The following is a 144,179-nucleotide window of genomic DNA, read 5'->3' on the forward strand; positions in this document are numbered from 1 at the left end:
CCACATCTTCTTGATCCAGTCATCTATTTTGGGACATTAGGGTTATTTCCATAACTTAGCTATTATAAATAGTGCTGCTATAAACTTAGGGGTGCAGGTGCCCTTTTGAATTAATGTTTCTGTGTCCTTTGAGTAAATGCCTAGGAGTGGAATTGCTGGATCATATGGAAGATCCATCTTTAGCAGGTTGAGGAATCTTCACACAGCTTTCTGGATAGATCCTCTTGCAAATCTTGGAAAGAAAGTTGGCACTCATTTCACAATCTCTGGTTTACATTATAGTGCTCCAGGGAATACAGACACACTAGCTAAGACAATATCTGGTGAATTTGATAATGACATGTACAGGTTAATGCCTCAGCTCTTTGCTACATACATTGAAAGATTCACACAGAATGAACAAGAACAATTTTTATTTTTTCACTTACATTTCAAAAGCTAACATAGAATGACCTTGTCCTTATTTTTATCCCAACTGAGTCCAAAAGTTAATTCTTCTTTCTTTATAACTAGTAGCTTGACTACATAGTGCTTAAACTACCCATATATCTTATTTCAGTTTACTCCTATGACATCATCACGGTGAGTTTTAAATATCTTTTTGGTTTTCTCCTGTTAAGATGAAACCATAATTCCCCATTCCTGAAACTTACTTTATTCCATTAGTAAAGATAACTGGATAATTCAGAAATTGCTATTTAACGTAGTAAAGTACTTTTGCTTCATTAAAAATACCCTTTTGTGGAATTTATAATATTTTTCACATTTTATAATTACATAGACTGCCCTATTCAGCATTACATCACAAACTTATTAGGAAAATGTGCTATAAGTTCATCCCAAACATTCAAAAATACAGTATCTGTTAAATGTAACCATAGTTTACTTAATAGAGGAGATGATATAAATTGATCTCTATGTTTAATGATGTAATTTATGAATAATATATTGTACTATATAACATCTTAACAAAGTAAGAATGAAAACAGTTATATTAAGTGCTATCATCTGAGTATTTGTTTCCCTCAAATTCACATGGAATTGGAACACCCGATATGATAGTTTTAGGAGGTGTTTTTTTTTTTTTTTTTTTTTTTGTGGGACCCTCGCCGGTGGCCGGGGATCCAACTGGTGCTGCAGAGACTGCGGGCAGCCTCGCAACCCAGCGCTCAACCACTGAGCCACCAGGGGAGGCCCTAGGAGGTGAGGTTTTTTAAAATATGGGTGGGGCTTTTATGATTTGGACTAGTACCCTTATACTAGAGAGCTCTGGATCTCCATCCACCATGTGAGGATACAGAGAGAAGTCTTTGACTGGGAGGAGTTCCCCTACCCAGCTATATGGCACCCCGATATCAGGCTTTCAGTGTCCAGCACCATAAGAAATAAATGTTTGATATTTACAAGTCATGGGCAATCAGAGCCCAAGGAATTAAGTTAACCTTTTTAATTATAAATTTGTTCAAAATGTTTTACCTGGCACTGTACAGATTATTTCCTTCTTATCTCCTAGCAAGTATGAGATATGTACTGATACTTTTTTATTATAAAACAGGGAAGCTGAGGCTCATAGGGGTTAGTTGTCTTCACCAAGGTCAAGGTATTGCAGTTGAATTTTAAACTTCAGAGGTGTGGTATTAAGAATCACTTCTTGCCTGTTAACACAAAATATTGTTACACACTAAGTAACAATGTATGTGAAAATACTGGCCAATATCATTGTGGGATATCTTTTGTTTTTAGACATTCTTCAGATATCTCCTAGAAGACATACGTAACGTGAAAATTCCAAAGGACAATCTACATCTAAAATGTATGACTCTTGCTATCAGCAGTTTACTAGCATTGTATCAGTAAATCATCTGGGAAACATGGTGTATCAATGGTCATTTAATGTGTGTCACTCTCATGATTCATTTTAATGCTGAAAGATGTGAGTTTTAATTTATAATGATGGTTACATGATCTACCACAGGGTAATGGTCAAAAGAAAAAAAATAAACCCTAGAAATAAAGGTAAAAGTATGATCTATACTAACATGAGTTGTGTATAAGATCTGTATCTTTCACAAAAGAAAACTCTTGTTTTTCAGACTATAATGTTTTTCTCCTGCAACTCATTTGACATTCTTTATGGCCCTGTATGTTTTAAAAGACTTACAACAATGCTAACTAATGTGACATAAAATCATTCACTTTGACTTTGAATGGAAATTTTGAAATATTGATTTTTCAAGCTCTGGTAACTGATGCTTTTATCAACACCAAATAGCTTAGCTTCTTGTAATTTTCTTGAATGACAGCACTGATTTTTGGAGACTTTGGGAAATTTCAATTCCATTTTTGCTTTCTTGCTCTTAGAAATGAAAAAAATTAATACATAAAAATGTGATGAAGTCACAAAATCCCACCTAAAATCAAAATAAGTAAAATAAAATAATAAAAAATGTTAAACTGCTTTTAGTTTTGACAAGTGCCTTTATCAATTGCTGCCTTTATTTGCCAATGATTTGAGGATAGGAAATTAAAAAAATCATTAAAAATGTACATGGAATACATCTGTTATGCTTGAAACCAAATAATTAACGAGTGACTTGTTATTCAAACCTCTACTTAATGCCATTTTTGTAGCACATAAGTGAATTTATGTAGTTGGATACATATGTAACAACAATGATAATGCTACTAACAAAAATTCAATAAATTACCTTTTTAAGAAAGTGTGTAATAGTTGAGGACTATTAGAAGATTATTCCCCTTCAAATTTTATAATCTATTGCTGAGATTCAAGGAAGGAGAAAATAAATCACCAGAACACTTACTATGTAACTTGGAATTTAGTGGAATGAACACTTTGTTGAATTAACTGGGGAAATGGTCAAAGTCAAGAATAATTTTTTCATATCTGTACATATAAAATGCAAATCATAATCAAATTCAACATAATTTGTCTCTCCATCTGTATTAATGCACATATGAGTGCATGTGTATACTAAATATGTCTAATTTGAGCTTTAACCACAAAAATCTAAAACTTCAGAACTAGAGAAATGTGTGTGACATTTAATTACCCTCCTAATTAAAGCCTCTAATATGCACTTTCTTTCTCCTTATTTCACAGATGATTAACTGAGATTCACAAAATCTATTTGGCCAATCATTTATATTTATTAAGTCACAGAAATCTTTTCTCTAGTGTTCTAGCTTTCTTTCCCCAAATATAAAACAACATTAGATACAAATGCTGAAGAAATTTGATAAGATAAGAATAATACAATGTATAGAGTTAAGTTAGTTGCATTATGGTAGGAAGTAGAAACAACCTAAGTGCCAACTGATAGAGGTTTAGATGAAGAAGATGTGGTATATCCAGACAATTGAATACTATTTAATCATAATGAGATTAAATGTTGCCATTTACAGCAAAACGGAAGCCATCTAGGGAATTTTGTGTAATAAAGTAAGTCAGAATGACAAAGACAAGTATTGGACATTTACAGTTCATATCAGAGAGAGATGATCAACAAAGCAAAATACTTATAAAAACTAGAGGACACAAATAAAGTATGATTTTTGAGGTTAAGATGGTGGGAAGAGGGAGAAAGTATCAAAGGGATATATAAAAATGGTGATACGAAAAGTTTTCATTATAGTAATACACGCTATAGTGGCTTTTAATATCATCTAAGTTATGCCTACTTAGGTTTTGATTTGGTGGTCAAATAGTCTGAATTTCTTCTTTTAGTTTATTTTCTTTAAGTCCCCAAGATATTTATTCTGTGAGCTTAACCTTGTATTTTGTGAGTTCCCAAGTGACTGCCATCCGGTGGTGCAGATATTGGAATTCCTTCTTCTTGGGTTCCTTAGTGAAAGTCGTCTGTTTCCAGCACCAAATATAGCTATCCTGAAATATTTCTAGGTCCTAGACATTTCAATGAACCTTAAAAAAATCCAGAAACATTCCAGGACCCAGAACCTTTCTGGGAATTTTTAACAGCTTGGTTTGGAAGGGATCACTAAATGTAGATATTTTAATACAAGCCCGAAAATAAGGATAAAGTAAGTGATTCCTGTGTGATAACTCCAGGTTAAATAAACAGGAAGCATGTATTGAGGAATCTTGTCTGCAGGGTTAAAGATTAATATGGAGGCCAGTGTCACTAGATAAAGCCCAGGAGAAGACAACTGAAAGGTCAGGTGAGAGATTTGTTGAAAGCAGGCATGTATACAGCAATGTGGGGGCACTGTGAATAATTTGGATTTTACTCTGCATTAAATAGAAAATCTCTGGAAAGTTTTAGGCAGAAAAGTGACAGGACATGATTTATATTTTAAAAGGATCAAACTGGTTGATGTTTTAATATAGGACCTTTGTGGGATGAAGCAAAGAACAAAGGCAATGAACCATTTGGGTGGCCAATGGGTGTGAAGGATGCAACAGAAAGCAATTGTGAAAAAAAGGGTAACAAAGGCAATAGTAAAATGTGACCGTATTTGGAGTATAGTTTGAATGTAAAAACAGTGGGTTTACTGTGAGAAAAAGCAAGTACTTGTGAACAACTTCAAAGTTTTGACCTGAGCAACTGAAGGGATGATGATATAATTTATTGAGTTTGAGAAGATTAGGAAGGGGAAGTTGAAACGAAAGAATGGATGCATTTTACTTTTCAATTATAGCTAAATAATTCATAGATGATATATAGTATTCAAAAATATTTGATATTTGTAATATATTTTAAAATTAATGTGTATCACACGTATTTTTCTTTCTAAATATTGCCTTTTATATTTCTCTATTTTTATAATCTATATACATTACATTTTGTCACTTCTGAACATATTTTATATGCAAATATAGACTTTTGGGCTTCCATCATGTTAGAATGACAAAAATTCAGTTATCACAGTATTGTCATCTTTCTCTATATAGCAGTGATTATGATTTGTAAAATTAGTTAGATATTTTATTGAATTTTCATTTCTTTTTTATAAATTACTGGCAATGGAAAAACAAAAGTACTGATACTTGTCATGAAATAATGTCCTAATAAGCATAATGCAATTGTGACAAGGATGGAATTCATTAGGAAAGCTGTATGAATCAACCCCTTTGTCTCAGTGCTCTGATCGTTAATCTGATTGTCTTCATATGAAATGTCAAGGGGAAAAGAACAAAATTAAAGAACATGTGTGGGTTACTGGACTACATTGTCACACTTTAAGACTATACTTGAAGAACTCTATAACAGAGCACAATGATTGCAATGTCAATATATTGTTCAACTTTAAAATATTTCATGTTTTCATTTAATAGCTTATAGTTATGAAACCACTTTATTTCATAATTATGAACATTTAATATATGTGCAGAACTACGTGTGATGATGTCTGATTCAAATGGCATGCCTTATAATCTGTAGAATTTTATTAATTAATTTAAACATTATACTATCTATTATGTACAAATCTCAGGTGATTGCTACCAGCATGTATATAGTTGTGTCTGTACCCAAAAATAAGCTAGTTTAACCAGCAAGTCAAATAACAGATATGAACAGAAAATATATTAACCAATTATTCAGAGAATTTATGGGCAGACTTAAGATGATCAAGTTGCTTACACATATATTAAGTGTATACTTGCAAAATTATAAAACTATTCTTTCATTAATACAAAAGAGATATTAAAATTATCATCTATCATTAATTAATAATTAATTGACAGAAGACCAAGTTATTAATGTCATGGCAGAAAAACTACTTTATCTTCAGTAGTCCTCACTGAATTCTTGGTTGTTCTACAATTAAAACATTTCTATGTTTAAGTGCTTTTAATTTCACTTTTTTTTTTTTACAAGTGAGTTTATTTTTATTACTTTTTTAAAGATCTATTTACTTATGTATACAAGAACTGGGGTACAGGCCAGAGGTGCAGGGGGTGAGCGATTCACCAGAGACAGAGTAGGGAACAGAACAGGCAGACTGACTGAAATACACAGCAGGAGGGGAGCAGTGGGCAAGACAGGAGAGGTCTGCTGTGCCATGTGGGTAGCTCCCTGGCCTGCCAGGGATCAGACTGGTGCTGTAGAAGCTGTGGGTAGCTTCACAGTGCTGTGCTAACCCCTTGCGCCACCAGGGAGGCCCTTATTTCACTATTAATGTTTAAAAATTCCTAAATCAGGTATTCAAACTTTATTTCATAAATAACTTGAAATTTAGAAGAATTTGACTTTCACTTGCATACATTTTCTTATTTCACAACATGATTGCAAACAAATTCTCTAGTTCTTTGATCTTTGAATATAGAAACAAAAACAATTAAATTCCCAGTAGTGGATAAAAGGGAAAACCAGAATACCCAATGAAGAAGCATGAGTCTGTGTTGACGAGAAAACTGACACATAGACACTGACTATAAAGGAAGAAAAATTAATTATTCCAACCATTTAAAAGTTCTACAAAACAAATAAAGGATCTATACACTAAATGTGCAAGGATTATTTGTTTTTTGGCTTTTGAGTTGTGTGAGTTCTGTCAAAGGAAATCATTCCTTTTTACTCAAATTATTTTTAGAACAACATTCATATATATATATATAGACAGATGTTTTCCAAATTTTAGCTATGGCTGTTAAAGCACAGTTCACAATATTACAAAAAAGAGAATAATTTGTCTAAAAATACTGAATGTTTTAAACTACTGTAAGCCTCATTCACATTTTTCCAGGGACTCCACCCCTACAAGGCAGACAAATTAACTAGCCATCTTTAAAGGCCCCATCTTTTATGCAAGATTCTGTTGCCTGAGGTGTAAGTCAGTCTTTTCAGATAAAAAAGATTTTACAATGGAATCCAGTCTTTGCATCTCTGCAAGGCATTCTTTAGAAAGGTTAAGATTAAACATGCTGCATTGCTTTGTTCTAACATCTGTATATCTTTAGATCTGGAAAATTTAGAACCAGAAACCTCTCCTATCAATAATAATTATATTCTTAATATCAAGGACTCACTGTTACCTAGTTGTATAAACTAAATTCGAACTTACATTTGGTGAAACAGTTCTCATAGAGTAAAATAAAATCTTTTGGGCTGCCTCTCAGGTTTGAATCCAGCTTTGATTAGCCAGTAAACTCTTTCTCTAACTATTCTTGAGATTTTATTTTCCATTCACCACTACAATAAAATAATTGTTATAGCCTTTTTTTTTTAATAGAGGCATGTTTGTTTATTTATTTGTTTGTTTGTTTTGTTTATACATGCACTGGGTACAGTCAGAGGCGCAGGAGGGTGAGAGAATTCACCAGAGCCAGATCGGGGAGCAGAGCAGGCAGAAGGACCGAAGTACACTGCTGAGGGGAGCAGCGGGCGGCAGGAGAGGTCTGCGTGCCACATGGACCCTCCTCTGGTGGCCGGGGAGTAGCCGGGGATCGAACCGGCGCCGCAGAGATTGCGGGCAGCTTCGCAACCCAGCGCTCAACCGCTGCGCCACCGGGGAGGCCCTGTTATAGCCTTTTAATAGATTACTGTGTCTATTAGAAATAGACATCCTTGTTGATATAAAAACGGTTTGATATAATGTTAAATAAAAGGGACCAGGAAAATGAATCACTGTAAGAAAGTGAAAATCAAAATCATCAAAAAACTATGAACCAGAGACACTCTATGGGGGGTAGGGGGAGGAGGGGAGGGACTGGGGTCAAAATAAGGGGGTTGCAATTGTACGGAGAATATAAAAATAAAATTTATTTTAAAAAAATTCATGCCGTACTAAAGGTAAAATGTCATGTTATTGTATAAAATTATAGATATGCAGATGTTTACAATAATTAAAGATATATAATTATATTAATTAGCTAAATAAGACATCTATAGAATTATAGATACCTTTAGATTGAAAGTCTAGAGTCCTGCCATTTGCCAGATTTCTATCAAACTTAATAAATAAATACAATCTTGTCTTTTATGCAATCATTTTTTCATATTTTTCTGATTATTTAAATATACATCCCTAGACACCATAGTTTAGTTTTACCTATTTTCTTAAAAACTGGGATGGTTAAGTCTCCTAATTTACAGAAGCAAATTCATTTCCTTTTCCTTACAACATATCAATTTGATAAACCCAAGTCATTTATATTGCAGATTTCCTCTTGCCTGGAATTGCTGCTTATATGTGCATTTACAATTTATAGGTTCCATTGCCCTCTGTATTTTCTGCAACTTGCAAAAAAAATGACTTCAGTTATTTTTTTTTTAGTGGGGGTCAAGATTACACATGATATCGGTTTTCTAGCTTGTCTTTCTTTTAAGGCTTACTGTCTAGATACATTAATTCATTGAGAGTTGAAGCCTGTCATTTCTCTTTCAGTTATTAATAGGGGGTATGACCAGAAAATGCTGGGGTCGAGCTGCCGGTTGCTGCCAGTAAGCAACTGAACAGGGATAGGAATTGAATCTATAACACATACTTTATTGTCAAAAAACTAGTGGTCTGAGAGAAAGGAAGTGCTTTACCTCAAAAACCCATTCTGACATCTCATTTCAAGCTGGACTTCTTCTAGTGAACTAAACAAAGACATTCAACCATAAGCAAATCTCCGGCCACACCAGCCTGTTCCCTGATCTTCCTCATGTACCCAGAGTTTGTTGTTACCTCCTTGGTCATCTTGAACCAGGTAGAGCCTGTTTTTGTGGGCCTGGGAAAAACATCCAGTTTTCCTGATGGTGTCAATGTCAGGCATCACTGGTGTAGGACTCTCAGTTCAAAATAAGAGTTTTAGTTTGAAGAAAACAGATTATTTATTAATCACATAGTGTTTGCATGAAGCCTATGCTTTGTGTGTGTATGTGCTGATTCTTTTTTAATTTATTTTATTTATACAAAAACTGGGGTACAGGCCAGAGGCATGGGAGGGTAAGAGGATTCACCAAAGACAGAGCGGGGAACATAACAGGCTGCTGAGGTGAGCAGCTGGCGCGACAGGAGAGGTCTTCCACACCATGTGGGTCTCTCCCTGGCCAGCTGGGAATCGAACCTGTGCTGCAGAGGCTGTGGGCAGCTTCACAGTGCGGCGCTCCACCCACTGTGCCACCAGGGATGCCCTATGTGCTGATACTTATACTAGGTATGGTGCCCATCCCTTCCTTCCTACCACCTTAGAGGGTTACTTTTATAAAATTCTACTTCCCCTTATCTACTAACAGTCTTTGCTGTTTGTTATAGTAATCAAGTATTAATATTTATTTATGTATGGCTTAGTAATAACATTAATAAAAAATAACATTTATATGGGTAAAACAATATAAATGGGGATTTTTCACCTTTATTTTAGAGATTCCCAGATGATAAATTTGTTCTCTCTCATATCTGAAAGTAACTAATTATATCACCAAGTACCATTAGGAAATCATGTATTTGAACGTATTTGATAGGTATCAAATCCTTTCGTATAAATTCAATCCATTTTGAAGCTCAAATTATCCTATCTTTAGTTAAAGCACATTTTTACATTGAATCCTGTCTCCTTTTGATGTGATCCTAATGGTTTTGCAGTGACAAGATAGTCCGAGCTCATTTCCATTCTCAGAGCTAGAATCAGTCCTTTCTCCAAGAAGCCTCATTATTTGCAGAGGGAAAGTATTTTAAGTACATTCTGTATCCTAGGAATTCTTACTTTTACTCTTTTTTAATGCAAATTGTGAACAGAACTTAGGGAAAATAAACATTGATAGAACAATTAATTGATCAATAAATGGATAAAATGCTTAATGAGTTCATCCTGATTTCCAATTCAAATTCAGAATTGTAGGACTGGTGCTATTCTATTTTACCTCTTTCCTTTCACCTTCAGAATTGTTTTTAGGTACACAGCAAAGGGTAATAAAATTACGGTATCTACTGTTTACTCATTTCCCTATTCCTCTTCATTCACCATAGTTTCCCTTATTCCTCTTCATTCACCTAGTCAGAGAACAATACAAATACTTTCAAATTGAAAATGAGTTTGCTGAAGACAAATGATTTACAAATATATGCTATTTTGTCCTCAGTTATTTCTAATTTTACTAAATCTACAATATTTTGACCTAGCATATAGTAGTTATACTCTATATATCCAAGGCTGATTTTCATCCTGAAATTTTAAAGGGAAATTTGTTTCAGATTAGCTTTTATGATGTCACATAACTTTCTCATCAGTTTTTTAATTTTTTTTTAAAGTATGAGATTCTTTTGAGTTAGTTCCACTCAGTATTTTATCCAGACTTCTTTTTCTTGATTTCTTATTGTACTTGTTCTGACAAATTGGAAATTAGAAACTCTGTGCTTTAGTGGTTTCAGATAAATAACAATTTTCTCATTTAGTTTCTTTAAAAATATCACTGCAATTTAATGGGGATTGTGTTATATTTGTTTATCATTTTAGGTAAAATATTCATTTTAATTTATATTGATTCTCCCCATTCATGAGCAGATGGACAGAATTCCATGTCCCTATGTAGCTATCTAAGTCCTTTAATAATAGCTTATAGTTATTTCTTATATTTTTAAATCAATTTGTGCAAGGTGGGCATTAATTTTTCTCAAAGAGCTTCTACTGAAGTTAGTGTTCGATGTACTTCTTTTTTTTAAGATTTTTTTTTTTATGCATACAAGAACCAGGGTACAGGCCAGAGGTGTGGGGGATGAGAGGATTCTCCAGAGGCAGAGTGGGGAGCAGAACAGTCACATCAGTGAAATACACTGCTGAGCAAGGCAGCAGAGGCAAGGCAGCCATGTGGGTAGCTTCTGGCTGGCCAGGGATTGAACTCATGCTGCAGTGGCTGTGGACAGCCTTATAGGTTGTGTCTTAACCCCTTGCACTTCTTGTGTGACCCATTGGACATTATAATCTCTGGTTCTAATACTTCACATTGTCACTTTCCTCTTCCTCCTCCTCCAGTTAAGTAATTTAGACATCTGTTGCCTCCACATTCATTATTCCACTGCTTTACAATAACCCCTTTAGGATTTCTTTTATAAACTGCTTGGTATTGATAAATTCCTTTAGTTTTTCTTTTCAGTGGCTTATTCTTCCTCCTATGTTGATTTTTAATCTTGTTAGGTAAAGCATTCTGGGTGGAAGTCTTTTCATTACATTTAAATACCTGAATATCTCTTTCTTTTTTTTTAATTAATAAATTTTATTTTTATATTCCCCATACAATTGCAATCCCCCCATTCTGACCCCAATCCCTCCCCTCCTGCCCCCCACCCCCCAAAAAGTGTCTCTGGTTCATAGTTTTTGTTGATTTTGATTTTCACTTTCTTATAGTTATTCATTTTCCTGGTCCCTTATTTAAGTATTCTAGATTCCTGCTATGAGTGAGACCATCCGGTATTTTTCTTTTTCTTTTTGGCTTATTTCACTGAGCATGATCCCTTCCAGCGCCATCCATGTTGCTGCAAATTGCATGTGTTTATCTTTTTTGAATGCTGAGTAATATTCCATGGTATATATGTACCACATCTTCTTGATCCAGTCATCTATTTTTGGGCATTTGGGCTGTTTCCAAAGCTTAGCTATTGTAAATAGAGCTGCTATAAACATGGGGGTGCAGGTGTTCTTTGGAATTGATGTTTCTGTGTTCTTTGGGTAAATACCTAGGAGTGGAATTGCTGGATCCTGTGGAAGCTCTATGTTTAGTAGGTCCAGAAATCTCCACACAGCTCTCCATAGTGGTTGGACCAGTTTGCACTCCCACCAACAGTGCAGAAGAGTTCCTTTTTCTCCACACCCTCGCCAACATTTGTTGTTGCTAGTTTTTTTAATATGTGCCATTCTCACTGGTGTAAGATGGTATCTCATGGTAGTTTTGATTTGCATTTCCCTGATTGCAAGTGATGTTGAACATTTTTTCATATGCCTGTTGGCCATTCGCATTTCCTCTTCAGAGATATCAAAGACATCTTTACAGACACATCACCCAAAGCAGTGATAGTGAAGGCAAAGATCAACAGCTGGGACTACATCAAATTAAAGAGCTTCTGCACAGCAAAAGAGACAATAACAAAAACAAAGAGAAACCCCACCAACTGGGAGAAAATTTTTGCACACAACACTAATGATAAAGGACTGATCACAAAAATCTGCAAAGAGCTGATGAGACTCAACAACAACAAAGAAAATAATCCAGTCAAAAAATGGACAGAGAAGCTGAATATCTCTTTCTAATCCCTTCTTGCTTGTGATGTTTCACTTGAAAAATCTGCTGAGTGTCTGATAGTTGGTTTCTTACAGGTTACCCTGCTTTCTCTTGATATTTTTAACATCTTATCCTTATTATTGTTTCTTTACTGCTTTATTATTATGTTTCTTGGTGTATGTCTATCTGATATTATTTTGTTTGAAACTCTTTGGGGCTCTTTGATCATGACTTCTGGTTCATTTCTCAGAGTGAGATTGTTTTCAGTGATTATTTCTTTGTGTGCCATTCTCTTTTCCTTATTTTTCTGGGATTCCCATGATATGGATGTAATTTCTCTTTTAATTGTCCCAGAGAGCTCTTACACTGTTTTCGTTTTTTTTCATTTCACCTTGTTCTATTCTTGTGTTCTCCAGCATTGTGTTTTCAAGTTCATTAGTCCTCTAAATTGCCTCAATTGTATGCTTTATGGCCCTCAATTGTATCTTTTAAATCAGCTATAGAGCTTCTTAACTCCATTATTTCTGAATGTAGCTGTGTCATTTTTATTATCTTTTTTTTTTCTGTTGTTGCTTTATATCTTCTGTTGTTTTTTTAAAGTTCCATCAGTGTTGTCAGGATTGTAGCCTGAGTGCCCCTTCTGTCATACTCAGCAAATACACTGAGTAGGGCTTCTTCCAAGAATTTTATATTCTGGCATTTGTAATGTGTACTTCTGTCTTCTTATTTTCAATTTTGATGTGTTTTAGTAAGGATAAATTCCAGTGGTTGCTTTTGTAGTTATTAGAATAATTGGGGGGACTTGTCCCAATATAAATAGTGGGTTTAAAAGAATTCCAGGACAATAGACATCAAAGGATCACCTACAGTGAATACAGGTATTTGAAATTCCTGCTGTCAAACTGTGTTTTTTAAATTAATTAATTAATTTTTGTGAACAGTGCAAGAGTTTTAGTTATCTCAGCAGAGGATAGGGATGACAGTTATTTTTGATATCTCAGCCTGGTGTGGTGGGTAGCAGACTTTTCAGATATCTCTGCCTCCATCTGGGTAGCATCCCTTCTGTAAGGAGTGCTCTGTTCAGATTAGCAGTTCTGTGTTATGAGCCTAAGGGTCAAGTTAGTCATCCTTGCTCTGTGTTATCACCTCTGTAGCTCTCCCAAAACACACACTCCATCCTGGGTGCCTGCACATGTATCCCCACATCCAGGGCAGTGCTGGGTCTTGGGAGGCTGGATATTGGCATGAACAATAACTCTAGGGTACTCCACACAGTCTCCTTTCCCTCTTATAAGTAGTTCTACCCCATTATTACTTTAAACATTGCTCACTTAGAGATTTTCCTCCCTCTTTTAGTGAGACTGATGATCCTATTGTGTGTGCTGATAATCAGTTTTTCCCTCTGGGACTTTGGTTTCCTTTTGCATCAGTTTTGTTGTCCGTCTAGATTGGCGTCTTTACTCTGCCTCCATCTTGCTGGGCTTCCCTACACGTCATAGTTTTGATTTACTTTTTAACTACTGTATCTGATTTTTCAGGGTGTCTGAGGAGATTAAGTATTATGTTGCTATCATTATTTTCAAAAGATTCCTAGATCTACACCGAAAATCATTTTTCATGATGGGAGCATGTGTCTTTAAAAAGGAATGACTTTCTTCTTTTAATACAACCTATTTCAAGGTGTTAGAAGTACTGTAACTATATTTTGAGTAAAAATAGAACATATTTTAGCAGCTCTTATGCCAACCAACCAAATCAAATAAATGCGTAAGCCAGAGTTAAACACAATGTATCAGAAATTGTGTTAACAACAGGAAGTATCTCTTGGCTCTTTCCACAAAAATCTGCACTGTAGACAAATTGCAGTAAACAAGACAGTTATTTTGCATTGGTCTGTTTAACTTTATTTGAAAAGCCAAGACCTATGATTTCTCTTCAGCAACAAAATTAGTTGGAATAATCAAATCTTTTTCGTTTAATTCAATTTTTTTTTATAAATTACTAAATGTTAGCTGAGAAAACAGTCTGCAATTATTTCTGCCACCCACCCTTTTGGCTTAACTGCTTTTATCAGAGAGCTTTGCCTTTGGGAATATAAGCATATGGTGTGTTTTGTACAAATTTATTGCAATACTTATAAAATCATATTAGACTGTATGATTACATTTATTTAGCACTGGGCTTTTGAATAAGAATACTAAATCATATATAACTGTATGGTCTACATTTTTATGATAATAATTAGTTGGAGCATGTATTTCAGAAGTTGCTTGATTTATAACATAGAAGAGGGAAAAGTATTCTACTTTCAATTCTTTAGTTTGAAAGCTTCAACTTCTGCAACAATTTAAAAACTCAAAAAATGGAGATAGAAGGAATACATGTCAACATAATAAAGGCCACCTATGACTAACACACAGGTAAAAATCATATTCAATGATAAAAAACTGAACTCCTCTAAGATAAAATATACAGGCAAGGATGACCACTTTCACCATCAGTATACAACATAGCATTGGTGGTCATAGCTGGAGCAATTAGAGAAGAGAAATGTATCAAGGGAATCCACATGGGAAAGGACTAAAACGATCACTAATTGCAGAAGACATGCTATTACAAATAAAAAATGCTAAAGACTTCTATAAAATTATTAGAAATACTAAATTGATACTGCAAAATGGCCGATTATGAAATCAGAATGCAAAAATTGATTGTGTTTCTATATGTAAACTACAAAACTAGGAGAGAAGGAAAACAAGAAAACAATCCTATTTATAAGAGCATCAAAAAGAATTAAGTACATGTGTATAAGCTTAGCAAAAAGGTGAAAGATCTGTACAATGTAAACTATAAGACCTTAGTAAGAGAACTAGAAGACATAAAGAAATGGAAAGATATTCTTTGTTTTCTGTTTTTTGGTTTTTTTTTTAAAGATTTATTTATTTATTTATACAAGCACTGGGTACAGTCAGAACCACGGGAGGGTGAGAGAATTCACCAGAGCCAGAGCAGGGAGCGGAACAGGCAGAGTGATGAAGTACACTGCTGAGGGGAGAAGCAGGTGAGACAGGAGAGGTCTGCGCGCCATGTGGGACCCTCCTCTGGTGGCCGGGGAACAGTTGGGGATCGAACCGGCGCTGCAGAGGCCGCAGGCAGCCTCGCACCCATCGCTCAACCGCTGCGCCACCAGAGAGACCGGGAAAGATATTCTTTGATTATGGATTGAAAGAATTAACTTTGTTACAATGGCCATCTCACTCATAGCAACAGATACATACATGCAATCCCTAGCAAACTTTTAATGTCATTTTTCAAAGAAATAGTACAAATACTACTGAAATTAATATGAAATGACAAGATTGTGAATAGCCAAAACAATTCTAACAAAAACAACAAAAAAACAGGGGTCTCTCTGGTGGTGCAAGGGGTTAAGATGCAACCTATGACACTCTCTGCAGCCACTGCAGCACGAGTTTGATCCCGGGCCAGGGGAGTGACCTGTGTGGCGCAGCAGACCTCTCCTGGCTCGCCCGCTGCTCTGCTCAGCGGTGTATTTCGGTTGGTCTTGCCTGTTCTGCTCCCAACTCTGTCTCTGGTGAATCCTCTCACCCACCACACTGCTGGCCTGTACCCAAGTTCTTGTATGCATAAATAAATAAATCTTAAAAAACAAAACAGGGCACAGCAGTTGAGCGCTGGGTTGCAAAGCTGCCCGCAGCCTCTGCAGCGCCGGTTCCATCCCTGGCTGCCGGCGAGGGTCCCACAGGGCACGCAGACCTCTCCTGCCGCCTGCTGCTCCCCTCAGCAGTGTATTTCGTCAGTCTGACTGCTTTGCTCCCCGCTCTGGCTCTGGTGAATTCTCTCACCCTCCCGCTCTTCTGACTGTACCCAGTGCTTGTATAAATAAATAAATAAATCTTTAAAAAAAGAAAACAAAATGTAACTACCAAAAAAAACCAAAAAAAAAAAAAAACCAAAATGACTCAGACTCCCAGACTTCAACCTATACTACATTCAACCTATATAGTAATTACTACTATAATTATCAAAAGCGTATGCTGTTGGATTAGTATCCTCACTTATAAAATTAGGATTGTAGACTAACATGTACAAAATATATAGAAAGACTACCTATACAAAAAAGTGTAATATGACTAGAAGAAAGGACATAAAGAAGTTAATTTATCAAGAATAAGATACTAAAGTCATAGAAGTATAAAATTTAGGCACAAATGAAAATTTTGTTTTATTTAACCAGTGTCAGTAGAAAACAACCTGAAGATGTCCTAATTTATAGCATTCATAAAACAATATATCCAAAATAAATTGCATAACACCCATCTTGTTTGGGAGACACATCAGTAAGATGTTTAAGTTCCTTTGATCCAAATTTTACATACATCTAATTTATTTTAATATTGCCAGTAAATGCTTTCTCATGCCATGTATCACAAAGATTTTATTCCTCTTTAGATGTACATATTTGATCATAACATTTATAAATCATTTTCCTAAATACAACCCAAAAACTCCCTGGTGAGGAAAACCATTTTCAAGCTCTTTCAGCTTGACAAATAAGTTTTGGTCTATTTACTGCTCTTCAAGAACAACATTTAATTTAAACAATTTATTCAACAGTAAATGCCAAATCTAAGATTTTCTGCTAGAAAATCTCATCCCATGTCCCTCCTGTAGTTTAACTCAATAACCTCTAAAAATAAAATTTCAAGTAATAATAGTTATACATTGAGTCACTCCTAAATAATACTTCGGAACTCAACAGGCTTTATAGTAAATCTGAATGTAGGAATAAATCCCCACAGATACCAGAGACACACCATAGCCATTTTATTATTACTTACACCAGGAAGCCTTGTCAAAGTGTATGACTGTTGAACCAGGAAATATTCTAAAATGTCACAAACCAAATTTGTAGAATCTACAGAGGCCTGCAAAGATATTTTAAGTTGAACTGACATTTCTGCTTCCTGAAAAACTTCAGCTTTTAAGAACTAATAGTCTCTGGGGATTTGCTTTCTTTCTTCTTATATTATATGAATAGGATCTATTTGTGATACTCTTAAATTGCCTCTGTAAATTAATTCAAAGAATTTGTTTTAGGAAAACAGGGCCCCAAACTATGTAGGCGTGGAATATATAAGAAAACATTACTATTTGGTTGAAACATTCACAGATCCTAAACTTAAGACAAAATTAAATTATTTATATCATAAAATTGGTGTTTATATAGATAATGAAAAATTTATTAAAGTGCAAAACTATAGGATTATTACTAGCAATGTAAACAAACTAAATTTATAGATTCATCAGCATTGTTATTCAGAAAAAATATAAAATTAAATCTAATTAAAAAGAAAATTAGGTCTATGCTTTAAACATCAAAAATTAGAATTTAATCCATCACCAGTCCTTTGTGCTCGTCCTTCCTGTGTTTTGACCCTTTTCCCTCCCCCTCCTTTGCTGGATGCCTCAGATCTATGGTCAGCTTGCAAGTTTTGTCTTTTTCCTGATCCTTTGTTCTGTTTCTCTAATATCACATCAAATACTGCACAAAAATTAACAATGACATAAGGAAATAAATAAATTCAATTTTAAAAAATGAATTTGCAAATGTAGGCAGCAATCTAGATAACTGATATGAAACCCAAAGTCTTCCATGCTTATTTCCAAATTTTTAAGCATTTTGAATGATGAACATTTTTGCCTCATTACTGGAAACAATTGCATAAATTTGCCAAAAATCATGGATAGACATAACCTTAAAATCAGTAAGAAATTGGGAAAAAAACAAATATTATCCATGAAATAGTAATCTTTAAAATTATAGATTTAAAGCTTCCTTTTGTTTCCAAATTTTCCACATTATTCTAATATGAAACTAATTTTTATGTAAACAGATTTTTCATCTAGACCAAATACATTTAGAAAAACATCTATTTAATTAGATTCCAAAAATGTTTGGCATGTTATAGATCCTTGCTATTTATTATGAATATTAAATACTAGTCAAAATGGAGAGAACATGCTAATGAACAATTAGTAGCATTGTGCCTTTGCTCCCACCAAAAGGATCTTATCAGAGTGGCTATGGCTCCCATGAAATTGTTTTATAATGTAGTATAAATTGAAAGACAATAAAATAGCAAGAATCTTATGGGTTCTATCAGTGAGATTTTTTATCTTTTTTTTAGTAACCTTTTTTTGTATTTAGTTTTTACATCATTATTCATTTTTAAACAATGTTTGCCTCACCCCCAACCCAGGTGTAGTCTTTCCTTCACCAATGCACCTGTGCACCATCACCACAGTCCCCTGTGTTCCTCCCTCTCTCCCTCTGATCCCTCTCCCTCCTCCTCTCCATAGGATATCTCTGGTTTATAATTGTCTGTTTGTTTTTGTTTAGTTTTGTTGTGTTTTGTATTGTTATTTTTTCCCTCTAATATCTTATTTGAAGTCACCTCAGTCTGTCTCTTGACTTGACACAGGAAGTGCCACTTTCTGCAACATCTACTACCAGGGTCTGCTTCTCTACTTGTTCTCCTTGCCGTACTGCTCACAGTTTATTCCAGTAAACCATCAGTCTTCAAAATTCCTCATAAAATAAATAGCACCAAACTCTATGTGCATATATGTGTATGAACTACTGAGCACAAATGTCAATTTCTCTAGAATGTTCTTGCCAAACTGCCTTTCAGTGGTAATTCTCAGATGGACCTAAGAATTTCTGCAATTTTTGAAACACACAACCTGAATTGACTAATGTCTACTGTCCCTTTGGTAAACATTCCCAATGATTTTGAGACTGAGCTCCCTTCACTTATCCTAGTGAGCAACAGCCAGGTGCTCCAAACTCCTTTTCTTCCTCCAGAGGTCGCTGCATTCTGCTGTGTGACTGGACTGGTGGAGTGAATGTTGAAAGTGAGTTTGGTTACATACAGTCCTTCTTAACTAGAGGGCATGGGGAGAGCTCTGGAAGTCTCATCATTGTTTTATAATGTGGATAGATTTGTTGTCTGTCATCTTCAAATTTTCCAAAAGAAAAGAAAAAGATCTATATAGTGTGATGTTATAGTGTAATATATCTCAGTTAATCTATTTATCTGACTAGAACTTTTCTATAATACATGTTGTTAGGAGATGGGGCTTGCAAAGAGCCACCACTACAAAAATTGCAAAAGAAAAATTGTTTCTCTAATGTGTAGAAAAAATTCAATTCTGTGGGTGTAAATAACCACGAAGTGGCATGTTAATGTAAATACATAATTGGGGGTCAATGTTCCGTGACTGTGTGGATAAAGACTAAGTTTTGATGGTCTTTATATTAGTTCTGAATATATAAAGTTACTGCTCATTGTCTTTTATGAATATCTCGCTTCATTATTCTATGGTACATATGGGAATGCCTATTGTTATATATTTCATTGAACAAGACACAATTTATCTTCCGTTTTCCCTGCCCTATGCCCTTCACCAAGTACATACCTGATATGCATTCAATGGACAGTAAAAGTAAAACGTTATTAATGTGATAGAGTGATTTACTAATAATTAAACTTGGAGAATAACCTATTGAGCAACCACGGTCTAGTTTTTCTCCTACCTTACCACAATAAAATAGAGGAAATGGTCTCTTCCTTTAATTTGTAGCAAGTAGCTCTGATCCTTGCTTGAATTCTGGCCTTACTTATTTCCTGGGTAGAGAATTTTGCAGAGGGCAATGGAGAAGTGATGTAAATGGAAAAAAATGGTCTGGATGTAAAAGCAAAATCCCCTATGTCTCCCTCACCCTCTCCAATAATTTGAATATACTTAATCCACTTGAATGATAGGGATTTGAATCACATTTGTGCACTGGCACTCAATGTTCTGTGATTTTCCAAAGGACTCTTTGAAACTCTCATGTCCCTCTGATGGCTCTGGTAGGTTATGACAATTCCAAACTTCTTAGACATTTGCACGACTTCACTGTTGCTGACACAGTCCCAAAATATCAGGATGTGCTCTGAATACTAATTCTGTTAGATGCCAAAAGAATATATATGCAAATTTTATTTTTATCACCTGTCTCTTTTTTTATTGTTTTAATTAAATTATGAAAATGATTCTGCATTGTCCAGCATGGTAGTCACAAGTGTGATGTGGATATGGAGCATTTAAAATGTGCTTAGTGCAACTGAGGATCAAAATTGTAATTTTAATTTTAACTAACTTGAAATTGAATTTAGATTGTTAATGTAGCTTGTGAATATCCTACTGGACAGTGGGGTTCTATAGAAAAAAGTATTTTCTATTCTATTAATTGTTATTTGAAGAAACATCTCAGCAGCAAAGGCAGTCAGAGACATGGTGGGGGGAATAGCATAAGAGGCATTTAAAGATATGTGTAAAAATCTGCTTTGTTTATAAGGTCATATGAACAAATTAAATATGGGAAATGACAATAGCTCAAACTAAAAATATATAAAGTTCACCATTAAAACTCCAGACTTAATGTAGTACTTCAGTATGTTGATTAATAATGATGCACATCTGAAACTTCCATAATGTTATAATGCAAAGATACTTCAATAAAATAAATAAATAAAAATATGTATTGATTACTTAGAAAATTGGAAACAGTAGGCCACATAATTTCCACATAATTTCTTAGAATCTGAAAATTCATATGGTCTAAGTACACAAAAGGTGAGATTTTCAATTACTCACAAAATACAAGGCAGTATGTTCTCTCTTTGAGTTGTTTATGAAAATACTGCTTGTTATACAAGTCAGGTAGAAAGTGTAAGTCATGGAAAGGGGAATACTGTTTTCAATTAGCACTTAAATTTGAAGCCAATATTCATAGTTCAGTACATTTATTGAGATTAGTTTTTTCAAAGCATTATAAATATTACAAAGGACTTAGGGTAGTAAGAAAAATCACAATATAACCATTAAATTATTGTTTTCTTAAAGGCTTCCTGAAAAATTAAGTTGAAATGAATAAATATAACATTCCTTAATTATGCTAAAATATGTGTAGAACACTGTTTAAAGTTCTTGTCCATCTAGTGAGAAGTTAAACTTCTTTAATATAAACATTTATAAAATTATTTTTGTTTCATTTCACATTTAAATAATTACCAGTTTGTTTTAGGATTTATAAAATGTCTGTTTTGTGTTTAAAATTATATACATTAATATCTGAGATGAATCTACCTAATAGTGAAATCTAAGGACTTTTTTTCATCTTCTAGAAATTATCCTCGAATGTCGCACTTATATTAAATATAAGTCAATAAAGTCTCTAGTCCTGAGCTTTGAGAGTTCGCTAAAAGCCATTGAAGATGAGAGCTAAATGTTTTATCATACTTAAATGTTTATGTAAGTAATCCATTTGGGAAAGGAATTTCCTATAGATCAATATTGTGTATTTTAGTACATACTGTATTTGTTTCCAGAACTAGTTAAAAAGAATTATGTAGTAAGCCCATTCAGTACTTTTCCTTATGCACCAATATTACCTTTTGTTCTGTGTTAAGACAGTCCTGTTGTGTGTGTGTGTGTGTGTATGTGTCAGTGTACCTACTGACAAAATAATCCATTTTAATGCTTGTGAAGTGAATATTAGTGGCCTTTTCTGTTGTCAATTTAATGAAAATTTCATAACTATGTCCTTAAGCAGGAAGTAAGTAATATAAGCAAGTTATAAGCAAGTCTTATTTTGCATTGTGTATGATAAGAATAAAAAGCAAATCCTGGCTCAAATCACATATTTTCAAAAAGTAACTGAAACAAACAAATATCACATATTACTCTTAGGTTTGCTCATTGTGAAATAATTATTCCAATGAAGTCAGAAATAAGTTTGACTAAACCAACTTTTGAAAAGAACATTACTTATATGGCTTCTAAAGACAGACAATTTTGAATACAAACTTCTGGGTCATTCCAATAAGTACCCATGCATTTTGTGGTATTTTTAAATTAAGAAAATTTTGTAGAAACATTTAAAATCATTTTATTTATTATTATTTGCAATATATATGGATAATATATCATATATTGACAACATATGAATTTATTACCCAAATTAAGAAACCAAACATTGCACATATTAACTTTGTGCTCCCATTCTCTCTTCTGCCCTCCCTTAAATAACTACGATCCTGAATTATAAGATTATTCTTTGCTTTTTAAAATTATAATTTTAATACATGTGTCAAAAAAAGCAAAATGTTTATTAAAGTGATAAATATCATATAGCATAGTAAAATCAGACAGAATAGGATTCATATCCTGGCCTTGCCACATATCATATCTTTGCATCTTTAGACATATTTAGTCTGAAATTTTTTTTAAAAAATCTAAGTAAAAGAATACGGGAGATATTGCTAGGATCTTCTTTATGGAGCTTTTGTGAAGATGAAATAAGATAATGTATTTAAAACAGTCAGGCAACATTCTTGGTGCATATTGGAAGTTGTTTATTACTATTGTTACTACAACCAAATCATAATTTTATGCTGATATATATGGAAATTCTTATTTATAATTTCATAACAGCTTATTCAGTCAACATGGCTTAGTCCTAAGTCTTGCTTTAGTTCCTAGATAATAATAAATAATATTTTTACTTTCAAACATGTCACTCTTTTAGTTAAACTGTTTCTTCAATGGTTAGTGAGAGGAAAATTTTGAAGCTCATTATTCTATATTCACATGAATAGCCAGTACCCTCATGCTCCTGTAAATAGTTAAAATAAACAGAATCCCATGAACAGTTGTGTCAGGACACACTCAAGTATCAATTTAAAGGGCAACATGCTGTTCTAACCCTTTCATGATTTTAAATACTTTTTATAATTTGTAGACTACTCCAGCCTCCCTATTACTTCTTTCCTTCTGTGAGGAAATTGGAATAAAGCCTCCTATTATTCTTAAAGTACTCCCAAAGATAATATTTATAGTTTATAAATTATAAATATTTTGAGATTTACCTGTACACATTTCATACACACATGGAAGTAGTTTTCGATTATATAATGGAATATAGCATCGTTTAACAAGTATGCTATAGTGCTAAAAAGACTTGTAGATTTTCTTTGGCATTATATATATATATATATACACACACACACACACACACACAGAGAGAGAGAGAGAGAAAAGAAAAATGATATAATTTTGACAATTTTCTATTCTTAGGTTGTGGCTTAGCAGTGCAGTTGCAGCATTTTTCTATTCTTTCTGTCACCTGCCTAATTTTAAAAGATACAGTGGTGGAAATGACTGAAGAAATCACTACCTTAAGAATTATACTATATTATTAATGTGTTACTCAAAACTCTTTTTCATACATTTTTGTGAAAATTGGTGAAACTCTTTCCTCTATCATTTTCCTTGATCCCTTAGTATTTGGTTGATAAGAAAATCAGAGTAGGTAAACTACTTTATAAATCAAGATAGTTTTCAAATTAAGACAGAAACAAAAATACATAAACTAAAATGATGTCTTGATAATACCATATGAGGCATTAATATTAACTGTGTGATGTATTTTAAAATTATTGTAAGATAAAATATTTAGGGCAGATTAATTTTTTAAATTTTAAAGCAGTGAAAGAACTCTCAAAGAACTTCAGTAGGTTTTCACCATAAAAATATCATCTTATATATGTAAGAGTACCATAATTAAAAGGAAAATCTATGAATTGAAATACTAAAAGTAAATTGTGTTTATATTTTTGAAGCTTAAATACCTCAGATAAATGGATACATAAAATTAACCTGTGAATAGATGAGTACACTGTAAATTGACAATTCACAGAAAAGAAAACCATTAGGATACTTTTATCAAAATCCATCTGAACTTGAGCAATTGATAATTTTTTTAAGATTTATTTATTTATACAAGAACGGGGGTACAGGCCAGAGGCCCGGGATGGTGAGAGGATTCACCAGAGACAGAGCAGGGAACAGAACAGGCAGATGACTGAAACACTGCTGAGGGGAGCAGCGGGTGAGACAGGAGAGGTCTGCGGCAACATTGTGGGTATCTCCCTGCATGGCTGGGAATCTAACCAGCGCCGCAGAAGCTGCGGACAGCTTCGCAGCGCTGCTCTCCACCCTTTGCGCCACCGGGGAGGCCCTGCAATTGATAAAATTTTAATGCATACTTGTCATTTCTAATTTACTAATACAACCCTATGGAAGATATGAACTCGGGGGCTAAAAATACCTGTGTATATTTTTGTGGTTCGTCTCAGTAGTTCTTTAATGATTTAGACTATGCCATAACAAAATCTCTTCTCTCTACTATGTGTGCCTAATGCCCTTTATAATCCTTTTATACTTTGCTTTTCAGTGGTATCCTTAAGAAGATCTTTTTCTCGGATTTCACTGTGACCTTACCATCTTTGCTATTAATTAACCTTTCTTCCTCTGAACTGGTTACACATTTGATGTACATGCTTGTCTTTTTCTGTTCTGTTTGAGCTGTTATGAAATATAACAAAGGAACCAAGGTTCTCTCAGCAAAAAGAGCACCTGCACTTTTGCAGCCTACTCCTTGGCTCAGGGATATCAGTGGTACTTTTGAGGCCATAATTGTGCCCATGCGTCCCTAAAGACTATTCTAATGGGCCTGCCCTCAGTTCTTTATTCCTTTATAGAATCCTAAATATCGTTTCCAGTCCCATTATAATATGAGCTTTCAACTAAACAACTTGAAGACACAATTCTCAGAGGAGAGCTGAGGTTGGGGTGCTAGGGGAGAGGCTGGGAGATGTGTACTTGAAAACTAGCTTGTAAGTGTATAGATTCAGATAACAAGCAACCAAACTGCAGAGTTCCCTGTCACAACATAACATATTGCAGAAATAAGGGAAAGGTGGGAAACATAACTGTCAAAGCCCAACAAGTCTCGTTTGTATAGATATTAGAGGATTTGGGTCCTATATTTCAATGAGAGCAACTACAGTGTGGTGTTTGATTATTCATTGCATACTGAGGAAAACGGCATTCTTCAGAAAAGCATTGCTGTTACCCTTTGTCTAAAAACTGATACTTTGTTCTGGTTACTTCAGTCATGATATTTTTTTGAACAGATAACGATTCCATTAAGGAATCCTGGATGGGATGGGAGGGGGTTATACTAAGCAAAATAGAAGAAAAGGCAAATACCAGATGATTTCCATCACATGTGGAATTAAAAGAAAGCAAGTGAACAGACAAAACTAAACTGTAACCAAAATCTGACTGTAGAACTGAAGCTACTAGAAAAGATGGTAGAAGATAGAGAACAGAGGAGAGGAGAGGGCCCAGTAGACTATGGTGGAAAATTATTGGTGTTTCTGTAGTGGGTGTGGTGTGGTGCTAAACAACTGAAGAAGTGTGAACCTATACACATAAATTATATAGATATAGAGTATTGTGAACCAGTGTTCCTGCAGCAAAAATAATATAATTAAAATAAATAGATATAAACTTCTTAAAAATTGATTCTATCAGTGAAATGATATAGGTTGTTTTCTTCCAAAAATAATTTGCATAACAGTAGGAAACCCACTGTGTAATTATTTCACATGACTTTGGTTCATGCAAACTATATACCAATTACTGAGAGGAATGATCAACTTGACTTGACCAGGCAAACCTGATTTTAAGAACAGATGAGACAACTTTGTTAGATGTATCTTAAGCATCAGTGAAACTCTGGGAGTCATGGAAATTATGTGTATGCTGCAAAGGAAAGCAGAACAATGAATGAGAAATAGGGTCTAAAGGCTCATCACAGATGAAGACTCTTCATGACGTTTGGTGAAATGCAATGCAGCAGCTATCAGCAGGTATAATATTAACTTTCTTCATGGAATTCTGATGCTCATAGATATTGTCTGATATGACATCTTAAAGGCAGTATCCAAGTTCCTTGGAGGCAAAGTAGCATGGCCTCATACCCCAGAGGGTTTGCAGAAACTCTTTGACCACTGTTTAGTCTTCCACTGAAAACTGAGATACTAAACAAGAATTAGGGAAATTTCAGCTCTTATAGGGCAGACCATGCTTGAGTTAATGTTCTTGGCCTGAGTGAATTTGAGAGGTCATTTAATCAGAGACTGAGAGGCCATAATTTTCAAAACAACATTGTCAATAATAAAAGAAATAAGCAATCCAGCTTGACCTTTATTCTCAAAGAAAACTCATAATCATTAGAAATGCAGTGTAGACACTTTTTTCATTTGTATATAAATATATTATTAATTTCACTGTATCTTTTTTTTTGAGTCATGATTATTTCCTACATAAACATGGTGGATTTTTTCATATCACTGATTGCTATTTTTCACTCACTTCTAAAATATGGCTCAAATTCTTTAACACTTAGACACTTTCTTCGATTTTGTACACCTCTTTTCATTTATCTATTTGCATTTTAATTATGCATTTAATTTGTCTTTTCTGTTATACTGTAGGGTAAATAAAGTTATAGGGCTTTTTACTCCCTCCCACCATCAGCATTTATTACCTGCACCAATGGTCTGTAATTATGGACATCTGGTCCAGAGAGCACAGGGCATGCGCGTATGTAAATGAGGACACCTGTGGTGAGGGGTTATAAGGGCAGCTCATGCTGGGCAGGAGAACAAAAGAGAGGAGAGAGCCAAGGAATACTGAAAGAGAAAGCTGGTCTGTCCTCTGGTTCAGCATTAAAGGCCTGTAAAAATCTACCCAAGGCTCCAAAATTATTTTATGGTCTGTGAGAACTTAAGATGAACCACCCGGCTTGAGATGGCTGCAGAAAATATTGTAACTTTATCAGGTATTACTCATCTAGTCTTGCTATCACAACAATCCCATAAATGGAGGCACTCAAAAGATGGTATTAATAGCCCTTTTGTACTTGCATTATTCATCAACATCAACCTACCCCTGTCTGAGAACAGAGCACATAGTTGAATTAAGAATGAACAAATTACATCTACAAAAATTGAGACTTTTTAGAAATTATGCTTACTTTTTTTTATTTCTACTCAAAGAATTGAAGGGAAACACTTTAATTTTTTTCTTATTCCAAATAAGATCTGAAGTTTATGACTTGAGGTCATACTGCTTCACAGTTTCTCCCCTGAAAAATTAATAGGATTGTCGAAACATTTCCTTAAACTATTGATAAAGTTGACTGGTTAAATTCACAGATATTTAGCTTTTGCAGTGAAAAGTCTTTTTTTTTCCCTTCATTTTTTAGGTGAACCATGCTTCCTTCTCTTAATACAAGAGCTATAGGACACATGAAGAAGGTACGAGCAGTGGATAAAAGCTGTATTCTATCTAACTGTATTTGGTACAGAAAAAGGAAAGAGTGTCTATCAGTGCCCTGAAATTGTGTTTAAATTTTGATCCAAGTGAAGAAACTACTATTTAACTCAGAGAGGGGAAGGAGTTCCAGTTTTACTAACATGATCTCATAGGTAGTTGTTCACGAAAATGTTTGAAATAAAGAACATGCGTGGGAAAAACAAATATAAAAGTATACCTTTTAACCATATTTAACCCTTTCAATTTTCAATCTGAAAGTGAACAATCAGCACTTCACTTCTCAACTCAAACCATGTTTTCCAAAGTGTGGACCACCCTGTTGCAGTGTGACTTGCAGGACTATGATCTGAGAAGCTGGATAATAGGAATCAAATGATACAAAGATTTCTATATTTAAACACATTGGGAATCTCCATAGTTAAGCAAAATTAAGTAAGTTTCTTCCCTTCATTTGTATTAGATGTACAAATATGTCTAGAATCTGTTAGCCTATGAAGATTTTCCACACTTATTTGAACATGGCATCTTTTCATGCTTTGTAGCAAGATTAAAGGATTTTATAGAATTTATGTTACGTGAAACATGCATGGCAAAGTGCTACCTTCAACTATATCTATTTTTCCATTTCTTCCAAATATGTCTACTTTCTTTTATAAAAGTCCTCCCTTTTCATTCTTTTGTTCTTGTTTGTTTAGTTTTTTTGGACTTTCTCAGCATCCACAGAGAATGGCATAGCTAGAGAGAGATAGAAACTGTTTATTGCAATGACAAGCTGAGAAACCTGAGAGGTTAAGGGCATAAGAAGAGATAAAAGGATGTTATTACTAAAAAAAAGAAAAAAAATCAATTTTTTTTCTGGTCTGTTACATACTTTGTGGACTATTTTATTAGAATATAAATGACTACATAAAATGTCAACCTAAAGTACATCTTGGCCCCAAAGCCCTTTTGGGTAACCATATAAACTATTCAGGGATTTCATAAGCCTCTAAAAAGTCATAATCCACATACTAGCATTTAGGTACTGGAGTTTAAGTAAATTATAAAATCTTCCAGAAGAGATCACAAAAGAGGTTAAAAGTGCCATGAAACTTCACTATATTTAATGGCAAATGAATTCTTTCTTGTCAATATCTTTCTATCTTACCTATTGTGTGATTATTATGTTGGATTATGAATTTAATTATCATGTCTCCAGTTAGATTTCTTTCATAATAAGAAAGTTCACCAGTTAGTCATAATGGATAATCATCCTGAAATGATTTGTTTAAATATCAGCCTGATATTCCATATGACTCATTTATATCATAGAATTAGTAAGTGGCATTTCCAAGATTCAGTATTTAGAATAAATGAGATTGTTCTGGTATGAAACAATTTCCCATAAGTAGGTTAATGGTTTAAACTGAAGCCCAGCATCCTACAATGACCTTTTCCTCTCTAAATTTCTATGGTTGTAAATCAGGTTAAATCATACTATGCTATTTTTATATGTACCTTCAGAGACCTAATAGGATCTTGAGTCCTTAAAGAAATGTCTGCCCTACCAAAGCTCATTCAGTAAATATGCAGAGGGCACAGGGCAAGTAATTACTGCAAAATTTTGCCTTTAAACTCATATAGTCATGATTTGGTCTAGGATGATCTATGAGTAAAATTACTCCTTTGGCACTTGTGGTTCAATGCCTTGACAATGAGGAAAAATCACTCCTTGCTCTCTTTACTTATGCCTATCTTTGTATGTATCCTTTTACATTTTCTTCCCAAATATTTAACATCAGTTTGGGGTATTTTTTTACTTTAACTATTTGATTTTTTTTTTAATGGAGGTTGGTGTTCATCTAGTTGATTTGATGATTTTACCAGGTAAATACACCATTTTCTTATTGTCAAAGCATACTACATTTAAAAAAAATCCAATTATGTCTTTTCTGTAAACTAACTTTTCTGTAATCATTCCAATATTTTTCTTTCTCCTTCTATAGGACTAATTTTTGCAAAATAAAAATTATTTGTGATAGATTTAAAATAAGACTTTTATTATGCTTTACATAGAAACAAGTCACCATTATTTTATACATTAAATAACTGAAATTTGGGAAAATGAAATTTTTTCAAAGATATTTCTCAAGTTCATGATAAAGGCAAAATGAGGTTAAGGCTAGACTCTATGTTAGTCATAAAGTTGAATGCTGATATATTTAAGGCAAATAGATGCTCCTTGGTCTCGAGAGAAGTGCCAGTCCCTAGTACCACCAAAGGACTGTATCATTCATTCTGGTATAAATTACAGTTTGAAGCTCTGCTTGTTTGTGCTCTGATTGTGAAATCTGGATTTTTTTTCCAAGTACATCTGAACATTTTCATAGCTGAGTTTCCAAGTAGCTATCTGCTCAGGACCAATCAGATAGCAAACATTCAGCAGCTGTGAATTAAGCTGGCCTTCAGGTTAAAATCAGATTTCCCTAGTATTCTCATGCTTGCCAGATGGTTGTTAGCAAACTGGGACATTTCTTAGTCCCTAGGAAATGCAAGAATGTTTCTGTCATCAAACTGATTTTGGAAATGGGATCTCTTGATAAAGTTTCATTTTGACACTTGGCACTATTACTTAAGATAACAGTTTTCAGTGTTCAGTTACAAGAGAGGTCTTTGTTGATAGAATAAAGAGGGTGGGTTTTGTTTAAATTCTGTGCTTAATTGTCAGTCAGTGTTCACACAGGACTGTGAATCTGAAAAAGAAATTAGACTTTAAATTCAAAGAAAGTATGTGACTGAATTGTAGTTAAATGCTTGATGATACCCACTAGACATGTATCTGAGAAAGAAAGAACTAAGAGATTAAAGTGCAATATGTCATAAATTTAAATTTTCTTTTTAAATAAACATCACTGTATAACAATAATGAAATGGCCTTTAATTAACAATTCTAACAAATACTGTGACCCTTTTAAATGCTGGCCTTTTCTTTTTTTTAACCCCTTGGAAGTGTCATTGAACATGGAGCCTATTGTTACCATAAAAGTTTGTCTTTACTTTTTAGTTTTAATGTCCAAGCAATCTCCTTTCTCACACCCTTGTTTCTCAGAAAGATTTTATATATATATATATATATATATATATATATAATGTACTCTCTCTCTCTCTCTCTCTCTATATATATATATATATATATAAATGTACTTCACATGAATGACATAGGCTTGATTATTTCTTATCAGTCAGAAAATGCCCAGGCAGCAATCCTTAAGAATGTTGCAGTTATCTACATAAATGGCAATGGTGGCCCTGGAACCTCTGACACACATGGAGAAGGATCAAATTTGAGCTTACTTGAAAGAGTTAACGAGATTTAGTACTATAAAAAAATAAAAAATGGATTTTTAGAAAGAAATATATATGAAATATAACCAAGATTTTTAGACATGGACTCTAGAAAGTCATCTGGAAAAACCTCATTGACAGAATTGGGTTAGCTGAAAAACAAAAGTAAATTGGAGAATGATATGGAAGAATTGAATTTTGCATATAGCATTTGAGATGACAATCAAGTCTCTAAAAGGCAAAGCTTTTGCATATACAAGCAATAACTTAGTGGTCAGAGCTGTAGATGTAAATATGTGTTATTTTTAGAGAAATAGATGACTATATTTTAAAACTAAATAAGAATTCTGGAAAATTAATGAAGAAAATAAATGAGATTTCAAAGATTAGGTAATTTTCTCCATTTACAGTCACTTGCAATTTTGCCACTAGTACTAAGGATTTACTGAAAGAATGGATAATGTTGTATGATATAGATTCAGAATATCTTTGTTGTAGATTAATCTAAGTAAGTTATTCTTTACAAATGAAAAGGTTGCTGCCAACATATCATATGAACGCCCAGTTCCATTACATTTTAACCTCTCAGCATACAATAAAGTTATCATGGGATAAATTGTACGAGTGTGTATATTGGGGAAAAGGGGATGCATCCAAGTATGAAAAGCAGTATATCTTTGTATCTAGAACTAAAGTACCAACTCTCTTCCTCTATTGCAGCACTGTCTATTTTATAAGAAAAAGTAAGAAAACAGCCTAAGGCTGTGTCAACCCAATGTAAAACAAATTGATAAATTCAGTATGAGTACAGCAAAGTTAAAAAATAATTATAGAAGACTTTTAATATTTTCTCCAATTGTTGGGTGGATATCTAATGAGCCAGAATGCTTAAATTAATAGTACAAATTTTACCTTAGTAATATCTGCAAATGTCAAACATTATAGTATTTGGAGAGATTGTGTTTGGTGGGTACCATGTTCAAAATTTTTGATTACTTGAAATAGTCAGACAGACATATTATATGACAGCCTATATTTTGAATCTGTGAGTAACTGAATTTTAGTTATGACAATATTATCACCAGTTGGAATATTTCTATTTTTAAAAAAGTGAATCATTTTACTTAAAGATATGACCAGAAATTGCAAAATCCTACTCTAATCTAGTCCATAAAATATAGAATCTCCTCTTCCATAGTCAAAGTGAAACAGTATTTCAATTACTATTGAATTTTTTTCAGAATAACATGTAAATAACAATATATCAGATTAAATTGGGGAAAGAAGGGAGAGAAAATCAAATTAAATGTTTATGGGATTGATCATATTTAATATTTAATATCTTAATATCAGATCTCAGTGGTTTAAATTTATTGTTATTTAGTATACTACATAAATCAAAATTTCACTAATTAAGATATCAGAAAGACATGAGCTAACCTTTGTCTAATAACAGGAAATGTGAGCAAAGTTAGTTATCAGCTTCCTTCTAGTAAATATAACATGGTTTGGATATTCAATAATAGAATATACAGAAAAAAATCAGATATTTAAATATTTATCACTGTAATAAGATCTAATTAATGATCAATATATTTATTTGCAGTTTTAATTTTTCAGTGTAATTTACATATGATAAAATTATATGAATTGAGTATACAGTTCTGATTATTTAAAAAAAAACTTATGTTCCTATATAACCTAGCACTTATTAAAATAAACAGTATTTCCATTAACCCAGAATGTTCCCTAGGATCCTGAACTTTCAATACCAAAAGGCAACATCTATTGTATAGATGGAAAAGGAGAAGACTAGAATTGAGCACGTTAAGTCCAGACTTCAGTTTCTAAATACCATTCTCCACTGACAGCACTAGAGTACCTTGGAGGAATGGTTTATTCCTACTTTTAGGTGGGAAAATCCAAGTTGATCCAGAACTTAATGTGTAAAAAAGGGAAGAAATTTAAAGATTCATAGAGATTTGTCAGAAAGTCTCAGAAATCAGTGCAGCAGAATTCATGCTGGCCAAATCTGGAATGACTTGACCATCAAAATATATATTTACTCATCATATCTCATGAAATAATATCAGTAAGAGCACACTGATATGAATAAATACATCAATACAGAAATAAAGAAAGGGGAAAGCACCTGTTCCTGAAACAATAACAGCAAAGAATGAAGGAATAGAAGAAATAAAGGAGTTAGAAAATTATTATAGGTACTAAAAATAAAGTAGTATTTATTGTTAGGATAATATGTGATGATATAACACATTATATATTATTAAATTAAACTTAGCCTAGGATACTTCTATGTTTATTTCCAATATACACAAAAGCAGGAAGTGATCATTTTCATCTTTATAACAAGAAAGAACTGGAGAAATTGAAAATCAATAGTTTTTTTTGGATCCATCAGAATACCATTATGGCAGGACTCATTGATAGCCCCCAATCCCGTGACAGTTAATTTAAAAGAGAAAGAGCCAGTATCTGCTTAAGATAAGCAGAAGTCATAAACTGATAGGACCTCAGAAGCCATAAACTGGTAAAAAAATGATACTTTCAGTAAAGTGCTAGAAGTTCAGTGTGGTTGACATGAGGTGAGAGATTCCTAGAGGCTGGAGTTTTAAGGGAACCCCATCATAGTCACTGGATTTACCAATAGGAACCTCGCTGGATTCCTACAGAGATTCCAAGAAAAATCCCCTCTTGACTGTGGCAGGGCTAGGGAAAGTGTACTCATTGAAATAAGACCAGAAATTTCTCCACAACTAAATCAACTATATGAAGGAAAAGGTTCCCTAGAGCATTGTTCCCCATGAAGAAATGGGAATGTTTCTGACTCCAGATCTGGCCCTTCCCAATCTCGTTCTCAACAAAGATAGAGAAAACAGTGAACAGCCTTCAAGGCTTGAGGGAAATAAGTACAAACATGCAGCCAGGGCAAAAAGTAGGTGGCAGTGGGGAAAACAGCTACATTATTGAAGAAACAATTGTGAAGGTTAGAGACACAAGACATCTAAAAGATGAGGACTCAATAGAAGATTATAATAGGCCCTCTTACCCTTCTTAATCAACATCTCAAAAGGACTCCAGTATAATGCAGTGTATTACAGGTATAAAGGTAGCAAGCCATTGACTCTCTCTGATGAAAAGTAGGCATGTTCAAAGTCAAAACATGGACAATTAAATAAAAACATGGATAAAAACATGGACAATTAAATAATTTGAAGTCTCTGCAAACTATAGGTACAGCAAGTATTAATGAAGCCTACTCCTAACCAGATTAACATGCATCTTTACATGAAAGCAAATCTGTCTCAATTCCTGTCAACTGACACATCTGCTTTTCCATAAAAAATTTCAAGGTATTCCAAAACACAAGATCAAACAACAACAACAATAACAAAAAAAACAAAACAAAACAAAACAAAAACCAAATACAACTGAACTATGAAGAGAGAAATCAGGCATTAGAAGCAGGTACAGATTTGGGAGTTATTTGAGAACAATTACAATGATAAATATGTTAAGCATTTTAATGTGAAAAGTAGGCATACAAGAGTAGTTCATTAAAGTAAGCAGAGATGAAAAATATGAGAGGGATCAAAATAAAATACTAGAATTCAAAAACAAAATAACAAAGTAAAACTCTTGATGTATGAGGTGTTTCAGTAAAGTTGACAAGGCAAAGAAAACTGATAAACTGTAGAAAGGAAAATGGAAACTATTCAAACTGAAATGCAAAAAAAAAAAAACACAATGAAAAAAATGCTGTCTAATAACTTTAACACTCTACATATAGAATATATATACTATTATGTGTATATATGTATATATATACACACACATGTATACACATGTACACACACACACACATATGATTTGCCAGAAAGAGAGGAAACAGTATAGGAAAAAATTGGACGTCATAATGTCCAAGAACCTTCCCAAATTAATGACAAACCACAAAGCCAGGAGACACAAAGGACACCAAGAAGGTTAAATATCCCTCAAACCCTTCCCGAAATTTTGGTTTATCTTTTTCAACCTGAAGAAAACCAAAGATAAATAAAATCTTGAATGAAACCAGATGTAGGAGGAACTTTAGATAACAAGGAAGACAAAAGTCAGAAACCAGACAAGCAAGAGAGAGTGGAATGAAATATTTAAAGTATTGAAAGAAAAAAAAATAAACACCAACATAGAATATTTTATTTACCATTAAAGCCAATGGGGAAAAATGTAAACAAGTAAAGGATCTGAATGATGAGTATATGGGAGTTCTTTGTAATTTGTGTTTTGGGGAAGCTTTAAGTTGAATTGAGTTTAAAAGCTAAATGATATAATCATATAAAGGATTACTATGAAATAAAGCTCTCTTTCTAAATCATAACACTGTAGGATTAGACAGAAAGGAATGTAGAGACATTTTTTTTTTTTTTCAGATTCCCTGAAATAAGGACTGATGAAAATGCAAGTTAAATAATGCAGCAGTTACTGCTGAGGTGAGAAACACCTCGACTGGTATTATGGCAAAGTGGAAGAGAGGTCTTCTGGCTTTTTTTTTTTTTTTAAACAATTTGTACCTATCTTTTTCTGGCAACCGACAGTCCTAATGTTATAGGTATATACAGAATATTGTAGGCGCCAAATGAGAAGTGGTGCTTCATTTAAAATTCGGATTATTCTACTCTGACATAGGAAGGAAAAGTGAAAAAAATGAGAAACATGCATAAGGAAGTTGGGAAGTCTTACTGATTACTGGGTTGCTCAGCATAACAATAGATACTATTACAGGATGAATCATATTTGAGCAAAAAGTGCTAGTATGTTTATATTATATCCATCAAAAATAAGATATTAATGTACCTATTTCATAAAAGTACATACTAAGGAATAATATTGAACTTAAAAATAAAATATAAATAATATTAACATATTACTTTTAGATAACTATTTTAATACATAATCAAAATTCTAGTAATAAGAATATTTTTCAGTCAAAAAAGTTTTGACCATTTGCATAAGGAAAAATTCCTGTAAGTGACAATTCCTGTTTTCAACTCATTTTGTATCTAGTTATATAATCATAAAACCTATTGGTGTGATAGAGAGGAACAGTTTATTCATGCAATATAAATTATTTCTGAGTCACTCCATGCTTCTTCCTCCGCCATCCCTATTAGAGATAATTGGTATAATTCATGTATTACTGGGAATACTATGAGCATACAAATAACATTGCAATTACTACTTCAATTTAAAAAAAAAAAACAACTTTATCAGATCATGCCACTTTCCACAATTTTTTATTTGATTCTAACTGTGGGTTGATTGTCTTTATAGTGATCTCAAAGGAGAAGACAACAATTAATTGAAGGTACATACTTAATGTCTGTTAATGAATATTTTTCTCAATTTAATGGCTTTCACAGATAGTCAATTAGGAATATTAATTGAAGATCACAAAATCCAGACTCGATATCAATAATCACCTCTGTCAAGAAAGCTGGGTTGCTGTTTATTTCTTTTTTTTTTTTTTTGTAAGATTTTTTATTGATTATACAAGAGCTGGGATATAGGCCAGTGGCACAGGAGGGTGAGAAAATTTGCCAGAGACAGAGCAGGGAGCAGAACAGGCAGATCTACTGAAATACACTTCTGAGGTGAGCTGTGGGCGAGAGAGAAGTCATGTGGTATCTCTGTGGCCAGCCAGGAGTCGAACCCGTGCTGCAGAGGCTGCAGACAGCTTCCCTGCACTGTGCTCAACCTGCTGCACCACGGGAGAGGCCCTGCTGTTTATTTCTGAAGGAGTAGTACATTGATTCAAATGAATTAATGCATTTTTTTCTTCAAGAAATCTCTATCTTGGACTATAAACTTATCTAAATATGGGACATTTTCTATGCACCCTTGTATTTATTATGTATCCAAAGATTTTTTTTTTTCTAAATCTATTAGTTTATTCAAGTGTAATTATTGTCTCCTGTTTTCAGTAGTTGACAAATACCAAACATCAAAATATACCTATGGGCCTCCCCTGGTAGTATAGAAATTGAGCACTGGGCTGCGAAGCTGCCCCCAGCCTCTGCAGCACCAGTTCGATCCCTGGCCACCAGCGAGGGTCCCACACGGCACACAGACCTCTCCTGCCGTGCCCGCTGCTCCCCTCAGCAGTGTATTTCATCGGTCTGCCTGTTCTGTTCCCCGCTCTGGATCTGGTGAGTTTTCTCACCCTCCTGCACTTCTGACTGTACCCAGTGCTTCTATAAATAAATAAATAAATAAATCTTAAAAAAAAATATATATATATATATGTATATATACCTATGTGGAAAATAAGCTGCAGTAACTTAGGTACTACTTGTTTTTAATTAAAAAGATTAATCCTTCAATTCTTTTCAGTTTGACAGTGAATGACAAGCTATTGAAAGTCTAACATTAAGTGTAACTGATCTAAATTTAAATAAATTCAACACAACCCAGGTAGAGCATAGTTTCAATGAAGATTACTTGTCTCAGGATTGAAATGTGAGTGGTATGAGTTAACAGCTCTGTACCTCTAATCCCTGAATATTGTTCTGGTTTGTAAAGCATGGAGAGGAAAGATTTGTAGAGATATAATTTATATTTTTCAAAATGTCATGGATTATGTTAATATTCAAGATATTTTTCAAATGATTTGTATTAGTCCTTCAACAAAATTTAATAAACTGCCTGATATAAGCAAAGTATACTCTAGATTATGAGGATACCATATGAATAAAATTTTGGCCTACATTCCCAAGGACCTAAGAGAATAGTAGTAGGAATGACTAATCACAATCCTAGTTGGTAAATATCGAAAAATTAAGACTACAAAATGACGGAGGGGAAAAAGTGATCAAGTTGACCTGGGTATGGTGTGAGTTGAAGAAAAGAAAATGTCAGCAGTGATCAAAACTGAATTTGTGATATAGCATATACCACTGAGAAGTACAGTTGTTTGTTTTGAGAAATTTACACATTTTATAGCTAAAAAATTAAGTAAATTCTTTGTTACTCTATTTGATTTTGTGTGTTCTGTCTCTAATGCTTTTAGGGATACAGAAATTATGCTAATAGTTATACAAGACCCAAAAATAGTACATAAAATGTACCCCCATTCTTTCTTTTGCAGAAAAACTTATTCAGTAGTTGTCATGCTAATATTTGGAAAACCGGATAGCATTAAAACATCCCTCAAATGAGATAGGCTGATTGGTTATACTTTGTTTTCCCATTCACTGACACAGAAAGTTAAGAATAAACATTACACATCTGTTTACTGTGCTACGTTCCCTTTTGGTGGTGTATGCAGCAGAGATATTGTACTCATCAATAATTGATTAATAAAGTAACAGATATCTGAAAATTTTAAAGGTAGATTCTAATCATGCATGTCAATATTTGTTAATGAATCTCAGACTGTTTTTTCAACTGATGTGTTTATAATTCTATGTTCTGTTTTGCTGAATAATATTTTTTCAGTAAATTAACTCCTTGGGGGGTCTCCCTGGTGGCGCAAGGGGTTAAGCACCGCACTATGAAGCAATCCACAGCCTCTGCAGCACAAGTTCGATCCCTGGCCGGCCAGGAGAAACCCACATGGCAAGGCAGACCTCTCCTGTCTTGTCCGCTGCTCCCCTCAGCAGTGTATTTCAGTCAGTCTGCCTGTTCTGTTCCCCACTCTGTCTCTGGTGGATCCTCTCACCCCCTGCATCTCTGGCCTGTGCCCCAGCTCTTGTATGCATAAATAAATAAATCTTTAAAAGAAAAAATAACTCCTAGGAACTATGGATGAAATGGAGATAGTTTGAGTGGCATCTACTTCTTTGATTACATACACTTTTAAATAAGTATATTTCTTATTTAGTAATAACTATTTCAAGGTTAAAAACAAGATTATTGATAAAATATTAGTCTATATCTGACTTTTTCAAACTAAACCAATAAAAGCTGATGAACTAATGCATTCCATACAATGTATGCAATTCTCCCTTTGAAGACTAAGTATTGTCTTTTGGCTAATACATGTTCCTAAACTAAAAGGTGATTGCTTTTCTGAGATACTTTGTACAGTTGTGATGACCTATAATTTGAAGATTAGGAAAATGGAACTCCATGTTGATGTGGATTCTGAGGAAAGTGTTGGGTTGAGGCCACATGGAGTCAGTATTGGGATAGCTGTAATTAAAGAGCAATACCATTGTTTCAATCAAAAGGAAAGGCACTTATTGTGCCATGTATTTGCATCTGTGTGTGAAGTAATAATGCACATTTAGAGTTCCCTAACCATGTCTCAGGGTTTCAGCAAGACTCTTAATGATCTTTTCTATTAGGTATATTTGTCATCTCGTTCTATATCCAAAGAATGTAGCAATTACTGATTATCTCCAAATGCTTGGTTCAAGTGTTGTGTCCCTATAAGAAGGAACATCAATTTCTGCTATTCAAATAATAACTAAACCTTTTTCAGATAATTATCCTTTTTTAAAAAGATTTATTTATTTATGCATACAAGAGCTGGGGTGCAGGCCAGAGATGCAGGGGTGTGGGGTGAGAGGATTTACCAGAGACTGAGTGGAGAGCAGAACAGGCAGATGTACTGAAATACATTGCTGAGGGGAGCAGTGTGCAAGGCAGGAAAGGTCTGCTGTGCCATGTGGGTGACCTCTCTGGCCGGGGATCAAACTCGTTGCTGCAGTGGCTGCGGATAGCTTCATAGTGCTGTGTCTAAACCCCATGTGCCACCAGCAAGGCCCCCAGATTATTATTCTCTACCCATTTTTTATTTGCCTATATAATTTAATTTGCTAATTTTTCTCACATTAGGTTTAACTAATATTAGTTTAAAATTGATAAACTTTAAACTGAGAGTGACTTTGAATCCCTGTTCTCTTATCAAGAACAGGAATTATGTATTGGTAGTTTTTATGTCTTATTGTGCTTACAAATCACATGTGTGACTAAATCTTGTGCCTCTTTTATAATTACTGATTTGAATCAATGTGTATTGTCTAGAAATCTGCTTTACAATAATTTCCATAAGCTATCCAGTTCAGATTATTGGGAGATCATAACCAGGTTAGTTACTAAATTTGCCCCATTTTGTCTTTTTAATTAAAATTTATCCATTAAGAAATTTTACATTGACACAGAATTATCTTCAGCATGAATCATCTTGTGAATTAGTTTAAAGGTTTTAAATTTAAATCTTTGTCCTTTCTAATTGTGTTCCCAGTATGCTACAGTCACTTCCCTCCACATTATTTCTTAGCTAACATCTGTGTGAGAAGCTCTCCCCACTCTAGCAGTCTGTATGCTCGTCAGTCATAGAACTACCACGTTTGGAATGCTATTCTTATATAATTGCTGCCTGTGGAAGATATTACTGCTGTGCAAGAAGCTACTTCATTAGCTATGTGTTAGAGTGGAACTTGAGGATTAAAACTAGAAACTGTTCATTTCCTTCAGTTTAGCCAGAGCCTCCACTGCTCTCCTTATATTGGAGGCTCATTTTAATCACAAAATCAGGTGAGCACACCCACCCAGAGCACATTAATTCACTAACAGCAGGCCATTTCTTTTTCTCCCTCCAACTTAGCTCCATGGTACTGCCAGCTGCAGAGCAAATGTAGTGCAGCCCCCTTGCCTAGAAGAACTGTTTTCTACCGAGTGGGAAATTGATAAGGATTGTGTGATTCTAGTCAATTTCACTCACAATGGGTAAGAAGCCCTGTGCACAAGCTGGTGTGGCACTTCCAGAGCAGATGCTGCCCTTTACCTGAGTTTAGTAAAGATATACAAAGGAAAATGGGTGCATGAATAACAGGAAGATCCATGTGCAAACCTATCTTATCTTCAAATGTCACACTAAGAATCACTCTATTTTTGTATTGATTAAGTTATAAAAAGATTCATATGTGGGTATAATTTGCCTAGTAATGTTACTTCAAAATGGTTCATAAAGTTTCAAAAAATATGGGATTTATTTTTGGTATAATGCATGAAAGGACACAATCTTATTTCTTAATGTTTTAAATTTGTTTGATTTTAGAATAACAGACCACCGACAAACTGAGGTTTTGTAACAATTATAGATAAACATTTACTTTGGTGCAAACACTTTGAAACTGGCACGCTAAATGCCTAACTTGATGATGTTACTTCAGATTTATAACAAATAGGGTGATGAACTTATGAAGTATGGTTTCTGCAATTCTGTCAGTTCATTATCTATTAAATATTTCTCAGACCCCTACAAAATTTCACTGTGTCAAGTTAACAGCCCTTATAACTCACATGGAATTACCAGTTACTATTTGTTCCTATCTTTTACGTTCTAGAGCAAATTGTTTTTAGTCATTCACTGAGAATTGGCAATCATTATATGAAGGTTGAATATCTTGACAAACAAAAACTTGACCATTTCACACAGTGCCTATAAGTTTATCATTATAGGTTATATTTTACCATGGTATTTTGCATTGCTCCAAATATCTTATTTAATGTTTATTCATTGATTAATATTTTATATTTTCATATGCTAGACCATGCCTGTTAGTAAATATTATTATGTATTCATTTTTAACAGTGTATTATCATCAGTATAAATTATATTTTATTGAGAGCTTTTGGATGCATTATAAATGAAATAAAGGACATGAAGTTAGGGCAGTTGTTATTGTCTAGTAAGCTTTTGATAAACACAGGATTAAAGAGTCCACAGTGAGCTGCCAAAAGTTCTTTCCTAAATTAAAGAAAAATGTCTGGCTCTGCCTTCTTACCACTTATAATGAAAATATCAACTAAATTTAAAATGAGTCTGATTTTCTAGAAAGTTGTCTGTAGGATTTCATTCATCATTAACTAACCCTCCTGCACTACAAAAATTTGATTACAAAGTATTTATGAAATTGCACGTAAAGCTCACCATAAGGATTTAAACATCATGAGTATGAGTATCCCATGAATCATATCTGTACTTAGCAAGCTGTTACCTGGTGTTTCAGTCTACATAGACGTTTCCACATTATTTTCTAAGCCCTTTGTGATGCCAAGATGTTTGGATATTGGGGATGAAACCAAAGAGATCAAATGTAAACATGTAAACATTCTACCTGTAAACATTTCTGAACTAATAAAATAGTAGGAAATTATTTAAAATATTAAACAAACATAATATTTTGTTAGTAACCTTTGGCAATACCGCCTTGGCAATGCTGCTTTCTGGCCAACAGAGGGACCTGAGGTAGTGTTCGCTTCCGCCAACCAAAAGAACTACAAATCTGATGCAATCTTAACAGGAAGTTTCAAGGTCCATGGAAAGCGCATGCACAAGACAAAAGCTACGAAAAGCGCATGCGCAGACCAAAGCATATGCGCAAGCCAAGAAAAGCGCATGTGCAGACTTTCATATATATATATATATATATATATATATATATATATATATATCCCTGCCCCCTTGGTAATAAAGTGTGTGTTCCTGCCTCCAGCCAAGTGAGTAGACGCATTTTTCATCCCCAGACCCTCTACCATGTTCCTGAACCCCGTCGGCCTGCGGGAGAGACCGACAAGTGGCACCCAACGTCGGGACACGAGAACGAGGGATCCTCTGAGGGACCCATCAATCAGTAAGGTAAGGATTTGGTAAGTGATCTGCATCATGGGCAATACCATGTCCAAGGGCCAACTTGTTAGAGCCCTACAACTTCTCCTTAAACATTATGGAACTCCCGTTAAGGTTCAGACCCTTCATAATCTAGTCTCAGTCCTCGTAAATACCAGCAAATGGTTCCTTCAGCAGGACACTGTCTCAGTACGAAACTGGGAAAAGGTCAAAGCAGACTTCCTTCTTCACAGGGACCTTTACTGACCCCAAACTGTTCCCCCCCCCCCCCCGTAGTGACGGAGGAGCAGCTGCTTGTGAACTAGTGACTGAGGCATTGCGCTCCGTGGCTCAGTCCGAAAGTCAACGACCGCCACATACTCAGCCGCGGCAAGCTCAGCCACGGAAACCCCCCCCCCCTCAATCTTCAAATACGGGGGGAGATTCCTCTTCAGACGAGGGGGATGTGGAGGACAGACTATCCACCTCCCAATGATAGACCACCCCCATCAACCAAAAATCGGTGGTATCCCTCCCTGCCCACTCTCCCCTCTACCCCTCCACTCAACTCCCATGGCTCTGACCCAGACTTTCCTGGGCTTATACAGTCCCTAACTTCTGTTCTTTCGAGATTTGTACCCTCCAACTCTGAAAAATCTCGGGAATCCCTTCTGGCCTGCCCAGTCTCGGTTACTCAAAATGCTCAAGGACAGGCGATTCGGCAACATTCGGCACTGCCTTTCCGAGACCTCAAGCTCTTAAAAGAATCTATCAAAGACTACGGACTTCAGAGCCCTTTTGTTCACCAAATGTTAGACACCTTTGAAACCTTTATTATGACACCCAATGACTGGAAGGACACTTTCCACGCGGTTTGGAGCCCGGGGGATTATCTTTTGTGGAAGGGCCAGTTTACGGAACTCTGACCAGTATGCTCAAACCAATCTTCAAAGAGGTTTTCCCCAACAAACTAAAGAAATGTTAACTGGGGAGGGTCCCATTTATAGTACTAACCAGCAACAATGTTTGTATAATCCTGCCGTTTTTGCGCAAGTGGCCTTGGCAGCCAAATCTGCTTGGAAGGCACTGGGATCCAGGGGACAGCCTCACCAATCCCTTACAAAAATCCTCCAGGGCCCCCCAGAGCCATTTGCTGACTTTGTAGGTCGCCTTCTAACAGCTGCCTCTCGAATTATGGGTGAGGGAGAGCCTACCTCTATACTAGTCAAACAATTGGCATTTGAAAATGCTAACAAATGGTGCCAGGAGGCCATTCGCCCATGGAAGGATAAACAGGATATTTCTGGGTACATACGCTTGTGTAAGGATATTGACGGTGCTACTGTTACAGGCACCATCACAGCGGCGGCTCTGCTGCCGTCAGCCCAGCACCCCACACGAGGCGGTACCTGTCTTGGGTGGTCAAACGGGCCATTTCCGCAATGAATGCCCCTCCCGCCCTAATAGTTCCACTTCCCGGCCACAGAGGGGTGCCCTTACACGTCCGCCACCTCCCGGTCCCTGTCCTCGTTGCCTAAAGGGCCTCCATTGGGCTAATGAATGCCATTCAAAATTTGATGTAACTGGCTCGCCCATAACTCCTTTTCATCAGTCAAACTCGAGGGGGACTCCAAGGTTCCAGGCCCCCCTCTCTCAGGGGCCGTACAATCAAGTTCCACCTCCAGCCTCTTATCACCCTCCTCAGACTTACACGGTGAGCCAAACCCACCTTCCTCACAGCCTCTTTCCCTCTTCAGCCAGCTCCAATGAGCTGGGCCCTCCAGCCCCGGGTTCGACCTCCCGGTAAAAATCCCCCTCCCTTTTAACACCCGCTATGGGAGTCCAACCTATTTTCACGGGAATTCATGGCTCCATGCCTCCTGACCATTTTGCCCTCGTTTTAGGACACAAGCACTCCGCTATAAGGGGATTGTCCATCATTCCAGGCATCATTGAAACTTCCTTCTCAGGAGAAATTCAAATTTTAGCCATGGCCACACATGGAGTGGTCTCTATCTCCCCCAGACAATCCGTGGCTCAATTAATCCCTTTTCCTTTTCATTCTCACATCAAGACCTGTCAGACTCAACCTTTGAAAAGCCTAGCTAAAAACTCTCCTCCGGTTTGTGTCAACCTTTCTCTCCAATTAGACAGTCGACCAATGATCTCCCTTCTCGTAGAGGGCAAACACTTCATGGGTCTTTTGGATAATGGGGCTGATGTTTCCGTCATTGCTCAAAATCATTGGCCATCCACATGGAAACTCACTCAATCTAACACTTCCATTCAGGGGGTGGGATCAGCCTCCCATCCATCCCGCAGTTCTCGTCATTTACACTGCACTTCAGAGGAAGGTCACAATGGGTATTTTAAGCCCTATGTCTTCCCTCATATTCCCGTGAATCTGTGGGGAAGGGATGTTATGTCCGCTATGCATATAATCATTACCACAAACTCCCCAGCGACTTGTTCCATGGTCAAAAGTGGTTATTCACCTGGCAAAGGGCTGGGAAAAAACCTTCAAGGTGATCCCTTGCCCCTTTCCATACCATCCTCCCAAATCCGTCAGGGAAAAGACAAGTCTGGGCTGGGATTTACCCCCCCCTTTTTAGGAGGGGCCACTGAACTTCCGCCTTCCAACTATTAGGGCTCCTCTTAAAATCACCTGGAAAAAACATGACCCGGTGTGGATCCCTCAGTGGCCCCTATCTAGAGAAAAACTACAGGCGGCTCATTCTCTTGTTAAGAATCAACTAACGGCCAGACACCTTGTTCCCTCCACCTCCCCATGGAACTTCCCTATTTTTGTCATCAAAAAATCCTCTGGCAGCTGGTGACTGTTACATGATCTCTGGGAAGTTAACAAAATCATGGTCCCTTTTGGCCTGGTACAGCGAAGCCTTCCCGACCCCTCAGGAATCCCCAAGGATTTCCCCATGGCCGTCATTGACATTAAGGATTGTTTTTTCTCCATTCCTCTTCACCCCGAGGATTCCCCTCGATTTGCTTTCACCCTTCCATTTGTCAATAATATCAGTCTGGCCGACCATTACCAGTGGGTATGTCTTCCTCAAGGAATGACTAATAGCCCAGTCATGTGCCAGGTCTTTGTCGCTACAGTCTTGACACCACTGCGACAAAATTTTCCACAACTTTATCTTGACCACTACATGGATGACATTCTGTTGGCCGCTCCCACCGATGTCCGGAGCCACATGGAGCATGCGCCATGTTGCGCATGCTCGCAAATGTCCGGAGCCGCATGGAGCATGCGCCGTGTTGCGCATGCTCGCAAGTTAGGTTTCGGTTTCTGTTTCGCCTTCGGAGAAACCACTGCGTTTCCGGAAAATAACGTGGGACTGAGAGGTACAAGGAGAGGAGCGAGGGGGGATAAGAAGGGAACCACGGGAGAGACTGGAGAGACTGCGTAGAGGAGAAGGAGAGAGACTGCGTAGAGGATGAGGCGAGGAGACCTCGAGAGGGAGACTGTGGAAAGGATACTGTGTAGAGACTTTGAGAGAGGATACTGAGAAACGTACTGAGAGAGGAGCATAGAGAAAGACAGGGAAGGTAGTAGGACAGGGAAAGGAAAAAACATGTAAAAGTAGGAAAAGGAAAAAGGAAAAATAAAGAAGCAAACGCTAGCGTCAATTTGTCAAGCCCCTCATTTCAATCCTCAGCCCTTCTCTTTTCGTGCCTCCGAATCCCGTGGGTCGGGACACACCGAGGCATTGCTTCAAGAGGCCCTTCATAAAATCTTCCACCTCCTCCGACAGGCTAATCTCATAATAGCCCCAGAAAAAATTCAATTGCAGCCTCCCTTCAAATTCCTGGATTTCTCTCTCACCCCGGAGACCTTCCGGCCCCTTAAAGGACAGTTGATCACTCAGGACATTCATACACTCCATCAGCTCCAACAGTTCTGTGGAGACTTGGCCTGGCTTCGGCCAAGTTTGGGAATTCCCACGGGCATGCTCAAACCGTTGTTTGATTGCTTACAGGGTGACTCCTCTCCCACAGCGCCTCGCCAACTTACGCCTGAGGCCCGCTCAGCCATTCAACAGGTTAACTCTTGTTTACAGTCCACCATTCTTTGCCGTATTGACCCCTCCAAACCCTTTACCTTTCTCGTCTTGGCAAGCGCCCTCACTCCCACTGGACTGTTTTGGCAGGAGGGTGCACTCCGATGGTCCCATTTATCCGTCTCTCCTAAATGGGTTGTGTCCCCCTACCACACTTTGGTAATTCAACTGATCCAGGCCTCTCTTTTTGAATCATTGACCATTTACAGTCATTTGCCATTTCTGTGCCATACATAAAGCCACAAATACAAGACCTTTGTTCTTCTGATACGGATTGGATTCTCTGCGTTACTCAATTCCCGGGGGAATTCATCTCACACTACCCACGATCCCCCTTGGTCACCTTTCTCCAACATCATCCCTTTTGCTTCCCTAAGGTCACCCACACCAATCCAATCCCAAAGGCACTCACCGTCTTCACCGACGGGTCTTCCAATGGCACGGCCGCAGTGGTTTCTTTTAGGGGCCAACACTCTTTTGCGGTCCCAAGTACCTCTGCCCAAATCGTTGAGGCTACGGCCATTATGGTGACTTTCCAAATTTTCCACGACACTCCCATTAATTTATATATGGATAGTCAATACCTGGCCTGGACCATCCCACTACTGGAGACGGCCCCCTATGTCTCGGCCTCTAGCTCGGCGGTGACCATTTTAAAAAAATCTACAAACTGTTATTCAGTCCCATTCCCACCCATTCTTTATTGCACATATTCGAGGCCACTTACCTCTCCCTGGACCATTATCTCTTGGTAACACAATGGCAGACTTTCTTACTAGAACTCCCCCCCGAGCCCACACTCTGCCTTCCAGCTATTCATGGAGCTCAACAAGAACATGCCAATCTTCATACCAATGCCTCCTCCCTGGCTATTAAATTTGGACTCTCCCGGCTTCAGGCTCAAGAAATTGTCCTGTCCTGCCCAGAATGCGCACCTTTCCGTCCTATACCGCCATCTTACCAGGGTGCTAACCCACGAGGTCTTATTCCTAATCACATTTGGCAAATGGATGTCACTCACATTCCTCATTTTGGACGCCAATCCTTTGTCCATGTCTCCATTGATACTCACTCACACCTCCTCTTTGCATCCCCTCATTCGGGGGAGGTGACCAAGGATGTTATCTCACATTTGTGGCAGGCCCTTGCGTACATGGGACGGCCTCGTGTTATAAAAACGGACAACAGCCCGGCTTATGCTAGCCGATCCTTTGCCTCCTTTTGCTCTGACCATAATATCACTCACATTACAGGTATTCCTTATAATCCTCAGGTACAAGCTCTCGTAGAATGTGCCCGTCAACACTTAAAAAATCAAATACAAAAGCAGTCTAATTCCACCCCACCAGACCCTCGCATTCGCCTGTCCAAGGCTCTGTTTACTATTAATTTTGCCTCCTTGGACACCCAAACTAAATTAACAAGAGCGGAGGTCCATTGGCAAACAAAGGCCAATCATTCTATCTGCTCAGTTGTTTGGAAAGAGCCCCACTCCCTACAATGGCAACCACCAGCTCCGGTCCTCGCCGAGGCACCCAGATCCCTTTGTATCTTTCCTCCCGGTCAATCTCAGCCTCGTTGGATCCCTCTTTGGCTGATTCCCTCTTTGACTTCATAGTCCGCCCTCCGATCCGCCCAACGAAGAGGCGCTCTCCAAACCTTCTGAAAATGATCCTCCACCTGCTACTCTTCCACCTCCAACTGCAAGTACCCCCTCTCCTTTGCAACACTATTCATTGGACAATAGTTAATAATCCCCCTTTCTTTCTGCTGGTTTCCAGAACGGGGGGTATTCTCCCTTCATTCTTGTCTACCAATTCCACCACTGGACTCCTTTCTATAGTGTCTTTCAATCTATCGTTCAAACAATCAATCCTCCCTCAATTGTAGCTGTCACCTTTCCTCTTGTTGGTCTAGAACCCTCAGCAATTCCTTTGTTGTCATGCGTTTCCCTAAGGTCGTTATTATGCCTGTCAATGTATCTGAGTCTACTTCTCCGGTGATCATCCGAAATCGACAAGCAGGTCTGGCATTGGTTGTTGGCGCCTTGATCTCCGTCTTCTCGACGCTGGCAGCTGCGGCCACGGTGGTCGGTGGCCTAGATCTATCCAACTCCGTACTCAATGCAGATATCATCAACCTTCTCTCAGAAAGAGCCTCCAGCACCTTTCTCACGCAAAATTCCATCAACAACCATCTTGCAGTAGGACTACTCCAGTTGAATCAACAAGTTTCCTTAATACAGGAAGAAATCGACTTATTGCCTTTAACTGCTCATATCCCCTGTATGCCTACCTATGCCTTCACCTGCGTTACCCCTGCTGTTGTATCCAACTACTCCTCTCAAGTTCATTCCCTTAATGACTACCTGCGCGGCCCATGGAACCAAACCTTTCTCAATTTTACTGTCCAATTGGCTAATCAAATTCTCACTATTAATAATACTCGGGCTTCCATATATAATCCCGATGAAGCCCTCTCCTGGCTCTCCAAAGCTTGGGGATTGGTCAAATCCTTAGGTGGAGCGGTCTCACTCCTCAGTCTAATTTTCCTCTGTCTACGGGTCATTTTTGTCATCTTGTGGCATCAATGGAACAGACGCAAAAACTTATGAGTAGCACTTACATGTGCGCTATTCCCCATTACAATCTTCTCAGGACCCCAATGTCTGGATAAGTATTGCCCTAGACCACTTGTAGGCCAATGACGGGTAAGATGGTGGTGTGCCCCATAGCAACCTAAGACAGCACTGTCACCTTATCTGGAATCCAGGTAGTGGACAGCCATGACGGGTAAGCATGGGTGCATACCTGCCACAACCTGAGACAGGCCCTTGTGAGTCCCTCCCTACACCATAAAGTAAAAACAGGGGAGCTGTTAGTAACCTTTGGCAATACCGCCTTGGCAATGCTGCTTTCTGGCCAACAGAGGGACCTGAGGTAGTGTTCGCTTCCGCCAACCGAAAGAACTACAAATCTGATGCAATCTTAACAGGAAGTTGCAAGGTCCATGGAAAGCGCATGCACAAGGCAAAAGCTACGAAAAGCGCATGTGCAAGCCACATAAAGCGCATGCGCAGACCAAAGCACATGTGCAAGCCAAGAAAAGCGCATGCGCAGACTTTCATATATATACCCTGCCCCCTAGGTAATAAAGTGTGTGTTCCTGCCTCCAGCCAAGTGAGTAGAAGCATTTTTCATCCCCAGCCCCTCCGCCGTGTTCCTGAACCCCGTCGGCCTGCGGCACGGACCGACCATATTTGGTTTGTAGTTCATTATTTTTCTTACTTGAACACATGAATTGATACACTCTTCACAATTTTTCAAAAAAGCATTAACTTATTAATTAAAATATTTATTGTGCTATTATGCTCAGAATTAAATGCACACCATAGAAGTTTACTACAAGAATGGAAAAGTCATCTGAACGTGTGTCCTGGCCCATAGTAACTCTTAAGTGAGCATGTAAGCATGACTACAGGCAGGAATAGTAGCCATAGCTATGCCATGTACTCAAGAAACCTTAAATATCTGATTCCAAATATTTATATGGTTGAGACATGAACAGATATCTGCCAGAATAATATCTTGTGGATGGATTTGGTTGCTCCTGGAAAAAGGCTTCACAGCTTTCATCCTCTCTTTTTATATAAATACTACTTGGAAGGAGGGAACTGAATATGGTTTCCAAACTGGATTTTGTTGTACCTACAACACTTACTAAACTTTTATAAGTGTGTTATACCTTACCGTCCAATTATTAGTCCCTTTTTGTTGCATGAGAGTTAAGACCATTCCTCTGTTCAGAGGTTTGATTCTCTTAACATTTGATTTTTGACACTTCCTTTCAGCAGACATGTCAGTGCTAACTATGTGTACTTACTGGACCAAGGTCTGTGTGATGGGTTATGGTAAATTATTCCCAATTATGATTTTGTTCCCCCAAGACAGGTCTACTGTAAAGAATTTCTTGATTCACTATAATCTAATTTCCTTAATGGAGAATTCCTAGTCTATTTAATAGTTATAACTTGGAAATGAATACATGTGTTTTCTAGAGTATTTTTTCTCTAACACAGGTCATTGTTTTAGGTACGAGCTATACCTGGCAACTCAAAAAAGAGTATTTCAGCTCAGTCTTCAAAATAGAAAGTCCAATACAGTCTTCTCTTAGGGTGATACACTATCTTTCCAGCTTTTAAAAGTGATAGTATTTCTGTTTTTTGTTTGTTTTTCATTTCCTATATTTTCACACTTACTTAAGTGGTTATGAGAAAGAACATTGTTTTAAATGGTCTGCAGAGTCAAGACATGGAATAAATTGACTTTTCTAAACAACCTAGCTATCTGTAACTGGGATAGGGGCACCGCCTTTTTCCCCTCTGGACTTTATCAGCTCTAACAAGTGCTTTCTGGGATCATGGGCATAGTTGGTTATTTAATTTTCTTTATATATTGTTCTTCTTGCCCTAAATGTCTAACACAATGACGAATAATTACAAATTGTTTATGTAGGTATAGTGTTCTCCGAAAAGGGCCATATTTCAGTCAGCCTTGTGCATAATGAAGTCTTTTAGAGAATACAGTATGGGAAGTTGGGGTAAAGAGAGAGAACAATAAATAAATATTGTTTATAAACAATAAATAAATATTGTTCATAGTATGTGACCTTAGTAAGAATGTGACAAAAGTAATATCTCATTTCTGCAATCTTCCTTCCAAAGACCCATAGTCACAGTCTGTTTATGAGAAGAGGAAAAAAAAAAGACAGAGGGCATCCTACAATGTTTCTTATTATTGCTCCTCAAAACTGTCATCATCAAAAATAAGAAAGTCTGATAAATTGTACAGACAAGAGGAGTTATATTAGTTTGCTATATCTGTCATAACACAGTACCACAAATTGAGTGGTGCGAACAACAGAATTTATTGTCTCACAGATCACAGAATTCCTCAATCAAGTTGTCAGCAGGGTTGGTTCTTTCTGGAGAGCTCTAAGGGTGAATCTCCTCCATGCTTCTCCCTTATCTTCTATTGATCTCCTTGAAATCTTTACCATTTATTGGCTTATAGAAGTATGACCCCAATGTCACCCTTTTATAAAGACACTGGTCCTATTAGATTAAGTTCAACTATAATGACTCTATTTTAACTTGATCACCTCTGAAAAACTCATCGCCAAACAAGGTCACATTTTCAAGTACTAGATGTTAAGACTTCAGCGAATTTTTTTTTGAAAGGATATTGTTTCAGCTGATTTCAGGAGCCTAGGAAAAAATGACAACAGAATTAATACATCTTCTATGTGATCTTGGGTCATAAAAATAGACCTTAAGTAAAAGCTAAAGAAATCATTATCAGGGCCTCCCCCGTGGTGCAGCAGTTGAGCACTGGGCTGCTAAGCTGCCTGCAGCCTCTGCAGCGACGGTTTGATCCCCGACCACCTGCGAGGGACCCACATGGCACAACAGACCTCTCCTGCTGCCCGCTGCTCCCCTCAGCAGTGTACTTCATCAGTTTGCCTGCTCTGCTCTCCCCTCTGTCTCTGGTGAATTCTCTCACCCTCCTGTGTTTCTGACTGTATCCAGTGCTTGTGTAAATAAATAAATAAATAAATAAATAAATAAATAAATAAATAAATAAATCTTTAAAAAAAAAAGAAATCTCTATCAAGTATGAACTTTCGTAAGTAAGAATATGGAGATATTGGTTCATTAATTTTAACTAACTTACTAATGTGATATGTTGTGTTAATTATAGAGTAATGTAAGGTGTTAATGGTAGTGTTAAATCCATATGGTATAAATGAAACTTTCCTCTTTTGGAAACCTAATGTCTTCCAAACATAAAATACACTTTAAAAGTGTGTGACTGAGATATATAAAACCTAAATGATAGCAACTGTACTTTTTATGTCAGATATCATATTATAAATCTGATATTAGGTATTCAGAAACAAAAGGCAAACAACATATTGTCAAATACAGTAGGACTGACTGAACTTTAATTTTATATGCCGAGGCCTCCCCAGTGGTGCAGTGGGTTGAGCACAGCGCTGTGAAGCTGACTGCAGCCTCTGCAGCTCATGTTCGATTCCCAACCGGCCAGGGAGATTCCCACATGGTGCAGCAGACCTCTCCTGAAGTGTCTGATGCTCCCCTCAGCAGTGCAATTGGTTGTCTGCCTGTTCTGCTCCCCACTCTGTCTCTCGTGAATCCTCTCACCCCTCTGCACCTCTGACTGGTACCCCAGCTCTTGTATACAAATAAATAAATCTTAAAAAAACAATAATAATTTTGTATGCCTGAACTTTGTCATTGGTAACAAAATCAGTGCAAGAGGGTTTCTCTGCCATTACTTCAAATATGGAGAGATTCATTTACACTCCTAATTTAGTAATTTCTGAAAACTTTTGTAAAATCTAAGAGTGGGAGTTTTTAGTGGTGCCTACCATTTAGATGGTCTAATTCCAGAAAAGCCATGTTGGTCTTCAGAAGTCAATTATTATTTATTTTTGATGAACTGAAATTAAAATTTGTAACTTAGGTAAAAAAGATATTTCTTGCATTTTTTTTTTCAGACAAAACATATTCCCTCTAGTGAAATAAAATAACAGCAAAGCTGCAAGATAAATTAAGGCATGTCTGTTTAAACACATTAGAAGCATATGATGATTTTTTTCCATTTTTTAATTTTATATTTTTTTAACATCATTTTACATTTTTTGAACAATGTATGCATTTTCATTTTGGTCTTGCTTTTTTTTTTTTTTAAGAAGTTCCCACAGTCTTTTTTGTTTTTTTTTTAAGTTTTATTTATTTATTTATACAAGCACTGGGTACAGTCAGAAGTGCGGGAGGGTGAGAGAATTCATCAGAGCCAGAGGGGAGAGCAGAGCAGGCACACTGATGAAGTACGCTGCTGAGGGGAGCAGTGGGCAGCAGAAGAGGTCTGCGTGCCATGTGGGACCCTCGCCGGAGGGCCTGGGACCGAACCCGTGCTGCAGAGGCTGCGGGCAGCCTCACAACCCAGCGCTCAACCGCTGTACCACCAGGGAGGCCGGGTCTTGCATATATTTTAAATGAAGAATGGAGAAGAATATTATACTATTGGGCTTTGAAATTTTATTTTATTTTTTTTAAGATTTATTTATTTTATACAAGTACTAGGGTACAGGCCAGATGCTTGGGAGGGTGAGATGATTCACCAGACAGAGCAGGGAATAAAACAGGCAGACTGACGAAGTACACTGCTGAGGGGAGCGGCAGATGAGACAGGAGAGGTCTGCGCGCCATGTGGGACCCTTGCTGGCCGGCCGGGATCTAATCGGAACTGCAGAGGCTGTGGACAGCTTCACTGCGCAGCCAAATTCCGGTTAAATTCCAAATCATGCTTAAATTCCAAAATAATTATGTCAAGCATCAGAGGACATATTTAAGAATAGAGTTATCTGTATCTTACTTTCACAAAATAAAATTGAGGAGCAATGCTGTGCCATTTGTACGAACCTCTATGGAATAAAGATTCATAGTGTTTTAAATATTTGTATATAAGTAATTAAGGTGTGTAAGTATATTTGTGTAGTTTGATCACTTTAAATTTTTATACTTCAGGTAAAATGTACATATAACTCCTTTCCCTTGGTTATAATATTGTATTCTTTGAGAAAACACTCCCAATGTCTTAGCTACTTCACAAAAGATTCTTTTTATATTTTATTTATTTTTAATTATATATATATTTACACCATTTTTCATTATTGTACAATGTATGCATTTTCATTTTGGTAATAGACTTTAAGTACTATATTCACTGCTTCAGGTAACCAGGTCTAATTTAAGAAAACAAAATAGTGATCTGATAAGGTTGAAGTAACTTCTTAGTAGAAAACAACTACATCTAAGTGGATCAGTAGCTTTCAACAATAACAGGAGAGACAAAAATTTAATGGAGTGCTTGAACACAATTTATGTATTTGAGACATGACTTAAGTTGCCTAATTTGCTATTATGAGGGTATTCTTAGAAGAAAATACCAAATTTGCAAATTTCTTCTACATTTTCTTTTGCCTACCTGGGTAACAATATATGCTAAAACAGTCATTGTTTTACCATATGTTAGTGATAAGTAGTAAACAGATAGATGATAACTACTAAACTACTTAATATTTTGCTTAAATGTTGCTTATTACTAAACCAGTTTAAAGTAGGATCTATAAATTGTGGTAAAGAACTTATATTTAATTTTTACATATTAGAGTGAAGTATATTTCAGAATTTTTCACTCATGGTATTTGCTTTTGTATTAAGTGGAAATTTGAAAAACTTGGTTTCATATTCAACAAGTTACAATTTATGTGCTTAATACCTACTATTTGCCAGTAGTACATAAAACCATTTATATTCCTTTAAAAAAATCTTATACTATTCACTTATTTAGATATTTATTTAGATAAGATCTTATATTGTTATGAATCAGGACAGAAAAACAAGCAAATATAAACACAAATTTAAACTATTCAAGATAGTAATAATTACTAACAAGAAAATTTGCAAAGGATAATGTGCAGATTAATGATAGGAAGTGGTGTGTAGTAATACAGATCATTTTTTAAAAAAGATTTATTTATTTATGCATGCAAGAGCTGGGGTACAGGCCAGAGATGTGAGGGTGGGGGTCAGAGGATCCACCAGTGACAGAGCGGGGGAACAGAACAGGCAGACTGACTGAAATACTCTGCTGAGGGGAGCAGCGGGGGAGGCAGGAGAGGTCTGTTGCACCATGTGGGTTTCTCGCTGGCCGGCTGGGGATCAAACTCCTGCTGTCGAGGCTGAGGATTGCTTCACAGTGCGGTGCTTAACCCCTTGCGCCACCAGGGAGGCCCCCACAAATTTTTAATTTTATTGGAATCTACTTTATTCTTTTTTTTCATAGCTTTGTGTGTGACTGTCTAGTTATTTGAGCACAATTTGTTCAAGACTATTTTTGCTCCATTGCATTGCCTTTGCTGCTTCATTAATAGCAATTGAGTTGACTACATGTAAGTCTATTCCTTGGCTCTATTTTCTCTTTTATTAATCTAGTTGTATATTCCTTGACCAATATCGTGCTGTCTTGATCATATAGTTTTATAGTAAATCTTGATCTCTGGTAGTGTCAAAATTTCAACTCTATTTTTCATCTTCAATATTGTTTTGAAGATGTTTTGTTTTTTGGTACTTTGTCTCTTCATATAAACTGTAGAATCAGTTTGTCCATATCATAAAATAACTTGCTAGAATTTTACTATAGAGCATTAAATCTACAAACTAAGTTAGGAAACACAGATTTTTGATTTTATTGTGCCTTCCTAATTATAAAAAATGAATTTTCCTGTTTATTTAGTAATTCATTGATTTTTTTATCAGTTATATTATTTTCACATATATATGTTATACATATTTTGTTACATTTATACCCAAGTATTTCCTTTTTTTGATGTGCTAATATAGATGGTATTGTGTCTTTAATTTAAAATCCTGGGCTTCCCCTGGTGGCACAGCAGTTGAGCACTGGGCTGCAAAGCTGCCCGCAGCCTCTGCAGCGTCGGTTCGATCCCTGACTGCTGGTGAGGGTCCCACATGGTGTGAAGACCTCTCCTACTGCGCCCGCTGCTCCCCTCAGCAGTGTACTTCATCCTTCTGCCTGTTCTGCTCCCTGCTCTGGCTCTGGTGAATTCTCTCACCCTCCCGCACTTCTGGCTGTACCCAGTGCTTGTAGAAATAAATAAATAAATAAATAAATAAATAAATAAATAAATAAATAAATAAATAATATCTTTTAAAAAAAATCCCACTTGTTCATGTTGATATGTTGGAAATCAATTGAAATTGATCCATTGACTTTTGAGTAGTATCTTTTTATCCTTCAATTCTCCTGTATTTTCTTATTTGTTCCAGGATTTATTTTGTTAATTAATTTGTATTTTTTACAATACAATCATGAAATCTATGAACAAAGACAGTTTTATTTCTTACTTCCTAACATACATGTATTTTATTTTATTGTTTTAAATCATTAGCTAGAACTTCCAGTATAATGTTGGAAAAAAAGAAACAATGAGAAGAAATAGCATTGCCTTTTACCTGATCAGAATGGGAAGTCTGCCAATATCTCACTATTTAGTATATTAGCTATAGGTTTTCTAGTATATGTCATTTGTCAACTTGAAGAAGTTCTCTATTCCTAGTTTACTGAAAGTTTTTATCATGAAGGGATTTTGTATTTCATATTTTTTTCCTGTAATTACTGATATACTTTTGTATTGATATACTTTTGTACTTTTTGTATTGTTAGCCTGTTGTTGAGATGAATTACATTTAATGATTTTCAAGTGTTGAAATAGACTTCCATACCTGGTATCAATCCTGCTTGGTCATAATGTATAATGTATAATTATTTTTATGCATTGTTAATATGAATTGCTAATATTTCTATTGAGATATTTTGCACCCATGATTATGGATGATTTGACTGGTTTTTGGACTTAGAGTAATGTTAGTCTAATAGAATCAGATTTGTACTATTTCCATTGGTTTTATAAAAGAAACTGTTGAGAACTGGAGTAATTTCTTTCTTATATTTTTGGAAGACTTCACCAGTAAGTGAACCCATCTGGGCCTGGCATTTCTGTTTTGAAAGGTTATTTATTATTGATTTAATACACATGGGCCCATTCATATTGCAGATTATGTCTTTCAAAGGTTTGACCCATTCTTTTTATTTATTAAACTTGGGGATAGAGAGTGTTTGTAGCATTCCTTTATTATCCTTTAAAGATCTACGGGCTCTACAGTCATGCCCTCTCTTTTATTAAATAACTGATGTCCATTCTGTCCTTTACATATATATTTTCTAGTTAGCCTGAGTAGAGGTAACTAGTTTTCTTATCTTTTCAAAGAACCAGCTTCTGTTTTCCTTGTTTTTTTTTTTTTTTTCTTACTGAACTTTTAATTTCAATTTCTCTGATTTCTGGTCTAATTTTTATTCACTATAGTTTTACTTACTCAGGATTTAATTTGTCCTTTTTTCAGTTTTATTAGCTGGAAGCTTAGATGATTAATTTTAGATCTTTTTTAATACATGTATTTAACAGTATACATTTCCCTCTAAAATGCTTCCACTGTATCCCTTAAGTTTTTGTAAATTGTGTTTTCATTTCTTTTAATTCAAAATATTTAAATATTTTTCTTCAAATGTTTTTCTATGATTCATTTGTGTTTAGATGTATGTTGTTTAATAATGTATGCGTGTATTTTCTAACTCTATTGATTTCTAGTTTATTTCCATGATCTGGGATAAGCTGTTATATGAATTCTATCCTTTTAAATTTGTAATGTTGTGTTCTATGTCCCTGAAAGTAGTCACCCTTGGTGAATGTTCAATGGGTGCTTGAGAAGAATGTGTGCTATGATGCTGTTAGATGAGGCTGTTGATAGATGTTCATTATATCCAGCTGATTTTTGTTGCTATTGAGTTGAACTATGTCCTTACTGATTTTCTGCCTGCTGGATCTGCCCTTTTCTAAGAGAAGGATTTTGAAGTCTTCAAGTATACTGGTAGATTCATCTATTCCTACTAGCATGTCTCAGTTTGTGCTTTACGTATTTTTTGCTGTGGTGGTAGACACATTAAGATTGTTACGTCTTCTCAGAAAATTGATTCCTTTAACATTATATAATGCCCCTTTTTATCTGTAATAACTTCTCTTGCTATGAAGTCAGCACTGTCTGAAATTAACATACTCTTGCTTTCTTTTAGTTAGTGTTAAGATTATATATCTTTCTCCATCCCTTTTCATTTACACTTATTTGTTGTATATTTTAAATGGGTTTCTTGTAGGTAATATAATACTTTCCAGAGTTGTATTATACCTGGCAATAGAAAATCCAAGAAAATTCAGCCTTAATTCAGCCTTTAATAATATACAGATATGAACATATGTTAAAATGAATGAACAATCCAAAACTGAAAATTGAAAAAAAGAAAATCATAACCAGGTTAGCAAAAACATCAATTAGAGAGTCAGACCTTAGTGGTCATATATGGAAATACTAAATTTGTAACATGAGCAGTCTATTTCCAATGTTTTAAGTAATAAAAAGTGAATTGATAACACACAATTATAAAAATGACCAAGTACATTTAGTATAAAAAATTAACAATTGGGCCTCCCCTGGTGGCACAGGCGGTTGAGCGCAGCACTGTGAGGCTGTCTGCAGCCTCTGCAGCACCGGTTCAATCTCGGCTGGCTGGTGAGGGTCCCTCATGGCAAGCAGACCTCTCCTGTCTTGCCCGCTGCTCCCCTCAGCAGTGTATTTCCTCTATTCCCCACTCTGTCTCTGCTGAATCCTTCACTCTCCTGCACATCTGACCTGTACCCCGGTTCTTGTATAAATACATAAATAAATCTTAAAAAAATTAATAATCTATACATTAATATATAATAAATTTAAAATGAATGAGTTAAATTGCATATATAGTCTAATTAAAAAGAATTAGTGATAAAGTTGTACTTGTAGAAATTATTTATAATTTAGTAAAATGAGGCAAATTGCTGGGGGAAGGTACAAAGATAGAGTGTGATGATTAAAATAGTTTTAACATAAAAGAAACTAAATGATTTAATTAAATATAAAAGCATATATACCAAAGTAAATGGAGAAGAAATAATACAACAGAAACTAACAGCTTAGATGTAATAATACAATTAATGACAAACATAAAATCTCACATAGCAAAAAGTGTAAGCTAAGCTATAGGCAAGCTAAAAATTTGACAAGACATTTTCAAACTTGATAAAAGAAGAAACTGAGACAAAGGATTAGGGAAAGATAGTTTACTACTGACAGAAAGACAAACAACAGGAGTTTTTAGGATTGTACTAATTCTCTGACTCCAAGTACTAGTTGGAGACTATGCAGTCATTAGGTTTCAACCAGAGTTGAAAACATAAAAAAGATACAGAACCTGTTGCAATAGACAAAATGAGAAGCCAGTTCCCCTTTCTTGGGAGCAACAAGTTACATAACAGTTATTCCTGGTGGTCTTGTCCTAGTTATTTATCTATTTGAACAGTTGTAAAAATAATTCAAAGTCAAGAGATAGGTAAGTTTTGCAATTTGGAACACTTAGCACAGACATGCAGAATGTTTAGGACCCATGAAGAATTGCTCCTCCCGGTATGAGCCAAACAAGTGAATTAACACAAATTTATACGCAGCAAATAATGTCATGTGTATGACAATGGAAGATCTCATTGATATACTAAGGTTGGGGTTAGGAGATCTATCAGCCTAGAATTCTAAATCCGGTAGAACATTATGCCATTTGCAAAAATGTGGATGGACCTAGAGGGTATTATGATTACATAAACAAAAAGGAGAAAGGCTGTACAATTTTATGCAAATGAAGTACTTAGAGGAAAAAAAAAAGAGAGAGAAATGTGCTAAATAAAACAAAAACAAACCTTTCAGACTAATTAGTGTTTACCAGAAGAGAAACGGGAAGTGAGGTGGATAAATTGGGTAAAAGGGCACAATGGCATAGTGAAGGATAAAACTAGACTTTTAATAGTAAACTTAATGTAGCATATACACATGTTCATTCTCTGTGATGCACACCTGAAACATGTTAAATATAGTTACTTCAATAAAAAAAGAAAAAATGGAATATTTGAACAATATAGCTGTTATCTGATTGTATAAACAGAAAATATATATCAAATATTGGTTTATAATATTATATAAGCTGCAGTGTACATTATTATAAATCAACATCTGTATATATTCAACATTATGTTGAACACTAAAAGTCTATTTTCCATCTTTCAAAATGTACTTTAAGCACACAGAAAAGGTAGATATTTTGATGAAATGCTGGAGTTGTTGGAAGAAAATTTGTTTTTTATATATGCTTTAAGAAACTAAGAATTAAAAGAAAACTTATTTGAACAGAAATAGGTGATTAAAATGTAACAGTTACATGAAATGCTGAATTAGAAAACACCACTAGCCAGAGACTAAGCAAAAGAAAAAAGGGGAAAATACACAATCAATGTTTTGTTTCTTTGTTTTTTAAAGATTTATTTTATTTATTTATGCATACAAGAGCTAGGGTATAGGCCAGAGGTGTGGGGGAGGGTGGGAGGATTCACCAGAGACAGAGCAGGAAACAGAAAAGTCAGATTTGTACTGCTGAGGAGAGCAGCAGGCTAGACAGGAGAGGTCTGCTGTACCATGTGGGTCAGGTCCCTTGCAGCAATGGAACTTGTGCTGCAGTGGCTGCCCAGAGCTTCATAGAGCTGAGACTTAACCCCTTGCACCACCAGGAAGGTCTACAATCAATTTTTATAATGCAAAATGAAATATTGTTAAAGATACTACACATATTAATAAGGTATCATAAAGAAGGTAGAAAAAACTTTATCAAATGAATTAGGCTAGATACTAAGGTGTTCAAAAGTCAAGAAAATACACTTTATAGAAAAATTTTAAAAAGTTAAATATTCTATAAAATGTCAGATTTTACTTCAAAAATATTACATAACAAATAACTACTTTATAGCAATGATATGAACAATAAATAATTTTTCATTCCAGATGTACAGGTTAGTTTTGGCTTTGTTGCATCATTTTAATTGGCTAGGTCTTACTCCACACTGTGCAGTAGGTGCTGTTCTACCTGTGGAACAGCAACAATTTACTGCTAGAACACCACTGATCCTCATTTCAGGATCAGTGGTTGCCTGTGACCTGTTATAGATGATGCATGTACAGGATACTAGTCAAAACAATGGTAGCATGTTTAAGTCTCTTTGTCTACTGAATTTCCATTGTATAATTCCACCATAATATATCCATTCTTCACCCTTTGTGTTGATTCCAGATTTAAGCTATTATGAATAAAACTATGCTGAATATTCATATACTCGTCTTAAGTCCATATAAATTTTTCTATGTACACAAGAAATTTCCTTTGTCTTCTACAAAACTCATTTTAATCTCTCACACACATGCACTCACAGACACATGCACACACACACACACATACTGCATATACTCCCAGATTATGGAATTGATTTAAAATGCATAGGAGCAGCATATGTGTATGTAAATGCAAAATAGGTGTTTATAGGTTAGCATTTGCTCTTGTCATCTTGAATCATTTCAATAAGCTTTGACTTACGCTTTGTTTTATTACTCAAGATCCTAATATAATGTTCTCAACTGAGCTCGGACATTCAGTTGTTCACATTATATTGGTAAACTAGTGCTGTCTGTCACCTGTCTACAGCTAAGTGACTCAGAAAGATTAAATTATTGTGCTTCAGAAAGGGGATAAAAATAGAACAGAACTATTTGTTCCCTTTCAATTAAATAGATTAAAGAGTTTGCAGAGGTGAAAGAAACTCTCAGCCGTTTAAAAAAAAAAAAAAGACTGCAGTACTGACAAATTAATAGAATGTCAACATCTCCTTTTTCCAGTGTCTAAAGAATACTTGAAATCTCTCTTGGAATAGAATAAATATTTTCAAAAATAGGGTAATTATATATATGGTCTTTTAAATAAAACTACTGAAAATCTGTATTTAGTTATTCCAAGTCTGTAACCTTGAAAGGACTGAATATTTCTTTCTCTATCAGTCCAGACCATGTGTGCTTTCAGAGGACGGGTGGCTTAATTCATGAGGTCACCCAGGAATGCAGATTTCCTTAGATTTTGTATTTGCTTTCCCAGATTAAGTTTGTCTATACAACCACCTTCAGGATATAGTCCATTTGAAGCCAGGTATTCATTAAAGACCGTAAGGTTCCTTTAAGGACATTACTCAGAGATTGCAATACATCACTTCCTCATTATGTTGAACTTAATAATCTAGTCATAAGAAGTTACAAAAGAACCTGGGACACGTGGTCTCTAGTTGTGTTATGTACATAGAGGATTTTATTACTGAAATGATGAAAATAAAATTTGCACAAAATATAATCCATGTCACATGTGAACATTTTAATGATTCTAAACATAATTTGAATTTTTTGTTTTTATCCATAAAGGAAATAAGGGCATTATTTTCTTCATGTTCATTAATTTTCACTGTATATTACTTTAAATTTTCTTTGAACTTTCTATACTTTTAATTCCTAGGGAATTTTATATTTAGTGGGTTTTGACAACAGGGTAATAAAGCATTCTTTAAAATATGCTAATGTTTCTCATAAAACTTTAATCCTTATGCAACAGACTTTTAAGACCATAGACCAGGTCCAGTAAAAAAATGATGAAATTTGCTGTGATGAACTCATTGCAGAGGTGTGGGGTGATGAAAGCTAACTGGTGAGCTGAAGGACTTCACATAGCTGTGAACCTAAAGCAAGTATTGGGCAACAGAGGGCCTGAGGCTAAACAGGATATTTCAAATAGTAAAGGAGTCTTGCAATATGTATTATTATATCCTAGTATTTTTCTTATTATCTTACAGTCTTAGTTATACAAATAAATAGTAGAAAGAGTGCTAACATTTATCTGTTCTTTCCCCTGGGTTGTATGAAAACTTATTTGGAAATGACTTCTCTAAGCAAAAGTTGTTGCCTGTTTATTAAACATTCAAGTTTGTATGAGAATCTATCTGATTGATTAGCCCAGATATTAAGAATATTAACATAATATACAATAGTTGTACAAAGTACCTGACTTTAAAGGATAGTATATGTACTGTATCTCTATTTAATTCTTTAACGCTGAAAGTTAATCTAATATTTGCCTTCATCTAGAAATAAATCAAAATGCTAGCTGAAATAAAATCCTAGATTAAAAGCAAGTTTTAACACTGATATTGTGTATATAGATCTAAATCAACAGCTGATTATATTTTATAAAGCAGTAGTTGTTTATATTATTTGGTAAGTTTACATTTTACTGCCTCATGATAACTACTTAATGTAATGCCACGTGAGAAGGTAATTTCAATAGTTATAAAAAGGAGACTTTCAGTGTTCTCAAATACTTATGACATTCTTGCTCTATGTATTTGTTGGATTGTTTTGTGATAGACTGTTCATGCAGTGAGTAATCCTCAGCTAAGCCACTCACTGGTCCTTGTTTCCTGGCTACATCAGCCTCTGATCAACCATCAGAACAGAGCAATTTTAGTCACTTCTGTCCCCCTGCATCTGTTCCAAGGGATATCATGCACAGCAAATTAGTGATCTCAAATACCAATCTGGCACAGGTGTTTGGGTCACACACTTTCATTTTAAACAAGTAATTGAAAAATAGTCTTTACCTGGCCAGAAAAGAAATGAACTAAAGTTCTGTGCCATATTTGTTTATTTTCAGGGAGAATTCTATTGTCATTTAGGTTATTTCCCTTATAATCTTTGCTTATGGGATAATTATGTTTTATTTCGCCCCTAACCTGTACACTTAGGGAGAAAATAGGAGAACAGATGCAGACTTTATCAAGAGGCCTATTGTAGTCCAAAAGTTGTAAATCATTCTTTTTTGCTGTTATGGAAAGAGAATGGGAATGGAATGCAAAAATAAGTAGTCATGCCAAGTCATGCTAGAAATTCTATTCACCATCAAATTAAAAAAAATCAAATTAAAAACCTTCAAATCTTAGTCATAGTCACAGATACTCTGTTTTTAATGATTACACACAGATGTAAAAAGTATACCAGTGAAAAAAAAATCATAGACCAACTTTTCTTTTGGGTAGATGAACTTTTCAGGATTCATTTCTATACCAAGCATCACTTTAATATCATATCTTTTACTCTTTCAGACAGGTTATTGATTTTTCATGGTTTCATCTCTCAATCAAAGCCAAACATAAAAACTTGTTTGTTGAGTTGAGCCTTGATGTAAAATTTAGTTTAACTCTTTTTCTAGTAATATGTTTGTCAGTGACATAGCAATTTTCCTGTCACTGAAACTAGTGGACTCTCTAAATGCTTTGCTTACCAGAGTATAAAATTATTGTTTTCTTCATCTTGATTGTTCAAGTCAACAAATGCTAATTTTAAAAAAAATTAACTGTTTGAGACAAATGCATTACATTCTATACAGTTGAAACTGATTCCTCTTCCCCTGCCATTCTAGTTCTTTAACATATTGTATGTCCTAGGAGAGACATGATGGTCTGAACTATTGTCTGGAATGTTATGTGTTTCTCTGCCAGTTTTTATGCATCTAATAGAGAAACTGAAGTAATGTCTGGAATTAGGAAACCACAATTTTTATCCATGATTTAGTTAAATGTGTATTTCCATCACTTGAATTATGACTCAATCTCTACACTTCACATGGCACTGTTAAGTACAGGAAAGCACTCAAGATTGAACAAATCTATTTCTGGAATAAGCAAAATGAATACATATTTTATTCACTAAAGTCATGAACTTCTCTACAAGCATAACGATTTTATTAAATGACACTTCGTAAGACATACACATAATATTTTCTAAATTGTTTATACGGATGCTTTCTAAATTTTAACACAATCACTGAGAGTATGTAAAATATCAAGTTTCATTTGATATGTGATTATTCATTTATTGTATCTTTTAATACTTACCTTACTGTTACAATAACATGAAAATTAGAGGTTAACTGTTCGGAAACAGAAAAGCAGATCTCTTTTCTCTCATTTGTTTTTAATTTTCCCTGTTTTCTGCAATATGATAGTATGAACATTTTCTTATATCACACCTGTTATCTTATTTTGCCAAAAAATGTTTTGATGCTATATACTGTTCTCATTGGGAAAGTCACATGTTCTTTCTCATTTCATTCTCAGATTCTTAGTTATAGGAGGGAATTTTCTTCATAGTTGCAGTTCTACTAGTCGGTATGTTTAAATGACTGTTAACACACTTTGACTGGGCTACCAAAATTTAACAGTTGGTAATCCCACTCATTTCTAGCCAGAGGGAGCCATTAGCTTTAATGAAGCAGCTATCCTCAAATACTTGAATCAGACTGGCAATCAGCTTCCTGGTAATTGGATTAGTAGAATACTGTGAGTTTCAAGTTTCATGCAATTTGCATATTCATAGGAATCCTATTTCACTCTGATTTACAACTCTTTTATATATATTTACAAGACAGTCTTTCAATTTACAAGTGAATGACCATCCAAAAAAGTATTTGATTGATTGGACCCAGTTCATATTTACATGAATGTTTAAAATTCGTAGTTGGTGAATGTGATTTCTTATTTTCATATGTTCATGAAAATAATGTATATTTTGTATGCAAGCACAACTCTTAGTTACATACCTTTACTTCCATAGTAAATCATATTTCCTGCAATCTATTTTTTAAACATATATTCTATAAAATTATGTCTCAGTATATCGTTCATAGAATTTTAAAAGCAGCTTCTCAGATTTTATGTAGTAAATTATCAATTTATTGTTTTTTTCAAAGCTTGCTATCCATTACTTATGGTGGAAACTTCTATATTCTGTGACATTCCTCCATATTCCTGTTTTTCTAAATTTTCTGAGCTGCTCTTCTAAATTAATACTATTTTTTTTATTGAGGTGATATTGGTTTACAGTACTGTATATGGTTCAAAGATATGGTTCATACTTCTTCAGGTGTATGTTAACACACCACACCCATAACCAAGGTATCCATAATCCTCTGCCATAGTCCATTGGAACCCTTTCCTACTTGCTCTCAGACTCCTACCCATCCCATTTGGTAGTCCCAATTCTGCAGTCAGATTTCTAGGGTTTTTTTGGGTTTGGATTTGTCTGTTATTTTGTTTGTTTCCCTATTCCCCATGTGAGTGAAGTCATCCTGCATTTGCCTCTCTCCTGATTTTCTTTGACATAGTTATTCAGTTTCATCCATGATGTCAAAAATGGCAAGAGTTCATCTTTTTTCATAGCTGAATAGTATTCTAGTAGGTATATTTGCCACTTCTTAACACACTCATCTATCCTTTGGCTTATGTTGTTTCATAAATGGTTATTGTAAATAGTGTTGCAATGAACAGAGCAGTACATACATCCCTTCAAATTAGTGTTTTTAAGTTTTTGAATAGATACCTAATTGTAGAATTGCTGAGTAATATGGTAGACTATTTTTATATTTTAGGAAACCTGTCTGCTATTTTCCATAGGGTCTGGAGATGAGAAACAAAATGTTTTGGTGAGGAAATGGAGAAAAGGGAATCCTCCTGCCCTGTTGGAAATAAATTTTGTTTAATAGCTTGTAGGAGAGGCAACTATAATATAGTTAAAGCATTCTAGAAAGGGTATTATTTTTTAATTGTTTTTATTATTATTTTCTCACTTCAGTGTTAATTTTTGAACAGTATTTGATTTCTCACCTTAGGTGTAGTCTATAGCTCTTCCATCACCATAGCCCTCGCTGATCTAACATAGTCCCTTGTGATCTTCCCTTCCCTGTTTTGATCCTTCTCCCTGCCCTTCCCTATCCCTTGCTATATGCCTCAGATCTATGGTCAGCTTACAAGTTTTGTTTTTTCCTAACCCTTTGTTTGGTTTCTCTATATTCTGCAAATAAGTTAAAACATCCAATATTTTTTTTTTCTTTTGACTTACTTTGCTTATTATAATCCTGTCCATGTCTATCCTTGTTGATGCAAATGGCATAAGTTTATCTTTTTTGGTCACTGAGTAGTAGTCCATTGTGTATCTATATCAGATCTTCTTGATCCATAGAATGGGTGTCATTTAACCTTCACTATGAGTTTCACATTCTTTTTCAGAAAAAGAATATTCCAACAGATCGTCAAAAATATTAAATGAATTAATACATTGATATGTTATGCTACATATGAGTAATGCATTTGTTACTGTTACATATTAAATTATCCAAAAACTTAGCTCTTTAATAATAAAATTATTAGCTCACAAAACTTATTAGGAGCAGGGATATGAAATTATATTAACTGGTAGGCTTGGTGTAGGGTCTTTCCTGAGGTTGCTTTAAAAATGTTTATAGGGACTATTATCATTTGAAAGCTGTACTGGGCTGGGTAATCTATTTCCAAGCTAACTTGGATGGCTTAAGTTCATCACATGGGTTTCTCAAGAGAATTTATGATGATATGAAGAGAAAGTGACCTGAGAGAAAGTGACCTTAGAGTGCATACAACACCAAACTGTTCAGTATGATTTAGTCTCCTAGGCACACATTAACATTTCTGATTTACTTCATTCTTAGAAGTTAGTCAGTCCAGTCCACATATAATGGGAGATAATTAAACAAGTATATGAATAGAAGGAGGGAAGATCATTGGGAGTTATCTTTGAGTCTGGCTACCATAAGGTATTACCGCATTTCTTCATTGTGAAATTTAAAGTTTTGTTGGATTATAGAACAGAAGAGTGCTTTGGATGGGATAAGAAAATATTTACAGACATAGAAAATTATGGAATATATCTACAATTTTATTTTAGTTGAAGAAAAATATTTGAAGGTCTTAGGGCTAAATAGTGTAAATGATAGGTTGAATAAATATAAAGCTAGAGGCAAAGAGATGAATCATCAGATTATGTTAATTACCTACATGTTTTTGCATAAAAACTTAGCCTGAAATACCTCACAATATTGAGTATTAAAATCAGAAAACAAATGCAATAAATGTTAAGAGAAAAATGTTCAATTCTGATTGTGATAGAATAATGATACCAGACAAATCTTCCCTCCAAAAACAGCTAAGAAAACTTGATGCAATTAAAAATTGATCTGAGGAAGCAACCACTAGAAGGACCAAGAACATAAAGAGAAGTGAAAGGATGAATTTGAGATCAATATTGTACATGTCTTGTCTTTTCAAGGTACTGGGCAATTCTTAAACAACAAGAAATCATTACTGAGAGGATCGGGAAAAGAGGCATCAAACAGATTAAGGTAAGCTGAACTTTGAGCACAACCCTAGGATTGGAGAGACAAAAGTTGGAGATTTTATGGATCTGTCAAAAGGAGTAGTTCTGATAAATTCCCATGAATCTCAGTTTAAAATCATGTAGTTGTAAAGAATGCACACACACACACACACACACCCCTTAATAATACTAATGTAGACCAAAAATATCCTCAATATTACTATTTTCCTGATTTGATCAACTTGAACTATTTCTATACTAATATACCTTCCAAATAAAGTATAGACATTCTACAAGAAAAGTGAAAATCATCATCCAAAGCATCTACAATTTATATATACAGTGCAAGACATTCGGTCAGTAATTACTCGGTACATCTGACCAGAAGAAGAGAAGAGACTGGATTTAATTTCTTACATAGACAGTTGAGGAAAAATAAGAAATGTTTTTTTTAAGATACAGGACATTCGGTAGTAAAAGTTAGTTTGATGAGGTAGCAGTGAGGTGAACTTTAAGATTGGCTCCAGTTTAATGCTCTGAGAGAGTACACATCTAGAGTTGAAGAGACAGAGAAATGAGAAGAGAGACAAATGAAACAGCCATCTAGAGTTTGTAGGACAAAATAATGAAGACAAAAGACCTGCAGAAAGAAAGAACTAAGGCCAAGGGTAGAACATAAAAAAAAAGACAAAAACAAAACAAAAAAGGAATAGGATCTAGTAATAACACAAGGAAATATATATAGAATTTAAAATGTCAAAATTCAATGTTTGCATGTAATCAAAACTCATGCAAAAGGAACAGGACTATGTTGTCCAGAGTAAGGAGAAACATTAATACATAAAAACCATCAAAGAACACAAATGTTGGAGTTAGCAGATGAGAACATTAAAACAACTATGTTCCAAATTTTCAAAATATTATATAGTGAGAAGGATATATAAAATACTGAACTGAATCTATTGAGAAGAATACAAAATTGTCTGAAATAAAAATAAAATGGAATATTTAAAGTCTGATCAAATCACAGAGAAAATATTAGTAAAATTGAAAATATCACAAATGAAACTTCCAAAATTAAATACATGGTGAGAAAGTTATTACTAATAATACAAACATATATGAAAGGAAATGGACATGTTGAACTGTGGGATAATTTTTGTGACCCATTATATATATTTTGGAATTCCCAAAAGAGCAAAGAGAGAAGAGAGATAGAACAATTATTTACACAGTTAATGACAAAAGTTTTACTTCACTAGAAAAATATAACAATTCTAAAATTTTATCTGTGAAATAACATAGCATCATAATACATGTAGAATGAGGACTACATAAATTCAAAATGATAGAGGGCTATTTATGATACATGTTTCCTATTATAGAAGTAATTAATAAACTTTTAGCAAAATTAATATTATGTAATAGCAGTTCTTCCCAAGATGTGGATTAATTTTAATTAATATAATGTATTTTATGAGTATTAGATTTACAGAGCATTAGACCACATATTACAGAAAATCCCCATAAAACTCCAGACCTTTATTATCTCCTCCACAATTTCCTCTATGAACATTTTTCTATTAGTGTGCTTTATTTATTACAATTAATAAATAATACCAATAAATTATTATTAACTAAATGTCATAGCTTACATTAAGATTTACTTTATGTACTATGTTGTTCTATGGGTTTAGACACAAGGAGACAGAAAATTTAAATGCTTACAATATGAAATAATTTGATCTGTAATTAAAAACCTTTCTGCAAAGAAAATATCAGGCTCCATTTGTAAAATAGCCCAAGAACTGTAAACAACTTTATTGACATATAATTTACATATAATAAATTACATAAAATGTAAATGTATATTTATGACATAAATATGTAAAAACAAATTCTTCCATATAAAAAGAGGAGAACTCTTTTTGTAAGGTTTTGTAAAGGACAAAAGAGCAAATACCAAAAAGGTCATAAGGCAAAACCAAGGAGATTTTGTACTTATGTAAGTTACAAGAAAACAATTTTCAAAAAAAAATTAATAAAATTCAAATTACAATGATAGTGGAGTACAATGTTTTTTACTAGGGCCTTTTAATGAGAAGAATGGAAATCTTTCTGAGGAAGAACATCATTTAATTGAATTCTAAAATTATTGTTGACATTTATCAAAAACAATTGCAAATGCTTATGTGTTAATACCAGTCTCTAGTGGGATTTTATGTATTTCACCTCTAACAATGTCTTTCATATAGATTAGCGCTGCCACATACTGGTATCAATCCATTAGCATATATTTTAATTGGACATATTCATCACTTCAAAAGCATTTATAGTACTGCACTAGATCCTCTTTTTGTATTTTCCTTTTATGATGTCATTACATTGCAGATGAATCACTTTCAAATGAAGGATAGATAGAAGCTCTTCATTTATACAGTTAAGTGGATTTTTGAAACATGAATACTTCCTTTCTACTTGCATCAAGTCCAAAAAACACCATTAAGGTTATTGTTTGAACTCAGAAGATATTTCTCCTTCAAATTGTTGTAGCAATAAAGACTTCATTTCTTAATTTAATATTTGATACAATGGGAAATATGTAAACATTTGGCATTACTTAGAATATAAACAAAATCAGTCATATGTCATATGTTGAAACGAGTTAAAACTTTTACCAGTATAATTTTTGCATAAGGACGTTATTTTACTTTTTAATCTTAGTTTAATTGATAAAGACACATTATGAAGTATGCAAAAAAAGCTAATTTTGAAAGTCATTTATTCCAAAATTTCCCTAAAAATTATGATTTTTTTTAACTCAAATTTTTTCTAGCCCATAGAAATTCTGTGTAATAAATCATGTTAATATGCCACAAAACCATTGCTTAATTCTGAGAGTAAGTGAAGTTCACTGAGTACATTACTGGTTCAAAAACATAACCGAATTAAATATTATCACCAAAGTTCCTAATAATGAGTAATATAATTAATAATCATATATATTTCATGTGTTTTGTAATTTTGTCCAAACAAAAATTTTCCTGTTCTGCACAGTTTTAATCATCATCTTCTGTAACACATCGTAGCAGATTCCACCTCAAGTTGTACTCAGAGAGTTTTCTCAAATTCTTGGGGACTAATATCCCTTGTAGTTATTCAAAACAGACTACTGATAGAGATTAATACGTCAGTCATTTCACACTCATCATCAATTCCTTGAATAAACAACTGAAGCTTGATAATAATTGACTCATTAAGACCAACATAAACCATTCCTAATCATTTGCCTTTATTTGACAATATATGTTGTTCCCAATGTTCTCAAATCTTTCCTCATTTATTATCCCCCTAAAGCTATCTTAAATCATTTATTTTCTTTGAATACATTTCTTCAACTCTTATATAAAACAAGTTTTAATTAACTCACCACTGATAAATGACTTTTCTTGCTTGGAAAATAAATGAGCTAATTAGAAATAGATGTCAATTGCATTCTTATTTTTATTTACTTTTGTGAAGAAATTGTTTTATTTTATAAATTATGTAGGAGATTTTTTCTTCTCAAATTTTATTGATTTGCCAAGCATTTACATAATTATATAATTTTAGAGTGTAACTTCACACCTCCTACGTACACATGCTTTGCTCATCCCCACCAAAGCTCCTGTGCCACAAGCTTATCTCCTTCCCACCATCTCCTCTGGTAACATCTTTATTTTTCACGTTTAAGAGTGATTTTGTTGTGTATTGCAGTTACATTCTGCAAATGAATGAAAATGACTTTCATCTTACAACTGACTTTCACTTTTTTGACTTTACACTTACTATAGTCAGTGAGTAAATTGATTTAAATTTCTTATTTTTTTTCTGTCTTTGTTTTCCTGTGAGTCTGGGATACTGTGATGGGTGCTTAGCTTGGTAGTGTCTACATATATTGTACTCTTTTGGCATAGCTACAATTTCATGGCATAATAAGCACCATGCCCAAATCCATTGTATCTTAGATAGGCAATATCTGAAGCCCATTTTTCCCTCTCATATTCATAATCAGTATGCCCTAGCAACACAAAATAAATGAAATTCTGTGTTTCAGCATTGAGTGTGACTGAGAACGCTGCCCAGGTGTAACTGAATCACTAAGATATGTAATGAAATATAACAAGACCATATATAGTCTCTGTCATGGTTACTCAAGTCTGTGTAGTAACACAAAAGCTGACACATAAAATAAATAAATGAGCATTTTTTGTGTTTTAATATTTTAGTCACAAACACTGAAATTTAATTTCAAGTAATTTTCACATTTATTGAAATATATCATACTTTTGATTTTTTTCAACCACTTAAAAAGGTCAAAAACATTATGTGCCATAAAGTCAAACTGAGGTTTTATTAATATAGTAATGGCTAAGCAATAAGAAAAGTAAAATATGCCTAAAAGCTGATGAAGATATGTAACAATTAGCACAACTATTGTAGTCTGACTTAGAACAAACAATTTAGAAGACTATAATTATTTAATCTGAGCACATGCAGACACTGTGAAATTCCTTTATTAACAATTTTGAGTGATACGATCAAGATTGTGGTTTTCTTGAGGGAGGGGAACAATGAGTGAAATAAAATGCAAAGGAGGCTTATGAAGAGGCAATGCTAACCTACTCCTTGATCTGGGAAGTGATTACATAGATTTGACTACTTTGTAAAACTTTAAAGTAATGCACACACCTAAGATACATATAGGCATACATATATACATATATACAAACATATATTTTGTATATGGGTTTGTGTAATAAAATCACTACACAATAAATTTTAAGGCATTGTAGTGATTAATGAAATAGGGATAAGGGTAGGGAGGTGTCTAGCAGATTTTTCAGTTGTCTAATTTTATCAGTTAGTGGAGATAGACAACAATCACTCAATTAATAATAGAGAAGAATAGAAAGCCCTTACTTTTGGAATTGTTGAATTTGAGGTGCTTATGGAATTTGCAGGTGGAGATATTGACATCACAAATTTATGTACTTTCTGGAACTTATGTAAGAGTGGGTCTAAATTACATTTAAAGCTTGGTGGGTCATCATAAAAAAAAACAATGCCTGGAAATTGATGACATGACTCAGAAAGAATATAACCAAGTATACAACCAAGGATAGAACTTTGATCATATCAAGATTTAATGGTAGATATATCAATTAGTGAAAATAGATAGTTTTCTTATATGAGGCCAAAATGGAGATCTAAATACAACTATAGCAAAATTACCTTTTTTCAAATTAACTTTAAAAGTAAACAGACTTTTAACTTAAGATAGCTTAGTGAAGAATGTACTTTTTCACTATACTTTATCCTAAATTCAGAACAACTATATATTTTTATTTCTGGTTTTCTTAAAACCAAGATAACATTGGATAATGGTATTCATTAAAATGTGGTAACATTTGATACTATCCTGGACCACAATGGTCAAGAAAAGTGCTAAGTAATAGTCTATAATTAAACAGGAATAGATACAGATATGTAAAATGCACTTATAGAAATATTTATATATTTCATATTGTAAGAATCTATTTGTAAGTTAATGAGCCACCATGCAAAAATAATATTTATAAAATATATTATAAAATATATTATAAATAATTATAAAATAGCTAATAGCTATGATGAAGTTCTTCAAAATTATCTTATCTTCATTGATGCAATATTCTTTTATGTCTCAGAATCCAGTTAGGAAAAATCAATCATCAAATGTTCTTGAAAATTTGCATAGCATCAAATTGCTCACTATATAACAGTGCCTTTTTGCAATTTTTGGTGTCAGTTTATGTTAACCAGCTGTATTCCAAAAATAGTATTTGTGATGAATAAGTGATATTCTAATGAATTCATCAATGTAAGTCAACCCTGTAAATATTCACAGATTCACTTGTTTGAATAAAAAAAGATATGAAGACAGGCAGATACTGAACTGTCTATGTCCTAGAAATCCTTTCACTTGTTCCAAAACTACAGAATAGTTATTTCTCGGTCTGTAGTAACTTTACCTGCTAGCTGTTACTCTCAGCAATTTTCTCTAGTATAAAGTGAAAAATGTTGATTAACCCTAATATGCACCAAATGACTTAAGCTTATCAACTATATGATTCAAACGGTATTTGAAGTATTCCTAGATAGTCAGTTCATAGCATAATATGCACTTATTTTAAATATCAAGATGTAAAATTACCTTGTTGGCTTGTATTAATGTAACATTGGTAAGGAGGAGAGAAGGAAATAGACAGACATTTGTGTCTGTATTGTGTACTTTCAAAATATTTGATTAACAATTAACACAAACATTTCACAGGCTTTAACAATCCTTAAAAAATCAAGTTCATATTTCACTCAATTAAAAGTGCGTATTTAATCATGACCATGTTTTTGCCAGCTGTGTAGTGAATATTTCTTCAGTCAGTTCCTGCTTTCCGTGAAGCCACTTGATGCCTTAAGCATTTAATTTTATTAGGAACAAAGAGGAATACTTTAAGAAAGATGTGCATTGCACACATGTACACAATTACAAATACATATTCTTTTCCAATTTCTTACACTTAAGAGAAAATAAGTCAAAAGAGGGAAAATTGACAAACTTCTTAAAAAGAATTAAAATATACTACTTTGATAATTTCAAATTTCCTTCATTATCTGTATATCTGTATCAGTCTTCTGAGCTTTATTTTTTTAAAGATGTATTTATTTATACATACAAGAACTGGGGTATATACCAGAGATGTAAGGGTGAGAGGATTCACCAGAAAGAGTGGGGAACAGTACAGGCAGATCTACTGAAATCCACTGCTGAGGGGAGCAGCAGGTGAGACAGGAGAGGTCTGCTGCACCATGTGTCATGTGGGTTGCTCCCTGGCTGGCTGGGGATCGAACTCATGCTGCAGTTGGTGATGATAAATTGATAATGCTGTCTTTAACCCCTGCACTACCAATCTTCTGAGCTTTAGAAATTTTCTAAAATATGAAAGATTTTCCTATTTTCGAAGTCTTTAATCTTATGTCAGTTTTTTTTTTTTAATATTTTCTTCTCAAGTAAGAAGCCAACTACCCCAGATTTAAAAAATGAGAGGAAAACATTGGGACTTGAAATTATTAGGGTTGATAGAAAAGTAGCATATGATATTATGTGTAAAAGCAAAGACCCAGTTCCTGATTTTCTTTACCACCAGCAATATACAGTCCCATATATACAGTTCCCCAGTTTATAAAACCTACAACAGTTTCAAAATAAATTTTAAAATGCCTATTGGCTTTCTTTAAACTCAACAATACCCAAGAGAATCAAATCATTTTTCAGTTTATATATGAGTAAAGCGATCTGAAAAATTAATTTGCTTCCCAAAACAACTGCATGGCTATTGGTATTCATATCTAAAATTTTGATACACTTTATTAAAAGCATGCATTTTTGGAAAGTAAATTTAATTTGTTATTTTCTTATGTGAATGTACTCTAACGTATACGTTACCTATACACACATTTATCAGGCAAGTATATTAAAGAGCTCTTTGTGTATCTTTAAAATTTAATTTATATGCATATGATTCTATCTGTAAGTTTTATTTTTCTATATAAATCATGCATTATGAATAACAACACATGCTTTATGTGGAATTTGGAAATGGTACAAGCAGAATAATATTCCATGTTATTAAAATATATTAAAACCAAAACAACTAAAAAGATGCTATGCAAATTGCAATTTTGGTGCAATTATACCGTTCATTTTAAAGACGGACACATACATGCTTTTGAAATAGGCAAATTTTTACCCATAATACAAAGTAGGAAAAAATAAAGGAGACTGCAAAGTGAAACCATTTTCTGTAATTCTGAAACTCAATGTACTTTGAACTTCTCATTCTGGCTGTAAAAGTCACTACTTGTTTTCCCTAGAAAAACTTTGATTTGACAAAAGGTGAAAACTATCATAGAGTAATTTAACTATGATTCTGTAAGTCAAGGAATACTTAATTTACCGAGTTTAACTATAAGGACTATGCAATGTTCAGAAAGAGAGAGTGAGAGACATGGATGGAGCTGGAAAGGATCATGCTCAGCGAAATAAGCCAGAAAGAAAAAGAAAAATACTGGATAGTCTCACTCATAGCAGGAATCTAGAAAACTTAAATAAGGGGCCAGGAAAAAGAATATCTATAAGAAAGAAAACATCAAAATCAACAAACAACTATGAACCAGAGACACTCTATGGGGGGTGGGGGGCAGGGAAAGGAGGGATTGGGGTCAAAATAAGGGGGTTGTAATTGTATGGGGAATATAAAAAATAAAATTTAAATAAAATGTGGGAAAAAAAGAAAGAGTGAGAGAAACAGGAATCAAATTAATCTAAGAGAGAGTGATTAAAATGACAATTTATCAAGTTTTTTCCATATTGGTAATTCACTTATTTATTGTTTCTTAATTTTTTGTTATTTCCTTACTATTTTTGGCTATTATGAACATAGAAATGAATAAGTTTCTTCATATTCTGCTTTATATTCATTGTGTAAACACCTAAGAGTGGAATCACTGGATCGCATGATATTTCCATTTCTAGTTCTTTAAAAAATCTTCCAACCAGTTCAGTATATATTATAGCTATATCGTATATAGTACATTCCCACCAACAGTGAATGGGTGTTCCTTTTTCTCACCTCCTTGCCAGTACCAGCTCTTTCCAGTCTTCTTTAGATAGATTATTCTCACAGTGGAGAGAGGACAACTCGTGATTTTTAACTTGTATTTTTCTTATGATAAGTGAGATCTGTGCTAATTTACCACTTGTTTAGCCTTTTGTAAGTTTTTTTTTTATAAGCCTCACCTAAATATGAAAAATAGGAGGTGTCTTTGTGATATAGCCAATGTACCTAATGCCTAGAAGACATTCAGTGCTAGAAAATTTAGTATTGTTCAGAATTGCAGGATCTACTCAGATACAAAATTAATAGAAAGAATTATAAAAATATTAATGTTGAGATTTTCTGTAATCTACAAATCAAAAATGTCCTCAATTATATATACCAGTGGGCCTCCCCTGGTGGCGCAGCGGTTGAGCACTGGGCTGCGAGGCTGCCCGCAGCCTCTGCAGCACAGGTTAGTTCCCTGGCCACCGGTGAGGGTCCCACAAAATATATATATATATATATATATATATATATATATATATATATCAGTATATCTAGTCACAACTTTGATATTGAGATGAATTTAAAAAAATATATAAAACAACAAATTATTTGTATGTATTATTCTGGGAAAGTTCTTCAGAGTCTTATTTTAGTTATGTTAGATAATGTTATGTGATAGAATTTACATAAAAGCTATATACACTCATGTAGTTATAGGTTTATTTACATATTTGTTATTTATGCCTTTGTTTTCTTAGATAATCCTCTACCTGGGAATTTGAATATAATAAGCACTGATATTTGCTCACTTGCTTACTTGTTTTTCATTTTGGTAAATATTCAGAGCACTCAACAGCAATAAACTGCATATGAATACCATACATTTGGCTAATTTCAAATGATTAAACAACTGAGTTCCAAATTCAAGCTAGTAATGATTTGATAAATTGTGGCTGCCACCTAAAACAAAAAATTAAAAAAAAAAAAAGGTAAAAGGAAATTCAGTATTTTATATGGAATAAAACCAGATTGAAGACTTAGAGAATTGGGTTGAAATTTTGACTTGTGCATTTACTAGCTATTCAACTTAGGGCACATTTATCAGGTTTGCTCTCTGAGTCTCATTTCTATTAAAATTGAATTAATAATACCTGTCCTCATTTAATGAGAGGTATGAGAACTAATTAAAATAATATCTGTAAAGCTGTATTTTATAATAGAAAATATAATATAAACATGGTTGTTAAAATTATCTAAGAGTTAAAATAGAACATAATCATTTCAGATATTCCGGTTCTTTCTTAGGCTTTTAGGTACACGAGGGAAGGAAGAAATAACTGTAATGTTGAAGTTCTAATGAGAAAGTGCAAAAATAGGAAGAACAAGACCTAGAGTCTTAGGGCATAAGAACAATGTTATTTCCTGACTCTCTAGAATTATGAGCAATGTTACTTTGAAAGCTGATGTTGAATCCATAAGTGTTGAATTTTAATACCTTGTCAGTCTGAAAGTAGAATGAAAGCCTATAAATGGAACTCAAGTCCTATTAGTCCTAGTTAAGTTTGTAATGAATATAACCCTCACCTCAGGATGCGGAAGCAACTAGAAGTCCTGCTTTTTAGTGAGTTATGGTGACTATCATGTTCTAGTATCCTGAAGAAGTCATGGCAGGAATAATTCACATTTTTTATTTTTATTTGTTGAAGTATATTAGGCAAAAAATAACAATGAATGCACAAATAAGCATGGATTCTGCTTGCTGAACACATAACTAATATAAAGCCGAAGATTGGCTCATGAAAATGAATAATAAATAAGAAATTCTATAGTGAAAATTGGTTCTCTGGCAGTCTAATTAAAATCCTGAATTTCTCTGAAACTTACATAATGTCATAATGCAAAATTACTTCATTTTAAAAAAAGCACTTAAACAAAATAAAGCAAAGCAAAACCCTGAATTTCTGAGAGATTTATATGAACTGGCACAGATAATATTGTCTTTATATCTCCGATCAATGGGTTGGAATCATACCTAAAATGTTTCTTATAGAATTCAAAATATTATCCTTATCCATTTTGTTGAAAGGTGATTTATTTCTGTCTGGTATAGCAGACTCAGATGGGAGCTGATCCACATAAAGTGTATAGGTTTGTGCTTTTTCATTAGCTTAACATTAACATTAATAGCTAACTCTTGCAGCCAGCTGCTTTTTAATCTGGCTTGCCCCATTTACCTTTTTACAATGAGATACACACATGGTAGGATCAAAGTAGAAAATTAAGCAGCATGACTCTGAAGAAAACACATTATAAGCATTATCTAGTTTCTAATTAGACTCTAGCACAACCCTCATCTGCAATGATTAATGCACTCTCAACAAAAGAAAAAAAAATGAGTCATCCTGTATATGAAAGATATTTGGTTAACACTGCAATTAATCTTTCCATTTATGGGAGAAAATTGTTTATTACAAAGTTTGCTTACCTAACAAACATAGATAAATGATCCCAGATGCCAGTCAAAATAATTTCAAGTATGGTTTCACTGTGTTTCATTATTGATTAATTTGATCTAATATTTTCTTGATGTGCTGGCTTCTTTATGCTAAATTACCTCAGATAGTTGGAGTCTTAATCATACATCACTAACATAAGCAGAAAAATCTCATAAATACTGCTTATTTTAAACAGTTACACAGTCTTGAAAATAGTTCATTTTCACAACTATAGCAAATTCTAAAATGACATAACTGAACCAAGACAAAGAGAATGAATGATGCTGATATTGAATGTGAAGACCATTTAATAAATAAGGTTAGATTGAAATAATCATTATTTACAATATCATTCCATCACTTTAATTATCAATAGTTTCCAATTCAAATAGTACCATATATCACAACAGAAATAATATTCTGGAGATACAATGACACACTGAAATTATTTATGAAAACTCCATATAGCTCATGATTAATGAATGGTTTGTAAAAGATATTTTTTAACCGGTTGATCGCACTTCCCTTTATTAATGATACAGATTTCCTTAAATGATATCCATCTTTGGCATTGAGTGCCATTCTGTGGAACTTTTTTTTTTAAATGACTCAATAAGAGTTACTTTCTTCGTATAAATATTTTATTGAGTTACTATTGGTTTACATCATTGTTTCCATGATATAAGTATAAGATCTCCCCTTCGGGCATTGTTGCCACGTTGTGGCCACCATCATAAACCCTGAAAGTTGTTTTCAAGCAGAGTTAATACATTGCATATTTTCAAAATGTGTTTTACATGCATTGCTCAGTAGAAATCAATAATATAAATTTAAATATATATAATTTAAAATATCCAAAATGATGTCCTATGGTCCTAGGACTATTGATGTAGCACAGGAACAATTGTTTTCCTGTGTAACATGATGAAAACCTTTATCTCTAAGACTGTAAATCCTCATTCTGGTGAGCCCACTTATGTTAGTAAGATAATACTATAGTAATAGAAAGTTATCAATTTAGTTTATTCTCTTTTCTTTCTTCATTTGTATTTTAATAGATAATATGTCCATGTGATTAAAAACTAGAAGTAAGAAAAATCTTTATATTAAGAAATTCTTATTGAGAAATATCTGTTGATTTGCTAATACTTCACCCATACTTCACCTTTTCACAGATCACAAATCAGTGATTAACAACTTGTTTTATAGCTGAACTTTTAAACTCTTCTATCCACTTTTCTTACCTTCACCACCTTTACTATATAATTTGTCTCTTCTTGAAGATAAAAGTACTGTGTATTCTCCAAATGGTAGCTATTTTTCTTTTAATTTGATTTGTAACTTCTATGCACTTCTAATTTTGCTTTCTTGTGAATCTCATAAATATTAGGAGTATGGTTCCATGGGGGGAAAAGATGATCTTGGGACCCAATCTATGCAGTAATAACTGGTTCTTCTGTGGTTTATTATTAAATCATTGAATGGGTGTGCCCACAAGTTCTACTTAAAGGATTAGACTCAAGCAATATGTGTAATATATTTAATGCTAAACATTACATTGCATATACACATGTCACATTTGATTTCTTTTGTATCTGATAGGTTATAATTTCATAAGCTGATTAGGACTCATGTGGCATTACAGCTTCACTCTGAATTGACACTGGAGACAAAAAAATCCTCTTATAGTTGGTAAAATTTAAGAAGGATATTTTATTATCTATTTTTCCTGGTTGGAGATCTGTCAAAGTTAAAATCCACACTGATGCACAGTGGCTAATATTGACCAGGGATATGAGAACTTGGGAGAATTAAGATTATACTATTGATGAAGAAGTTTGGGAATGAAGTATAAAGATGAAGAACTATCCATTATAGACTCAAACTGAAAATGTGTTTGTTCTAAGTGAATGTTCAATCAAATGATAGCCAGGAGAAAAAAATAATGTAGTCATCAGTTGACAAAATGATTTACCTTGTATAAGTTAGTAAACATTTTCTTCAATTTCCATTCTTCTTGTTAAATGACTAATGAAAAATTTCGATGTAGCAAGAATGGGCACAATACATGGTCCAATGTCTTCTTTTTTTTCCTTTTTGGCTCACCAAGGCTTAATGGGTTAACGTTACAGTTTGATGTTCATTAGGCACTAGCTATCATTAACCCAAAGACTTTTTACCTGGTACCATTCATTGTGGGTTGATTATATTGAATATCTTCCATCTTGGAAGGAGACCTATTTGCCCTTATTATTACAGTGGGCTTTCCTTTCTTGTCTGTCACCATTTGTGCATTCTGTCACTATTTGCATTCTTACTGAATCCACATTCACTTAGATATTTCTGTGATCTGGAAGCTATCCTTATAGCAAGAGAAGAAAGAAATTGCACTCATTCTTATAAGGTTATAAATTTTACCATATTTATCATGACTGAAAAACAGTTGATTATAAAAAAATCCTGTAGAATGTTCAGTTAAGATGCCATAAAGATGACAATACTTTTGGGCAATATAGTGCTGTTTATCCCAGAGTTAAAAATGTGGTCCCAAGGACCCCAAAATTAGAAACTAGTGCGGTAGCTTCCAATCAGAATACTTGGCTCTCTTTCAAAATGCTGATTTACTTACATATAGAGTTACACTATTTTAGAGCTCTCACAATAGTAGGACAAATAAACATATTTATGTTGAGTATATAACTGCTAAATGGTATATTAATTAGGATTCTACACAATAGAATCAATAGAAGCTGTAGATATAGGTTAACTATAGTTAAAGATATAGGTATGGCATAGATATAGCTCTTGACATATAGAAGAGGAGGTTTATTTTAGAAATTGACTCCTATAGTATGAAGGCCAAGAAATTCATAATTTGACATATGCAAGATGGAGAAGCAAAAAATTATGTAGTATAATTCAGTTCAAATCCAAAGACTTCAGGACCAGAGGAGCTTTAGTCCTGTAAGGAAGGCTACAATGTGCCTTCAGTGCCCAAGGGCAAGAATACACTGATGTTACAACTAAAGAGATGATTTGCCTTTCCTTTTTCTTTTACTCTATAATGAAAAACAGTTGACTATAAAGTGGAAAATCTTTTAGAATACTCAGTTAAAATGCCATAAAGATGATAATACTGTTGATTAATATAGTGCTGTTTGTCCCAGAGTTAAAAATGTGGACCCAAGGACCACAAAGAACCTCAAAGATTAGATGATGTGTACTCACATTGGTGAAGGAGAAACATCTGTACTCAGTCTACTGCATCAAATGCTAATCTTCTCCAGAAATACCCTCAACACATATAACTAAAATTATATTTGACCTAATAGTGGGGCCTCCCTTAGCCCAGTCAAGTTGATACATAAAATTAACCATTATAATAACCATTTCAGTTGTTCCATATCTTTTGGACAATAAGGAAAATAAAAATTTGTCATGTTGTCTGGAAGGACTCTTCCTAATTAATGAAGAATAACACTGTTTTCTGTTTAAAAATGTAAGCATAGAAGATCTCAGTTACCTCCAAGAAATTCCATATCCAGAGGTTAAAGTTAATGGATGGTTACAATACCACATAATAATATTAGGAGAGGTTCATAGTCTTCAGGCAATTTTAGACATGCAACTAATTACATATTCATCATCAACTGAAGTACTAACTGAAAGCAAAGGGAATCTAAAACCAAAAATCAAAAGAAAAAAATTAGTGCCAATGCAATCTTGGCCTTGTGAACAACTGAAGAAAAGATAGTCATAGAAATAGCCCGTGGTTTAGTTATATTAACTAATTTTTCCAACATGCCTTTCTACTTTTTATTAATATAGTATTTACTGATTAGGTTTAATTTTATTATTAACTACAGAATTATAGATTATTAAGATAGGTCTGTATATTTTAGAGGGGAAAGCCATTTAATTAGAAATCCTAGACTTGGAACTATATGCAATAATTAATGATGTAGCAGAGAGGGATGAATGTAATTTTGGAGAGATGAGTGTAATTTTATTTATGTGTAGGAAGTTGTAATGTATCATGTTCAAAGATGCTATTTTTGTTGTTTTGATATTGGGTAGTCAAGGGTGGGAGTTGTGATGGAGCTATGTTTTGATGACCATCTAATTTGAGAAGATTATAATTGCCCATATATCTTGATCCCTCTCCCTACACCCCTTGTTTGTGTCCATAGAATAAATTGCCTTCCCAATATAGAATTAACCCTCAGTAAGTCCCCCACATTCACTCATTTCCTTCTCACTACTGAAGCTCAGCCATGGAATTTAGATTCCACTATTTATATGCACCCATGGGGAATTTTCATTAGAAACATGGAAAAAGAACTAAGGTAAAGTGTGTATCTAGTGTCAGTGCCAATTTTTTTTTCAAATATCTGAAACTGCTGGAGTGGAATGACTTTCTAATTGGTAGCTTTCTGTTCATGGTAGAGACAATAGCTCTTTTAATTAGCCATTTCTACAGTGTGGGGTGGAAAGTCATTACTAGAATCTTAGTCTAGAATGTGTTTTCTCACACTAAAATTTCTGTGGCATAACTGCAATTTCAACAACTCCATTCTGAGAGATCTGTGGGAGTATATCTTTGTAATATGAATTTTGACTAATAATATTACTATATACTTATGTTTCAATTTTTTTTTAGAAAACCCAGAGAATAATTTTATGTAAAACCAGAAAATTATGGTGATTAAAGTAGGAGTGAAGTATGAACCTACTAAGAAAATAATCTAGGTAGCAGACAACCTGGAAAATAATTTATTTAAGCTTACCTGTTAGTAAAGCTTTATGAATATGCAGGAATTCTCACCTTTACTTGATTGTCAGGCAGATACCTAAGAAAGCTTTCTACAATAATTAGGACTCAATCGAAGGTTAGAAACCTTAGAAGTACAACAAAGAGAGTTCTTTGAAGAACCTGATGAAATCCTTATCCTGTAATTTAGTGTCATTAGTAACAGGTTATAAAAGTCTGAATGATAGGGAAATTTGCCTACTGAATTAGGATTTCTTTTTGTCTCATGTTCTTTGTAGTCTTTTTTATGTGGCAAAATTGAAGGGTAGTGATGCTTTTTACAGTGTCACTTAGTGTCATTTTTCAAACACCATTTTCATTTTAATAAGTGCCCATATTGAGGCAGACATGGCATTGACCTGTTAAGAGTTTAAATGATTATTGTGATGACATTAGAATGTTAGAGGGAAGTAAGATTATTCCAGATTACCAGACCACTTTTTCAGGTGATCCCTGGTATGTTAAATGTTTTAATGTTTTGGAGGTTGGGAATGGATTTTTTTTCCCAGTAGAGTCTGCCAGGAGGTAACTATACTGCAAATGGAGAGGAAAACAAAAATCCCAATTACATTCCTATGATTACTTATATTCATTTTTGCTAAAATCTTAAGAATAAATAAATCATTAACAGAATCAGAAGTCAGAAAAATAAATAAGAGGGATTTCTAACAGAGATGATACCCTGCATTCCAACACTTCAGGTAGTCTCAACTGGAGTGATAACATTGAGAATGGCAGAGATCCTGAGAACCCTTACCCCTTTCACCCCCTGAATTGCGGTCATTAACTTTTCAGGCAGAAATTGCATGACAGCTGATTATTTATGTGAATGATTAGAACTGAGAAATTCTTTTTGATTCTCATGCAGATATTCTCTTCTTAGAAGAGGCCAAAAAATATTATTGCCAAATTTTTAGATGTGGTATTAAGCAATGCAAGTAATAGTCTAAAGAAATTACTCTTTTTTTACTCATTCTGAAAAAAAAAACATAGGTTAAGGGATTTAACTTTCAGCAGTCATGATCCACAAAGTGTGCATTAAAACTTTCTTTTAGGCAGTTATAACTGCAGATTAAAAATAATGTTACATGACAGGGCTTCAGGAATTATTGTCTACTTAGACTAGGAGATTCCAAGTTGAAAAATAAAAGAACTAAATTGAAGCTTGAAATTTTCAGCAGAGTGTTCAATAAGCAATTTATTGCTTAGTTTAAACTATTTGTGGACTGAGAAAATATATTTAATAACATAATGCACAACTTTTGTATCACTACCAAGTTTTAAGAAATAAAATAGAATTGAAGCCTTTAGTTTATGCCTCCCAGGTCTCATCTCCAATATTCCTACTTACAGGTAACTTTTATCCCACATTTAGCATTTAAATTCTTACGTAAATTTTAACATCTTATATGGAAACATATCTATAAACAGTATAAAATTTATTTTGATACAAAAATATTTTAAATGTATTATTTATAATCATCTGAAACTTACATTTGTAGTCAATATTTTAAATAAATTATCCACATTATTATAAGAAACTCATCTCTTCATTTTAGTGACTATGTTGTGCTGTGCTGTGTGAATAATGAAACTTCTTGATTTATTCTCCAGAATGCAAATTAAGATTGTTTTCAATTTTTCAATAGTACAAACTATGCTGTAATGAACATTCTTGTACTTGTCTCCCAGGGCCCATGTGACCATTTCTTGGGGAAATGTAATTGCTAAGTTATAATATATGTGCATCTTCCACTTCACTAGAGAGTATGAAATTGCTCTCCGGAGGGGTCTGTACCAATTTATGAATCTGCCAGCAGTGAATGAGAGTTCCCTTTGCCCCAGACCTTATCATTAGTTATTGCTATTTTTAAATTTTTTTGCCAATTTAATGGTGGTGAAAATTGTAGGTAATTATTGCTTTAGTATGTATTTTCCTAATTACTAATGAAATTGAGCATTTTTTGTCTTATTATTGGCTTTATGGGTCTCCTCTTGTGTCATGTGCCTTACTTCATTGTGAATTCAGCAAAATCTTTTAAGAATATTTGTTTATTTTATTCAGAATTTTATGTGATTGTCAACAGAAGCTTTGTAACAAAGGTTTTTCAATATTTCATTTGAAATGTTGCTCTCAAATACCAATATCTTGTTCTTACCCCTAAACCCTGAGATGTTCAAATTTAGTTGCTATCTGGTACAACCTGGGTTTAATACTCATTAGGGCATTTATAATATCCCTAGGTATTTCTGATGTAGAAACATTTGGGAACTTTTTGTTTCAGTTTATCCTGGATTACTCATGTCGCAGAATAAACAAATCAATTGTCCTATTTTTCATTTCAATAAGGAGGACTCATTGAGAGAAGAAGGAACAGAAACCGTTCAGTTGGCAAACAGAGATAAAATATGTTGATTTATTTTATTTGATAAAATATACTGTCAACTTTGGGTGGATAAATGATTTATTGTAATAAAAATGAGGGACATTTATTTTTCTACCTAAGATGGAAGAGATGTTTAGGTAAGAAGTGAAGAATAGGCAGCCAAGCTGTTACAAAAATATTGAGTATTAAGGTTGGGTGATCACATGTATAGACTTCAATTTGTTCTAAAGTTTGGACCTTCTATAGGAAAATCTCTTCTGATAAATAGAACTTTCCTTCATCCAGTTTGACCAATAAAATAAACATAAGTCTATTTCTGTAATGCAAATACTGGTGACCAGCAGACATGCCCAAAATTCAAGTCTCCAGAAAAGTTCTGGAGAGAAATAAATATCCAAGCAATAATGACAGAGAATCTTCTGGAAGAATCAATGGATCCTCCCTACTGTGCACCTCACCTTTAACTTCTCAGTCAGTTTCAATGGCAGCAGGCTACTTCCTTGTGTTTTTGAAAGTTATGAAAAGTCCTTCAGACTGAAATTGTTGCTGTACATGTTACTCAGTGTAGAGACATGTTTAATAAATTGTGTCCATTGCCTACTTAATTTTTTTAAATTTTTATTTATATATTTTTACATCATTGTTCATTTTTTACAATGTTCCCCACCCCCCCACCCCACTCAGGTGTAGTCTCCATAGAATTTCTTTCACCAGTGCACCTGTGCAACATCACCACAGTGCCCTGTGCTCCTCCCTCTCTCTCTCTGGTTCCTCTCCCTCCTCCTCCCCTGCAGGATATCTCTGGTTTATAATTGTCTGTCTGTTTTTGTTTTGTTTTGTATTGTTATTATTTTTCCCCCGATGTTTTATTTGGTTCCCCTGTATTCCTCCTGTAAGTGAATATAAAAAAAAAATGTTCAACATCCCTTATAATCAGGGAAATACAAATCAAAGCCACAATGAGATACCACCTTACACCAGTAATAATGACACTTACCATTACCTATTTTAAAGGAACACATGCTTTGCCTGTGTCAGCTTGAGGTACTACTACCTGGAGTAAGAATGAAGAAGGTAAAATAAAATAAACAGTTGTTACTGGCCTATATAGGTTATGCTAGTATGGTAGAGAAGAAGCTGACCACTCACAATTATTGACTCTGAGAGAGGTGTTTATCTTCTTGATGTTTTTCATTTATTTTTTTTTCTTTTTATTTAAGAAGTTATAAATATGTTGTACTTTATCTCTCACTATTAAACACCCCATAAGATTTTTTAAAAAAATGAAAAAATCTGGTCTGCATGGTTTATGTAACCATTGCTGGATACTTTGAAGTATAATACATTAAACACTACATTATTTTAAAATGTTTTATTTGGGGCTAATTATAGACTGATAGAAAATTTGCAGCAATAATACAGATGTCTCATATTACTCATCATGTTTCCCTTAATATTCACAACTGTCATGACTATAATAAAATGATCTAGACCAAAAAATTGACATGGTTATAATATTATTAACCAAACAGTAAACCTTTTGCAAATTGCACCAATTTTTCCACTAACGTCCTTTTTCTATTCTAGGATCCTATTCAGAATTTCACATTTCATTTTGTTATCCATATTCTCTTCCAATACACAGCAGTTCCTCAGCCTTTCCTTGTCTTTCCTTCCCTTAGGAAGATTTATGAAGATTTTTGATCAATAATTTTGTAGACCATCATTCGGGATTACCTAATATTTTCTGATAACTGGAATTAGGTTATGCATTTTGGGAAAGAAATTCTACAAAGATTATGTTATGGCCTTCTTAGTGCATCATCCCAAGATTTTATCATATCACTATGCCTAGGGTTTTTAATTCTAAAAATAATAATATGTGAGGTAATAGGTGAAAACTAGGGAAGTGTGCAAGAGAAGAATTTAGTTCTATACCATCTAAAAGAACAAGAACTATGACCGACATCCTGTTTATATCTTCACAGTGAACCTATAGTGAGCAATATATTAAGATCATGTCACTCATAAACAGTGTACCAGTGAACAGTAGTGTCTCTCAAAAGAAAATAAAGGATAATAAACTGGTCCCTTAGTTTATTGTGGAAATAAGAAATAGATTAATTTCTCTCATGCAAAGAAGTTCCTCGTACTATCTATATGAAACTATCATTTTTGAAGCATTACTATAAAAATAATCATGTCAGTTGTGAAAGAAAATCTTGGCAGGGAACAGTAGAATGAAAAGTACAATACAACAAACTAGCAGATTGCCAAAGTTAACTTTCAGATTTGTTTTAGAATTGCACTAGAACGTAAAGTTCATATAATTGGAAAAATTCAGTGACATTCTTATTTTATGTATTAATTTTTATTATTCTTACTGAATTAACATTGGGTTACAATACTGTATGTTTGAGCAATAAGTTTTCTCCTCCACAAATGTTTATCACCCCATAGCTGCAACCAGAGTTCCAATAGTTCCCCACTGTAGACTATTGAACCTCCTCTTCCTTCTGTGACATTCTGTATTATAGTTAAAATGAATAGATTTTAGGCTTAAACTCAGTATACACAATAACAACACTTTTAGATGGGCAATTTCACTATTCTTAAACACATACTTTTTATTCATTTAAGCTTAGAGACTGAAACTAACTTGTCTTCTCCATTTTCTTGTTTGCTTTTTTCATCTTAACTATGAAGTTATTCAAATAAAGAGTTTTGTGATTTTACTGCCCTTTTAAAGCTATATATGCACTAATTCTCGTTCTAATTTGTAATCGGATCCAAACTTCTCTAGCAGGTAAAAATTTCTGAGTCCATTAATTCTCAATATTATTAATATAAAATGTTAGTATTTCTTATAACTTAAAAGTAACCTCAAGAGTTAGCTTAAAATGTAAATATATAGTTATTTTATTCAGAATAATTGTAAATTATAAAAATTTATTATTGCTATATATACCCTTTTAGCAGCTATACTCTTTCATTCATCATTTTGCTGTTCTTCATAGAGGTACATATTAGCATGAAGTACTAGTAAAACAAAACAATTTGAGAAAGAGTTTTACAAAACCAATAATTGTAAAAGTATGTTAAAATAACATGAAAGACTAATTATAATAAAGTAAAAATCAAAATCAACAAGCAACTATAAAATAGAGACACACTATGAGGGCGGATGAGGAGGGATTAGGGTCAAAATAAGGGAGGTGGGAATTGTATGGGGAATATAACTAAGATGAAAATGCATACATTGTGCAAAAATGAAAAATGACGTAAAAGATATATAAAAAAACTGCAGAACAGAGAAACAAAAAAATAACATGAAAGTACACAAAAAATCAAAAGCATTCAGAAATAACTTCTACTGATTCTAAGCAGATTATGAATATTTTGATCATATAAATTTTAAAATTTATGTCCATGTTAGATATGAAAGTGATTTGTAATATGAGGATTATAATATGTTTTCTCAGCTTTATTGAGGTATATTTGACAATCAAAGTGGTAAGATATTTAAAGTATTCGGTATTGTGATTTCATACACATATACATTTTGAAAATATCCCCCCAGCAAGTTAATACATCCACCGCTTCATATAATCAATCTCTCTTTCTCTCTTTTTTTTTTGTGAAAACACTTAAGCACTAATTTCTTAGAAAATTTCAATTACACAATATAATATTATCAATGTTGTCACCACATTCTGCATTACATTTGTTAGACAGTGTTCTTTTGGCTTGGCATCCAGGTGATGCTGGACTGGTAAAACAGTTTTGGAAATATTTCCTTCTCTCAAGTTTTTGGAAGAGTTTGAGAAGGATTGGTTTTAATTCTTTAAATGTTTGGTAGAAATCAGATTGAAGCTTCTGGACTTTGTTGGGAAGTTTTTCACTACTGGCTCACCTAGTAATTTGGTTCTTTTTCTTTTTTTTAAGATTTATTTATTTATTTTATACAAGAACTGGGGTACAGGTCAGAAGTGTGGGAGGGTGAGAGAATTCACCAGAGCCAGAGCGGGGAGCAGAACAGGCAGACGGAGCAAAGACATTGCTGAGGGGAGCAGTGGTAGAGGCAGGAGAGGTCTGCTGCGCCATGTGGGGTTCTCCCTGGCTGACGGGGGAATCGAACCAGCGCTGCAGAGGCTGAGGACAGCTTCAAATAGCGGCGCGCAACCTCTGCGCCACCGGGGAGGGCCCTGGTTCTTTTTCTTTATGATTCAGTCTTGTCAGGTTGTATATTTATAGGAATTTATCATTTCTTCTAGGTTGTCTCTTTATTGACATCTAATTGTTCTGCATCTTACGATCTTAAGATGCATCTTAAGATTCATTAAGATACATTAGGTAAAACAATCACCTGTCCCAGTCTTGAAAGAGAGGTCTTGTGTAGACATCAGTTAGCTTGACCAGACTTCTTGGTCTTATCTCAAGCTTTTGTAATTGTCCAAGTTGCTTTCTTGGTGACTCCAGGTATTTGATATGCCAGTATCTTTCCTTGTCCCAAAGGGAAGGGTCTCAGTCACCATCTAGATTATTCTGATTAGAATCCAGACTCTCAGGCAGCAATTGGGAGAGTATGTAGTTAATCACTTTCCAGGCAAAAATCAGGACCTTTTCACCAGTTTCCTCTTTGCTGAGACTAGTGTGAAACTAGGAGAGAAAGAAGGAGAAGTGCTTTCTGCATCTGGAAACTCATATGTCCCTTTGGCTATTAGAGTCAGGCAATTTGGGGGTCCATCCCTTGGGTGGTAGCCACAAAAGCTGAAGTTCCAGATGTATGTACAAGCTCCTTTGGAAGGTACTGGTGAATTACTTTTATTGTTGAAGTGGAAAAGAGGGAAAGGATGCAAGAAGTGTCTGTACTTCTGCAATCTTGAGGAAGATCATAGCCTCTAGATGTGTGTTAATATTAGAAACTGGTCCCTCAGGCAGCAGATGTAAGCAATACAGTTCAGACATTCTCAGGGGAAGCCTGGGTGATGGCTGGTTTTGCTAGATCCCTATGCACTTTGCCCTGTAACAGAGTCATGGTAATTGCACAGCTTTCACTCCTGAAAAGCTGGGTTTGTGTTTTCCTCCTGACTGTATGGTGCTCTCTAAGGCTGGAGCTGATGACAATAGTGTATCTTAGTCTTTCTTAACCTGTATCACTGTGGACATTTTCTCTTTGCTTCATATTTCTGTATATCTTTCAGTAGGAATTGCTCCTGTGATCCATATATTCAAATGGAGGAAACAAGTTCAGGTGCCTACTGTGCATGTATCCAGATTGGTCAACTCCCCTGTTCAGCGATTAAAGTAAACTTAATATAGAGTTCCTAAATTTCTCTTCCCATTTCCTCTCTCCTTTCCCAGTCTCCTCTGTCCTCAGCTTTTTGTCTTCCCCTTCCTATACACTTCCCTCTGGGTTTATACAACTTTCAAATACTTTTAGAAAATTCTGATTACTTATTACTATTATTGGGGCAGGAATCTTGTCTTGTTCATCGCTGTATCCCTGTAACTAGAATAACAAAATCCCTGTAACTAGAGTACCAAAATCACAGGAGTGATTTGGTAGGAGGTAATTGGAGATTCTGAAGTTTCAGATATGTTATGAAATTTCAAATATTTAAGCCATGTATAATCAGATTTTTTTTTTTTTGGGTCAGGAGCAGATTTGATATGTTGTGTACTTTTCATTACTCTCTCATATATTTGATTTTTTTTAATATACATAACGGACAATGATGAACCTTAGTCATATGGTTTAGCAGGGATAAGTTTTATTTCCCTTCACAAATGGAAGACATATTTTATCTATCGTTCTATTAGATGATTTCTGTTATTTTGTCTTCAAGGTCACAGATTTTTTTCTTGGTCCTCCCTTGTCTGTTGTTTAGCCAATTCATTGAGTTGTCTTTTTATGATTGCATTTTTCTGTTATACAATTTCCCTTTGACTCTTTGTTATAATTTTTCTTCTAAGACTTTCAATATTTTTGTCTCAAGCATGTTTGTAAGAGCTTACTAAAGCAATTTTTAAATGACTGCTTTTAGATGACTGTCAAATAATGCTAAGATCTCTGTCTCCTTCGTGTTGTTGTCTGGTGATTATCATTTTTTTGCTGACATGAGTGATAGTGGAACAATGATTTTTTTTCTGTAGTGCTTGCCTGGAGTGGAGTGGTTATTATCTAAAGTTTTCAGTCTTGTCAGTTTGGACCTTTCTTTGTCTGAGAGCTTATTTCTTCACCTACATGCTACTGGGTTTCTGACTTCTTTAGCCTTAAATCTAGCATATATTAGACGAAAAAGAAAATCCTTAGAGCTCAGCACTGTATTGTTCCTTGGCTCTGAGGTCCCTACCTTGTTGCATTCTTAACTTATCAGAGTGTTCTTATATTTCCTTTATCTGTAAGCTCCATGGTTTTTATTTGCATTTGTGGAAATAATAGGAAAATGTGCATGTATTCTATCTTTCTGGAAGCACACAATTCAGGTTAAATTTAGGCTATATATTTCAAATATAACAACTATTTTAAGTATATTCACATGAGATAAGCAATAAGCCTCTGAATGGTAAATAATTAAACAGAGAAAAACAATTTTCTTGGTAACATTTTATTTCATTATTAACTATTTTAAAGATTTTAGTGAGATCATTCATATTTTCACTTAGCTATAAAATGCAGTAACCCATAATATGCCGAAAGCAACACATGAATAAGAGTGTCATTTTCTCTTCCTTCTCCTTCTAACAAATCCTATGGCTGCCTCGTGTATTTTCCAAATTACAAATAAAAACTGACAATCTTATAAAGGTCAAATGTTAGAATCAATCCATGTTTAAAATATTAGTAAAATTTTGCTTCTTTCTAAATTTTAATAAAATTGTAAATATATTTTCTTCAACAAGTGATTGAATCGGATGCTTCCTGTTGGGTGTGAATTCCTTCTATTTTGAAGGCTATGTTGATATAATGCAATGTTACTTCAATTAAAGAAAAATAAAAACAGGTTTAAGATCAAAAGCTAAAATGAGTTAAATTTTAAAAATCTGAGATTGGTGTTCTTGTGAAGGGGGAATGCTGTCCACTTTTGGGGTGTTTCGTCAGAACATGATTGAAGTTTTAGTGATAGATATTTTCAGTTTGTTCTGCAGAGAAAAGCAGACAAAATGCTGCTCAATAACCTGCCAGAAGTTGAGAAGAGCAAAGAACAATTTTCACACCTCTTTCTGATAAGACACTAGGTTAATTAAAGGCAATCAATCTACTGGCAAATAAAATAGAATTGCAAAGATTGTTTTAGCACAAGAGCTTTTCAGCACTGAAATTGAAGAAAATAAAGAAAGCAAAGGAGTCAGTCTGAATCATGGAACGCGAGGATTAGCGGATAAACTTGTTTTTACCTTGAGTATGACATTTTAGTGTCGTTTTGTTTTGACCATAATTTCTTCATCTCTAAAATGAACGCCTCCTACAATGTAATTATCCCCTAGTGTCTCTTTCTTTTGTGCACATAGACTCAAAGTTTTTGAATAAGCTCAATACTGGAAATTTTGAAATGCTTTTTATATTTTACCCAGGTAATTGTCTTAGCCAATAAATCCTGTAAAATGGTTATGAGCTAGTATCAGAAATGCCTGGATTTTAATAATAACAGCTTGAGGTATTATGTTTATATAACGTCTTTCATTTCTGAATCTCAAATGATTTCAATATACTTCATTAATCACCAAAGCATTCCTGGACGTATGTAGGTGGGTGTTTTCAACATTATTATCGACAATTAAATAATACCACCGAGATCAATCTTATCTTTACAACATAAAGGAAGTATAATTTTTTACCTTCAAAAAGACTCATAATGAATAAAAGAAAAAGACATTTAAGTATAAATATGCCCCTAAATACACTGTCAAATATCAGTGGGATAATTATACAAAATGAATTTGAGATTCATAGTGAAGAAGCTACTCTCTTTAGAATATATTAATTTTTTGTGAAAACAGCATCAGTAGTTTTCAGCCTCTAAGATATGATTAGGTGCATTAAAACAGTAATTTCATTTACTATCGATTCAGGTATACTTCCCATTTTCCAGTGGTTCTAGTTTTGAAAAAAAATTTCTATGAATTAGATTTTTTTTAAAAAAATTGAAAGGTGCTGTTAACTGAATAATCCTTTTTTAAAATAACTACAATTTATACTTAATCATATTTAATATTTTAAATTTATTTGGAAGATTTTTACATATTTGGAGTTCTTACAAGTGTACTACACCTGTTCTTTAATGGCATTAAAGTGAAATTTAATTTGCTACAATATCCCTAGAGAATAGGTTTTATACAGGAATAATTTTGATTGGCAAAACATTGTTATTAGTAAAACCAGTAAGGAAATATGCACCTGTAATAAAATTAAAAATAACCAGAAATTTCTCAGGACATTAAGCATATTTGCATGGTTTTGATATGAATTCTGTCATTATTAGACTTAAAGGTTAAAGTATTTCTTTTCTTTTTTTAATTAAAGATTTGTTTATTTATGCATAAAAGAACTGGGGTACAGGCCAGAAATGTAGGGTGGTGAGAGGATTCACCAGAGACAGAGTGGGGTACAGAACAGGCAGATTGACTGAAATATACTGCTGAGGGGAGCAGTGGGCGAGTCAGAGGATGTCTGCTGTGCCATGTGTGTATCTCCCTGGCCAGGGATTGAATTTGGGATGCAGTGGATGCGGACAGTTTCATAGGCTGTGTCTTAACCCCTTGCGCCACCAGGGAGGTCCCTAAAGTATTTCTTTTCTATAGTGCACCATTGCATGCTTTATAAGAATATAGTTGGATGTATAAAAATACTATCAGAAAATAGTAGGGAAATTTTCAGTTTTATTGTAGAATTTTTTTTTAACTAGCTTATTTAAATAGATAATGGACATAGTTACCCTACTTTATTTCCCTAGACTCACCTGAGATTTGAAGATGATTCATATATAATGCTAATAACAATTAGGTGAAAAATAGTATCTCAGAAATTTAATTTAAAAATGTTAACAATTTGGGCCTCCCTGGTGGCGCAGAGGGTTAAGACGCAATCTATGAAGCAATCCACAGCCACTGCAGCATGAGTTCGATCCCAGGCCAGGGAGGAACCCACATGGGACAGCAGACCTCTCCTGACTCCCCCGCTGTTCCTCTCAGCAATGTATTTCATTCAATCTGCATGTTCTGTTCCCCACTTTGTCTCTGGTGGATCCTCCCACCCCCGACGCCTCTAGCCTGTACCCCAGTTCTTGTATGAATAAATAAATAAATCTTTAAAAAATAAAATAAAAGGGTCTCCCCTGGTGGTGGCTCAGGCGGTTGAGCGCTGTGCTGTGAAGCTGTCTGCAGCCTCTGCAGCGCTGGTTCGTTCCTGGTAGACCTGTGAGGGTCCCACATGCAGACCTCTCCTGCCGCGCCTGCTGCTTCCCTCAGAAGTGTATTTCATCAGTCTGCCTATTCTGCTCCCCACTCTGTCTCTGGTGAATCCTCTCGCCCTCCCATGCCGCTGGCCTGTACCCCGGTTCCTGTATAAATAAATAAATAAATAAATAAATAAATAAATAAATAAATAAATAAATCTTTAAAAAAAGTTAACTATTCATAAAATCTACCTTTTTGGGCCACAGTTAAAAATCTTTTTGGTATTGTATGGTACAATATTTTTTTGGATATAATTCAAAAGACTCATTTATTACTAAAGTGTCTTAGAAAAGCCAAAGGATTTTTCCAAAGTAAACTACATAAAATATGACTCTGTAATACAATTTTTCTCTAAAATATACAGTGGGATTTTTTTTTTGTGATTCTTTTTCACAAAAATTTAGCTCATAAAATGTACTATACATAAAAATGGACTTTCCAGTTTACAATGTGGATATTTATTGAGTATTTGTAGGATAGTCATTGCTTTTTATGAAATAAGCTTTCATATATATATATATAGTATATACTAACACATAAATTTTGCATGAAGTAAGCAAAAATCACATTTTTATGGAAAGCATGTTAAATGGAAACAGCTATAGAAATATATTTTATTTCAGTGGGCATACCAAGTCACTCATGCTTTTTGCTTTTCCTCCTACAAAATAGAAAAGCTATTTATTGTTCATGTCAAGTTGACAGACATCTTAAGAACAATTTAGGATTTTTAGCGGTGGTTAAGGATCTCCTTTTTTTTTTTTAAAGATTTATTTATTTATACAAGAACCGGGGTACAGGCCAGATGTGCGGGAGGGTGAGAGGATTCACCAGAGACAGAGTGGGGAATGGAACAGGCAGACTGATGAAATACACTGCTGAGGGGAGCAGCGGGCGAGACCGGAGAGGTCTGCTTCACCATGTGGGATTCTCACCAGTAGGCTGGAATCGAACCCATGCTGCAGAGGCTACGGACAGCTTCACAGTGTGGCGCTCAACTGCCTGCTTTACCATGGAAGCCCCAGATTTCCTTTTTGGCTTAGTGGTGCATAATGTTTTTCAACCAGTTGTTATATTTTCCTTTCATACGCTACTTAAAGCAGTAGTAATTAATAGTGATAATAAAACTAAGCAATCTTCCTAACACATGCATGTTATTTACTTATCAATTTTATATCTATATGACTACACTAATAGGCAATACTCAAAACAGACTTTTTTGTAGAGATATCATATATATGATAAAAACCTAAAAGCATACATCTTAGACTACATTGTCTTTACACAGTGAAATAAGAAGAATGGCATTCAATTTGAATCAGGTTGTGGGTTAGAAATTTTTAAAACTTCCCAGTGATTTCAGTAGTTCATATCCAGTTCTAGTCATTTAATTTTTGATTTTTCTTTCTTAATAATCCTTCATTTGAATTCCTAGAAAAGGTCAAAATTGAACCTTTATGGAAGCTAATCCTAACATACATCGTATTTACATTTTAGAACAACACCTAAAATTCCATAGAGGAGAATGATCAAGTAAAGTTGATTTAGAAAACTTAAATGACTTATATTAACTGAGTCTTTTGAATGAAGTTGTTAGCAGTGGAAGCCAAATACCTTATATAGAATAGAAACTTCAACATTGTATCACTCCAAGTATTATAGACAATTTTTGCATTGTATCCAATGCAAAAATGCAATAAGATTTTAGGGAAAAGAAAATGATTTGGGTAATACATAGCTTAATAGAAACTTGTCTTCATCTACTTATTGTGTGAGTTTAAGAAAGTTATGTAAGATAATTATTGCTAAGAAGTAAAAGAAAAATAATGCAAAAAATAAGCACCGTAGAACTAGGTAGATGCTTATGTAAATACATGAAGTTCAACTATGACTTTAAAAAGCAGTTAATACATAATTGGAAGAGTAGACTCCAGGTCAAAAGATCAGGAAACTCTAGCAGGTCATAATTAATATTTAAATTTAGAACTTTAACTTTTGCTGCATCAGAGCTTTGGGGAGTTATGGGGAATTTGAGGACTAAGAATATGGTAGCTTTGGGCCTCCCCCGGTGGCGCAGGTGGTTGAGCGCAGCGCTGTGAAGCTACCCATAGCCTCTGCAGCGCAGGTTCGATCCCGACCCATCGGCTAGGGTCCCACATGGCATGCAGACCCCTCCTGCCACGCCCGCTGCTCCCCTCAGCAGTGTATTTCCTTAGTCTGCCTGCTCTGTTCCCTGCTCTGTCTCTGGTGAATCCTCTCACCCTCCTGCACATCTGGCCTGTACCCCAGCTCTTATATAAAATAAATAAATAAATCTTTAAAAAAATCTTATAAAAAAAAAAGAATATGGTAGCTTGGTGACTGCATAAGAAGAGCTTCCCATTTGTGAGAGACAAAGTTAAGTCAGATGTTAGGTAAATCCCTTGCTCCAGCAAGAGGCTCTTCTTGACTCATCTACTTAAGTGATTGTCCCTAATCTCTTTGTGGGTCTAGCAACCATTGTGCTGCTTTTCTTGGGTGTTTGATTTTACAATTTTCTGTTTACTGCCTCATCCTATTTTCAGCTGAAACTTCAGGAATGCTGTGTGCTTTATAATGTGCTCTACACAGTGATTAGCTTTTGATGAGGTGTTCAACAGATATTTGTGAAATGAAGATATCAAATTATAGTGCAAAGGTAACTGAAGGTTTGTGTGCCTTATTTATCATGACAGTATGCCTCATAGAGGTCAAGGACAAAAAGACATAAATATAACATGACTGGAAAGCATATACATCAATTTGAGGCTCTTTCAGTGCTTAGTTGTGTCATTCATCTGCTTATTCTGGGCATAGCAATCAGAGCAGAATCACATGTTGCGGTCCTCTGCTGAAGCCAGCCATGCTGCACTCAAGTCAACTCTTCCATCATTGAAGTAGGTGATCTTGGTTGGTCCTGTCACCTAGTATAATTTTGTTCCTCAGAGGTGATTATAAGTAGTATTACTCTCATATAGTTGCTAGGCAAATTAAAAAAAAAAAGTCAGATTAACACTTAGAACCTAAGTACAAAGCAGGCACTTAATAAATAATAAATACTATTATCTGAGCTACTATCAGTGATACATTTCTCTGTACTTCAGTGCTTAGTGTCTTACTCACTCAGGTATTTCATCATTCAGAGCCATCCCCACTTTGATTGTGTAGCAGTCCTAGGTACCTGCAGTAGCATTTTTGTGTCAGTGGAGCTGCAGTGAAAGCATCTTGTGGGTCCAAAATAGGGAGATATGTGTTTCTAATTCTTAAGAAAACTTGTGATGAGAAACCATAAAATCCTATTCAGAGACATGGCATTTTCTGTGACTAATGCAGTATGAATCACAAGAAACTGTTTTCTGAAAAGTCCTGTCTTTGATCAAATTCACAAGAAAAAAAAAAAAAAAACCCTATCTACCATAGTACCTTTAAGATATATGCTTCACTCTGACTCCCATGTGCATTGCCTAATGTTTCTGCAATTACTTTAAACATATGGTACATCAGTATAGTATGTTTCATAGTTTAGAATCTTGCCTCATTAACTGTAGTCCCATATATATTCTTACAAGGATAGAAAATTAAAAATGAAGTAGTAGCTCTGTCTTTTAATTTTTATAACCAATATTTTTAGCTAGTGAACTATTAGTCTTAATTCTACTTTTATCTTGGTGTTGAATCATTTTAGTTGGGAAAATTAGAGTTGCAAGAAAAAAAAAACAATTGCAATTAGTTCTAGCAAAAGAGCAATTATAATAATTGTTGTCTTAAAGATTCTTACATAGGAACATGGCCAAGTCTTACGAATTACTGAAAACCATAAACGGAAGTGGGAAATGTAATTTTATTTCCTTCTGCACATGTACTTTATATACTTTTTGGACTGATAGACTTTCTCTGCTAGATAGTACACATAGAAATAAGGATTCTAACTTCAATTATATAAAGCCATTATACAGTCTAAAACCTTTTTTTTCACTCATATGTGCTGCATTAATATATGTGGTCTTTTACCTTCATGGCACTGAAAAAATTAAGGAAAGATGTTAGTACACTAAATATTAACTTTCTAATTACAAATAACTAAAACTTAATTTTATTAAAAGTTAGAATAAGGATTGCTAAATCACAAATAACTTGCAGAGATGCATGTATGTATATGTGTGTACATATGCATACATATACCTATATAAACAGGAACATATATATTTTGAACATTACAATTTAGGAAATTATTAGTATTATCTCTCCAACTTAAAGTGAGAAAGTTCTAAACAGAGTGAGACTATTGATCAGATAATTTCACCTAGCAAATAACACTCTTAAAATAATGACTATAAGAAAAATGAAAGAAGAGTTCATATATTACTTGTTGTTCCAGAGTAGAGTAAAAAGTCTATCATAAATAATACTAGCTTATCATATAAACTCTAGTTTTGTTAAATTTATGATAGGCAAAAAAAAATGACAGAAGCAATAATATTAGAAAGGCAAAATATATCTAACTTTAAATATGAAATAGAATTAAGATAGAGACATGCCTGTCTCTAAGTAACACTTCATAAACTGTCTTAATGTGTCCATTTTTCAAACTCTAACTTACAACCAAAGTGTTTCAAAAGAACTTTATGTTCACAATCAAAAGTCCTCCTTGTTGTCAATTGCTCATTGTCCAGTACAAGTTTTAATAAAAAACTCTTCAATCACCATCCAAAAACAAAAAACCGGAGATGGGGCCTAAGAATTAAGGATGAATTTTTTGTCAAATAGACTTTAGGGATCACAGAGATTCTGAAATAATCATTGCAAGTGCAAAGCAACACCATATCAACAATGACATGATTGAAAGTAGAGGCATCATCAGAGACATAGGTGAAAGAAATATATGGACAATTTAATGTCAATGAATAGTTTAAAAATAGAGATTTTAGAAATGGCAAAGAAATATGAAAATCTAAATGGTCAGTATTCACTAATTTAATTAGTAGAACCAGTGTTTAACTTTTACCTGACAAATAGAAATCAGGAACACATAATTTTTGTCAATTCCTATGGAAGATCTGAAGCACTTTTTTTCACAACTACTTAAATTAGAAATGTATACTTTTAATTCTGAAGTGATCCAAGATAGTACAAAAAATAAAATTACAAATAGTTCTTGTTCATGAACATATTTTAACAGTGTCTTAAATATTGAATAATACCTAGCTCTACAGATAAGGTATTATTAGTGATATAGGAACAAATATGAATAGATAATTAAAAAACAAAAATCTAAATGATTAAGAATGTTCAATGTAATGTTAAAAATAGAAATATTCTTTTATGTTCATCAACTTTGAACCAACTTAAGGCAAAAATTTAGAATATCTTAAATTGAGTTGACTATATATGCATATGCAATTTTTTATATTTGATGTCATCATGGATAAAGAAAAAAATTTAAAAATTATGTAACTAAGAATGCATTTATATACCTTACTTTAGCAAAATAATAAATGTTATCTTGGAAAACACTTGGAAAAGTTAGTCTGTTTAATGTCAAAATTTCATAGGCTTTCACATAATAATTCATTGTTGGAGATCCAAAAAAATAATTGCAAGTGGTGAAAATGTTGTAAGCAGTAAGATTTTTATCAATGTGCTATATATAAAAAATCTGAGGTAAAACATTCACTGTTGAAAGAAGGCTATTCACAAAATGACCCAGGCTCATTGTTCAGAAATATTGTTTAAAAATTAAATGTAAAAATAAGTTACCACATTGAAAGAATACTAAATATCTTATTAAACATCAAACATGGATACACAATGTTTAAATCATTTTCAGAAACCTTTTAGGGTTAATTTTATAAGTTTAAGTAAAAAATACTATTTTTCCTTAGTGTTTTTTTTTTTTTAAGATTTATTTGTTTATTTATTGATACAAGCACTGGGTACAGTCTGAAGCGCAGGAGGGTGAGAGAATTCACCAGAGCCAGAGCGGGGAGCAGAGCAGGCAGAAAGATCGAAGTACACTGCTGAGGGGAGCAGTGGGCCGCAGGAGAGGTCTGCGCCCCATGTGGGATCCCCCTCCGGTGGCCGGCCGGGGAGCAGCCTGGCAGCTTCGCAAGCCAGCGCTCAACCGCTGCGCCACCAGGTAAGCCCTTTCCTTAGTGTTTTTAATTGAAGTTGCATGGCTCTCTTCTTACTAGGGTTAAACTGGCTTTGTGCACCTAACATGTTTTTAATAATCACCTGTTTTTCACTTTATACTGTCACCAAAAATTATGTCTTTCTCACTAGTGTTTTAAAAGTAAGAAAGATTGAATTAGCTAATACTACTCCCTTAAATAGATTATTTAGTGGTAATACAGTCAAAAGATATGAAATCCTAGTGGGGATTCTTTTAATTAAATATTTACCTATAGTTATTCTTTTATTTGATTATTATTTAAGCAATATTGGGAGGCTGGGCATATATATCTTAATTTATTTTATTTTACTTTTTTGATCAACATAGTCCATGTGTTTACAGTCAAATGCTCCACCCTGAACTATACCTATGCCATGGGTTTTCTTTATCTTTTATTTTAGTCTTAATTGATTTCAGCAGAATTAGGAGAAAGCTATTAATAAAATTAGGAGAAAATAATAAAATTATTAATTATAGAATTGTAGTGGAACAAATATACTGACATATTTCAAAAAGCAGATGACACATTCACAAATTTGGACCTTATTTGTCCTTGTGCCATGACCAGAGGGAAAACACGAGCACAACCTTGCTGCGCCATTTATATCTATGAGGAACTGCTGACCTTCGGTTAATGCTATTAAAAATTTTAAGATAATAATTTTATTCAACTGAATGGCTCTGAAAAGTATCTGTTTTAAAAGGTCGATATTATCTTAACTAAAAGTGCATATATGTGTGAAAACATAAGGTCAAATGCATTTCTGCTTTGCCTATTATCTAGAAGCATGAACAAAAAGTTGTAAGTTATTAAATCATACTTATTATACATTTTAAATTGTTATTTAACTTTATGTGTGTGAGCCTTTAACTCCTCTTTCGAAATTAATGAAGACCATACTGCCTAAGGATTTTTAATTTGTCTAAGCAAATAAAAACTCAGATTTAAAAAATTTCATATACACTTAAAATTTGTTTAATTTATAGAATATATGGAAGAACATTACATACAAAGACTTCAGAATGAAGATAGTTGTGTAAGTGATTTACAAGAAATCCTTGGTTCATTTCCTATCAAATTCTCATTAACAACTGCAACATCCTTAAGTCCAAGAAGTGTATTGTTTTTTAATTAATTAATTATGAAGTAAAAGAGTTCAGTTAGCCAATTACTAACTAGCTTATGTACAGAGTTCCTTGCATTGCATAGAATATATTAAAAACATAAAATATAAGATCTGTATTGATATAACATAAAATTTACACAAAAATTCAATGGAAAAAAAAAGTGCTTTGGTCAGGTAATTTATATTACATCATTATAAAGTTATCTGTTAATGCTATAGGGAGCTTTTTTGTGTACAGAAATTGTTCTGTAATTATCTCTATTGCACTTAATTCCTTGTTGATCATGCCATCTCTTCTCCTGATCAAAAGTACTTTAAATAAGACTAGAAGATTAAAGACACTCAGTGATGTTAAACAATCTGATAATTTCTCTTATATGTCTGACTGGTGTGAGTCACAGATGGTGTACTGTCTCTGCCCAGCATAGGGTAAAAAGCAGAAGAGAGGGTAGGAAGGGATCTCTAGAAATAATTATTTCATTTGTTTATTCCTTATCTAGCCATTCATTCAGCCAGTCAGTCATCATGAAATAATTTCATGTTTAATATATAAAGTTGAGGGCCTCCCTGGTGGTGCAAGGGGTTAATAAGCACAGCACTGTGAAGCTATCCACAGCCTCTGCAGCACAAGTTCAATCCATGGCCAGCCAGGAAGCTACCCATATGGTGCAGCAGACCTCTCCTGTCTTTCCCGCTGCACCCCTCAGCAGTGTATTTCAATCAGTTTGCCTGTTCTGTTCCCCACTCTAAATATGGTTGATCCTCTCACCCCCCACAACTCTGACTCATACCCCAGTTCTTGTATGCATAAATAAATAAATCTTTAAGAAAAAGAAAGAGAAATCTTTAAAATATGTGTGTGCATGTGTATAAAGTTGAATAATAGTAGTCCTGAATATCTAGTACCTGTAAACCAAGCAAACATATAGTCAAACAGAAAGTTAGAATGATATTCTGTAAGTAAGTTTCAGTGTTAACAAGAACAAAGAAGAGGATACAATTAACACCTAAAACTGATTCGAGGTTTGTATATTAAAGAAGGGACCTGGGCTTTAGAAAATATGTGTAATACAAGAAGAGGTAAGAAAACAAGTCTACAGAGAAAAAAAGAGAAATTTCCAATTTTTGTCTTCATTAGTTGTTCAAATAAATGTAAACTCCTAGAAATTCAGATAAAATTATAGTTTGCATACGCACTCATTCAAATCATATTTGTTATTTAGGAACTGTGCTAAAAAATTTTGTATCATGATCATTTAAGAGTCGAATGTTATTTCAAAATAATCAAGCTATTATTTTAAATAATTTTGACCAACATTTCTACCTTTGGTCTATGAATAAGGAAATGCGTGTGTATAAAGTACACATACATGTTTGTTTTAAAATAAAATTGTTATAAGATTTGGTCCACAGGATTATGGTTAATAAGATTATAGAGGCTGAGAAATCCCATAATCTCCTATCAGCAAGCAGAACTAGGAAAACTAGTATAGTAGAGTTCAAAGACCAAAAACCAAGAGAAACAATGGTTGAAGTTCTAGTTCAAGCCCAAATTCAAGTTGAAAAGCTTGAAAACTGAGAATACTGAGGGTAAGAAGGATATCAATGTCCCTACTTAAATAGGCAGAATGAGAAAGAATTCTCTTCCACTGCATTTCTGTTCTACTCAGGCCCTCAACAGATTGGATGTTTTCCACCAACAACAACATTAGGAAGGGCATCTACTTTACTCAGGGTGTTGATTCAAATGCTAACCTCTTCCCAAAACACCTTCACATATATAAATTATGTAATTGGGGAAAAAAAAAAAAACACCTTCAAGACTAACCCAGAAATAATGTTTAAACAAATAAATATCTGGGCACCTCTTAGCCAAGTGAAATAACAAGACCTATCATTCCATAATCCACTTTTTGCAAAAACAAACAAACAAAAAAAAAACCCCAAAAAAACCTAATAGTTATGTTTGTGATGAAAACTATTAGCAAACTTTTTGAATTTTTTTTAATTTTTTAACATTAAAATCATACAAATGATTTCAGTATTTTGAACTAAATCAAGCAAATGCCTGTCTGAACTGCTAAATCAATGCAACTCATCTCTCCATCAAAAAAAGCTGTGCTCAAAAAAAATCTGATGAGTTTCATTCAATCTCCAAAAGTATCAAAATGAATGATTTTTAAAAAAGATTTATTTGTATTTATGCATACAAGATGGGGTATAGGCCAGAGGTGAGGGGGGTTTAAGAGGATTCACCAGAGACAGAGTGGGGTGCAGAAGAGGAGGATGTACTGAAATACACTGCTGAGGGAGCTGTGGACAAGGCAGGAGAGGTCTGCTGTGCCCTATAGATTAACTGCCTGGCATGGTGTTGAAGTCATGCCTCAGTGGCTGGCAATAGCTTGATAACACTAAACTTAACCACTGAACCACCAAGGAGGCCAAAATTGATCATTTTTAAAAATTTATTAAATGTGTGTATGAAGAAAAAATATGAAAGTAAAGAATGACTACAACTAAGAATTAAGCAGAATGGAAAAGAATGAACAGTTGTAAAATCCAAGATCAGAGGAAGCAATTCACAGATTCTTTTTTGTTATTTATAAACGTTAATCCTAATGGTAGCGGGCTTCCCTGGTGGCGCAGCGGTTGAGCGAAGCTGGGTTGCGAAGCTGCCCGCAGCCTCTGCGGTGCCGGTTCGATCCCCGGCTGCTCCCCGGCCACCAGAGGAGGGTCCCACATGGCGCGCAGACCTCTCCTGCCGCCTGCTGCTCCCCTCAGCAGTGTACTTCGGTCCTTCTGCCTGCTCTGCTCCCCGCTCTGGCTCTGGTGAATTCTCTCACCCTCCCACGCTTCTGACTGTACCCAGTGCATGTATAAACAAAACAAACAAATAAATAAATTAAAAAAAGTCTCTATTAAAAAAATTAATCCTAATGGTAGAATTATTAGTAGGGATTCAAAAAAAACCAAACCCTGTATGAAAATTCTAATGGGCATACAATATACACAATATTAAATGTAGTTCAGTGTGAGTGAGAGAATTTTTTTTTGCCTTATTTAAGTGATATTTTTAAATTTAAATTTTATTTTTATATTCCCCATACAATTACAACCCCCTTATTTTGATCCCAATCCCTCCTTTCCCCCGACCCCACCCCTCATAGAGTGTCTCTGGTTCATAGTCGTTTGTTGATTTTGGTGTTTTCTTTCTTATAGTTATTCTTTTTCCTGGTCCCTTATTTAAGTTTTCTAGATTCCTGCTATGAGTGAGACCAGTGATAGTGAAGGCAAAGATAAACAGCTGGGACTACATCAAATTAAAGAGCTTCTGCACAGCAAAAGAGACAATAACAAAAACAAAGAGAAACCCCACCGACTGGGAGGACATTTTTGCACACAACACTAATGATAAAGGACTGATCACAAAAATCTGCAAAGAGCTGATGAGACTCAACAACAACAAAGAAAATAATCCAGTCGAAAAATGGGCAGAAGAGCTAAAAATGAAACTTCTCTGAAGAGAGAAAAATGTTTATTTCTTAAATATTGCTAGGAGAAAATTGATTCACAAAAACTGTTTCACAGTATATTTTTTAAACTTCAAAAATTTCAGATTTTTTTTAGTAGTTATTGGTAATTTATATTCTGAAGGCATATATGTAGTCTGAGTATTTTGAAAATAATGCCATGAAATTTCATTATGAAACAATTCATGCTTCTGTGTCATTGCCTGTTCTAGAGATCTGATAAGTAAATACCATTTGTAAAAGCTTTGTCTATGCTGTTTCAACTGACTAAAATTTTGATGACTATATGCAACTACATATATTCCCTTAACAATGGTATATATAGAGGGGTTCATTTTAGAAAAGTGAAGATTATAACTTGCCACAAATTATACCAATTTTTTATTGTTTTAAACATATTTTCATAATTTATTTTATGGTATAAGCTGTAACAGGTGCTAGAGATCATGTATCTTACCCCCTCTCAAGGCCTTCTGTTTCTACTGACAGATGTATGACATTTGGTAGATATTAATAAAAAATTTCATGCATCATAAAGGGATGAATATCATCCAAGTTTAGCACTGTTCATGGAAGACTATTAGTTTGCACAAAATTTGTCCTAAAAATCATGTATTTATAGAATTATGAAACCTAAATGTATCTTTTATTTTAGTCCTCCTGTCATATATTCTTACAATATATAGTCCAAGATTACCTCTTTATTATTTGCTTTAGAGTGTGTCTAAGGATAGTAATATCTCTGTGTTGGTGATTTCTTTATTTTTGATTGTATGACACTTTCACCTTTACATTTGGTAATTTTTGAGTCCTTATTATAATATGTATTCCTTAAAATATAATTTCTCTTCTATTAAATTTTCCACTGATAATCTGAAATTACTTTAAAATCCATTTTTGGAATGGTCTTCAGACCAGAGAAGTAGTATGGATTGAGAGTGTGTGATTAGAGATTCTCTGCAGCAGCTTTTTAATTTTTTTCCACTTCTCCCCTCCAGCTAAGGCTGAGATACATAGGGATCCCCACTGTCACCCTGCCTTTAAAACTTTGGTCGGTCCTTATTCACCTACGGAGGAAGCTGGATTTTTCTGAGAAATCTATTAACCTTCTTCCTGTAGTACTCCTAAAAATTGCTTCCTGTCTCCCCTGTTATCAAGGCTACCTGGCCCAAAGTTAGATCAGGTCTTAGTGTTCATTGTCTTCCCTGAATTCTATCTCTTTGTAAAGTATCCTCTGAGAATTTCTCTTCACTTTCTAAAAAGTCAGTCAGGCATTAAAAATAAAATAAAATAACTTTTCTTTTTCCACTAAAATAACCTCATACCCAAGATTCTTGGATATGTTTAACTGGGGGATTATTTTTGATCATCTTATTTAAAAATGCATCTAAAACTGATAGTACCCCAGGACCCACAAACTTGCATCCAGTGAAGAGGTCTGGCCATCCATACTCACAAAGACAAAAGGCCCTTAGTGTGAAAGAACTTCGATGGTATTAGTGTGCCTAGAGAGAGATGAGAAGAAAGGATAACAGTTATCCAAGTCCCCAAGTTATCCAGCCCCTCATGATGACCCAAATAGGGTCAGCTCAAAGCAGGGATGCTGAGGCCTGAAAGCTTGTTACAAGTCTAGTGCACTTTCTGGCAGACAACTCCAGGAAAGGGATTCTGAAGCAGGTCCCAGGAAGCTGGGGAAAAAAGAGCAGAATCAAAGTACAAGTCAATGTAATGGTACCATTTTCAGCCTCCCCATATAGCTCTCACCCACATGTCTCTTACAGCATTTTTAAATGTCTCTGCTCTGTGTATATCTTCCCATGTCTGCTAAGTCCTTGGTGCAATCCAGAGCAAAGCAAGCATACCCTTCTTTTTCATATGCCTGTCTAAAGACTGCCTTCCATGTTATATCGCTTCATCCGGGCAATCAGTTCTGTCCCTCATCAGGTAGGGGCAGGGGACATTGTTCTTCCCCCTTTTATGGAGAGATCTCTGTAAGACATTATTTCTTGTCTTTGTTCACTCAGAGAGAAATGAGGAAAGGCATGAAACGTGGGGCAGAGGCCAGTAATACTTTGTAACCTGCAGAATGAGCAAATGTAAGTTATTCACCATAGGTTAGCTTAGAAATTATTTCCCCTTGGCACCAGTGTTGGGGTTTTAATTCTGGATTCTTCAATAGGTAAACACATCTGAAAACTAGGCTTTGGGTTAGAAAATTCCAGTGGAGATCAAGAGAGCTGTCCAGATGAATATGACATAGAAGTGAGAACAACACAAAGAACAAAACACAGCCATCCACTTTTAGCTGTAGATTTTGGAAGGGAAATCAAACATTACCCAAGTTGATGTTAAATTGTAAAGGCAAGAAGATTCCAAATATAAGACTCTAACTAGGATGAAAAAAGAAGACAGCTTATAAAATATTAAAGAAAAAATAAAATATGAGTATTCTCCAGATCAGAGGACTTGAATACCTATGAAAATCATCTATTGTAAAATACTGAAAACAGTTTCTTAAAAGTGGAATGCAGAGTAAAGTCTACAAAAGCATATTCCCATTCACCACACTCATGAAAGTAAACTTAGCTAGAAATTAGTTACTCAGATTAGTATAAACTATAACTATGGAAAGTACATATATGTGAACAATGATATGAAAATATTTCTCTCTTTCATGAGTAAAATAATATAGCAATAAAGGTTAAAAAATGTATTCAACTGGGCAAAATAATGTTAAATTCATACAGAAGAATAAACAGAAATAGATAACCAAGACATTAAAGTATGTACTGATGTTCTATTAAACATCAAAACATAAAGTTAAAATGACTAAGTTTTTGGTGTGATATAAAAATCATCAGTGGAGTAGATTAATGAAATATAATGAAAATTACAGTAATATAGTTATTATTAAACTAAATTTGTTATTATATTTCTATCATTTCTAAGATTTTTGAAACATTTTTTATAGTGTGGTTTCACAAATGATATAATTGGACTATTTGGCATAAAATCATAAAATGATTTCCATATTATTCTATGGTTCATGGAATAATTATTTAATACAAAATTTTATGTATATTCCCTTTGAACTAAAGACTAAATATTTAGATAATATATTTATGTATTTATTTATTTATTTACTTACTTATTTATACAAGCACTGGGTACAGACAGAAGCGTGAGAGGGTGAGAGAATTCACCAGAACGAGAACAGAGAGCAGAGCAGGCAGACTGACGAAGTACACTGCTGAGGGGAGCAGTGGGCAGCAGGAGAGGTCTGCGCGCCATGTGGGACCCTCGCCCGGTGGCCAGGGATCGAACCGGTGCTGCAGAGACTGTGGGCAGCTTCGCAACCCAGCGCTCAACCGCTGCGCCACCGGAGAGGCCCTAGATAACATATTTAGCTGAATTATTATCAACTTTTAAGGTTTATTATTTGGAATAAGATTTTTCCATAATAAACAAAGGATGAGGTTTGTGTACATAAAACAGGTCAATGGGTAGAGATCCAGAGAGAATGCAATGTTGGGGAAGGGTATGATAAAAATATTTCTAAGTGCCTATGCATATATGACTCCAGATTATAGTTCAAATACATATTTATCACTGCTCCCATTTCTCTTGTATGTAACATGCCTGAGTGCTTGATAGAGTATTTAATAAAATTGACATTTATTCTTTCTCTATTTCTCTCCATCTTACATAGCTCATCACCCTTTACAATACTCAGAAAACTTTGTGCAATCACCATATTTTAAATTCATATTTTTGTATTTGCAAGTTTACAATCTCAAGTTCATTTTCCAGCAAGAGTCTATATGAAAATCAGAATGCAAAATAGCTAATATACAGTGAACTTTCCACAAAATAATAGTGAGCTTCCCCAAAAAATGTGATTCTTAAATCTTCTGTTGTGATATCATGCACTTTGAAAATATTTTTCCTACTCCTTCTAATAAAAAAACAAAACAATAATAATAGTAAACAGTAATTCAGAAGGTCTAAGCAGATCCTGTTTCTTTCTACTGCATAAGAGTATTTACTTGTTAGAGAAAATAAGAACTTCTGCATAGAGTCTTGATTAAATAAGTCTCAGTTTCACCCACCACACCTGAGAAAGCCCCAGGCTTAGTTTTTAGGTATTGGTACTGGTGTCATCAGTTATAGCAAATAATCATAACATTTCTATTTGCACATTGTTGATTGGATCAATTAGTGTTACCTTCTTCTGCAGAACAGAGAAACTAAAATAGCAGTGACATAAATGAGATTTTTTTATTATCTAAGTATCCAAGTCTGAAACTGGTCTTGTTCTCTAATGTCTTATGCATCTAGACTCCTTTGTGGTTGATCTGCCATATGTCTTCTTTTCCTAAGTCTGCATGTATTTCCTTCTGTACACTATGTAGCAGAAGGAAGAAGGCAGAACCATAGAGGGGGGCAAGAAATACAGTCCAATATGTTAAAAATTTCCTAGATTTAATCACATGACACTGCTTATAATTTGTGACAAAACTTGGGTACATGGCTGTAACTATCTCAAAATAATTCTGAGTAATAGTCATTTTGTTGTGTGCCCAAGTAAATATTATGAGTTTCTATTACCATAGAATGAAGGTATGGATATTAGGGATAAACCTACTTGGCCACATTCTGATTGGTGTACGCTTGCTATTTGGTATATGTGCTGCTACTGTTTTGTCTTATTTTTCTATAAGCATAGGCATGTTTTAAAAAATGTGCTGTTACATGCCTAGCATCTATTAGTATGGAAGTGGAGATCCTTTCACATTATTTATGTAGAAGGGAACAGAAAACAAAATTTTTCCTTTCTGAGTGTTCAATTTTTATTGATTAGGGCATGGATTTCACTCACATTCAGTCAAATTGTAGCTATAAGTTTCGACTTTTTGTGTTGAAGAAAAAAATAAAAACAAAATGAACAGTCCCATAATGATTGTTAGATCATGTTTTCTTGTGAAACAATAAAATAATGTTAGACTGAGCAATTCTGAGACCAAGATGGAACCAAACCATAACAAGTGTACTCCACAATCATGTTTCAACAAAGAACAAAAAGAGAACATTTTCTAAACAACAATAATGTATGAGTAGTCTCCTTTCCCAGCTAACATAAATGACTGGTGCTTTTACAGGAATTACAATTTTAGTTCCTTACCAACTTCTAAATAATATTAAGATACCTAATCATATAATCACCTCTCCTTTTTCTGACAACATACAATCCAGAACCAAACTAGCTTTGTTATATACTCTCCACATCATTGATCAAAAGTTCAAACTCCACAAGGGACTTACAACTAATACTGTCTTATTTAGACTTCACATGGCAACTTGAGACTTCATGGGAGTAGAGCACCGCCATCCCATACTCACTCCCTGTTTCAGAGAGCCAATAAACTCACCTTTTTTCAACTTCAGGAAAGTCCTCTTCTCTTTGTTTATTTTAAATATTTATTTATACAAGAGCTGGGGTACAGGCCAGATGTGCAGGAGGGTGAGAGGGTTCACCAGAGACAGAGTGGGGGACAGACAGGCAGACTGATGAAATACACCGCTGAGGGGAGCAGCGGGCGAGACAGGAGAGGTCTGCCACACCATGTGGGTTATCTCCCTGGCAGGCCAGAATCGAACCCGTGCTGCAGAGGCTGCAGACAGCTTCAGAGTGCGGCAATCAACCGCCTGTGCCACCAGGGAGGCCCAAGTCCTCCTCTCTTTGACTGAAAGGGATCAACATAAAATTTTGGAGACACTTAGTCCATGAAATTTATTTCAATAGCTCCTATGCTCTATTCTAAGTGGGTTGTGTCATTTTGTCTTATACAAGGAATCGATATTTAGTATTCAAGAATTCTGAGCACAAACTGCATATGTCCGTAAACCCATTTTGAGATTGATTGATTGATTGATTGATTGATTTATGCAAGCACTGGGTACAGTCAGAAGCACGGGAGGATGAGAGAATTCACCAGAGCCAGAGCAGGGAACAGAACAGACAGAAGGACCGAAGTACACTGCTGAGGGGAGCAGCGGGCGGCAGGAGTGGTCTGCGTGCCATGTGGGACCCTCTCCTGGCGGCTGGGGATTGAACCGGTGCTGCAGAGGATGCGGGCAGCCTCGCAACCCAGCACTCAACTGCTGCGCCACCAGGGAGGCCCCGTAAACCCATTTTGTAGTAGCTTTCTGTGGACATTATTCCATGCAATTTTTTCTAAAATAAATATTACTATTTGATATTATTATAACTTAGAATTCAAGTCCATGTAAAAGAAAAATAGTTGAAGCCAAAAGGCAGGATTTTTATAGGCATACCAATGTATCTACAGGCTACCGTATTTTATACCATAGTTGGTTCTCAGAAAAAGACTGGATTTAGGGGCCTCCCCTGGTGGCACAGCAGTTGAGCGCTGGGCTGCAAAGCTGCCCACAGCCTCTGCAGCGCCGGTTTGATCCCCTGTCACTGGGGAGGGTCCCGCATGGTGCGCAGACCTCTTCTGACACACCCACTGCTCCCCTCAGCAATGTATTTCGTCAGTCTGTCTGTTCTGTTCCCCGCTCTGGCTCTGGTGAATTCTCTCACCCTCCCGTGCTTCTGGCTGTACCCAGTGCTTGCATAAATAAATAAATAAATCTTTAAATAAAAAAGGATTTAGATATTATCTCTGCTTATCTTTTTCTTTTCTATATGACTACCTCTCCGCTCCCCCACTCTCTTGAAAACGGATTTCTCTATTCCTCCTTTTAAGTGACAAGGTAGTCATAGCCATTCTGTACCTTCCCATGATTACAACTCAGTCAAGACAATAATCCAGGGCCTCCCCGGTGGCGCAGCGGTTGAACGCTGGGTTGCGATGCTGCCCGCTGCCTCTGCAGCGCCGGTTCGATCCCCGGCTGCTCCCCGGCCACCGGAGGAGGGTCCCACATGGCGCGCAGACCTCTCCTGCCGCCCGCTGCTCCCTTCAGCAGTGTACTTCGGTCCTTCTGCCTGCTCTGCTCCCCGCTCTGGCTCTGGTGAATTCTCTCACCCTCCCGTGCTTCTGACTGTACCCAGTGCTTGTATAAATAAATAAAAATAAATCTTAAAAAAAAAAAAGACAATAATCCAGGGTGAATTAGAATTACTTGAATCTAGTCAAGAAATCAAGGGAGAGTTTCTGTATTCCCCAGTTTGAGTCCAACCAATGTTGGCAGGATGAGTGGGCTCATATGATAGAAAACAGATGTGTTGGTCTGCTCCTTCAGAAAGTTGTTACTATTTATGCAGGAGTCACTGAATAAAAAATCAATTGCAAATAATTTTATTTTTGTGGGATTTTTAAATATTTATTTAAAATTGATTGAATAAAATTTGAAAAACTTCACCTGTAACTTTGTTTTCCAGGATATAGTTATCCCTCAATCTCCTTTATTTAAAAATGCTTCAATAAGCTATGGGCTGAAGGATTAAAAATTAAAAAATACAGACATTGCATTCATCTATATTTTGCTTGTTTTGGAAAGCCCTACACAGATGTAAGGAAGAGAATGTGATAATAATGGTTTAAACGGGGTAAGTCACTTCACTCAGAAGAGAAAAAGGAGAGAAAATGGCAGAATGTGACAGGAAAGAAAATGAGGTTTATGCCTGATTTATGGAGAGGAATCTAGAAAGATTATGGCTCTCAGTTGCCACGGGGATTTCATGCTAAATGATGAGGCTCTTAAAGCAAAGATGAGAGAAAAGAGAACCTTTTATGAGTCATTCTGATTAGTGACCAACAGATAACAGAATAAAAGGCAGGAGCCACACGATTTACAGATGGAGAAGAGAGTTAATAAAACTGTTGTCTCCCTTGCTTTTACACTTCAGACTCAGACTAGAACTATGCTATGACTCACCTGGGTCCCCTCTTTACTTACTGAAAATCTGAGACTTCTTAGTATTCATAACTCTGTGAGTCAATTCTTCATAATAAGTATGATAAATAACTTACTTTCTCTATAAAGATTTGACTTTTGCTTCTGGGAGGTTGGCCACAAAGTTACTGCAAGATATGATTGATATTTTAGAAATTGAAAATACAGACATTGCATTCAGAAATCTGAAGCAAATAGCAAACAAAGTAAAATTAATGTCATCACTTTTATTTATGAAGGAGTATCTATTGATACATGTAGATAAGGTTTGTCCTTTAAAAATAGAGGATTATGTCAAATCATAAATTATATATAAAACAATAGTAAAAGCATAAAACATTGTACCTTTCCCAAAAGCATTTTGAAGAATTTTTGGAGATGTTTCCAATTGATGTAGGTTAAGAATATTGTACTTACTAAATGTGTGGTGTGTAGAGACAGGAGGTCAAAACCAGGAAAATTGAAGCAAAATATGCCATTACAATTCTGTTGGGGTAAATAAGATCAAGAGATCAAGAGGAAGGGCTAACAAAGCCACAAAATAGTCTCTATAAAAAACACATTAAAAAGGTCTTTGTAAAGACATTCCTCATAACAATGAAAAAAGAAGTCTAGCTGTGGACAAAGTGAATGCAGGGGTTCAAAGAAAATTACCAAACACCTAAACTAGTCATTGAAAGGTCTGGGAAGAACAATTGGAAGTGGATGATTGCCAAAAAAAATAGTAATTTTGTGGTTTTTGATGGCAGTGAATAGCTGATAACTGCAATTCTATGAAGACTTTGTTGAGCCGTCCCACACCACAGACACAATCAAGGGCTGTGGAGGAAGTGACATGATAAATTTCATCTCAACAATGCAAGCAGGTACTAAGTATAGGGTTTGTTGTTTGCCACAGCAGGGAATGGAGTTGAAGATAGTTTGCTAAGCCTCGCTCATTATAGTGATGGTCACTCTGTTGAGATTAATCTAAAAGTCATTTTTAAGGGATTCTATTCTTATAGTAAAAGAAATTTTCTTTCTGTTTCCTGAAACCAAGAAAATTTTTGTTGACTTTTTTCCATATACTTTTTCTAACTGTTTTCAGTTGACAATCCTGAGTCAAACAAGTAAATGAAATAACATTTTAAGAGTGTGTATGTATATAAATGAGTGTGTATATTGCATACGTATGTATGCAATATACACATGTATATAAATATGCCATGTGGCTATCAATTCCTGGTTTTATGCATGGAAATAAATATGAATATATAAAAATGTACAGATTACACGTATATATACATGGAATATATTAATATATATGAAATATTTCCATAACATATTGCAATGTATGTGATGCTAAAAATTATACAATGTTTATGATAGCTCCCCTCCCAACAAGGAATTATTCCTAATATTTGATATTGGGAAACTGTGCATAGATAAGCCACTTCTCATAGAAATTGTAATTGGATTGTAACTTTCTTGCTGTAATTTTATCAAGTGTGTCAGGCAACAAATGTGAATTGAATGCCTATTGTTTAATGTATCTATCCTTGAGAATTAAATAGAACCAGCACTATCACTGATCAAACACTAACTCCCTGCAGATTATGCCAAATTGCTGCTATTTCTCCAAATATGTTGGTAATAGTAAATACACTAAAATCTGATGTTAATAGTATTCCTTGAAAGAGTGAATTGCATAAATTTTTTAAAATTTGTATGCCAGGACACTTGAGGATGAAAAACTCATTCCCACATGAACAAGATGTTGGGAAGGGTGGCAAACAAAATAAATAAAGCTCATGTTTTCAAAGATCTTTCATTTAACTTTTCAAAAATAGTAAAATATAAATAAATACATAAAACATCCTTCCAAGGGCCTCCCCTGGTGGTGCAGCGGTTGAGTGCAGAGGCTGCGAAGCTGCCCACAGCCTCTGCAGTGCCGGTTCGATCCCTGGCTGCAGGCGAGGTTCCCACATGGCGCGCCAGACCTCTCCTGCCATGCCTGCTGCTCCCCTCAGCAGTGTATTTCGTCAGTCTGCCTGTTCTGTTCTCTGCTGTCTCTGGTGAATTCTCTCACCCTCCCGTGCTTCAGACTGTACCCAGTGCTTGTATAAATAAATAAATAAATCTTAAAAAAAGATCCTTCCAAGTACCGATTAGCAATCTATGAAGTGAAAAATAAATAGCATTCAATATTACTGAGGATTTTAGTCATAGCAACTAGGAGCGTAACTGGTTGAAATTAAAGGAGAAAAAGTATTTCAATATTAACTGAATGCTTAAAATTGAGTTCCTTCCAATCAGGTTTGTTGAAGAATAGAGCATATCTGAATTGTACTCAAAATACCTGCATTCTATCTACAGAATGTCCATAATGAGCTTTTGGCCCTAAATAAACCATTTAATTTTCTGAGCCTGAATTTCTTTACCTACAAGTTATGGAAGATGGGCTATTTAATCTTCTGTGATTCCTTGTAGGTTTAAAATTCTAGAATAGAAACTTTCCAAAACAGATATATATTTATCTTACATTGTCCTAAGATTTAATAGACAACATGACTGTCTGGTTGCTACTCAACAGTTAAGGAGTATAAAATAATTGGCCTTTTGCCTTTTGAACAGTGTTATTTATTGTTTCATTGTTGTGTTACATTTTACCTGCTGGAAAGGGATAGCAGCTAATAATGTAACTGTTTACAGAAAAATGCATTTGTATAAAAGAGTTTGCCTTCTGAATGAAACTGATGAAGGATTTTGAGTTAGTTCATTTCCTCCTCATGACTTCTTAAAAAATACTTTCTACTTGCTGGGCAATCATTTAAAAGGCAAAGTGAAGTTGATAGCTTTTTATCCCTTGTGGCATATATAAAGGAGACATAGAGTTTCTCAATGATGGGGTATTTAAAACCATTTTAGATTGTAGTCATCATAAGCAATTATCTCCCCAGTGATTGTTCTTCCAGGGCTCTTTTCACTATACAGACTTATTAAGCCCATGAACCTATGAATCCAATGATCTGGTTTGGAAACCAGCTCAGTTATTTACTTGTTTTGACACTGTGGACAGGATAATTACCCCCTTTTTCAAAACAGAGATAATTTTCCCATATCATAGAGTGGTTTGATGCTTATGTGTGATAATACAAAATTTTGAGTGTAGTACTTGGAAAAATATTAATTCCCCAATAAATGTTCACTAGAACAATGCTTTATTTTAAAGTCCAAAATCAGTCCTGTTGGGACAGGTTAATAAAAAAAAAAAAGCTGCTCACCATTTGGCACTATTGAGAAATATTTTATGTACTATGCCAGGATATGTAAGTGTGATAATTTTCACAATAGATTTCAGTTATTTGAGATCAGAGCTATCCCTTCTGAGTGTGGAATAGATGCACATAATGAAGGAACTCTTTCTAGCTGGGAGTAAGTGTATATCAGCAAACATTGAAGTGAACATGAGGGTCATGATATATATTAACATAACATATGTGTTTAACATAAACAGTTGGCATGGAATATAAAATCTGGTTTTGTCACTTTTAGAAAAAAGTTATCACAGAATAGAAGTAAAATCAATTATTTTTCTATTGTTTTAATTGTGAAAAGGAGGAAATTAGCCCTGCTTTTCTTGAAGAAAATTACTTTACTCAAAAAAAAAAAAAGCAGGCTATTTGAAACAGGAGATAGTTTTCAAAATCCAACCCAAAAGATCAATGCCTTGAAATATATAAGAACTTTGCTTTTCTGAGGTTGATATTTATGTCTTATAGGCACAAATAAGAACTTAATAAGCATGGATAAAATAACTTTCCAGAAGTTCTTTTTGTGGCACAGAGTGGAATGTATTCAAACTGCTTTATATTTTGTTGTTTCAAGATATTGGATAGAAAAGAAAGTGTAAATTTAAAGTATTAAATATCAATCTTGCTATTAAAAAGTTTGTATCTCTGTGTACAATACCCAGGATCCAATGGCATCAGCAAAATTTTCAACCCATCACTAACCTCTACTATTTCAATACAAGAATAAGAGGGTTCATGTAATTTTCCTATTCTAAGAAGCAAAGTATTCTTTGATCACACAAATGCTTCATTTTAGGAACTATCTAGAGTAGAATATTTTTAAAAAATAGATCTCTATAGGTCTCAGTAGACTAATGAATTGGACAAGGTAATGTAATAAAGGCTACCTAGAAAAATGCAAAGCAAAACAAAAACTTCCTGTGGTAAAGCTTTTAAATTTTGCATATTATTAAATTTTTAAAAATATACTAATACTAGTAGAAGAGTCTATCCCCCCCTTTATTTCTGATCCTAGCAAATCTCCAGCTTTCTGCACTCCCTCTACTGAAAGCACATATTAAATAATATTTCCATCATTTAAAAATGAGTATATTGCCTTTTGGAAAATTGTCACTAAAAGGAAATTTTCACTGTGTATGAAGGAAATTAACACTGTTGTTTAGAAGTATTATTCCTCTTGTGGTTGAAATGCCAGCAAGATTTAGTGGATTAGCATTACCTCTCAATAAAATCTGTTTAGACAAAATTCATCTCTGTGCACATTTGAATATCTCCTTGTGATTATTCTTGTGATTTCTTGGCATCTTTTACATATGTGTTGGGAGCAGTTAAATTTTTTTAAAATTGTAATTTAGTTTTACCAAAAGTATTATAAAACATAGAATCCAATTAAGTAATCAAATGAGTCAGCAAAGTAAAAATTATATATGGAAGTATAAATAATCTTCTGGTGATAAGATGATGTTGATAGCCCATGTCACTCATTTTATCAATTTACTTACCTAACCAAAAGAAATCAAGAAGAGGGAAATATCTCTGTCTTCAAAAGTATCTCAGCTTGAAAAATATTTTTTAACTCCTAGAGCAAACACATGTTATCAATAAGATTCACCTATCTTTAATATATCTCGTATATATCCCTTTTATATGTATTATGTATTGAAATATATTTTTAGTTTTTATATTTCCTTAAGAAATATATAAAATTCACATTATATTCAATATATATTAACATATATGATTTTTATTCATACCTGGATAATATGAAGTACATCGATATCCTCATATTTTACATTATTTTTTCTTTATTGAAATGTCACTGGTATCCAACACTGTATAAGATTTAAGGGAATAGGTTCATACCTCCTTACCACCCCCACATTCAAAGTACCATAGTTCTTTACCCTAGGCCATTGCGCCTCCTGCAGTCATATTGTTAGGGTTTCTTTTGTTTTGTCAGTTCTATTTCCTCTCTCTATTCCACATATGAGTGAAACCCTCTACTGTTTTGCTTTTATCTTCTGAGTTATTTAACATAATTCCATCCTGTGCTAGCCATACTGTTGCAAATGATTCAGCAAGAACACAAAGAGTGGTAGTGGGCAAAATAATCTGGGTCAATAAAAATTCTAAAGTACATGGAATGAGGGCCTAACAATTTCCATAGTGATGATGCAGATTCAGGTTATTTTTCAGGTGCAATGATTGAGTTTCTACCCCCAAGCCATGTGCACACTGTGAGTGTAGACTGCTGAGGGTTGCCTTACAGCCATGGTACACTAATAGACTACAGAATTTTCAGTTTAAGAACAGAACAAAATCTTCTTCTGTGAAAAAATTAGTAAGATCTGGTTTAGAGACACAAATCAGAAATGAGCTGAACTGGTCATGGATTAGAAATAGGGTCAAGAAGGGCAAAAGTCTAATTCAAGACATGGCTGAGTGAGAAAGAGAATGAAGTTCTATACATGATTGTCTGAAAATATAACTGGGGATAAAGACGAATTTGAGATTGTCAGGATTGCAAACTCAGCTTTTTCTGATAGGAAAAGAGGAACAGCCTGCACTTCTGAGGAGTACACTGAGATCTTGCAATGACAAGCCATAATTTTTTGCAACTTCATTCTGCTGACAGCTGAATTGGAAGGCTCGTTAGTGTCCAATAACAGGCCATCGTTACTATAAAATTTTAGTGAAAACAAATATTAAAAGCCTCTGGCTTAGATAACCAGGAAGAAATAGCTTGCATCTAATTACACATTATTTGTGTCTATTAAATATTTATATCTATAGTGCTAGGAATTTTTAAAGATAGAAAAAAAATCTTGGAAATCATCAACAGGTTCATTATACAGTGCTGCAATCAGTTGCCACACTGGTTAGTGAGCATTGAAATATGAACTATCCAAATTGTATTAGTATATATTTCTGTAAAATATATACCAGATTACCTAGACTTAGTATAAAAAGAAAGAAAATACTTCATTTTTAGCTGTTTCAATTTTTGAGCATGTGTCAAATTATTAATACTGGATTTTTTTAGTAGAATTATGTATATAAACATGGACAAGGTAGTTTCTTCTTTGTATCATTACTTATATTTCTTATATCAACATTTTGTTTTAGATGATTACTATTTGAATGAAATAAATCACACATTTGAGAATGTATTAAGTGAAAGTTCCCAAAATTTCAAAGTTGAGACTGAGGCAAAATCATCCAGAAATTAAGATATTAACAAAAAGACTCCTATTTCTCAGAATCTAGTATATTATTGATGGGTATTATTGAGACTTAATTAGTAAAATGGCAATCTTGCTAATTTACTTAATTAGTAAAATGGCAATCTTTCTTAGTTTTATGTATCAAATCCAACATATATATGTCTTAAATTTCTTCTTATAATATGTTGTCTATTTTCACAACTACTTCTTTATTATGGAGCTTTTTTTTTTTTTATTATGTAGTCTAAGAAACTTCTGGCTCAGGCTTCTGAATATATTACCCCATAACAATCTATATATTAGTCCGATCATAACCTTTAGAAATTATAAATTTATCATGTTATCCTCTGGATTTAAATATTTGAACACATTTCTCTTACTACATAGCAAATAAAATCTTCTCATGTAGAAATAAAATGCAATTATAGATTAATACCAGTGCTTCTTCTTTTTTTTTTTTTAAAGATTTATTTATTTATACAAGAACCGGGATACAGGCCAGATGCGTGAGAGGGTGAGAGGATTCACCAGAGACAGAGCGGGGAGCAGAGCTGGCAGACTGATGAAATACATTACTGAGGGGAGCAGTGGGCATGACAGGAGAGGTCTGCCGAGCCATGTGGGACCCTCACCATCCTGGCCAGGACACTGGAGAGGCTACAGACAGCTAAGGAGGCCCACCAGTGCTTCTAAATACTCTAATTCTATATTAATTCCAAGTAGCTCCCTCAGCTTGCCCCCTCTGCACACATTCATCAAATTCTACATGACTGGGATACAATGCAGGGAGGAGGTCATAGTAAACCCAGTCTAAACAAGTGATCTTAGCAAATTATAGCAAACTGAGTATAGTCAAAGAGACTGTGCTAACTCCTGCAAAGAAAAATCACAATGGACACCTTTTTAGTAGAATGGACAGAATATTTGAGTTAGGTATTTTTGATGATTTACATTGCCATTCTCAAAATTTTTCTCTTTCCAAAAGTATTTTTTATAGTTCTGTGTTTATCATGGTTCCTTACAGGCAAGATGGCCACATTATGATCTTAGGAGGGTGATTTCAACACAAATGTAGCTTTACTTTGATGTTAAATAGTCCTTGAATTTCTTTACCTCTGGATTTTTATACTAATGACTTTCTCAAGTTTCAATTTATTAGCAAACATTTTTTCCTTGACATTTTTCATAATGTTGGTTTTAATTTTGTTTGCTTTAATTTTAACTGTTATTAAGTTAATAAAAAGTTAATTTTCAAAGTCGCAATTACAGTAGTCCTGATGACTTTGTTCTCATTTTTATTCACTTTTCTAAAGCATGCATTTTAGCAGAATACATAGTTACTATGTCACATAATCTCTCTGGTCACTGTATCAAAATTAGTAGGAAAAAATTATAATTTTCCAAACCTTTAAAAGTATTAAGCCTTTGCTCTTTGTTTTGGTTTGTCTCTTTATTTTTTGAGGCTTCCTATTATGTTTTATGTTCCATCTCTATTTTCTATGTGTTAATTCTTTTATTTATTTGTTTGCTTGTTTGAGGTTTTACTGGATTAGTATATGATGGGCTGTTTCTGTGATCTATTGGATGATCTGGCTCTAGCTGTTGCTAATGAGTGAAATTGTCACTTTCCTCTTCCCCTCCATGTTAAGTAATTTAGGCATTTTTTGCCTCATTATTCATTATTATGTTGCTTCCTGGTAATCATTTTAGGATTTATCTCATATGCTGCTTAGTGTTGATAAAATGTTTTAATTTTTGTTTTTCAAGGAAATACTTCATTCCTTCTTCTACCTTCAGTGTTCATCTTCCTGGGGAGTAGATTCTGGGCTGGAAGTCTTGAAATGCTTTGAGTATCTGTTTCCAGTCCATTCGTGTTGCAATGTTTCTATTGAAAAATGAATTTATAGTCTGGTTGTTGTTCCCTTATAGGTAACTTTTTTTTTTTCACTTGATGTTTTTAATATCCTGTCCTTATTGTTTGCCTTGACAGCTTCTTTATTATGTTTGGAGCAACTCCTCCAATGAATTTCCTTTCAGGTATTTTTTGTTGTTGCTCTGGCATTTGTACTGTGTCCTTTTGTCGCCTCATTTCCCCCTTTGTATGTGTTTTAGTAAGAATACACTTTCAACTGTTGTTTTTATAGTTGCTGGAATAGTCAGGGCACTGGTACTGGTAAAGGGTATAGGTTTAAAATAGGACCTGGGCAATAGGAATCGAAGGATCCTGTCTAGTAGATTCAAGAATTTGACACTCTTGTTAAAATGTTTCTTTGTGGGAGGTGGCAAGTGATTTAGATATCTCACCCTGGGATAGTGGGTGACAGTTTGGTGTCTCAGTCTGGGGTAAAGGTGGCAAGTGTTTCAAATGTCTTAGTCTGGGACTTCAGAAGTAGCCTCTTCTATAAAAAAGAGCAGGTGCTCAGTCTACATCTGTTCTTTGTTATGAGACTCAGCTTGAAGCCAGTAGTCCTCACTGTCTGTCCTCACTCTTGTAACTCTCCCCAATGGGACCCTCTGTAGTGTTTGTGCTACTCTAGTCTAGTTCTGTGACAGGTGTTAGGAGCTCCAATGTTGATGTTGGTGTGTACCCAAGTTAAGAGTTGTAGGGTCTCTACACTACTGCAATGCCTCTCTCTTGGGGATCGGGCCATTTTTACTTTAAGCAAATTTCACTTAAAATTTTCTCTATCAGGTCTCCCCTGGTGGCGCAGTGGTTGAGTGCTGGACTGCGAAGCTGCCTGTAGCCTCTGCAGCGCCGGTTCGATCCCCGGCTGCCGGCGAGTGTCCCACATGGCGCACAGACCTCTCCTGCCATGCCCGCTGCTCCCCTCAGCAGTGTATTTCATCACTCTGCCTGTTCTATTCCCCACTCTGGCTCTGGTGAATTCTCTCACCCTCCCGTGCTTCCGACTGTACCCCAGTGCTTGTATAAATAAATAAATAATAAATCTTTAATTTTTTTTTCTCTATCTTGTCAGTGGAGCTATTGCTCCTATTATGTATTGCTGATTATACTTTCTCTTAGGGGTTTTTGGCTTTGCTGAACATCATTTTGTTTCGCATATCTGGGGGAGTAGAGCCCAGAAACTTCGCTCTGCTGCCATTTGTGGTACTCATAAAGTCATTTTTTAATAGCATTTATGAAATTCATCCTTTCAGTGAATATTATTTATCTTTGACCTTAATAAAGACAGCTGTTGAGTAGATAATGAATAGTATAAGATTCCATAAAATAGTATAAGATTTAATTAAATTTCTATTGTTCTTAAAGGAATATGCTCATTTTCTTGATGTTTCTTTAAAAATTTAGAATTAAATAGGAATTTTGATGACTATAGCATGTCTCACCACTGGGAAATCCAAGTTAAGTTATAATTTTTATGTGGATGATAATTTTACTTCATAATTTTTGTCGATTGATGATTTTGATTTTCATTCTACTATAAAATTGACTTCTTATTGTAGATAAGAGTAAAGAAAACACATAGAGAATAGTATATTCACTTAACAGAAATATATTTTTAAGGCATGTTTGTTTACATTTGAGTCTGTTACCCAGAGAAACACAGATTTTTTTCTATTATAGGGCATTTCTAGGTAAAGAGTCTTTCCTTTCATGTAGTACAAAAAATCTGTAATTTCATTAAACCATTTCAACTGATTCATCTCAACTGATAATGAAATTGAAAATTGTTAAATTCCACGATACAGGAGATATTGCACTATTTTTTTTCATTTATTGTCCCTTTTGTGAGCATCATAATTTCTCAAATATTAACACTATTTCAGTCTTTCTTACAAGGAAATAATAATGGAAATTTACATGTTATTAAGAATAATTTATTAAGATGATGTTTCTGTAAGTATGTCAAGATATAACTCCTTATATTTGTATTGTCCTTTTTTTAAAAAAAGATGCATTTATTTATACAAGAATTGGGGTACAGACCACAGGTGTGGGAGTGTGAGAGAATTCACCAGAGACAGAGTGGGGAGCAGAATAGGCAGGTAGCCCAAAGACACTGCTGAGGGGAGCAGCAAGCGAGGCAGGAGAGAGAGGTCTGCCATGCCACGTGGATTTCTCCCTGGCTGGGCCGGGAATCGAACCTGTGCTGCAGAAGCTGTGGACAGCTTCACAGCGCTGCGCTCAACCTGCTGCTTTATAGTTATAAAAATAAGAACTAGGGCCTCCCCTGGTGGCGCAGGCAGTTGAGCACTATGCTGTGAAGCTGTCCGCAGCCTCTGCAGCACCGGTTTGATCCCGGCGTGCTGGTGAGGTTTCCACAGGGTGCGCCCGCTGCTCCCCTCAGCAGTGTATTTCATCAGTCTGCCTGTTCTGTTCCCCACTCTGTCTCTGATTAATCCTCTCACCCTCCCGCACATCTGGCCTATACCCCGGTTCTTGTATAAATAAATAAATCTTTAAAAAAATAACAAATAAACAATTATTTATAAATAGCACAATTCAACCTAAAAAATGATTAATCATATTACTATCCTAAAACCACCAATTACATTCTACATTTATATTTTCTTGTATTTTTGAGTCAGTAATATCAAAGAAGAAAATGTATGTGAAAGAGAATGGTGTATAGCATGGTATTAATATCAAATCATTATTATTAGTTTAGCATAACCACACCAAATACACAACCAAAGAACCTCTACAAATGGCAATTTTAATTGTGTATCATACTACTAACTTTCTTGTTCATATAAAGATATTTAATAGAACAGCATTATGAAAGATGCAATAGGATATTTATCTAATGATAGAGATGGAAAAGATAATACAATTTTTGAAAGTTTAGAATTGAAAATATATTTTTGAATCTAACATTTTTTATATTCAGTTTTGTGGGTTCTTTTGAATTAAGAATGCCTAGATACCATGCACCATGTAATGATTCAAATCTTTCTTTTTTCCTTTATTTGAATTTATAAAATACATTGCTTATAGAGCACATTGTGATGTCCTTTGGGCAAACACAAAAGAGTACATTGCAATTAGATATGTTAGAACTTACTTTCTGTTGGATTCTAATCATAAAGAAAGATTATGGAATATGCTATTTTTCTGAGGGTGTTTGTAGATATTATAAATCTAAGTTTGAGGAAACTTATATGTCACCATGAAGCCTCAAGAATACTAAAAAAATGATTACTAAATGTAAAAAGACACATTAGAAAAATTTATGTGCTACCTAAAGAATAAAAATTTCTTTATTTTTACTCTTTAAAATACTGATTTTTTCATCAGTCTTCACAATAGTCAGCATTTTGTAATGCTATAATATTATTTGCTGCATATAATATTATGCATTATCCTTTGAATTCTATTCCAAAAGTAACCTACAGCTAAATAATGTCTTTGTGTTGGCCCTTAAATAGGTAGTAAGAATGCTTGGTATAGTCCTGATGGTGGTGAGGCCATCTTATATAATGTGTTAGGAACTAAATATATGGAAAATAATAGAGAAATAGGAAATGGCAGTGTTGCCTTTGCAGTTAATCAGTATTATAACTTTTTTAAATTTATTTATTTTTATACAAGAACTGGGGTACAGGCCAGATGCACGAGAGGGTGAGAGGATTCACCAGAGACAGAGTGGGGAACAGAACAGGCAGACTGACGAAATACATTGCTGAGGGCGAGGGGACGAGACAGGAGAGGTCTGCGTCGCCATGTGGGATTCTTGCCAGTCGGCCGAGATCGAACCCGCGCTGCAGAGGCTGAGGACCGCTTCACAGTGTGGCACTCAACTGCCTGTGCCATCAGGGAGGCCCTCATTAGTATCATCTTGAAGTTTGTAGCCTAGTGGTGCATATGTTCAAGTAATTCCAGGTTGAAATTTCAGTTATGTTAATTAGAGAGAGTGAAACTTTGAGGGATTTCCTTGAGGAATGGAGCCTTAGTTTCTTTACACACATGCACATACACACATGTGTGATACCTTCTTAATATGATTATTTTGAAAATTAACATAGTTTATAATATCTTGTACTTAGTACAGAGTAGTGCCTCACCCCGATTAGGCATACATTAAAAGAGTGTTACTGATATTATTAAAACAGAATCTGTGTCTGGTTTCCTGGTACAAATTAGCATTCAGTTTTTTTTTTTTTTCCTTTAGTTAATGAGGAGGAGAAGATGAAAGTGGGGAAGAGAAAACTGCTTTATCACATTTATAAATAGCTTTTATACAGAAAGTTTTGTGTGGTTAGTTGTTTAGACCTAGGAAGTAATTTTCCCATGGAAATAATGCTATAAATGGTAGTTAGGTTCTAGGACAAGCCCAAAGAACTCTATTTAGGCCATAATGTAGTTGAAATAATGTGTAATTGCAATGGAAAATAGTAAGAAAATAATACTGTTGTAATACTACTAATTAAACAAAACAGAGAAAGAATAGAATAAAAATTAGTTCCTTTTACTGAATTCTTGGACTGACTAAAAACATTTAATTACATGATGAGGGAATGACCATCCAATATTTCTGTAGAAATTCTAAGGTCATTTTATTATGGCAATTTCAGTAGCATTAGAGGATGTTTATACTAGTCATTAAAGCTAATTTTACTTCATTCCATTATGTTTTTTTTCTTTCTTTGCATTCAAATACAAAAAAGAAATATTTAAAAGGAAATAGGAAAATTAATATAGGGGAAATATTCTTATGATTTGGGAAGAGAGATGGAGTTCAGAATTGATGAATAAAGGAAAGACAGGTTATAGAAAAGGAGAGTGGAAGTTTATTGAGAAAGGGAAGGAGATAGACTGAATGGAAATAAGAAAGAGAAATATAGGAACAACAAAGAAAGAGAGTTGTATGCAGTGTGATTTACATAAAACGTACAGAGAATTAATCTGTAGCATTAGAATCTGATTTAATATGAAAAGCCTACGAAGGTGTGAAATTCCATTAATATCTTGTTTTCTTTTTTTTTAATTTTTCAATAATCTTTCATTCTACAAGAGAAAAAGGTGAATGCATTGGAAATTAATACCTTTTCTAAGACCCATCAAAAAACTGAGGTCATGGGACAAGCTGTCTCCCAGAAATTAGGAACATAGGAGGATATTGAGGATCAATTTTGCACACTTGGTGCACAAGCTAGTAGAGTCATATACTCTTAGGAACACATACAGTCAATTTGACAGATTGACTGGAGGCAAAGTGAGAAACTCTGGAGAACCCAGTTTTAGGGTACCCCTAATGTTTGTGGATTTACTAACAGGAACATCATTGGGTCATCAATATGACTATCCTAGAAAAATTCCTTTATATTTTCTGTTTGGACAGGTATGTATGGGAAATGTAAGCTTTTAAAGTCTATCAAAATATGCAAGAGTCCTAGTCTAAAAAGAAATCTAATTTGTCAAAGACTTATTTAATTGGAAAAAGTACACTCTAGCCCTTCTAAGTTTCCTATCTTACCTCAGATAAGGGGAGAAAAAAGCCATGAACACATCTGTACATCACAGTTTCATACACTTAGACTCTTAAAAGAATGAAATTTAATTGTAAAATTATAGATCATTTCCTCTTCCTCATACCTTACCACCTCATCAGGGATAGATCTGCTATAAGACCCCACAATTCCATTCCTAAATTCAATCCAAAGAATGCAAAAACACTAATCCAAAGGTATATATATATATACACTCCTATGTTCATTGAGAATAACTGAGAACTTCCAAAGTTAATGACAGACAACAAACTACAAATGCAGGGAGATCAGAGGAGAGCCTGCAGGATAAATGTCAAAAAACCGAGGCCATGGGACATGCATGACATATTCAAACTGCAATAAACTAAAACTGGAGAAAATTGTGAAAGAAGTCCTTGATAAGGACTTCAGGATATTACAAAACCCTCACCATAGCTTGAAAAAAGTAAATACTTTTTTTTTAAAATCCCTTGTCACATAATTATTCATGTGTACATTTTAGTGTGTAACACTTTTCAGTGGTTATTAATTAATTCATTTTACTTTACTAAATGTTGAACTCCTCTGTAGTTATTCTATGGATTTTCTTGTTGCTTGAGGTTATCAAAGTTTCTGTGAATCTTTGTCTCTCTTCTATTCTCACTATGCTTTAGCTGCTTAGACTCTTGACAATGTCCAGATCATACTAGACAGTCTCCTGAAATACACTATATTTAGTCTTGTTTTTCCCTCTGACTGGACTACTTCTCCTCAAATGTTGCCTTGCTTGCTTCATTTCTTCTTCATGCAAATGTCAACTTCTCAGTAAATCCTTCCGATAAATCCTACATCAAACTACAATTATTTTGCCTCTTAAATTTTTCTTTTATTATCTTTATCATTTTCAAAAATCATTTATATTCCTCTATTCATCTTTTTTTACCAGCAGTAGGAAGAATGCTCTGTCAGGATTGCAGTGAATTTGCTGTCCCAAGACGATTCCCTGCAAATCACAAAAAAATTATTTGCTGAATGAAATCATAAAAGAATCATTGAAGATAATTTCTGGAGTTAATTTAAAACAGAGTAAATCTGATGCTTTAACATATCTTGTCTCCGTTGATGTGACCCATTAAATTATTGCACTAGCTTAGTCACTGTAATAAAATCCTTTCATGTTAATTATGTAAATTGAATATTTGTCTGGAGAAAAACTTTTGTTATAAAAAAGTTTCTGCTCTAAACTAAGTAGCTTCAGGTTTCAAAATGATGGGATGTGTTTTATTTTATTTATTTATTTATTTTTGTTTTCTGAACAAGAATACTGAAATAGATCACAGCATGAGGATGGATTAGTGTGTTTAAAGGGAAAAAGGAAAAGCTGCAAGAGATACATTCACTTATTTCTGTTTTATTGTTGACTCCAACATAGCAGACTCATTTTTTCTCATTTCCCTTCCTTTCTAGCTTACTTAATTTGCTGAACTCTCTCCACTTAATGATGCTTTCTTGCCAATCTGAGAAGCTGAACCCCTGCCTAGAAAATCCCCATTCTTCACAATCCATTTTTCCTTTTCCTATAGTGACCTGATTTTTCCTTTATTCATACTTCCCTCCATCAAGTTTCAAAACACTTAATACATTCTTTGCCATAATTATCTTCACCATACAGTCCACACTACTTCAGTGTAATCTTTCTAAAATTTGTATGTGTTAAAAAAATCAACTGTTTTAAACTTAAGGATCTTATCAATTTTATTCATCAATTTTATTCAGGCAACATTCAATCTAGCAGATAGAAAGGAACTCCAAGGATCTATATAAAATGAAAAATTTTATAGCAGAATGAAGTGCAGAACAAGGAAGTGAGGCCAGTAAAAAATGGATTGGTTAAAATAAGGTCACTTTCCTTTAGGGATTAAAAGGGTCTATCAGGCAGATTACCTCATTAGTGCTGATCAGGTGATTCCTCACTGACAAGATTCTAAGATGCCATTTTTGGGAGAGCTGAAACTGTAATTAATATTGGTTTGGTGAGATGGGGCGTAGCATAAGTGACTTCATTTGGGTCCTGCTGTCTTGTTCTGAACATATGTAATAAGACTACTGATCTCTATGAAAAAAAGTCTTTCTCTCCTTTGAAAATAAAATACTGAGCTTCTTTACCTTTGAAAGTTTATATCATGTATCTAATCCTCTCTGCTTTTCCCTGACCAACCTCACCATAATTCTCCATCCCCATTTTTTCCTTACCCATACTCCTGTCATAGTTCATCGATACCTCAGTTCTAACAGCTCTTTTATTGTATTTATGATTCTGTTATCTTAGTAATATGAATTAATCATTGAAAGAATAATTTGAAACATTTTTACTTTTGCATTATGGCATTATGCTTTCTGGAACAGGTATCTAATAAAAAAGAAAAAAAATATTTTTCTGGTAGGTGCTTTCAGTTTGCAAAAAGATTATAGTTAAGATTTAAGTTAAAGCAAAAACATATTATACAAGTTAAATCTTAGCTAACGCTAATCTAAAAGGTAATTTGGAAACTAGGCATATGCTGGCATTTTCATAGTATGACATCCTGACCTTAATTTCACTACATGCATATAAGGAAAAGAAGGTGGGGGGAGAGAAAGGTGGGGAGAGAGAAGAGAATGAGAGAGAGAGAGAGAGAGCAGCAAGCATGGGCATGAGAAAGAAGGAAAGAAAGAAGGGATCCAGAGAGAGAAAGAAGGAAGGGTAGGAAGGAGGGGAAATGGAATTGAATGGGATAGAGGGAACACAAGATAATTAACAAAGAGTACATGAAAACATACTTTAATATTTTATTTTACCTTTAAGCCATATCACTCTAAACTTTTCTGGCTATTTACTTTTGTGTCTTTAGATATTTACTCTAATTCCCAAATTTTATACAATGAAACAGTCCTTTATGTTTAATCATGTCTTAGCTACCACATTTTTTTTTAAGATTTATTTATTTATTTATCTATTTATTTATTTATCTATTTATTTATTTATACCAGCACTGGGTACAGTCAGAAGCATGGGAGGGTGAGAGAATTCACCAGAGTGGAGAGCAGAACAGGCAAACTGAAGAAGTACACTGCTGAGGGGAGCAGTGGGGGGCAGGAGAGGTCTGTGCACCATGTGGGACCCTCACCCAGTGGTCGGGGATTGAACCGGCGCTGCAGAGGCTGCGGGCAGCTTTGCAACCCAACACTCAACCGCTACGCCACCAGGGAGGCCCAGCTACCAACCTCTTCTCAATGTAGTAAAATTAGATGATGATGGTAGTTTTCCCCCGGGACTATTCTTTGCTCAGGAAGAAGATGAGCAAACTGCAGACTACTACTCTCACATAGAAAGCAAATACCAGAAACAAAACCCTATAATAATGTTACACATCAGCATTGTTGCTGCAACAGTCATGCACTTGAGAATACAACTTGAGAATACAATTCTGGCGGCATCTACCAGAATTACCAAAGTATTTGTTGTTATTCCCAGAAGTTCCACATATGTGGTCTGTCTTATAGATTTATCTGAGTATTTTTGTGAGGATATAAATAAAGGAAAACATGCACATTGTGGACATTGCAACATTTTGGTAATAGTAACATATTAGAATTATTCCAAGTGCTCATTAGTAGAGGAGGAGAAACTAAATTAACTATAATTTTGTCTTCACAATGAAAATGCAGCTGGAAGGAAGAAGAAAGTTCTCCATGTTCTAAAATGTGAAGATATTCAGAATACATGTTGTGTACAATAATTTGATTAAAAAAGGCACAAAAACAATGTGTTCAAATTTTCTTAATTTATGACACATTTTTATCATAAATATATCTTGACCATAATTATGTTCTAGAGGGAAATAAACTAATCTGATTACTCATGTGAAAAAAATTATCAGCCCCATGATAAGAGTTTAATAGAAAGAGCAAGAATGCAGTTTATCACCTCGAATCGAAAAAAACCCTGTGTTTAAATATGTATTAGATTCACAGAAGTGAATAGGAATTATTTTTTTCTTAAAAGCATTTACAGAGTTTACAAAGTCAAGTAGAACTACTACATGACTACCTTGGCAAATGTGGGGCATTAAATTGTTCTTTCCTAGAATGCTTAGATAAAACCTAGGTTGTTTTCTTAATCTTTAAATTATCTAAATAATGACATTAATCTTCTACAGTAAATTTCTGTAGAAATTTGGCTTTGAGAAGATATTGTACACAATCAAGTTTAAAGACAACCAGATTTCAAACCACAGATTAAGTATTCTGTAACTCTTCATCACTTTTAATATGTCTAAACACCTCATATTAACAATAACAAAAACCCACTGACATCCCTTTGGTTCAACTCCAATTTTTCCCATCTTCAGCTGTGAGCCAAGCCGCCAAGGGGAAGCTGTGACCCAAGCCGCCAAGGGGAAGCTGTGACCCATGTCCAGCTGCTGATTGATATGAGCCTCAGAGCCTCAGTGAAGCTCCTTTTCCTGAGAAATTGGAAAGATTCCTCGGGCTGCTGAGAATCTTAAATGGAAAGGAGGTAAGTGGACAGATTGTCCTTCAGACTGGCCAAGTTTCAGTTTCAATATTGAAATGAACAGACTTAAAGAAAAGATTTTTTTCCCCTTCTTTTGTACTTTAATGCTTTGTTCTCGCAACCAAAAAAAAAAAAAATCCAGACTCTCTTCTGGTTATTGTGGATCTAACTGTTATTCTAGTTCAATAGGTATAACCTTATTAGCATAATACCGCCTGGCTATTTGTTTAATCTGCATTTGGATAGCCCTTCTCTCCCACAAGGTATCAAATAATTCCCAGCAATGGGCTGTGTCTAGTCTATTTCAGTAAGACTGGTCAGTTTGTATTCTGGGGGTAGTCCTGTCTTTTGATTAGGTTGTTTGCTGAGAAGAAAAAGTAGAGGTAACAGCGTGGTTTAGCTTGCATATGTTTGCGCAACATTATGAAATGAAGCAAGCACTATATAATGAAGCAAGCAAGTCAGAAAATTTGTAGTGTGTTCTTCCGTCTGCCTCTCTCTGGCTGGAGAGTCATCTTTTCTTTCTGGGAACCAGTTGTCTCTCTGATAAAGTGGAGTAATGATACTATCTATCTGCCTTGATGCAGGACCTGAGCTAATTAATATATGAGGTGCTTTGCCAATCTTGGTTTCATCACAGCTACTAGCTGTTGTAATTGATTAGAATTCCATGTGCTTTGTCAATTTTATGCTTGAGAATTCTCATCGGTGAACAAATATTTGTTCTATCAACGATATCAGAATAAATTAGTTACTGAAATACTCCTACTTTCCCAGAATTGAAATCAAGAATTTTATCTAAGGATAAGGAGGTTTGAGAACTCTACTTACATCTTAAGTTGAAAGAAATCAGTTATTCTTCCAAGCTGAGAGACATAAAAGAGAAGGAGCATGCAACTCCATCCATCTCACATGAGAAGCAGTTCAAATCCTGGGAGGACACTATACTTGGAAGAGTAACTGCTCCTTATTCCACTGAAAGAACTTCAGTAATATCTTCCATTGGGGAGGCTGGAGATGCTTGGCCGGTATTTTTATACCAGAGGGCAATGTGAAGTGCTCTATGATGCTGTCGTGTGAGTTTCTTAGCCTCTGCTCTCTCACCTCATGTAGGACACGTTGCAGATATCCTCACACTCTCAAAATCTCCCTCACTGTACTAGCACCACAGCCACTACTCCTACTATATCCTGAGGATGAAAAAGGTCAGGAATCTTCTTGTGCTTCTAACCCTCTGCCTTTCTATCCCAGGCATTCACACAATTTTTAAACAAGTGAAAATAACTGATCTATTTCCTATTCTCTCCCTTCCTCCTAGAAACAAAATGCCTTCTCCCTCCTTAGTATACAACTATCTCTTTTGTATATTTGTCATTTTGGTAAGCAGAATTCTCAAGATGAATTTCCCAGATTCCTGACCCCTGGTAATTCAATCAAACAGTAATATAGATACTGCTATGAAAGGCAGCTGCTGGTGGAATTAAGCTGCTAATCAGCAGGCATTAATATAAAGATTATCCTGGATTATCCAGGTGAGCCCAGTGTAATCATATGAGTCATTAAAAGCAGAAGAGGAGGGCACAAGTTAGTAAAAGACTTGTAGTAGCATGGGAAGCAGCATAAGAGGAATATGGGAAATTGGGGAAAAATGGGAATCTCACACATGGAATTACATGGAATTACACTTTTCCTGAATATGTCTGGAACTAGATCATATCCAGGGCCTCTAGCAAAGAATGTAGCCTCGCCAACATCTTGATTTTTGTACTGCAAGGTCAGTGTTGGATCTGATCTACAAAACTGTAAGATAATAAATGTGCATTGTTTTAAGAAGCAAAAATTTGTGGTAACGTGTGGCAACAATAAAAGCAAATATATTCATATCCTCCTCCTAATAAGGTGCATTGCCTTCCTGTTACTGAGGGAAAATTCTAGGAGGTATGTAGAAAGGAGAAGAGTCAATCCCTTTACATAGTAAGCTTGACTAGTTAAGAAGAATTGTATGTTTTAACTTATCTAGTAAAGCTAATTGAATTAAATGTTAATTGAATATTAATTTACAGTGAATTTGGTAGTCAAATTGGAGATGTTTTTTGATGTTTACATCAGTTTTATTCATAATTACCAGAAATTGAAAGCAACCAAGATAACCTTTAATGGTGAATAAATAAACAAAATTGTGGTACATCTAGGCAGTGGAATATTATTCAGCACTAAACAATGAGCTGTGAGAGGAGGTGGAGGAAACTTAAACAAAGCTTTTAATGATATAAATCAGTCTGAAACAGTTACTTACTTTTTGATTCCAGCTGAAGTTCATTTGGAAAAGGAAAGGGTATGGGGAGAATAAAATGATCAATGGTTGTCAGAGAGGTATGATGAAAGGAGAACTGAACAGGTATAGCGCAAGAGATTTTTAGGGCAGTGAAACACTTTTATAGATACTCTAATGGCAGATATATGTAATTATATAGTTGTCAAAAGCCATACAATGTATAACACAAAGAGTAAACCCTAATGTAAACTATGGACTTTGGGGAATAATGATGAGTCACTGTAGATTCAACAAAGTGCACTGATGTAGGGTATTGATAGCAGGAATGATGGGGGGAGGCAGGGGATATGGAAACTCTGTACTTTCTGCCTAATATTTCTGAAACTATAACACAGTTAAAAATAGCCTATTAATTAACACAAAATCAAATTGTATCCTATATAACTCTAAACTTAAAGCAGCTTTAGTAGTCACTTTTTGGCAAACATCAGGTACAGAATCCAGACATTCATATCAGTAATACAAGGTGTCAGGAAACACTTAAGATGGCTAGACACAGCACTATAATCATTGGGATGCAAATTTAATGAGAAGAATTGCCAAGCAACTCATTGGTGGCATGTTTTAATATCTTAACCTGTTTGGCTTAATGTTACTTGAATTTGAAAACAATAAATGCTTATTGCCACATATTCCTAGTATGGTATTTGGAGTAAAGTACAAAATAAACAAGTTTATTGAATATTGATTAATAGTAAGTTTAGACAGTTTTCCTTTATTATCACGAGTTCTTTGCATGTTCTTTAATTTTTCACATTTCCTCATTTATTATTTAATAAATATATGATGGTCAAGAGCATTCCATAAAATTGCATCTAGTTTCATCAATGATTCAAATGGCTCATTATTATTTCAGTACTAGTGATAGTATTTGAGAAATGAAAGTGAAGAAATACAGTGTGTATAAGAACTCATTATATTACATATGTAAAGTGATTATAAAGATATAAAAAATCTCAAGCATAAAATGACTCAAACATTAAGGTATTCAAAATGTCAGATAAGATTAATGAAATGTCAGATAAGGAAATATTCAAATATCAAAATCTTTGGTGCTTTAATTATTTCCATGTAATTATCTAACCAAGAAGAGTTTGGACTTAGGCTTTTTATTGACATTGTTAATACAAATACAGTATTTACCCTTTGATATTCCCCAACCTGTGGTGAGCAACATATCTGTTATTAACTTAATCATTTCTTGTTTGTTTTGATAAGTTTATTGCATAATGGAAATCCTACAGTCTGTTCTTGAATAGAAGGCAATTATCATAAAGTTAAAAATTACTATAACAAGGATATACAATTAATCAGTTCCATGTATTATACTAACATGTGCATGCCCTAATACATTGCTTTCAGCAATACAACAGCTGTTCTTTAATGCATTTTTTATGTCTCCAAGTAATTCTTTCATGATAAATTATGGGACATTCAGCCAGAATTAATAATGCACCAAGAGCATGTGTGAAAAATTAAGTAAAATCTTTGCAGAAGAGCTAAATTTGATTTGGGATTTAAAATTAAAATAATTAAATAATAAGTATACTTTTTGACTAATTAAATTTCTACCTTGTAAATATCTTCAGTGGCTAGGGATGAATGAAACAGGAACTATCTACTTATGGTCACAAGTCAAAATAATGATCTTTAAAATTATTATCCAAGTAAATACTGTTTTATTTGTTGTTTTAACTTTGATAGACCTTTATGTCTTACATAATCTGTTATTTATGTACTGACTTCTCAAACCTTATCAACAGTGGAAAATATCCAGTGATTTGATTGTTCTCAACTAAGTGAACCCTACAGAAAGTATCATGAGATAAATATAGTATGAATTAAGTTAAAATTTTAAGTTACCATGTGTTTTGGTATACTAATGACTAAGGGAAAATTGGTGGTCTGAAACCAAGTAGGAGAAAGAATCTACACAGTTATTTGAACAAAGAAAATTTAATGTGCAGAAATACTAGCTATAACAAGGAAACATATGGAATGACTTGTAAAAAGAAATGTTAAAGAACACAGATATATATAAGCAGATATTAAAAAAAAAACAAAACACTTACTCCCTATAGTTGAAATAGAGCAACCCAGGAAAGCCCCACAACCCCCAGGGAAGGGATTCAGAAACTGGGAGGACAAATCACATCTAACTGGACTTCTCTTTATGGCAAAAAAGTCACTCTAGTGCAATACAAGCAGCACTTGCTGGGAACCTACCCTGTAGCATTTGTTGATATCCATTCACTAGGATTATGTGGAAAGTTCTTTATTGGAAAATACTTCATTGGAGACACTCTACTCCAAAACCACTCAAGGGTGAAGTGTGGTGGAAGCTGCAAGCCAATGAATACTGCTGGCTTCTGTGCACTGCAAAAGTCAGTAACTGAGAAGCTGTAGGCACTATAGCAGCCAAATGCTGGACAAGATTCACACCCTTCAGGAGCTGGCAATGAAGACTCATGGGAATCAAGAAGCAAAACCCTTACCTCCTGCAATGTCTCTCTAGCACTCTCAACTAATAAGGCTGAACATCAAAAATATTTAAAAAGCTCAGATCTTTTTTTACAGAGCAAGAAAATATTTTAAATTTGGAGGTGAGAGTCATAAGTCAATAACTAGCACAGTGACATAAATGCACAAGTGCAATTATTATCCCAAGGCAGTTAAGTTTGAAAATGTAATATTTATCACATTAGGTGATAAGACTACAAAAAACCTACAAGATCAGAGTGACATGGGTGGTTGGAGGGAAATGATTGCAAGGTCCCAATAAGCTATTATGTAGCTACTTACTTTTGATGGCCTCTAAATCAAGTGATAGATCTTACTTAATAGACAAGTGGGACAATAAAGGTTTTGGGCTATGGAATTCAAAATGTTCTCTAGGAGCATTATTTCTATACATTAAACAAGATAAATAAAGCCTTAAAAACGTCCTTAGGTGTTATCTCTTATCATGAAATAAATAGTTTTATGTCTAACTAAATAAAAGTGTGCATAGAAGAGCAAGTGGAGAAGATGAATAGGTGAAATGGAGCTTGGGAATACATTGATTCGTTAAATCAGCCTCTAAGTTTGTAGCCCTTTTTCTGCCTTCTGCTTAAATTCTGACTCTGCTGTAGTTGATACAACATACAGAAATGTTCGTTAAAGAGGAGTTCACAAGCAGTTATAATGAAGAAAACTCTCCTTGATGACTCTATATCCTTACATAATAATATATATATATATGTTCATTTCTCAATTCCAAATATTTTGCATGTTCAATGGTTTTCTCTGATAATTTGAAGTTAATTTGTGCTGAAATTTTTAACTAAAACAGTACAAAGTAAGCTGAATCAAAAGATACGGGTTCGGGCCTCCCCGGTGGCGCAGCGGTTGAGCGCTGGGTTGCGAAGCTGCCCGCGGCCTCTGCGGCGCCAGTTCGATCCCCGGCTGCTCCCCGGCCACCAGAGGAGGGTCCCACATGGCGCGCGGACCTCTCCTGCCGCCCGCTGCTCCCCTCAGCAGTGTACTTCGGTCCTTCTGCCTGCTCTGCTCCCTGCTCTGGCTCTGGTGAATTCTCTCACCCTCCCGCGCTTCTGACTGTACCCAGTGCATGTATAAACAAAACAAACAAACAAACAAACAAATAAATAAATAAAACATGCCTCTATTAAAAAAAAAAGGATATGGGTTCAAGTCTCCACTTTGATCTCTATTGTCCTTGTAATGGTATACAATAAAAGTGACCTATAAAACAGCTGTTAATTTAGCACATGATGCCATAGAGATAACATGAAACATTTTTATTAATTGGAAAACACCCTATAAATATAAGGCATTTATTCTCATTTAATTAAACTGTTGAGGAGTACTAATATTCTAAATAATAGTTAACTCAATTAATTTTTCAAAATTTATCCAGGGTATCTTTTATGAAGTATATCTTCTCATAGATATCTATGAAGAAATCCATTCCACCCCCACTCAGTCTTAATAAAGAACGTAGTACTAATGTTCAGGTGTGAGAGAGGTATTTGGCAGTCTTTTGGAATTACTGTGCATGTACCATATTTGATCTTATAATTACTCTAATTTTATACTTTTCAAATAAGTATAATTCAAATTGTTTATATCATTTATTAAACATCTGCATCCATTCTTCCTTTTTTATTGATCTATTCATTAAAGTGATATTATAAGCCCATTCTTCACATTCCAAGATTCATAATTCTGTCTTTTTTGATGTATTTTAATTGTTAAACCATATGAATTTAATATATTTTAAAATACTTATTTTTTAAAGTTTAAATAGATTTATAGTTTCCCTGCTGATAAACTTAGAAAATAAATTAAAGCTCAAAAAATAAGTATACTCTTTGGAGATAATTGTTTTAAATGGGTTTCATATCTCATTAAATTTTAACTAATTTATTTTTATTTTCATTAATTAAAGGATAAATTTAGCATTCAATTTGTTTTTTGCTAAAATACTTCAGTAATCATTGTTGTTTGGGATTATGCTATGCCAAAAGGATAATAACCTCATAATGTGACCCCAAAATGTCATTTATCACAGAAGTTGAATGAGGATTTTTGACACCATAAGAACAAGACAATATTTGAAACTTATCTGCCTTTATATAGTGACTCTCTGCAGAATAAACAAATACAAAACTAAACTGTCCAGCAGTATGAGTCTCTAAGCAAATATGTAAATTAGAGGCAGAAAGGCAAAAATAATCAAAAGAATAGATTCTATATTTACAAAGAATAAGCAATTCATGCCACAATATTTCTTATTTTATTTATAAAGATAAGTGTTGCAGGTGGAAGATGATCCTGAAATAGAAAAACCTAGCAAAATATTATGAAAAAGCAAAAGGAACTACAACATAATGGAGGTAAGAAAAATAAAAACACCAGTGCTAGATGCCATTTAAAAATATTTAATCACATCAAGACAGTAATTAGCTTAATAATGAACTTAGGTCACTGAAACCATTGAACTGGTAAATAGATTTAGAAATTTTAAAAGGTATTGATTTATTCAGGTGGTGTGTATCTTTTCCTCATTAGATACTATAATGACTTTACCTACACAGCAAAACATGAGCCTTATTGTTAATTGCAAAAACGACATGTGTCACGAAAGATTGTATTTTCATTTATCAGTATAAAATATCTAGTTTTATATAACATAATCTTGAAATTGTTTTTCTTACATTGAGTGTTATTATTGATTATTCCCATTCATTTTTAAAATTTAGATTGGAATGTAACTTTGGGAATTTCATCTTCTGGTTATAGTTGAATAGCTTGTATCAGAAAAAAAAATCTCTCAAGAAAAATATACATAAAGCCTGGGTTAAAAATGAACAGTGCTGTTTGAAGATTGTGAAAATCAATTCCTATAGAGCTAAGTTCAACGTTCCCAAGAGAAGAAAAACAAAATGAAAGGACTCATTACTATTTGTCTGATACTTTTTTCTTAAGTCTTTTTCAAACTTGTCTACATCATGAGGTCCAAAGGCCAAGTAAAAATTGGAGACTTGGCACTTTTTGAAGTAACACAGAAATGTGAAGACAAAAATTTAGGATTCTGGGCTGTCATCAAAGCTTGGCATTAAAAGACCGAGATCTCAGTACAAAGACAGCAGTGGAGAGTTGAAAATGGTATTCTATGATTCTTTGCCTCTGTAGTTCTTCTTAACTCGTAATATTCAGGTATGCTAAGCTGCCTGCTGGGAGCAAGAGTTAAGAAACTAAATGATAGTAGGCAATTTCAGTACTGAAAGGGAAAGCAATGCTGTTCTGATCCTGACAAGAAGGAAGAGCCCAGGAAAATACTCCAGGTTTTCAACTGAGTTTCATCCAAGGTGGCTACTAGATACAGCTGAATAAAGTATCAGTGGAATGGAAGATAAGTTAGTAGAGAATATAGACATACTGAAGTGAACATAAATAAAGAAAATAATGTAAAATATATATGAGGCAAAATGAAGAAGAATTGTAGCCTTGCAGTTGGAGCCATAGAAGCAGAAGAGAAGAAAAAGGAGATAGGAAGGATTTCCAGAGAGATATTGTTGTGAATCTTATAAAATTGACAAAAATACATCAAATGACAGGGACAGGAATGGGAAACATAAAACTCGAACTTGGGCTAAACCACTGAAATTCAGAAATAGAAAAAAAATGTTACAAGCAATCAGAGAAAAATAAATTACCTTCAAATAAACAGCAAAAAGGGCATCCAAATTTTAAGAAGAAATTATAAAAATCACAGGACAATGGTCAATATATTTTAAGTATTTAAAAAGAAATACATGTTAATCAATAATTTGATATCCACCCAAAATATATTTTAAAATTAATATCAATGATAGTTAAGTCAACTCCACTGCCAATAATTTATAAGTGGAAACCGTCATGAACAGAAAACTAAAGGAAGTTCTTAAGGTAAAAGATGAAGTGTTTCAGTTGGATTTTCACTAAATAAGGCAGGATTAAAGAACACTGGAAAGGTAAATGTGTGTTAAATTTAAATAATGTAAAGAGTAATCTGAATGACTTATTAATAATGAAAATACCTGAGAAAGGATGCACAGAATGTAGAAAAGGATAAAAATGCCAAACATTTAGTGGGAACGCCACACACAAATGGAAAAGAATAAATAACAGCAGTGTTGGTCTCAAACAATAACACTTCTTCCACATTTTATGTGCCATGATCAATAGCAGACCTTGAAAATATGACATATTCTCTGTCAAGTGCATTAAGTTTAGTAAATAATGTCTATTGGTAAATAATGTCTATTTAGTAAATAATGTCTAAGATTCAGCATTGATTTAGTTAATATAAGAATCATGTAAACACTGCCAATATACATAGTTTTAAAAAAAACTTACTGAAAACAAAATCTTATCTATTAAAATTTTGTAATTATACTACTTTTATTCTGTATCCAAACAAAATTTGAATCAATAATTTATGCATATTTGGAATCTTAATTTTCTGAATTTCTTCAGTTATTGATGAGATTTTTATGGTATCATTATTACACTCTTAGTAAAATTTTTTTAAAAGATTTGCATTTATTTATACAAGAGCTGGGGTACAGGTAAGAGGTGCAGGAGGGTGAGAGAATTCACCAGAGAGAGTAGGGAGCAGAACAGGCAGATGGACTGAAGACGCTGCTGAGGGGAGCAGCGGGCAAGGCAGGAGAGGTCTGCCATGCCACGTGGGTTTCTCCCTGGCTGACCGGGAATCGAACCCGCGCTGCAGAGGCTGCGGACAGCTTCACAGTGTGGCGCTCAACCTGCTGCACTACCAGGAAGCCCCTATTAGTAAAAATATTTTACTTGACTCATTTTTAACTTTTGGGATTTTTAATATCATATCTCAATTTTTATTGCATTTCTTATTTGGCTAAACTTTTAGCTATGTTCACATATTTGTGAAGTAGCATCTTTCAAAAGCATTTTATTTTGGTGCTTTAGTGATGCTATTTCTTGATTCATGAACTAGTTATACATATATGTCTTAACTGAAAATTATATTACTTATTTAAGGAGATTTGGCATTCTATTTGACATAAAGTACACTAATGACATTCTGAACACATGCAAATAAAGGAAAGAACCTTTCAGTAGAAGAATTAATTGAGCCCACAAAATACAACCTCAAGTAGAAAATACAACCCCAAACATTGGCAAGGAATCTACTTGGGTGGGTGAAAATAATGGAAAATAAGTCATCAATGGTGAATGGTGAATGAAAAAAATAGTAATATAAATACAGTGATGTACTGCCTAAAGAAATCTTATATGTTGACTGTGCCATCTAGGTTTGTGTAAGCACATCTTCAAGTGACTCATGACTGTGTCTCCAATAATAAGTCCTATGAAAGCAGAGATTAGATTTAATTTTAAATTAATAGCTTTCTGTATGTTTGAATGCCTTTGAGTATTATGTAAAGTGAACCTGTTGACATGGTAAGAGTTAGCCTTCAGAGGAGCTTTTTTTAATATTTTGTTTTATATAATTCTTACATAATTTTTCATTTTTGCACAATGTATGCATTTTCATTTTGGTTATATTCCCCATACAATTGTACCCCCCTTTATTTTGACCCTAATCTTTCCTCTCCCCGCCCCTCCCCACCATAGTGTGTCTCTGGTTTATAGTTGCTTGCTGATTTTGATTTTTACTTTGTATTAATTAGTCTTTTTCCTGGTCCCTTATTTAGGTTTCCTAAATTCCTGCTATGAGTGAGACCATCCAGGATTTTTCT

Source organism: Talpa europaea (genome assembly GCF_964194135.1).
Source record: "Talpa europaea genome assembly, chromosome: 15".
Classification (NCBI taxonomy): Eukaryota; Metazoa; Chordata; class Mammalia; order Eulipotyphla; family Talpidae; genus Talpa; species Talpa europaea.